Source organism: Necator americanus, chromosome V (assembly GCF_031761385.1).
Source record: "Necator americanus strain Aroian chromosome V, whole genome shotgun sequence".
NCBI lineage: Eukaryota > Metazoa > Nematoda > Chromadorea > Rhabditida > Ancylostomatidae > Necator > Necator americanus.
Window position 1 is genome coordinate 7564342 of NC_087375.1, and position 144179 is coordinate 7708520.

General features: G+C 37.8%; 7 protein-coding genes across 13 annotated transcripts in view; 3 read left to right on the forward strand and 4 right to left on the reverse strand.

Moving 5' to 3' along the window:
• Positions 1–13975: 13975 nt before the first annotated feature.
• Positions 13976–56871, forward strand: RB195_013222 (uncharacterized protein; the record flags this gene model as incomplete). Of its 3 annotated transcripts, XM_064202932.1 has the most annotated exons (16): positions 13976–14049; positions 14116–14212; positions 16356–16507; positions 41185–41285; positions 42803–42848; positions 44976–45141; positions 45202–45327; positions 48324–48393; positions 50185–50264; positions 50370–50455; positions 50513–50648; positions 51178–51322; positions 51380–51450; positions 52585–52685; positions 53864–53967; positions 56786–56871. In XM_064202932.1, 16 exons carry the CDS (start codon positions 13976–13978, stop codon positions 56869–56871), a joined length of 1641 nt encoding a protein of 546 aa, XP_064058811.1. The 3 variants fall into 3 exon arrangements, with proteins under 3 accessions (XP_064058811.1, XP_064058812.1, XP_064058813.1); XM_064202931.1 differs by lacking the exons at positions 13976–14049; positions 14116–14212; positions 16356–16507 and adding an exon at positions 40207–40226; XM_064202930.1 differs by lacking the exons at positions 41185–41285; positions 42803–42848; positions 44976–45141; ... (8 more) ...; positions 53864–53967; positions 56786–56871 and adding an exon at positions 16820–17018.
• Positions 56872–61084: 4213 nt separating this feature from the next.
• RB195_013223 (uncharacterized protein) lies at positions 61085–95421 on the reverse strand (the record flags this gene model as incomplete). Of its 2 annotated transcripts, none has more annotated exons than XM_064202933.1 (8): positions 61085–61294; positions 61356–61497; positions 61562–61674; positions 62647–62768; positions 65739–65852; positions 67837–67946; positions 73397–73500; positions 95191–95421. In XM_064202933.1, 8 exons carry the CDS (start codon positions 95419–95421, stop codon positions 61085–61087), a joined length of 1146 nt encoding a protein of 381 aa, XP_064058814.1. The 2 variants fall into 2 exon arrangements, with proteins under 2 accessions (XP_064058814.1, XP_064058815.1); XM_064202934.1 differs by having other exon boundaries at positions 95191–95328.
• A 9594-nt stretch (positions 95422–105015) lies between these two features.
• On the reverse strand, positions 105016–105694 carry RB195_013224 (uncharacterized protein; the record flags this gene model as incomplete). Its single annotated transcript, XM_064202935.1, has 2 exons — positions 105016–105452; positions 105679–105694. 2 exons carry the CDS (start codon positions 105692–105694, stop codon positions 105016–105018), a joined length of 453 nt encoding a protein of 150 aa, XP_064058816.1.
• Positions 105695–117352: 11658 nt separating this feature from the next.
• RB195_013225 (uncharacterized protein) lies at positions 117353–120972 on the reverse strand (the record flags this gene model as incomplete). The annotated part of the gene is made up of 5 exons (XM_064202936.1): positions 117353–117490; positions 119684–119751; positions 120164–120233; positions 120596–120640; positions 120883–120972. The coding sequence occupies 5 exons, from the start codon at positions 120970–120972 to the stop codon at positions 117353–117355; spliced, it is 411 nt and encodes a 136-aa protein (XP_064058817.1).
• Positions 120973–121889: 917 nt separating this feature from the next.
• Positions 121890–126072, forward strand: RB195_013226 (uncharacterized protein; the record flags this gene model as incomplete). 2 transcript variants are annotated; one of them, XM_064202938.1, is made up of 8 exons in its annotated part: positions 121890–121898; positions 122118–122237; positions 122449–122532; positions 122583–122723; positions 122886–122979; positions 125129–125271; positions 125329–125418; positions 125923–126072. In XM_064202938.1, 8 exons carry the CDS (start codon positions 121890–121892, stop codon positions 126070–126072), a joined length of 831 nt encoding a protein of 276 aa, XP_064058818.1. The 2 variants fall into 2 exon arrangements, with proteins under 2 accessions (XP_064058818.1, XP_064058819.1); XM_064202937.1 differs by lacking the exons at positions 121890–121898; positions 122118–122237 and having other exon boundaries at positions 122440–122532.
• Positions 126073–126286: 214 nt separating this feature from the next.
• On the reverse strand, positions 126287–130718 carry RB195_013227 (uncharacterized protein; the record flags this gene model as incomplete). The annotated part of the gene is made up of 10 exons (XM_013442375.2): positions 126287–126446; positions 126521–126584; positions 127180–127262; positions 127403–127539; positions 127643–127709; positions 127845–127960; positions 129955–130052; positions 130150–130219; positions 130416–130559; positions 130632–130718. The coding sequence occupies 10 exons, from the start codon at positions 130716–130718 to the stop codon at positions 126287–126289; spliced, it is 1026 nt and encodes a 341-aa protein (XP_013297829.1).
• A 3519-nt stretch (positions 130719–134237) lies between these two features.
• Positions 134238–144179, forward strand: part of RB195_013228 (uncharacterized protein) — a gene marked incomplete at both ends in the record, with an annotated part of 12544 nt that continues 2602 nt past the window's right edge. Inside the window, 24 exons of one of the 3 annotated variants that reach the window (XM_064202940.1) lie at positions 134238–134291; positions 135041–135091; positions 135221–135312; positions 135748–135854; positions 135938–136070; positions 136187–136307; positions 136367–136478; positions 139109–139231; positions 139503–139582; positions 139967–140071; positions 140158–140290; positions 140396–140532; positions 140592–140677; positions 140792–140896; positions 141189–141267; positions 141326–141400; positions 141935–142042; positions 142278–142382; positions 142447–142518; positions 142606–142686; positions 142750–142816; positions 143602–143674; positions 143819–143895; positions 143948–144125. In XM_064202940.1, the coding sequence (XP_064058820.1) occupies positions 134238–134291; positions 135041–135091; positions 135221–135312; positions 135748–135854; positions 135938–136070; positions 136187–136307; positions 136367–136478; positions 139109–139231; positions 139503–139582; positions 139967–140071; positions 140158–140290; positions 140396–140532; positions 140592–140677; positions 140792–140896; positions 141189–141267; positions 141326–141400; positions 141935–142042; positions 142278–142382; positions 142447–142518; positions 142606–142686; positions 142750–142816; positions 143602–143674; positions 143819–143895; positions 143948–144125 (2354 nt within the window). Of the gene's footprint in view, positions 134292–134967; positions 134971–135040; positions 135092–135220; positions 135313–135747; positions 135855–135937; positions 136071–136186; positions 136308–136366; positions 136479–139108; positions 139232–139502; positions 139583–139966; positions 140072–140157; positions 140291–140395; positions 140533–140591; positions 140678–140791; positions 140897–141188; positions 141268–141325; positions 141401–141934; positions 142043–142277; positions 142383–142446; positions 142519–142605; positions 142687–142749; positions 142817–143601; positions 143675–143818; positions 143896–143947; positions 144126–144179 lie in introns of those variants that run through there. The other 2 variants (XM_064202939.1, XM_064202941.1) reach the window with 2 other exon arrangements.

Here is a 144179-nt window from a genome sequence, read left to right on the forward strand (position 1 = left end):
AATTGACGAAATCGCCCTCCTCTCCATAATCTACTATCCCTGTATACGAATACTCCACCTGAAATTCGTGCCACCTCAGATTCGTGGGATGATGCCTTTAAGCTATGAGGAGTCCAAGGTCATCGAATGGCTTTGACAATCAAAAAACGCCCACTATGTGTAATTATTAGGTTGTTCGGATATAAACGAGACTTTCGAAACTTTACGGATTTCGAACAGCAATTTGGACAGTTTTGGTTCCATTTTGTTCCTGGAGTTTTCCTGTATATTTTACTTTCTTTTTTGTTTACTTTTGATTTCTGTAATATTTTTTTTATTTCATAAAAATAAAAATTATTTATTTGTTTATTTATTTATTTTTTTTTATCTATTTTTTTATTTTATTGAAGATGTGATTTCGCGAAGTCAATGCTACAAATGGTTTCAACGCTTTGAAAATGGAAATGAGAAGACGAAGAACACCGACGTCGTCCTCAAGTGGTAGAATTGGACGAATTGCTGAAGAAGGCGATCGAGTCTGATCCGACACAAACTACAAGAAAACGTGTCCTAGAGTTCGGATATTCGAATTCGACAATTGACGAGCATTTACATACAATCGGGAAGACAAATCGATGCGGCAAATGGGTTCCTCATAAGCTGAGTGATGAAAATAAAGCTGTTCGTAAATCGAAAAAAAAAATCGAAGAGTTGGGCTGGAAAGTTTTGCCGCATCCGCCGTATAGTCCGGACCTGGCTCCTTCGGACTACCATCTATTTCGATCGATGCATCACGGATTGTCGGAGAAAAAGTTCAACAATATCGACGAAGTCCGATCTTGGGTCGCATCATACTTCGACTCACAGCCAACCAAATTCTTTGAGGACGGCATCCACAACCTGCATGATCGATGGCGAAGTGTTGTTGATAGTTGTGGAGAATATTGTTTGGAATAAAGACTTGTTATAAAAATTTTTGTGATGTTTGAAAGTTTGAGTCGAAAGTCTCGTTTATATCCGAACAATCTAATATATAATAAGACGAGCGTATGTATGTATGGCTTTGAACCCCCGGGGCAAACAATTTACTCAGTTAATGCATGCCGACTGGATTTTTGGGGATTTTTCGGGACTGAAGATTTGCAGTAGATCCACTTTCGCATGAGAGCTGAAGTGTTTACCTTCAATTTCAACTTAACAAAATATCTTGAGAGTTTGATGGTTTCTATGCAGTTTCAGTTCAAGTAGAAACTTTAGGATATTCCCTTGTTGATAAAATCATATTTCGAACTTTTTGCTGTCACCAATTTTGTCAACAAGAAACGTTTTTCACACTTAAAAACTTTCTTTCCAACGTTTGAACCTGATCACCGAGATCAAATCGCACTTCAATTTTTCGAAAGCTTCCATTGTCATAATATCCTACACCTCTTTTTCATTTTTTTTTAAATTTTCATACTATAGTATTTATATAATATTTTATAATACATTTTCCTTTTTTTCCATTTTCCTTTTTTCCTACGCAATTGCTTTTTCTCTCCGAAACCAATCTTAGCATTTTGGAATCGCTTACATGGCAACTACGCTTGCTTTATTTTATTACTGTATAGCAGCAGTTGTTCTTTTTTGTTTTGAAATAAGTTCGAAATTATTAAATTATTAGCGTTACAATAATAGCGGTAATAATCGTAACATCACGGTGACATCTGCCATGAATCTCTAACTTAGAAGTTAAGGATCAAAGATGATCCCAGTGTTGCTTATGACAACAAATCCCATAATTGCTCCTATTCAATTAGGAATTTTCACATACGGAAACACCTATTCAGCTAGCTGTAGGCAACTTTGAACCATCATGTATTTCTCTACATAGTCTGATAGCTATTTTTATATATATTTCATATATTTTATATTTTATATATTTGTATTTTTGTCTTAAAGAAATATTTTACGCGAACGTTAAAATCACCCTTAAAGCTAGCTCCATTGAATTTCAGTGGTTCCAGATTCTTTTCTTATTTATTTATTGTTGATGGAGTGCATGAATATTATTAAAATTGAGAAGAATGAGAAGATTTAGATTGCTCTTGTTGGCCAGCCACAAATTCACGAAGCCCAATTTTTGAGTTATAATGAGAAATTTAGGGCCCTGCTGTGGTAGATGTCTTTTCCTCCGGGAAAACCATAAATTTGTGGTTACCCAAATATATAAGGCCTCTTGCTCTCGGCAGGGAATAATATGCACTAAGAAAATGTGGTCCACGTGTTACTTGTCCATCGATCCAGAAACTAAATATGAGAATTAGTTTACGTGTTAATATAAAATGAAACTGGAAAAATAAGCTTTTTGCTTATGAAGAACTAGGTCTATCGATAGCACATAAAAGATAATTTCAATGTAAAAAACTATGTTATTCTAACTATTGTATCTAAAATAATCTCAACTATTTTATTTCTATTTTTTTCCAAAAGTTTTACTTTATATCTACTTTTTTTGGTAGTAGATAGAGGTTCCCTATGTCTTTTGTTTTATATCAGAGCCACTGTAACTGTCAAAAAATAGTTGAATGTAAATATTTTTCTTTATGAACGACATGGTATGAAAAAAGTAACTAGATTAAATAGATTAGAGTAGTTTGGATCAAATTTGATCCCAATCGATGTAGCGTCATTTAGCGTCCACGCCTTATTTACCAAAGCTTTTTCTGCTTAACCTTGTGCTCCCAAAGCGTTAGATTTTAATAGTTACAAAAATATCTCCTAACAGCTTTGAAAATGGCAAACTATATTCAGGAATTACTCAGGATTCCACTCCTGCCAGCATTTTTTCTTTAGGTATTTCTAAAAAATTTCTATAGAAGAATATTTTTAAGAATTAGCCTCTTAAAAATTAATATTCATGTTATGTATTTTATTTCTGCACAAATACATATCCTGTAGATTTTCTTCGCATAATATGAATAATATGCGAAGGAAATCGTTACAATTTGCGGGCTCCTTAATGCTAGTCGCCGACAATCAAATGCTTTCAAGGAAAAAAAAGAAGAGGGAGAAAAAGTGAATTTGCTGCATTTTTCCACTCACATTCTGCAATTGCAATGTCATTTCAGTTTTTCCTCTCTCCGTCTCTCTTTCTCTCTCTCTCTCTCTTTAAAGGACGAACAAAAATATAATTCTTTTGCCGATCTATCGCCGCTTTCTACTCTCCTGCTTCTCCTACGTCATGGCAATTATTCTCGGAAATTTTCCTTAGAAAATCCATCCTCGTGAAGGTGGATTGAAGTTTGACTGAAAATTCCAACATTTAATTCATTTACATATAAACAAATCCTATGTAAATCATTTGATATCCTGCCCAGGATTTTTCGTACACATTTACCTTTTCATTTTACTTTTTTTTGCTTATTTTTCCGTATCCTACTTTCTCCCTATGGTTTCGGTTGCGACTTTAGATTTAGATACGATATGATCTATGGATGAGCCAGCCTGCTGTCGATAGATATTTTATTTTTTCCGGTTTACTATACTACTCTGTCGCTGACTAATGATGTTTTGCCTCCTCCTCCTCCTGTTCTTCTTCCTTGTACATATTTTCATTCATATTCATTAAGAATAACCAAGCAGTATTTCCCGAATTCACTCCTTTTTTATCCATCCTTTTTTATCCTGATTTCTGTCCTCTTTTCTCCGATTTCCTCTGACAACAAGTTGTATAAAAACGCAAAAGTTTGCCTATTTCCCACGGCGTGAAGCTTTTAGTATTTTTTTTTCATTTTTAATTGTTTATTTCTACGCCTGTCAATCGCATGCGTTCATACTTGCTTGTTATGTCGCCTGCTGCGCTTTATTTGTCAAAAGAGATAAGACTAAACAATATGTAAAATCTATCGTAATATAAACACATCCTTAATTTCCGCAGCGTTCCGGATAGTGCAGCACTGACGTAATAAAATAAATGATACTATAATAATAAGTACGATTGAAATAGAAGCAAAAATAGAAATAAATAAAAAGCAAAAAAAAATGACGCAGATTTTTGCATGGTGCGAAAAAAATAATTGAAAATGAGAAGGAGTTATATTAGCTTTCAGTTGATTACAGGTTCCCTACAGTAAGACCGGTAGTTACCAAACGAATTGGAGAACAATGTGTCGTAATTATAACGTATACAAATGACTTCCTTCCCTACTGTATAATCCTGGACTAAACTGCTTTTGCTTTGTTTCTTCCTGAGAAATTGAATTACGGATAGTAGTACGGTGGTAATTTACAATGTATCGGCGATTCGTTAGCTGCTTGAGAACATCTCCTGAGAACATTTAGGATCTCCTATCCAGGAAAGTACCCTTTTGTTGCATGAATTCAATAGCACATCCGGAATTAAAGAAGAATCGTAGAGTAAGCAGCTGTACAGTATGAAACTACGAAGCTTTCCTTCGTTCAGGAAACTATTTGCGCAGTTTGGGGAGCTTCAGCAGTTTATGTATGCAGTATCGGTTGCACTGCGATCGTTGGACGACAAGGGAATTGCTTGCCCCATATCAAGATCTGTGCGGGTTTTGATCTACGGATCAAGCCGTAAGCTCCCTATAGAAAACCCTTGTGACTCGTAGTTGTGGTACGTGGTGGTCAGCGTTAATAAATCTAGCAAATGAAGAATTGCTTGCGCTCTATAGGTTAATTATACGTAATAAGTTGCATCGTAGGGAGGACTGATGCAACCTTTTCTCATCTCTTTTTTGTGGATAACTAAACGGAATTAAATGTGATCAGTTTCATAGCCATGAACTACATTCTTACTCCTATCTATTCGTTAGAACTCAACATCGTTAGTTCCGGGATATGCAGTCTTTATAGGCATCACGTATCACGATTTTGAAGTGGTGCGGAACCCACAGCGAAAGCGTAGAGTTCGATTAGTAGATTCCGGGACCCAACGTGACTCCGCTCATCTTTCCCTCATGGTGGTAAAAGCGACGTGGAAGTCCCTGTTCTTTCCTACGACTCCATTAGCAGCTCGTCACCTTCGCGCGCGCGCCGCATCCAGATGCGAGCGGTCGAAGATAGATGTCTTTTCACTAGCCTATTCAAGTGAAACCAATTGCTGTGTTCCTGAGGGGACCGAAACGTGTACATATAAGCGTGTTCTAACGTGCCTCGTAGGAACTAAAGTGGTTCCCACGCCGTTTTTTTTTCACGACGATTAAGAGAAGATGAGCGAAACACACAGGGCCCCGGAATCTCCTTTGCGAACTCTGCGCTTTCGTTCGGTCGGCTCCGCACTACGTCAAAGTTGTGAAACTCTGCCAGTAAACAGAGAAACAAACAATAACAAAACCTAAGGTGTGTTTGTGTCTTTGTTTACTAGTAGAATTTACTTGGAGCAATTTTGCAGCGATAAAGAAATCTTGTTATTTATAAATGATTGTATTTGAAGATGGTCAAAAAAGTAAAGCTTGGGCAGAAAACTGGACGAATTTGTTGCTTTTTGGATTTTCACCATCGCGAGAATCGAAATCGCTGTGAGACGTTGAAGTCAAAATCTGGCAGATCGACAAATCCCATCATTAGAGCTCAACCTTTGGCTGGAGCCATCTTTACTCGTCGAACTCAATTCCTCACATTTATTGTAGTACTTTTATGGTACCTTTTTTTGGAACGAAGACAAAAATTGCAAAAAAAAAGCGCGCATTCGTCAGTACATAAGCAGAAAAAGGACTGATGTAATTTGCAGCGGACCACAATTCTTTTTAAAAAGTTGTTTCCTGCTTGTTTTTGTTGTTTACGTGATCTTTTTTTCTTATGTTTCTTTTTTTTCTTATGTTCCTTTTTTTTCTTATGTTTTATCTCGAAGAAGTTTACCACCGCCAGAAACTATGATTTTCAATTTACCTGCTTCTTTTTCCTTCTTTTTTTCCATCTGTTTCTTTTTTCTTAAAACAGAAATGACAGTTTATCGAAAATTGAAACAACGAAAAAAAAATTGTCAAAATATGGGATGCATCCCCATAGATATAAAAAAGGAGTAACTGAATCAGTTGTTGGCCCCTTTCATTTTTGTAAACAATCGGAATAATTATGTGAAAAAAATCGTAAAATTCACCAAAACTTGCTTTTGGTGAAAAATTCTTTGTTATGCTAAGTGGATTTACGTGCAATGTCCTAGAAAAGACTCTTGAAATCCTCTCCCCGGCTCTTCTCATATGGCTGAGAAAACGAACACGGAAATTTTTCATGATTTTTTCATAATATCTTTTACACGTTTTGAAAGGATCTTTAGCGGATTCGATGTTTATTTTTCGTGATTGTATTTTTATTTATTCAATGTTCTTATTTTCCTTTTCTTTTTCGTACTTGTAAAAAACCAGAGGATGAGTTTAAAAACGAAAATATGCTCCTAATTTTCAAATACGTCAGAAACGGTTTGCTTATTGGTCAGTTATGTTCTCCGGAAGATTTTGGACAAATTGTTCCTTTTTTCCCTTCTGTTTGGTTTATGCTTTCTCCTTCGTGCTGTGCTTGCGAGAAAATAATTTATTGATCAAGAATTCTCTAACCACATCCAAGAACATGGAGGTTTCTCATTTTCAAATGTTCATTTCTCTTTTATTCTCATTTTTATTTTTTCAAAATTTTCATTCTCGATTTCTTTGACATTTGAAAGGGAAAAATGCTCAGCTTTTTTCTTTGAAAAAATGTTTAATAGGTAGTGTTTGAATGGAAATTATCTGTATCAATAGCAGAATCGCAATTACAGCTTTGTATTTTTTTTTCGAAAATTTTTGCGGTTAAAAAAACCTCTTAGTTAGGGTTCTAAGGTGTTAAAGTCTTCAAAAATTCTACAATCCGAGAACTTCTTAACATCTACGATAGAAATTTCACGTTCATCAGCTTACTTAGACGATCGCTACAATCCTCCTTAAGATTTTAGATAGAGGTGAGGCTAAGGAAGTTAAAAAAAAAACCTAAACAGTATCCGGATACACTGCTTTCTGAACTGAATTACTGCGCTGTTCTCGTAAGAATGGATTTACTAGCAAGTAAATACATGCGATTCTGCGAAAAAACACTTTAAAACTTTTTTGCCTATCAGTAAAGGTTTCCTGAATGTGAAATGAAGCAGTGGTGATTTCTAAAAATTAAATTTAAAACAAATTAGAATTTAATTTAAATTTAATTTTTAGAAATAGACTGTCCTTGAATCTCAGCATGTTGACTACTTGACTTTTTATTGATTTGCTTGAGCTGTAGCCAGGATTGGTATTAGTATTAGAATTAATTTTTTAATTAAATTAATTAAAATTAGGAATTTAGGACTTCTAAAATCTGTGTTTTACGAACCCGTTTTTATTCATTACAAGTATTTTCATAATTCTCTATCATTATAGATTATTATTTATTATTGATATTGATATTTTTGATATTTATTGATTATTTTGCTGAGATTAACTGCTTCATCTCTGTACCAGTATAAATATCTGGCTAACGTCGAACATCAAACTTCAGACGTGGTGCTTTTTCACTCGCCCTCACTGATCAATCACTGAAACTGAAAGTACTGGGATTTTCTGTAAACTTGATATTTCCATTTTTACAACACTTCTTTTTCTCGTTTTTTTTTTCGAAGAACATTAAGCAGCGATAAAATGGTGAAGAAATGAAAAGATGATTTCATAGTTTTCTTCCTAAAGGCGTCAATACAACATTTGGAGAGCATCGAAACTTAATTTTACACCTGTACTCCTTTGGAATTGCCGCCATTTGGAAATATAATTCGAAATGTGAATTTTCCTCCTCTTTCCCTCAACAATTAGCATATGAGGAACGATGTGCTCGCACAAAATGACGTGGAGTTCATCATCGTACTGACAAAGATAAACTTCTACGTTAGATTAGGTAAACTGCTAGCTATTAATAATTTAATTATTTATTATATATTATACCTATTTATATTTCCATTTATACTACTATTATTTTGTATTTTTTATATTTTATTTGTATTTATATTCGTTTACATTCGTGTTTCCAATTTCTGAAGAGAAGATGTTATCAATATGACTAGGCAAACGTGCCGGGGAAGAGGCATGGGGAGTACGTAGAGGTGAAACGCAACACATGCGCCTTTCACGGCTATGGAAGGGTTCACAACGACTCATTTACTTTTTGAAAAATTCAACTGGAGTTGTTGCGTGGTACTACCGCACCGCAGTGCATCAACATGGGACCCTCTCATCCTATTTCACCGCTTTCTGACGCTCCCTATCCTCCGAGACAAGTATGATACCAATTTATCGACCCTCGGAGGAAAGAAGGGCATGGTTTTTACTGGGACGAACCATAGGTGCGACAGGGAGGAGCCAGAGCCCCCTAAGATGAAGGGGGTCTTGCTCATGGGGTGAGGCTCAATTGATGAGGATCCCTTCGCCAATCGTCCAGAAGTGAAGGGGGTTCTTTTGCCAACCGTCCAAGGCTGAGGAGGTCCTTTCTCCAAACATCCAAAAGTGAAGGGGGTCGGAGCATCGGGTCTAGCTCATGGGTCCAGTTTTAGTGATGAGGATCCCTTCGTTCACCGTTCAAAAGTGAAAGGGGTCCGAGCACTGACTCCAACTGTCGCATCCATGGGACGAACTCAAACCATCGATTGCAGATCCAGAGCCGGACCTCTTACCGACTGCACCAGTGAGGTTCCATATTGGAATTAAGAATTCTTTCTACACATCATGTTTTTATTTTTTGCCGTTTACACGTGATCTTCGAACGTGGCGTCAGATAATTGTATGCTTAAACGCATCATAATAATGCCGTCAAGGCGCGTGAAACGTCTTCACAACGCTTAGAAACGTTTTTTTTTCTTCTACGCATAAGATTCAGATTAGTTCATTTCATCTATTCGCTTAGTGTTACCAGATTTTCCAGGGTGTACCTTAGTTTTCCAACTAATTACTAATTTTACAAATTAGCACTAATTTGTTCAATTTTTATGACTTTCAATCTATGAAAAATATTGGCAATTCATTCAAAATTTCACTTCATTTTCTGTGTGAGGAGGATCGTGGAGAATCTTTTTGGGGAACTATCGGTCGCTTTCGTTTTTTTTTGCCACAGATTTTATGAGAAAATCCTTCACGCAGCTAAAATGAATAGAAATGTTTAGCAACGACTGTGTACGACATGTACGCGTATAAAAATTATCGTGTAGAATTTATTGGCAGCCATTAGACCACTGTATACTCAGTAAACATTTCTTGAATAGTACAACAAAAAGTAAATAAACTAGATTTTCTGGATGATTATTCATATCCATTTATTTTAACTAGCACGTCAATTTTCAACGTATAATTTTAGCCCTTTGTTTTTTTTCCCCTGTCCTCAATTCCTTTCCCTTGCAAATAACATTGAAATTATAAACATCAAGCGGACTATTCTCGGCCATAATGAATGCGAAAATAAAAATGAAAATCCAGAATCTTCGCAATTTTCATAGTAATAATTTTTATAATATATTCCTATAATTTTTCCCATCCCATAATTCTTCTTCCTTCTTTATGATGTTTCAAAGAGGTTGTCAGAATTGGCTCCGTTATTTTCCGATCAGGTCACCGTAGATTATCTACTTTTCAAGAAAATGTTAAAATATTCAGAATTAAAGTACGCGTAAAACTCTATTCGTGAAGTTTCTCTGGGAAAAGCAGCAAGATGAAAAAGAAAGATCAATAAATCGATCAAACTATCTGCCACGATAGTTCCATTTATATTTGTGATCAATATATGCTAAAATCCTAGTGAGCGATGTTTTATCGAGTCTACGAAGAAGATGCATGGAAAAAACTAGCAAAATCGATAAATCGATATCCTCGAGCTAAACAGTCTCATCCATTTTCGTAAACAGCATCTCTACTGGCAAGAGTTTACTGCGCGCACAGAGCAAATTTTGCTAATGCCAATAAAATCGATATAATCGATAGATGGATCGATATTTTTGCGCTGCCTATGGTTTGCATTCTCTTACAAATAGTTTCTATGTGAAGTTTAGTCGGACTTGGTCTACCCGTTGAAATTTGTACTTATATTTTTGATTACTCTTTACTATAGTATTTTTGGTACATAACATTATTTACATTATTCCATTTTTTTCAAATATTATAGCTTTATTTTTTTATGTCTTTTTATTTCAGTTCCTTACTACTACTTACTATTAGGATCCTATAATTCAATATATATGAGTAAATGGATCGTTGAAATTTGCCTCAAAGTTTAAAAGAGTAGGCCGAATTCCTCGCTGAGTGATCCTTGAGAGGATTTTAAAGGCATCACCCCACGAATCTCAGATGGAAAGGATTTCAGGTGGATTATTCTTATACGGGATCGTAGATTATGGATAGGGTTGTGATTCCGTCCATTTCTTCCTAATTGCCGTAAAAAACGGCCGGAAGATGCTCGCGTGCACAAGGCTGGCGCGCTCCAGTCGAACTCCATGTGGAAAACAGTGCGCCGGAACGCTCGAAGCCGTATCGTCCGGGCCGTTTTCTACGGCAATTAGGAAGAAATGGACGGAATCACCCTCTTCCTCACAATCTACGACCCCGTATAGGCATAATTCACTTGAAATCCGCATCACCTCAGATTCGTGGTATCCTGCCTTTAATGAACGAACATCTTCAATCCACATTTTTAAGTGCTGTGTCACGTTGCTGGACGACTCTGAAAAATTTCCAACATGAAAATCCTCCATAAAATGTCCCCATAAAAGGTTATATCCATAAAACGGAAGGAGAAGATGTAGGCGAAATCCACGTTTTGAGTCTTTGTTACCACGGTCATATTTTCTAATAACTACACTACAACAGTGAAATCTCTCTGCCCACCAATCCAGTGAGTAATCCTGGATAGGTACTTGTAAATATGTAGAACTATGTAGGTCACTATCTGAATTCCCCCACCACCGACATCCGTACCGTTTTGTTCAAAGCTACAGTTTGACTACTGCCCTACCCTGTACCTATTAGGTTGTCACAGACGGTTCTTTCCAATTTTCCTGGTATTTTCACTTTTTTAATCGAAAAAATAATTTTAGTTTAAGATATTTCAATCAAAAAATAGTAAGCAGAAATAGTTAATAGTCTTTGTCTGCAAATAAGATAATTTTGATTTTTTTTTTGGAAACTAAGACTAAAACTATTGCGAATGAAAAATGTTGTCGAGCATAGAAATGGGACATATGGGACAACATAATATGACTAGGATCGCTGCACAAACCAAGGAACCATTGTTAATCGCGACTGTGGCTGGTTATTTTTCAAATAAATCGTGCGCTACTTTTGTGTTTTTTTTTTGATAAAGACGATTCGATTGGTCAAGGTTAAAGCAAAAAAGCATCGGTTATGCAGGATGTCATTTGACGCAGAGCTTTCGGAAAATGTCAATCGAGTTCTCGTTTCCGTGTATTTTTTTTCGACGACAATGACGTGATATTGGATGATATTTGCGTCGTTCAAAGTGTCTGGAGTTGTCAATGTTCCACAAACAAAACGGAAAAAGTTCATCTTTTGTAGAGGACAGAGCGAGCACATTTCGTAGCGCCCAGCGCTCTACGCCGCCTACGCTTGTTCTTTTCAAAGAGTTAATTGTTTGCACGTGCCACGTCTGTCCCTTCTTGAAAGAGATTTCCACAAATACCGTACCACCAACCCTTTGCCTAGCTATCAAGACGCGCAGAATTTGTTGGACTATGGCCAAAACTGGGCGGGTGTAGGGTAGCGGTCAGAGGTTCCGCGTCCTGCACGATCGATCGGAGGTTCGAATCCGCCTTAGTGCTCACCAAGCCTTTCATCCCTCCAGGGTCGATAAATTGGTACCAGACTTGTCTTTGAGGATAAAAACACTGACTTGACACATCGGGGCTAGCCCCTGCAAGTCATTGTATGGGTCAGTTACACGTTCGTAAACCTCAAACGATTCTGAATTGGAGTGAACGTGGTGGCGCATCCCAAGCGGATTGATTAACGCCGGAAACTTTAAACTTTATGGCCAAAACTGATGCTTTTGCTTTCGAACATCGGAAGAGAATTTTAAGCAAAAAAAAGAGTGGGATAAAGTGTTGATCTCCCATCCTGAGACGAATCAGGGCACTCGATTTCGAGAATCGAGGCTTGCAAAGGCGTACGAACCTCGCGCATGCGGCCTCTGTAAACCCATGGTGGCTGATCGAAGTATCAAGTCAGTGTTTTTCGTCCTCTTATAAATCCGGAACCCGTTTGTGGATTACCCTCGGATGGATGAATGATATACGGGTGGGTGTGGGCAATACAGGACCATCGTCCATTCATTCATAGTGCTGACCTCTCGTCACTGTACCGGATCCAATCAGAATATATAAACTAGTTGTGATAACCAATTAAAAGTTAATTATTATTGAATGGTACTGGTAGAAATACGTAGTCAAAATTAATCTCAATGTAACAATAGAAGCGTAAAGAGCTCACGTCGTTGATCGGTCCCAATAGGGACCCATTCAATTCATTCGACTTCAGTTCAGAATTGTTTGAGATTTATCAACGTGTGAGTGTGTACGAAATCCATGCCAATTCAGTGTTTTTATCCGCTCAGCACAAGTCCGGAGGGATGAACGTCTTGGTTGGCGCTACAGCGGCTTCGAACCGATGGCGCAGTCACACGCGAACCTTTTACCGACTGCGCTACACCCTCCCTGTATTAGCAATAAATGTTAAACGTAGAAAACAATTGGACAAGTTTTAAAAAAGAAAAAGAAGTATTTTCGAAGGAGCTCAAGAAAGATTTGGGAACGCTTGAGCATACTTAAAAAGGAATTTAAAAAACAGCTGTTTTAGCAGAGCTTTCAGAAAAAATCTCATTATCCTAGATGAAGATTTAGGGGGACTATAAGCTGAACTTGTCTAGCATCATTCACTAAAAAATAACAATGGTTTATGCGTTGAGGAAAATGTGTGCGTAGGCGTTGTAGCAGAGCTTTTCTCCACCGTACCGAACTCTAAAATATGGCCACCGTACTCATTTTACTTATTTCGTTAGAAGAAAGTTTTATTCTGTTCCAGTTTCCTCCAGGATTAAAATTGGATGTGAGCGTGAGTATTGGACCTTCGCCAAGTGTACAAAATTTTGAAGAAAAAAAAAAGTCACATCTGAACAGCCTACTAGAATTTTTTGTAAGATAAGTTATCTTTTCCTCATAAATAAATAAAAATAATAAAATATCCTAGAATACGAAGTTTTCTGTTAATTTCACAACATTGAGCTTTGTTCCGCCTCCTTCCTTGTTTTTCGTGATACTCACGGAATTTTACGTACTTTTGTGGCTATTTAATCATATGACTTCGTGTAACTATGAACAAAACACTTGAGATTCCTTCATTCTCCAGGATCTCCAAGTGAAAAATACACTAAAAACAAAGTAATTGAGTATTTTCTCCTGTTATTTACATTGTTTCAGGATTGTATGTTTAACTCAGTGCGCTCAACTGCAGCGGTTCGCGAGGCGACACAGAATTTTTCTGCGGCGACTCAGCGCAGCTCATCTCTTTCTCGGTTTTTTTTCCAACAGTCCCTGTCCTGATTCATTTCTTTCCTTCGCTATTTTTTCTCCGGTTCCGATCTCCAATCCATCTATCATGATCCTTAAATGGAAATTGTTTTCGCATCGAATGCAAACGTAGTAAACACCGAATAAACAGAAATGACGTTATCTATTATTCGTCACCACCATAAGCAAAAGCATCCACCGGAAGGCGATGTCCGTCCTGGCTTCTCTCGTGTAATTACTGTTCTGTGAGCTGCACGAATAAATTGTTATCCAGAAAACAGCAAGATATGAAAGCATTGTATAAGTTTAATTATAAGAAAATTTCTCTCGGATAAATCCAAAGAAATCCTTTCAAATCCACCAGAATACGTTGTACTTGCCGCTGACTCCCATCTTCTGGCAACCATAATACAGCGATATTTTTAGTCTCGTTCGGCAATGAGTTCTTCTACGATCATCGTGATCGTCTGGATCGTCATTGGATTCCTGATCAGTGGTCACCTTTTTAGCGGGTAATTTTTCTCTTAGAAAAAAATCTTCTTGACGAAAAAAGTTAACACTCATCTGTAGAGTTTTAGTCGAGTCGAAGCGAGGGAAAATTTCCATCATCATCGTTATCCTCATCGACGACACGAGCATTTCTATATCACATCGAAAGAAAGCGAAAATAGAGAGGTTAGAATTTTCTCTACTGCTTTAAGAACGGATTTTTATTTTTCATTTAATTTATTTACATTATGACTATGTTTATTTTTTCAGTCTAAAAATTTCAAATTCAAATAGATATATTTGTTTTTCATTTTTTTAAAATTTATTTTCAAATATTTATGTTTATTTTTTTTAATCTAATAAGATTTCAAAATCAATTCAAATTGGTGTATGAGAGGGCCAGTTGCTAAACAAGTCTACAAAATTTCTGCACTAAATATAAATAAATATATAAATTAATTCTAACAATAACTGTAATTTACCGTAATTACACCAAAAACAGCTCGTATTCAGTTCGAGTCTTACATATAGTGAAGTTCAAAAATTTATACAAATGGTAGAAATTTGCGAAATTCGTTGCTAAAGGCATAAGGATTAAGAAAATTAAAATAATATATAAATAAATTCTAACAATAACTGTAATTTACCGTAATTACACCAATTCCTGTTTATTTATTCTTATAGACTTTAGGGATAAATTATTAATTATTACTCTTTACCTATTAAATTCTTGTATTTTCACTTTTTTTAAAAGGCTTTACGGGTACTTTGTGCAGATGCGGATGTCCAAATGTACAGTATCCTAAAATCTAAAATCCTAAAATTTTCGTTTTTCTACTTTCCTTTTGATTTAAGTTCCGAAATCTTGCGAGTTCGAGAGTGTTTCGAGAAGTTGGCACCTGTTAATGCTGTCAATAGCGAGCGAGCGAGTCTAAGCGACTAATGTTTACAAACTTTAAGCAAATGAATAAAAAAATATTTTCAAACTTTTCGTTCACACTCATGGTGTCGTTTATTTGAATGAACACGATTTTTTCCACGTTTCCGTTGTTCTTACTTCGTAATAGCACTGATCTTCTGGATTAAGTGAAACGTTTCTTACAAAGCATTTAGTCTGCTCATAAATTCTACTATTTCTGAGAAATCATCAAAATTTAATGTCTGTAGTTTTTAGTTTATACGAAAACTGGACCCCATTCGTGATTTGTGTTTTTAGCTTATGAAAATCCACTGGAATAAGTGGAAAAAATTGAGTAAAATTTTTATAAATCGCGTTGAAAGAGTCAGAGCGGTTTTTTTTTGGGGGGGAGCAATTTGTAGGTTTCGCTGCAGTAGAGAAGCCAGATATCGTTTCGCAGTTTTGCAAAAAAAAAATGAGGGCTTGGAGGAGCAGAAAAGAGGGTCCCGCACTGTTCAGGACCCACGGATCCAAGTTCTGCTTAGGACGCAAAGCGGAAACCGTTCTCGTGGAACGCTTATGATCGTGTTAAACCCGAGAACCTCCTGTGGACTCTTTTTTGAGGTCCCACGACTTAGCTGGAGTATCTTTGGGACCCTCTCTTGCCGCTTCGTGGTTGAGAACAAGAAAAAAACATGTTACAACCTCAAACGGCGGGATCGATGTGTTCAGGAACCTTTTTGTCTGTCGACTGTGGACTCCCTGCGTCTCTTTTTTTCTTGCGCCGCAAATTTTCACCATATTTATCAAGGTCATCTTCGAACCTTTTTTGACTGATTATTCGAATTTTTTCGAAATTTCGTTGCAGTGGATGTTCTTTTGATTTTTCGTTGGTTCAAAATGATTTTTACCTGATGTCCGTATCTTTTTATAGGTTTTTAGATGGAAAAATTGCATGAACCATCCGTATTTGAGGATTTTTTGGAGCGAAGACAAAAAAATATAGAAAAATGTTACGTTGAATATAAATATGTTGGTCCATGCTGAATCGATATGTGGTGGCTTCGCAGCACAGCTGAGCTTCTGAGGGAAATTCGTTTTTTTTTTTTTTGCTTCGCCCGACAGATCAAGCACGAATGTAATTGAATAAACGGGAGAAGAATGTAATCCTAGCAGGATCCACATTAATCCAACTAGAATTTTACATTTTTCGAAGAATATTAGATTTTTTTCCTTCATTGAGGAGTGCAACTTCAACTTTAATAGCTCTTCATTCATTCTAAAACTATTATTATGATAGATTTGCAATTGTTTCTAGTGTTGCCCTTGAACCTTCAGTAAACTTTTCTTTTTTTTCGGGGGAGGGGAAGGGGTGGAGGGAAAGTTCTCATTTTTTCATCGAAAAAAAAATGATTCCTGTTCGTTTCTCAGAGTGATAGCATTGCTTTGGACGATTTGATCTACTCGATTGAACGCGGCGACGGTGATTCCACGATACCAAAACTACAACCGGTCATACATCAACCAACGATATCGCGTATCGCGGCCCCAACAGATTTACCAGGATCTCGTCGAGGTGTTATGTGAGTGTACTTTATGTACTTTTCTCCTCCTATCTAACCACATAATGTGAGCCGAAAGAAATAATTATAAAAAAAAAGTATCCATTGGAAAGGGCACAGACACAGACACACATCCATGGACACATATACATACACATATAGATGGAAGTAATTTCGTTCGGCCACGCCCATTCTTGCTAGGGAAAACCTCTTCCTTTGCTATAATCACGTTACATGAAGCAATGAAAATTGGCTGAAGTTGTAGAGGAGGAAAACAACGGGAAATATGTGAACTTCGATGGAAAAACAAGGGAAAGAAACGGATAAATATAGGATAGGCGATCACGATGAACAAATAAGCAGAGGTGCTGCGGTGGTGATGCAAAATTTCGTCCCGGATTTCCACATCCGTCCTGCCGTCCGTCCGTCCGTCCGTCGAACCGACCCGCCGTGCCCGCCTCCCCGAGGCGGTTCAACGGCGACGACAGCGACGGCAGCTGCAGTGGCGGCGGCAGCAGCGACGTCTCGTTAATCCGTAGTTCTGGCTTATTTCCGCTATGTGTAGATGGGCTTTCGTTGTTCGTTGTCCCCATAGTCCGGCCGGGGCATATCCTGGTTTCAGATTACACACATTACATGTCCATCCATATATGATCCATATTCATGAGAAATTTCTATCATTGTTTATTATTTCTCATGTTCTACGGCTAAATCGTTAACTCATTCACTTTCCCGTTGCCCTTTTTGAATAGCAGTGTGCGTTTTTCTCACGACAGCTTAACTTAAATGGCTAAGAGTCGGCGTCATCATTTTTGTTTAGTTATCAAAACTTAATGAACCTGAAATTGATTTTAGCACATGAAACTGCACATCGATGCTACTTTCGGATGAGAAAATTCGAGAAAATTTCAGATGTGCTATGTTCGAGAAGAAATCCGAACAGCTTCTGTTCTACTTTTTTTCAAGGAAGCAGCTGTTCCGTTATCTTCTTCCTCAATGACTTCTTTAATGTAGGAAATACAATGCTATGTGATACGTGTACTTTTCCACGTACGTATAAAATAAGATTTTCTCCGAAATTTCTCAGATATCAACCTTTAAAACTCATTATTCTTTAAAAAAAAATCCACTAAACCTAATTTATACCTCGATACATGTATATAATTCAGCAGAGGTAGGCGAAAAAACTCCCCTTTCTTCTCAGCTGATTTTTTTTTGGGGGGGAGGGGATTATTTTTCTACGATTCTAATTCGTCAGATCTGGATTGGTTGTATTTTTCTCAGTTCCTGAATCAAATGTGCTTCCTTCAGAAAACGTTTCTCTATGTGAAAACGCCGAGAAATTTAATTTCTCCTCCATATATGTGATTCAGATATACAGAATCGTAGAAATTCCCCTTTATATTCACCAGGATTTTGTTGAGATAATTTTTCTATGATTCTAATTGCTCAAATCTGTTCAATCAAGCCGTATGTCTATCGCACGCTGAAAAGCGTTTTTCATCAACAATTTAGGAAAAAAAGAAAATTTTCTTTAGTTACGTCATAAATACTGCAATTTGTGCCGCCTTTGCATACTAAAAATTGTAGGAATAACAAGCATTCAATAATTTTCCCTGAAATATTCCTTGTTATTGATTATGAGGTCAACTTTTCAATCCAACACTGCCGTTGTTTCTCTTACGGAATATACTCCTTATGTTCTTCTATTGTTTCCCTCATATTTTTTTTTCATTTTCAAAGAAATATGTTTTTTAAAAGAAACGACAGTGATGCAAAATAGGAGAGAATGGATGGAATCAGAAGAGAGAAATCAATTTTGAAATATTGAATAGGTCAAGAAAAAGAAAGGAAAACCTAATAAATCCAATTAAAACTTCAAAAAATTTTTTTTTTGATAACCGTATTCTCCATTCGTTCGTTTTGGTTCGATTCAGTTCCCGCTGCTGATGAGAAAAATGTGAATTTTCTAGGCTTTTATCGATTTTTTTTCCGTGAAATCCTTTCAAAAATCCGACAATGAAAATTTCTGGATTAGGAATAAGTTTTCATTCAATATTCATGTTAACGCGATTATTTTTCTTATATCTACATGCTTTGTTTACAGTATTCTTTCACTTTTTGTCCGCTTTTCTTTCTTATTGTCTTTTATAGTTTCAAATAGTAATTTGAACAAAAATTTACTTTAGCGCTTATGCGACAATGGAAAAAGAAGGAAATTTTCACAGTTCACAGTTCTGCTATTTTTTGTCTGATTTTATTTTTCATTGATTTCTTCCGTGTTGGAATCTGAAGGAAGCCTAAGGGGAGCCTAAAGAGCAGCTCATTATGGACTGACTCTCTCACATAGCATATTAGGATTCTTTTACCTTACGACTTCGGGGAGGGAATATTCTAGAAAGCGTCGTAGAATACTACCAACTGATAATCTAGCCCTCCTATCCAGTCCAGCGATCCGCCCACGCCCATCGGGTCGACCGCCGACCTTGCACGCAAAGTACGGTAGACTTTTGCGTGTGTGTGTGTGTGTTGTGGTGTGTGTGCGTGTATCTGTGTGTGGGAAATGGAAATCATCGCAGCCATACGCATTGTTCACATATTTTCCACTGAACGACTACTATAATACCCTAAAAAAGACCCAAAGAGTTAGAGTCACCGTACTCTCGGTTACGGTATTCTTTTGTTCGATGGCGCTGATGAGTTTCCGTGCCTTGGATCATCAACTTCTCAATTTGACATCAAATCAAGACTTTTATTTGATACATTGTTGAATTGAATAACTCGGAAATAAAAGTATAAGACGTTTTATATCATTTACTTTCATAATTCTGCATTTTTCTTTTTTTTTCGTCAACCACTCTTCGAAAAAATCCCATTTCTCCCGGCTATGTCTGGTTTTTGTCGTACTTCCATACGTTTTGTATTTCAAAAAATCTACTAAGAATGTGAAATTTGCCAAGAATTTTCACATTTTTATAGAGCTTCAAAAAATGAAAAAAAAACCTATGCGGTAAAAATTGTAGTGTGTTAAAATGCGTTAAAAAAACAGTCATCTCCACAAGTTTGGAGTTTCGAAATTTCTGACCTTACGCTATGCGGCAAAATATGCCTAAGCATTTCCATGGATAGCTTAGTAAAATTTAACCTACCTGGTAAAGTTTATCTGGGCATTTCCACAAATCTATAATTTCGACTTTTGGACTAAACTATGCGGTAAAATTTTTCTAAGCATTTCCATGAGTGTAGGCTTTCGAAAAATCTAATCTAACTGGTATTGTTTGTCTAGAGATTTTCGCATGTCTAGAATTTTGAATGATCTAATCCATGCGGTAAAATTTGCCCAAGCATTTCTATCTGTGTAGTATTTCGGGGAATCTAACCGATGCGGTAAAATTTATCCAAGCATTTCCATGTGAATAGTATTTCGGGGAGTCCAGCTCTTACGGTAAAAATTGTCCAAGAATTTCCATAAATTTAAAATTCATTTGAAATGTCTAAGCTGTGCGGTAAAATTTATCCAAATCCTATTTCTTATATACGTTAGATGGTCTAGTTTATCCTCATTAGTGTTTGACCGATGATATTTTGTTCGATGAGCCGTTATTTGGGAACATATGCATATAATGATGAGAAATATGAGATCTGTTGCTGCTCGACGCATGTTTGACGGTTCACACAGAAAACCTAATGAAGACTCGTCAAAAATCGTTGACATATTCAGATGCGGACATATATACTCGCATCATTCACATCATACTGCTTATTTCTTATTGTTATCCAATTTTTCTCCTCAATGCTCCAATTCCCTACTGGATAACAGTTAGAAATGAGCAGTACAATACTCTGCATGAACATTGAAAAACCAACGGTGAGTGACGGTGAGGCACCGTCGCTTGCTCATAACTGCTAATAAAATGGAAACTTCAGGACAACTCATATATGAATAGATTCTCCTCTTTCAGATCTATACAAAAACCGACATATTGTTGAGAAAGGAGCAAAATGACGCCAAATATGCGCCAAAAAGCAATAATTGGAACCTAACATAGCCTAAGGTTATGGTTGAAAAAGTGTTCGGAGCTCAAAGTTTCACATTTGGTCAGAACAGCAAAAAATCGTTGTAAGTGATATCATTCAACTTGAAATGCTGTGGCGAACTCGATTTTTTTTTGTAAATCAAGGAGCATAGTATTGAAATAGTTGCATAAGATTTAATAGTAAGCTTCCTACTCTTCCTTTCTATGGAATGTTATGAAAAGAAGGTGTTATAATAGAGCGAGAAAATCTATTCAAAGGAAAGCAAACCTTATAAACTAATGTATATTATCTGTTTTGAGCGCTCTGCATAGGTTCTTTCGATTTGAACTCTGTTCTGGTGATTAACGGAGGTGCAAAGTAGAGATGAAATGAAAGGAAAAGGACAAAAAGTGGGATTTTCAAACTTTGCGATATTCTAGTGTACGAACGGGGTTCGTCTATCTGTATACAATACAAATCTCACAAAATTCAGGAATAGTTGTGCTCAACCGCGATTTTATAGGCTGTTTTGACAACGTCTTTCCTTGCAACAAACGTTCAAAGTAAGGACGAATCGCTATTTTATACAACAATTAAAATAACTAAAAATGACGCACAAATGACTAAAATATAACAAATCAACAATTTCAAATGCTTGCCTACAACAATTTCTTGCTGTTCTGAACCAAATGTGAAAATTTGAGTCTCTGAACACTTTTTCAACCATAACCTTAGGCTATGTTAGGTTCCAATTATTGCTTTTTGGCGCATATTTGGCGTCATTTTGCTCCTTCCTCAACAATATGTGGATTTTCGTATAGATCTCAAAGAGAGGAATCTAATGATATATAAGCTGTCCTGAAGTTTCCATTTTATGAGCAGTTATGAGCAAGCGACGGTGGCCGACGGTGCCGCACCGTCACTCACCGTCGGTTTTTCAATGTTCATGCAGAGTATTGTATATGGTGGAAATATGCTCGCATCTGAATATGTCAACGATTTTTTACGAGTTATCATTTTTGTTATTTATTATTTTTTTCTCGCATTTTGTATTTGTTTTGTATTTTTCGATTTTGAAATATTAATTTTTGCGGCGCTATCAGCTAAGAAATTCTTCTCTCCCCTAGAGCAGAACTCAACACAGTCGCTGAGTTCTTCTAAGTTCTGAGCGCATGAAAAAAATGACATATCATCATGTAAGTGCATTTTTTCTAACGGTTTTCTTTGCTTTCCCAGGAACACATTGTTTTCTGCAAATCCTTAACGGCTCTACATTTTTCTGTTGAATGACTCGACATAATCTTTTCTAATGTGTTCTGAACATCAAAGTATGTAGAAGAGACGAGTACGAATCTCTGCATTACGCTTATTTTATTCCTTTCCCTGGTGGTAATGGATAATGGCGATGCCTTACATCCACCTTCATCCTATTATTTCTTAAATTGAAATCCTCAGCTCTTATCCTCTGCAAATAATTAGGCAGCTTTAATCTGATAAAAGTGCATAGTTATTGAGCGAAAAGCTCATCGTTTCTCGAAATTTCACCTCAAAATCGTTCTTTAAAGCTGTTTATTTCCTCAAAGCTATTTTTTTAAAGTAAAATTTCATAATTTTAAATAATCAAATATCTCTGTCAAATATTTTTGAACGCTAATATTTCATGCTGAGGTTTTGTTCGTTTTTTAAAAAGTTTAAAATTCGCTCACTTGCGAAAAAAAAAGCCAATCAGCGTTGGTCAGTGCTAATACATGTACAAGTAAGAAGTGAAAATTAATTTTAAAAAAATTGTGGTCTAAGTAGTAAAGAGTTTTATTTTGCTCAATGATGAAAAGTACTCCAAAGTTTATAAAATTACTAAAAAAAACTACCAAATTTGCTAAATTACTAGATTAAAATTACTAAATTCTCTACTTTCATGTATTGTAATTGAAGGTGGAATGAAATTCTTTCCATGCTCCGTACAAGAACTGCTTTCTTTTAAAATTCACTACTTTTTGAGATAAATGAAAATTTTCTCGAACCTAAAATGAATTTCAGCATTTGTTCTCGATGTTACAGCGTTAGTTTCTGGTACTTCCAATGTGTGTGTATGTATGTGTTTTCTTTTTCGCCCTTTAGGCAATTACATTGGTCGATAGAAGGGGGTGTGAAAGAAAATGTCGAAGAATATTTTTGATATTTTCATCCGAAAGAGCGGGCTGTTCCTGAAAAGTTCTTAAGAGGTTCTACATTTAAAAAAAATGTTAGAAAACTGTGTGTGTGTGTGAATGGAAAAGTTTGTGGTTGTTCGAATTCCGTCATAGACTGGTTACTGTAGCGAATGATGGTATTTACTCTCTTTAAGGCATCACTCCACGATGCTGAGGTGGTACGGATTTCAAGTGGAGTGTTCGTATACGGGATAGTAGATTATGGATTCCATTCATTTCTTCCTAATTGCCGGCTACGGCTTCGGGCGTTCTGGCGCACTATTTTCTACAACGAGTTCTATTGGAGCGCGCTAGCCGTGTGTACATACCGCATCTTCCGGGCTGTTTTTTTACGGCAATTAGGAAGAAATGGACGGAATCACCCTTCTCTCCATAATCTATTATCCCGTATACGAATACTCTTCCTGAAATCCGTACCACCTCAGATTCGTGGGGTGATGCCTTTAACTAAAGGATGACACAAGGGGACGGGAAATTTTCAGTGTAGTAATGGCTGAGAAATTGATAAAAGGGTGGGGATCCTTTACAGTTTTTTGTTTTGGTGTGGTTGGAGCTGCCATCACCAAAAATGGAAAATACCACGTTTGAAATTAAATTAAAATTAAAATTAATGATTCCCTGCGCCGCCCTTTACTACAGTATTTGATTTATTTATATTTCAAATTTCCTTTCCCTGCGCTGCCCTTTACTACAGTATTTTGTATTTATTTATTTATTTATTTATTTATTTATTTATCTATTTATCTATTCTAAGCGAGTTATTGAAAGAAAATAATAAAAATTGAAGGATGAGTGAATGAAAATTAACGAACCTAAAATGCTGAGTTTTTTTTCTTGCAGGAATCGAACAGATATTCCCCATGAATTTTCACATTTTTCATAAATTCAGAAAAAATCCTTGAATGCATTATTATCCCCCGTTTTTGCAAAAAAATACACCTCATCCAGTCTATATGCAGAATTTTTATTCTTTCTTTAACGTTCACGATTCCATGGGTACAGGTATAGTCGGCGTAAAACGTGTTGTAGCACATTGACGCGACGCGTCCTACGCGGAAGTCGGGTACTAAGCTCCTGCTACAGTATGCAAGAAATTCCGCCAGTATTCTTTTCTTTTTGCTTTTCACAGTACTTCATTATTCTGAGTTTTTCGGCATTTATTTTTGTTTATTTTTATTTATGCTGCATCAATAGGGATGCACAAAATTAGCGAAGTCTTTTTTCGGCTAGTTTTATCGATTGTTTTCCTCCTTTAGCGCCCGCAAGATGCTGGTTTGTAGGCGGTGATTTGATTTCTGATCCAATTTTTGGGGTGTTTCGCCTCGATTTTTATTTTTGACACTATTTTCAGTCGTATTATGAAAAGAACCGTATTTTTGGTTCAGAAGTTTTTCTGATCCAAGGGCATCTCCTCAAAAACTTCAGACTTTTGATGAAAATCTTAGAGGTGTCCTACAAGAAAAAAAATTGATAAAACTAATGGAAGAGGACTCCATTAGAACTATTTGATGTAATTTATGCACGATTGCACGAAAAAAATTGTGAAAACCTCTATAAAAAGCAAAAAAAAAAGAAAAAAGCTCTATTCACTCTTTCGGATACTGTAATGGGAGCTCATTTCCGAGGACGCGTTGCGTCAACGCGTTACAACACGTTTGAGGGGGATACTGTATTTATATGTGCTATGTATTTCTTCTACCGTATGCAAGTAAAAAAAATTGTTAAATATATGTAATAAATAAATAAATAAATAAATAAATAAATAAATAGAATAATAAAATAATGAAATGATGTAAATAATAATAAATAGAAGTATTAAGTCTGTGTAAATATTCACGAAATGGAGGATACATTCAGAAAAGAGAGATGAAGCGTTCCTTTAAAATGATCATATTTTATAGAAAAATCACACCTGGTGGTTCATTGAGTAACCATAATGAATTTGTCGCATATCGATTTGATCACAAATACATCGGCAATCGATTCTTTTCTCATTAGGTTGGTCAAAGAGTGCCTAGTTATTCTATAAAGAAAGAAAAAAAAGAGAAACATCAAGAAAATGAAAATGTTAAGGAACAAAAAAGGAAAAGAAAAGCAGAAAAAATTAGACTGTTTTTTATTATTATATGAAAAATATTAAGAAAAAAATAGAAAAGAAAAAAGAAAACTGGAAAAAATAGCCTATTTTTTATTATTATATAAAATTGACCAACGATAATCATCTCCACCGTCAAGAAAAGCGATTTCTTAGTCACGTTACAAGTCCATAGTATCTAATATTGAATCACTGGAAAGGAGCCACTTTCCAGACATCCATCGTTTTTTTTTTAAATCCTATCCTGGGCTCAGGAGAAGAAATTAGTCTAATTTTACCATCTTAAGTTCTTCCACAGATGATAACCACCAGAGCAACATTTTTTGACGTGTAGCCTGAAGAGCTACACAGTTATGTCTGACGGGACACACACAAAGTAATGAAGCTATGATTTCGGAGTTAGTTCCAAATTCATTTTGAATCTCACTATTCTTTTAAAATGTGATTTCCTCTTAAGCACACTGGGGATATTTTTGAATTTGGCGCATATTGGATGTGGAAAGAATCCTGTAGATTGAGCTAAGGACTTTTCTACGTTTTTAAAGACATCACCCCACGAATCTGAGGTGGTACGGATTTCAGGTGGAGTATTCGTATAAGGGATAGTAGATTATGGACAGGGGGGTGATTCCGTCCATTTCTTCCTAATTGCCGTAAAAAACAGCCCGGAAGATGCGGCGCGTGCACAAGACTCGCGCGCTCCAATCGAACTCGTAGAAAATAGCGCGCCGGAACGCTCAAAGTCGTATAATCCGGACCATTTTCTATGGAAATCAGGAAGAAATGGACGGGATCACCCTTCTCTTCATAATCTACGATCCCGTACAGGAATACTCCACCTGAAATCCGTGACACTTCAGATTCGTGGGGTGAGGCCTTTAAGTTAAGGATGTGTACGAGGCGAAGAAGAAACGGGCGTCGAGCAAAAATTTTCCCAAAACTTCCGAGTAAAATTTCTGGAAAAGTGCTTAGTTGTACGGCGGTTCCCCATAAGAATCTCATGCATTTTCTGGCTAACAAGTATTTGGAGCACTAAACAGTAGTTAGCAGTAAATGTTGAGTTGAAACTGAAAACTAAGATTACCTAGAAACTCCCGACTTTTACGCTTCCCAACCTCACTCTTTTCCGAGCAGTAGCAACTCAACGCTTGATCTCAGTAAATGCTATGATGTTGTTGTGACAATAATTGTGGTTACACTATCGATCTGTTATATGTATGATCTATGTAATGGAGGAAAAAATCAATTAAACCCTCTTTTTTCTAGGTGAAAAAGAGATATACTAGCGATTTAATAGTTTTTTAAAGCTCGCCTCTTTCGAGAAGTTAAAACTCACGTTTTTGTTAGTTTTATTTTTGTTCATTCATCTAATTTCACCTCTTATATGATAATATTTGTGATAAAAACAAGAAATTCGGTGATTTTTTTTTATGTTGTGTGCGTCAATGCGTACTAGAAAGTAAGTCAAGGAAGGAAAAATTTTAAAAAAAATTAAAATTAGCAAGGAAAAATTACTCTCTGCTTTGGAAATGAACCCTCTGCTTATGTTTTGCTCCATTTTTCAGACCATGCTCGAATGTTCTTTGAAAAAATCTAAATCCGTCTAAGAGCCTTGGCTTAGTTAAAAACTGGATGACCATAATATTTGGAGATCTTTATTTACTTAAAAAAATAAATTTAAATATTAACGAATATAGCATGAGGTGTGATAATATCAACACAAAGTACTTCAAGGATTGAATTTCCTCGAAAATTTCCTTTCATTACACTAATCAACAAGGAAATTTCATCAAGTACAAAGAGTTCATCGCAGCGTTCTCTGGATTTGATAAGTGTCTGTTTGTATGAAATCCGTGGATGACGCGATCATTCAAGCATTATTTTCTTACCTTTTTTGTTTTATAACTTTCTTCAGTTAGCGGAGAAATTTTTGTTCGAAAAGCTCCGGAAAAACCCTGTTTATCAACAGAACAATGCTGTGAACATAGCTGTCTTGGGCTGCTCGCTTCTATTCTTTTTTTTGGGAGGGGGAAGGCGTTTTTCTTTTTTTTTTCTAAATTCTACACATGAATTTGGCAGCGATGACGTTGTGTGCAGCTACGAATCGTAATCCGAGCTGAAAACTTTGAAAAATGTGTCTGTGTGTGAATGTGAATGTTTTTCTGCATCTCACCAGCAAACGTTTCCTGAAAAGAATCCTCCTATGCTAACGTGATTTCAGCGCCGCTTATCGGCGACGAGGCGTTGAGGGTTTCGTTTTTTCCCCCCAACGCTTCTCACACATCTTCGTGTGCGCTCGCTCGCTCGCTAAAGGAATCCGAACACACGAACACATGTGATGTTTTTGATCCGTCCGTCCGTCCGTTCGTTCGTCACTTCACAAATTGTTGCCTGAAGGCAAATTTCTAAATTCCCTACTCTTCAGCGCTAGACTTTTGTTGCTTTAATCGAAATTCATTTGACTAAATATGTATGTATTAGGAATGAGGAAAGTTTTTATGGATTCACGGAAGCGGATGAGTGACTGAGGAATGTTGCTTAACGCACACAAAGTCAGTGCACTTTCGTCCTACTCCTCCATACAATCATTCACACGCCTCGGCTCTTAACAACGTCCGTTCTTTCGGACATACGGGACGGACGTACGGATGGACGTACGGATGGACGGAAACGATTTTGACGCTCGTTTTTTCCCCGCTCGTCTCTTGAAGAGTTCTCTTCAGAAGAACGGATAATATCTTAAGGGTCTTCTTAGGACTAATCCCTATAGAGTCTCTAGGTCTGATTGATAGTTCCCCTCTTAGTTTCGTTCAACATCTCGGAGACGACTAATGACCCCATGAAAGACGGTCTCATAGAAGAGGCTAAACGAGCCGGCCCAATAGGGCATTTCGCTCGAGAGGAACAAGGAGAACAGAGCTGCTCACATTTTCGCATTTCTCCCACATCCTCGCTGTTTTTCTGTTTATTTTGCCACTATATTATTATACAACTTACTTTTAATACATATTACTATTTATTATATTACTTCGAGGGCCGGATGTAGTGTAGCGGTTAGAGGTTCCGCTTCCTGCACGATCGATCGGTGGTTCGAATCCGCCCCGGTGCTCACCAAGCCTTTCATCCCTCCGGGGGTCGATAAATTGGTACCAGACTTGTCTGGGAGGATAAAAACACTGACTTGACAGATCGGCCCATTGTATGGGCCAGTTCCAACTTCGTGAACCTTAAACGATCCTGAATTGAAGTGAACGTAGTAGCGCAGGTCCCAAGCGGATTGATTAACGCCAGAAAATTTATCCTTTATCCTTTATTATATTACTTCATGTTGTTCTTATATTTATATTTTTATATATTTTCCTACTACTATTATTATGACTATTTACTTTCATTTTTTCTTACTTCAATTTCAATTCTCTTTTCAATTCCTCTTCACTACAATTCTTAAAAATAACAAAAGAGATTTTTTTTTTCGTATTTTCACGCGTATACACCACATTTATCCACAATCGTATCCGCTCTAATATATCGATATTTAAAACCCGAGAAAAGATCAATAAATCAGGGAAAAAAATCCGAGCTAAAGTGCACTACATATTTTTGACTTTATAACGTTTCAAAAGACCTACAATTGATATTCGATTTAATTTCTCGGAAAGGGCGCCGAGATTTTAGGAAAAACTTCATAAATAAACATTTGCTTCATTCGAAATGGGTAGATATATTTATCGAATTCTTTCCAACAGTATGCATGGATAACACAATTTTAGTACGGTTGCCAGCCATGTTGCGAACCATAAAAATGGGAATTTATGTGAAGTATTGGCAAAAATGTGAGATGTACAGAAACAGAGGAAAAAAACTTACAAAAATTTCTTGGAAATATTCTCGAAAGTGTATGGACGCTGGTAATATATTTAATTTTTGGTATATATTTTTAATGCTTTTTTAGTTTGATGATAGTTGATTTTTTAATGTCTAAAATATATTTTTGTGTTTTTTCCTCCAATTTTAACGATGCTTCATTTCAATTTTAATTTTCTTAAATTGTACACTTAATTTTTCACCATGGCTACATGACAAGATTTGTAATCGGCTAAATCCTGGTTGATTCACGGATGATAATTGTATCAGGTTCTCCAATAACTTCCTTTTCACGGCACGGCAAACACTTTAATTCACAGCAACAACTTCAGTCGTACCCCAAAAAAAATCAACGATCTATCAATAGAACGATAGAATCGATGAAGGAAGACTATTGATTATTTTTTCCAGACTACATTATTGATTGGGATCTCCTGGCTGTTGAATGGAAACTAGAAATATCAAAGAAGCACGAAAGAAACTTGTGAGGAGAACTTGATATAATTCAACACTAACGTTATACCAAAATAAATACTTTAGGTGAAAAATCTATTTTTACTAAAAAAAAAAGTAAGAGAATCGGAAATTCATATTTTTTCCTAAAAAATTACCTTGTGCAAATTCGGATTTTAAAGAATTTCTTAAAAAAAATCTGTATTTTTTTCAGAATTTTGAACGATTTTTTGGACGTTTCATTTTTCCCGTATCCACTGTTCCAGAGAACTGGATAAAATTAGGTTTTTTCTCACTGCATTCGCTGGATATGATCGACGAAGACTATCGACTATTCTATAGTGCTACATTATTGATTGGAATATTTTTGTTGTTGATTAAAAAAAAAGATAAAAATCTCAGAAAATCATTTAGAGACTTATCGAGGACAATCTAATAGCTATGATGTCATATAAAATAGTCACTTATTAGGAATAATGTGGGCGCTATCGATGTGTGTTCTCAACATGCCCTTGGAGAATATGCATGGATAGAGAAGAGAGATAATCAAAACCAAATCTTGGATTTAAGGAAGAAAAAAAAATGGCGAAAAAAACGAATGAAAGGCGTTACATAGAACGTTATGTATGTAACGTTAATTAATTGTCCAAAATCCAAATTCCAAAATTAATCCAATCCAAAATTTGTTAACTGGCTAAAATGTCCAAAAAAAATGAGTTGGATGTGCTCCGATCGAATTTTCTTGAAAGTTATTGTTCTTTGTAATTTGATATGTTTCCTTGTTTCTGTCTTCTTAATAGTCTCATCACTCGTTCCTTGAATATTTTATAAATTCGACCGCTGCAAAGCTTATTGCTGTGCATAGAGAATGAAAATATAAATGGTGGCACGAATACGTACGATTCTGCAATTTTTCCGCTTCCTCTTAGTTGCCACGAAATATGAGCGGATAATTTAATTTAATTATTTGAAATAAAATAAAATGAATAATTAAATATAAAGTTAGACTAATCAAATTTTAATTACTCTAATTTGGGGTGGGCGTAGCGAAGTCGGTTAGAGGTTCCGCTTCCTGCACGATGGATCGGAGGTTCGAATCCGCCCAGTGCTCACCAAGCCTTTCATCCCTCAGGGGTCGATAAATTGCTACCAGACTTGTCTGGGAGGATAAAAACACTGACTTGACCCATCGGCTAGCCGCCACAAGTCATTGTATGGACAAGTTACACGTTCGCAAACCTCAAACGATTCTGAATTGAAGTGAACGTGGGGGCGCATCCCAAGCGGATTGATTAACGCTAGAAACTTTATCTTTCTTATTTTTTACTCTAATATAAGGTAATTGTTCCTGTAAGGTCCATAAGGTTCCTATCTTTCCATCTGATCCATTAGCCAGTAGACGGAAAGTATAAACTCTATGATTAGTCTTGACGCGCTCTCCTTGTAAGCCTAAATGCTTCCATCTGAATCCATATTTTTTCCTTTCTCTACTTCCGGATCCATACTTGTGAAAAAAAGAAAAAGAAAGAACGAATCACTATGTGAGCGAAGAGACACGTGTGGATAGCTATGTACATTTACTCATGTGGCATGTTGCTACGTGTCACGTAGGAAAATTCGATCAGCAAAGCAGTTTCCCACGCCTGTTCTCTGGGGCAATTTTTAGAAAGAATCGAGCGTCTAACGACACTGATTCTTATTATCTACACTCCAAACTCTACCTAATCGTGGTGGGGATCCAGTATCGTCCGCTTCGTGCTATGCGGCCCTTTAAGGAGTATTGTTACAACATAAATGTTAGCAGTTACTGTATGACTGTACTCTCATCATTTGCATTTAATCCACCCGATCAATGGATGGATGCAAACCTCCACTTGAGACCTACCTCACTAATATTTTCGTGGACAAATTTCAGTGCACATTTTGAAACAAAATGTAAATCCTATTGATTCAATGCTGTCGATTTTTTCTCACATTCAATTCATTCTCGTTATTCAATTAAATTTTTCCTCTTCGTCCTCGTTCGAGAAAGTATTTTTTTTTCAAACGAACGTCATTGTCTTCAGCTAGCTTTTATCCATAGCATCACAGACAAAGACGTACATCGCTTTTTTTGATCGGCGAGCTGCAGCTGCGGTGTCTTCGACTTTCCGCAAGCATAAATTCCTTTGTTACATAGTGGCTTCACGTGCAGCTTCGGGGGCTATCCAGCTACTTCCATTCCAGTCACATGAAATTATTACGAACAGATGGATTTTTACATGGTTTTAACTCTCTATTTGTTGATTTCATACTTTTTCCTTAGGCACCGCACGTAATTTCCCGGGAAATTTTCGCTATTTTTGTAGGATTTCAATAGAAGTTGGCCTGAAAAATGTGAAAAGCCAGTTTTACGTCACCAGTTTACTTTTACGTTCGTAAAAGTGCTATAGAATTCCCTTTTTTTTACATAGTAGTGCCGATTTTTTTTAGGGAAATTCACTAAAAGTTGATAAAATCTTTTCATATACGAGTTGTTCACTTCGAAATATCCTAAAATTGCTCCAAGGAAAAAAGTAGTGGTTTTTGCGTTAGTCGCTCAAAATGGTGACGAGGTTCTGAGGATCAAATCCGTGGTTCTGCTCTGAGTTCCCTTCCCTACATATTACTGCATTTGAAATTACACCGTTTCGATTTTTATTTACAATTTTTATTCTTTATATCACTTTCAAGCACTCAGAAATGATCCAGAAAACTTTTCCAAAAAAAAGAATCTATTTTCACAAAATATCTTGGGAACTTCTTAGAAACAAATTACTCAGTAGACCCAGTGTTTTTGGTTTTTTTAAATTTTTTTTCAATTAAATTTGTTTTAATTTAAAAGGCGCCGTTTTTCCTGATAGTTACTGGTATTGATAGAATTCTGTACTGGTGTTCACTGTTTACTACTCATAATTTAATTGTCATTGTCTTCATTTAAGCACCAACAGTATGTTTTGTATCTCTTTTTTCCTTTTCTTTGTTTTCTCTTTTTCTCTGTTCTGAGCTCATTTTCAAGAAGAGTTATTTTTGTCAAGAGTTATTTTTATTTTCATTATCTATTTCCGAAAATTTCAAGTTTTTTTTCCGTGTTTATGAGAAGGAGCTTGAGTTGATCTCTGCATCTGACATTTAGAAAAAAAACGGTAATTTCAGTGCTTTAATTCCAGTAGGAGTTTTTTTCTTCAAATGGTAGGAAGCCAAAAATGGGAACGTTTTTTTTCTTCAGCACGATTGATTCGCGTATAATTAATGTTGAACAGAATGGCTGTGGAAGTGCTTTTCTTCTGCTCCAACAATCTTTATTCTCGGTAAATTTATTCTATTTATTTGAAAAAGAAAAACAATCAATACCATTTGGAATTATGTTTGGAATTCATGTAAACTACAGTATGCAATAACAGATAATTTTTTCTGCATTAAAAATTGCTCTATAAACTCTCAATGAAGACGAAATTTTAGCGACGGAACTAGTGAATTTCGGCACATGCATAAAAGATGAGCGCTAATTTTTAAAGTAGGTGACGAGTGACGAGGGAGGCCACTAAGAAGCTTATATTTCAGTTTGAGGTCCGACTTTTTCGAGGAAGGGGGAGCTGAACGAACGGAATAAAATATGGATTTTTGATCGCTTATTTAGTTCATGAAATCATTCAGCCAACTTTGCTTAAAGGCATTACTCCACGAATCTGAGGTGGTGCAGATTTCAGGTGGAGTATTCCTATTCGAGCGCTATTTTCTACAAGCAGTTCGATTGGAGCGCGCCAGCGCCTTGTGCACGTGCCGCATCTTCCGGACCCTTTTTTACGGAAATTAGGAAGAAATGGACGGAATCACCTCTTCTCCATAATCTACGATCCCGTCTACGACGAATACTCCACCGGAAATCCGTACCACTCCAGATTCGTGGGGTGATGCCTTTAACTGATTTTTAGAAGTGAAAAACGAGGTGACGACATTCGGCGACGTCGCGCAATATTTCCTGTTCGCATAACGTTGGTTGGCGTCTGAAGAAGTACTTCTAGAACTTCTTTCTCTCTCCCTCATTCTCCCTCTCTCTCTCTGTGTCTCTCTCACTCATTCGGTAGTCATGTCAAGAAAATTTTTCAGATTCCCCCCCCCCCCTCATCTCTCTATCCTTCTCTCACCGTTGCTTCTACTTAGTTTGCCGACATTCGATCTTTTTCCAATGAGAACTACTGCTGTGTGCTGTGCTGTGCGATGGACGGGAAATGTTCGTCGAATAGAACGGGTTCCCAATTTCTATCCACGGGGAAGTGATCATATTTCCGTGCATCATTTAGTTTTGTTGAGATATGCATATACGTATCGGTGTTTTCGTCTTCAACGGCACATTTCCGGGAAATTATGCATAAACAGTGCTTTCTGCCAAGTTTTAAATATCAATAAATTCAATAATTCAGTAAATAATTCAATATTTTACTTGATAATTTGATATTATCATTGGACAATTTTATATTTTATTTAATAATTTAATATTAACATTGGACATAGTTCTAGTGACCCAGTCCAGATACAGGGTGAAGTATTCAATTCGCTTTTTCACAAAATTTTTTTAAAAACAATTTTTCTCGCACTGTATGTTTCCAGAAATTGTAAGAACAGCAACGATAATTAGTATGCGAGCAGAAAAGGTCCTCTTGTTTTCTATTTTATCTATTTTTATCTTATTTCTATTTTTATTATTTTTATTTTTTATTATTTTCCATTTTTCTAAATATTACTCCAGTAAAGAGAGTACCGTTATTTTCTGCTCATTCTATGAATCTTATACTGAATTTCTTTCACTGTATACATTTTTAGTATTTCCTGTATTATTTTACGAACATTTTCTTCAATCCCTGTTGTTAATCCTGTGTTGTTCCTGGATGAGTCTTAAAAAACATCAGTGAAACCAGCTTTTCACGAATATTAAAAGACATAGATTTTTCGGAACTTGAGATGTGCCCATAAAAAACAATTACAATATAAAGACTCTTTTTTTACTTATCAGTCCTTGAACAATTCGTGGAAAAAATAAAAAATGCATGGTAGACCGAGTTTGGGACCCTGCCATTGAAATGAGTATTTCTGAATCGTACCTACAGATTATATTGTAAAGGGACTCATTGTACTTTTTTCTGTAAAAGAATTTCTCCAATTTTTGTCATCTCAAACCAGGTCCAGACAATATTTCCGATCTTGTGGAATTTTCGGGATTCAAGAAAACCATCAGCGTTTATAGTGGTGTTTACCACCAAACTCTCCATCTTTTTACTACATCACTGGGATTCGTTTGAAATATGGACCTGTTTGTTTTTATTTTTGCAACGAAACAGACTGCAAGATATTTGGTATGGAGAACACGTATGGGATAGATATTTGGTGATTTTCTAAGTGAACAAATAAATTAACGAACAAATTTGCTGCAAAAACCCACTGTACATCAATTCAACGATGTATGGTTACTAGCTCCTAGATATATATTATAAAAAAATATAAAATATACGTCTAGGTCACTTCCGGCCAACTTCTCCCCCTCCTCTCCAAAAAAAAAACTACAGACGTTCCGCTCAAGCTTTATTTAAATATCCAGTTTTACTGTTTTACCTTCTACATGTGTACGAGCAGTTAATAGATTTGAACGGTGGCCTGAATTTGTAAACAAAATCCGAGCAATTAACAAATTCGAACAATAATTCGAATTGAACTTTATTAATTTTGAAATAGCGTTATTAAGTGTATAGTATATCATCCTTAAGGGCGGATGTGACGCAGTCGGTAAGCGGTTCGCTGTACCTGACCGATCGATGGTTCGAAACCGCTCTAGTGCCAACCAATTCTTTCAACTTGTCGGGGTCAATAACTTAGTGCCAGACTTGTCTGGGAGGCGAAAAACACTGACTTAATCATGTCGGCTGGCCCTCGCAACTCATTGTTGTATAGGCCAACACACGTTCCTGAAAACCTCAACGATTACGAATTGCGGTGAAACTCGTTGTCGCATCCTAAGCAGATTAGTACGGTAGTGAATTTGTCTCCTTTTCTGACAGTATATCATCCCTAAGGGGATGAACAATATTGATCAACTTATCCTCGTTACTTCTGGATGTTTCCATTGATGCTGAAATCACGAAAGCGGTTGCGAGTTTCCCGATTCGGTTCGCTCGGATTACTTTCATATACTTATCCTCGTACAAACTAAGAGATCATCGGTTTTTTTTTTCAAATCCACCTCTTTGGTTCAATAATTCTCCCATTGAATATGTTTAGGTATTTCTTTTTATAATAAAAGAGAATCTGAAAATCTGTCTAAATAATCTGAAAAACCCTTTCTTTCTTTTCTCCTTCTTTTCTCTTTTTTTCTCTCAATCTCGTGCTTCATCGAAAAATGGAAAAATTTTATATATTGGTTCGAAACCTAGAACTTATTCTATATGAGCTCGTACACTCGTACAGGGTTGTTCGTACTCGTACTGCATGATTTCGTATGATTGTTTTTGTTCTGATGAAAAGCGCGACTAAATAGCAGATTTTTTCCTTTCAAATACACTATATGATGTTTAGACCGGAAATTTTATTTTATTTTATTTCATTCTGGAAATAGAAAACATCCCTGTAAGACTTTGTCTCGCTAAGGGTATAAATGATAACTATTTTCTTACCTAGCTAAATTTTGAACTACCTATTTTTGCACATTGAGCAATGGTGTATCAGAACGAAAGAAAACCTTTTTTCTTCTATGAATCAGAACTAGAAAAGCAAAGAAAAAAAAATTGAAAACCGAAAAAAATAAGGGATTTTTTTGAACTTATTACAAAACGCATTGGAGTTTTATCACAGCCTGTAATAACTTTGTAAACTCACCCATAAATCGAAACCTTAACTTTATTTTGGCTTAGGCATCACATAGAATTTTCTCGTAAAATTACGGAATCGGTCATTTATATCTCACAATGCTTATATCATTCATATTATAACTTCTCTGTTCTTATAAGGCGCACTCGGCAAGAGGTTTTGCTGTTTACACCGGATCGATCGAGGTTCGAATCCGCCCTAGTGCTGCTGATCAAGCAGTTCATCCCTGCGGGATTGATATTCTTGTATTAGAGGTCCGTTGTAGCCACACGGTCGATGGTTCGAATCCGCCCTAGTGCAAACCAAGCCTTTCATCCCTGTGGGGTCGATAGATTGGTACCAGACTTGTCTGGGAGGATAAAAACACTGACTTGACACATCGGCTGGAACCCGGAAGTCTTCGTATGGGTTAACATGCGTTCCAAAAAAAAGAGCTGAACGATTATGAATTCCAGTAAAAAAACGCTATGGCGCATCCTAAGTGGATTGACTTTGACGACAGTGACTTTATCCTTCTTATTCTTTATGTCCTTATAGCTTGGGGCCATGTGGCGAGTACGAGTAGTAGTGTTTCTTGATCTTCTCTTAAATTCTTATCAAATTCTCTTGTTACTGATTCTTGTTAACAAGCAACATTTAAGGATAATAACATTGTCCACAACTCTGCAACATTAACGAAATTTCCACGATAATCTGAAAAAGTTCTTTGTGCTACGTGGCTTAGGGTTACTGTATACGGTGCGCGGGCAACCGTAAAAACTACTCGTATGTACTACGATCAGATGTCAGACGATCTCGGTAGCAGGCATACATAAAAATAGTAGGAAAAGTACCAGCCTTTCATGAATTCTGGCTGTTCAACATCAGTGCTTTCTGTGCGATTTGAGTTGAACTTTGAAATAAACCGCGAATTTCAAATAAATTTTGTTCTCTGAGCTAAAAGATGGCCTATTAACAATTCAGACTACGATATTCTCCCTGTCGTTTCGACCAATCAAAAAGATTTCCATTTTTATTTCTTTTAATTTATTTTACTTTTCTTTTATCACTGTATATATGTATTAGTAGCGGACGAGTTTTTCATTCACTGCGGAGATTGTACCTACAAAACAATTTTCTCTTGCAGAACCTCTATAAAAAATATTTGTAGTGCAGTCGTTGAGTCAATAATATGAAATATGGGAAAAAAAGAACAATTAGAAATATTACAAGTATTTATGAATTAAAAATATACCATAAATATAGGTATAATAATGAAATAATCGACATGAGGCAATAAAAAGTGGTCTGTAGGGGTCTAGTAATCATGTTTAAAATATCGTAGGTTTAATTTTCCAAATATAATTTTTCCAATTTCCAATAAGTTTCCAAACAAATATGAAATATTTCGCATTTGAGTTGAATCCGTACATCGTTCGTTTTCATCACCATTCTATTTTCGTTCTTACTCTTCTTATCAGCGCCTTAAGCGCTTCTTTTCTTTTCTTCTTTTGTTTTTTGTCATTTTTTTCAAAGGACATTTTAATTGTTTTGCATTTCTCGAACTAGAGTTACTTTTATCTTTTTAACTAGCCTTTTTTTCTTGTTCTTAGCTCAATAATGCACTTTATGGATTTATGAATTGAGTCAAATGAGTTACGAGTTTCTATCACCGTGAATTTATTGTAGTCGTTCTGAAGCCTTATGTGTAGCCACGTTTATCATCCCCAGTCTTTTTCTTACCAATCCTGATTTTTTTCATAATTTTTTCTAGTTTTTCTTCAGGATCACTTTTTCGTTATCTATTGATCCTTTACGAATCTACTACAGGATTTCTAGACTGTATCATGAAAAACCTATTATTTTCCACCATAGGACTAATGTTCTCAATTGTAGCAATTTTTCTCTGGTTCTTCTCGTAGTTTCTTCCCTACATTGATCAAAAATATTGATTTTTCTCGTGACATAATCAATCATCCGTACATATTTCTCATGTCGATTGACTTACTACCGTCGCTGCACCAGGGACCATACATATATATTTTTTTAAAGTACCGTATTTTTCTCTTTTTTCCTCCAGGGCAATTGTGAAATTAGATAAATGTTAGGTAGACCATTTTTCTTCTCATCTCTGTATTCCATTACTCTTTTTGAAACAGGTTAAATTTACATAAAAAAATTAATTGAGATAGTAAGGTAGGTTAAAGTAAAATTAAAAACTAATTACATTAAAATTAAATAAAAGCGCATCTCTACTTTGTTATATTCGTGATGGTATTCTTTTCTTACATTACTTTTTCTTCATCCAGGAAACTGTTTTAGAATTTTTTCAATGTTAAATTTATATTAATCTATATTGGTTGTTAATTTTTTTCAAGTTTTGAATATTATTTTTACTCTATCGATATTTGAAATTATTCATTTTCTTCTATGAATGTGAATATTTACTGCTATTCCTTTTCTATTCATCTCTATGGTGTTCGTTTCGTGGCGGGATCCACCCTGAACAACATCACTTCAATAACATTTTTACAATGTCGTTTAATTACTAATTTGGTCTATTTTTCTATTCCTTGTAATATTTCCAAACTTCATTCAATTAGAGGTCTTTTCTTTGCAAGGAAAAAATATTTTGTTATTCTGTATAGGGTCAAAGAATAACAAAATTTTACAGAGCTATGCTGAGCCTCAGCTAACCATAGCTTGTTTTTTTTATTGTTTAGTAACCATTAAAAAAATAGACGTTCTTCCTCTTTTCCTTTTCATTTGAGGTTGTTTAACCTGCTCCAGATTCCAGTAACCCTCCGAGGTACCATCCTTCAAAAATATTGACTAAATAATTTCTATTCATGTCGTAATGACGTGCTCAGAAAACTACTGGCAAAGTTCGGTTGTTTCAGTTATTTTGAACGAAATGGACGAGTTCCGAAAAGGAATGAACGAGTTTCTTTTTTGCGCTTTCTGATTTTGTGCCCATTCCTAAACACGTGTAAGAGTCATCGAAATATGTCATTGAGCCAGTGTCGCTGTGAACTGGGGCAGATATTTACTAATTTTAATTGCACCGTAAACGAAGAAGTTTTGTGACAAGAATTTCTATTCATGTCGTATACATCCATAACGTATCCATGCTAAAAATGTTTCATACGAATGGTTCTATCGTTCAATGTTGAGAGTAACTCGTCTCTTACCTCTTCTACCCTCTCAAGGACGCCAAACCACGATTTCAATGGCGTTGTTGGGATCTTTTCAGGAAAAAGTAGAATTCGGTATGTAGATTACGAGTATGAGCTTGTTCACACTGAATATCCCCTAATCGTCCTGCAAAACTGCGTGGGAAACGCCTTTCTTGTGCAAATTTTCCTACGAGACACCCCGCAATGCGTCGCATCTGCGAGGGAGCGGACGATCAATAAGGCTTGCTGAGCGGCCTATTCAAGTAAAAACAACAGATATGCTGCAGAGGGGTAAATTTTAGTTCAATCGTAATATGTATTGTCAAAGGGTTCATGCCCTTAAATGGTTCTCTGATCCAATTATACCTAATCACTACATGTAGCGTTGCAAGATGCCTCGTAGGATAATTCGAGCACGGCGATCGTTTCCCACGCTGCTTTTCAGGAGAGTTAGGAGGAATAGAATGTGATCACGCTCATATTTGTAACACTTACACTTCTAACATTATTTTTTTTATGGGTTAATCATAACATAACGTCCATTTCGTGGTTTTGCTGGGTTCAAACATCCTGATATCCTACTCATTTCATTATTTATTCGATCTTTTTTTTTCATTAAATCCATTCTCTTTGACTCAAACAATATGACGTCATCGGTATTACGTTGACGTTTTTCGAAAGAAAAAAGAAACGGAAAATTCTAACAAGTATTTATCCATGCTATTTGAATATTCATCTATTCGGTCGCACTTCATGTCTACGTCTCTTCGTTCGTTCGACCCTCTCTTCGGCCATTCATGATGGGCGCGGCTATATTTCAGGACCTACCTACGCCTACTCTTCGGGCAACAGGCAACAGTGATTCTCTTTTTACGTAGTAGCTCATAAATCTGTGAACTTTTGTGGAACGTTGTGCGATTGGATCGTTCCTCCGAGAAATCTTCTTATCACCGGATCGGCTATATGATCTCGATGCACTTATTCGAATCCAACCACTCCACCACCGGCTACGTACTGAATCGGATCGCAATTTTCTGCTTGCTCTTCAGGATGCAACTGTTTCAAGAATGGTAAGTGAACACGATCACGATCTGAATCCACGAATCCATCCGGTGGGGATCCAACGAGATCCACTGAAACATAATCGAGACGTGTTGTCACTTGCGAAAAGTGCTCGGCAAATATTTCGTTCAAGAGCTCCGAAAAGATCATTGGAAAAATCAAACAATTCCCCGTAGGATTTTTTTTTTCTTTGTGGCCACTCCTACGAAATAAGGGACCTTTGCGGAAACAATCCGTCTATTTACAATCGCATGAAGAAAAAAAACAACAAAAAAAATACGGGAAAACCTTTACGGACCTTTTTTCGTCTATTTACATTGGCTTGAAAAAAAAGCACAAAAAACTGGTTGTTAGTCTTAATTCCTTTGAAAAAAGTGTAATATAAATAATGTATTATTACTAATGTATAATAAGGTAGTATAATATATACTGTGTATAGTATTATATTTATATTTATATTATTTTTGATATTTATTATATCAAAAATATAATCATGTAATCCTTTTTTTATGTTTTTTATTTTTTGTGTACTTTTGTTGTATTTTCATCTGTTTCAAGAATGCTTTTTTTAAAATTATTGCTTTATTTTAGTTTTATGGATTCACTAGTAATGAATAGAGAAGTTCGTCGATTTCATTTCGACGGATATTTTTGAATTCTTTTTTCCAATACGGATTTGGATAGAGTAACTCATGTGAACTCATGGGCTTTGTCTTTATTAGCTCTAATGAATTTCTATGTCATATAATAGATTTGAAATAATTTAACCCAATTCAATTTAATATTTAATTAATTCGATTTGATCTCATTCATGATTTAATTTCTAAAGAATACATGTAAATATAATTTTTTCATCATATTTTTCTTCAGGTTTGAATTTATGTTCGAATTATTTGCTTATCTACTTTACCAAGCCCCTCTAATTGAGGACAAAATTTTTTTTCAAAATTATTTTGAATTTTTCAGCGAAGCCGATGCTACCTCCGACACTGAAATAATCAAGAAACTACTGAACAAAGGTTATGATTGGAGAGTAAGGCCGCCTGGAATCAATTTAACGGCAAAAGGTGATTTTTTTTTCTCTAAAGATCGATAACAATTTTCTCCAGCTTCTAGAAACTTAGTTAAAAATTCAGCAAAAAGACTCATGGATTTACGGGAAACATCGGCGCTGATAACTCTTTTAGAACTCTTAAAAACGCTCTTACGGGCGATTCCTCTCAGTTAGATCGGTAATAGATCAATGTCATTGGAAATTCTAAGATTAATTTGTATTTTAAAATTTTCTATATGGCATCATTTTTACGACCATTTTCCTGTTTATATAACTGGTAAATAGCACATGATTAATTTTAAAAATTAAATTTTTAAAAATTAAAAGAAAATAAAAATTAAAGATTAAAATTAGATTAAATTTTAAACATATTCGTTGAAATTTCTCCTCGAAAGTGCATCGTTTTTTTCAACACCAATAGATCCCTGTACGTATCGAAAAAAGTCATCATTTATTTTGAAGTGGATTGTACGTGGTTGTAATGTTGGTAAAATACTTACTACTATCAGGATAGGTATTCCATTTTCATTTATTATCATTTATTAATCATTTATTAACGTTTTTTTGATCTTTATTAAGCAATACTCTATTATGAATTTTAATAAAAAAAAATCTTTTACTAAGAAATCATTTTTTTCAATAAAAAAAACCTTTTGTTAAGAAATTAAATTTTGAACAAGCCCATTTTTGTAAAAATTCTACTCTGTACCGTTTTCTGATTTCTCTGTGTGTGTGTGTGTGTTTTGAGCGCTTATAGGTTGAGTAGACACGTATGTACGTTAGGATTAACGTAGTAGAAAAATTGGCAAAGCATTCACTTTTGAATTAGCGTTTTTCATTTATTTATAGGTTTATCTAGTGTTTCCTTTTCTAAGATAAATCTTAATTTTTTTCATATGGTCTACAAAAGAAATGAGCACATATTTGACTTGACTTTTCTGAAAAAAAACTCTCTTTTTCCTTATGGATTTACTTATTTATTTGTTTAGTCTTCACTTTCTCTTTTTTTCCATTCATTTTTTTCTGGGGATTTTGCTTTACAATCAGCTCTTTCTAGGATTTCTTCCACAAAATTTTTCCGAGGTTTTTTTCCCCAAAACTTTTCTTTTTTCAGTCGTCCTTCACGAGCAGTGTCCAAAAAAAGCGTATTTCTTTTTGGCAAAGCAAAAAATTGAAGAAAGAAAGACATGTAGGGATAATTCATTCACTTAGTACTCTAAATTTCTTGTAGTAGACGAAATTTTCTTCGATAACTTTCCCTGCAAACTTTATGCGAAAACAAATTAAAAAAAGAAATAAAAAAGGGTTTTTAAGCATATACATCTGTTTTCTCTTTTTTTTGTTACGAAAGAGTAGTATCAATTATCTGCTTTTCTCAATATTTCATAATATAACTAGTTATTTAAGGTCTTTTATTTATTACACTATTTTTGACAATACTAAATAATTCTTTTTTTTATTTTATTACTGAAAAACTTCCGACAGTTTCCAAATTCCTTGGTCATTATTTTCTAACACTTTTTTTTCCAGGCAGCCATGGACCAGTCGTCGTAAGCGTCAATATGCTCATTAGAAGGTTAGTCTTTGGATTGATTCTGTCTTTTTTTTTGAAAAATTGGGTCGTGTGTTTGTTTTTTTGTGATTAATTAGCTGGCGGTTTAATGAGGTGTTTTGAGATTTTTTTGAATGACGTCATAATTTATTTTATGCTTCTTTGTCCTTTGTTTTCATTTCAGTTTCACTCACTTCTTTTAGTCACATCAAATTATTCGCTTGGGTTCAGCTCCAATAACGGAATTTTGAATATTTCATTGATTTCTGCTTTACAGTGTTCAGTTTTCGTATCGATTGTCCTTTAACTGGCAGAATACGCAAAGTATGAACCGTGCTTGCGAGCGTATGAGTTTTAGGCGCTATTATTTCTACTTTTACCTCTCGTAAAAAATCTCTCTAGTCTCTTAATCCTTTCGGGGAGGTGCCCGTGCGTTCGACCTCAATTCAGGATCGTTTGAGGTTTCTGTGGACACGTGCACGTGCCTATACAATGACTTTCTGGGTCGAGCTGTTGTATCTGTTCAGTGTTTTTATCCTTTTAGTAAGTCTAGTACCAATTTGTCGACCCCGGAGGAATGGAAAGCTTCGCTGGCTCTAGCACGATTTCGTACCATCGACCGCGTATTCGCAGCGGAACCTCCTACCGACTGAGCTATATCCTCACCTCACTTTACTGAAGTCATGAAATTGAATTCACTGATTCGTTGAGCGGCAGCCACATCTCTCGTGTTTTCTCGTTTGTGGCACACGTAGCTGATTAGAATTACCGTAATTCCCTTTCCTTGGGCGTGAATTCTATGTTACACAGTTTTAAACGCTAATTAATTCACTTCAGCTGTAAATTATTTGTCATCTTACGGAACAAAATTTTTTTCCGAACAAAAATCAAACAGCAATTGCTTCCGGATTTTTCTTGTTGTTGTTGTGATTATGGAGATGTACGTCAAACAGCTTAATTAGTAGTGATTCTCGTGTCGAATTTTCGCTTTAGAGCCATAGATCTTCCAGGAATTCGTTTCGTGGACAAAAAGGAGCGAACAGTTTTTAACAGTCGAGTGATGATTGACAGAGTCGTTAAGTTTCTAGTGCCTCAAATTGTGTAGCTGCGCTCACTGGGTCCCACATTTCAGCACTCGACTGCAGAAAATTCTACGATAATTTCGGAAGCAGTAGGAGTGAATATATTTCCACATCCCCATATATAATAACAACATTTTTTGAGATAACAAATTTGAAATAATTACAACTACAATTTGAAATATATAGAATTTTTTCTGCACGTTTTTCCTCTGCCTCGCTTTTTCTAAGGCTTGCTACGTTTCTCTTTTTTTCTTCTCAGAAAACCCCCAATCATCGAACAACCTTAACAAAACCTATCCAGGAATCAGCCCTGCTAGGTTTCCCGACTGATGTTCTCATTCCTTTTTCTTTTTTGCCTGAACGTTTTTAAGAAAATAACCTTTTAGAAATTGTTTTGATAACTTTTCAGGCCCTTGGAACTGACTTTTCCGTCACTTTTCGGAATTCGATCGAAAAAAAAACTCTTAAGATCTGCTGAAATATTCCAGAGCTCTCAATCGGCGTAGCTGTGTTTTAGCCCTAAAAGAACACCGCTTTGAAAAATTTGAAAACGAAAATTTAGGGCGCACCTCCGGAATTTTTGGGTTTTCTCCCAAGATGCAAAAAATCTTATTGTTTGAGGATTTTTTGAATTCATTTGGGGTGTTTGATCAGACAACGAACAATTTGTAAGCGTGATTGAAATATCAGGAAGAAATCGACGACCCTTGTGGAAAGTCAAACATACGTCGGGAGCAGAGCCTTATGACACAATTTTCTTATTTCCTAGAAGTTTTCTAGAATACTTCCTCCGATATATCTTTGGTTTCTAAGAATTACAGAAAAAGTACACAAAAATAGTACATTTTCCTTGAGTATAGTTTATAGCTTTTCGTTTATTGGCGAGAATCAATGAAGAGATGTAATCTGAGTAATCCGCTGTACGTACATCCGATAATTGGCATCATTATTAGCTTCCGGAAAGGGTCTACGAGCTCCCGAAAATCATAAGTAACCCCGTCTATGCCATAATAACATCTTCGTTTGATGAAAGTTCGAATTCATAGGAAAAAAAAGAACGGATTTTTAGCATATCCAAAATTGACGACGTGAATATGGAGTACAGTGTCCAGTTGACGTTTCGAGAATCATGGGTGGATGGTCGGCTCGCTTACGGATTACCTGGAGACAATAAGCCGGACTTTCTGATACTAACAGCTGGACAACAAATTTGGATGCCGGACAGTTTTTTTCAGGTAACCGTCCTTCAGATTTTGGTTTTTTTCGAAGAAATTATTGAAATATTCCGTTTTTAGAACGAAAAACAAGCTCAAAAACATATGATCGACAAACCGAACGTATTGATTAGAGTGCATAAGGATGGTCAAATCCTCTATTCCGTCAGGATATCGCTGGTTCTGTCGTGTCCGATGCATCTGCAGGTACGTAACTGAATAGAAAATAAGGAGAAACCAACATCTCAATAGGATCCTCAGGAGCTTTCGGTGGCAAAAAAAGCTGCAGAGAATGGTGCTTGAAAAGTCCTCTATTTGATGACGTATTTGGGAAACCAGCGTTTTGCTTCAAAATGGAGAATCACAAAAATTGGATTTGTTGGAATGTAGGATTTAATCCATTAGTATTTATGGTTTATGGAGCGTTATTTACAAGCATCACAACGAAAGCATAAAAGCCCATGAATATAGAAAACACATGAATCAAGAGAAGCGAACTGATCATTTCATCCGACGAGGCAACCCTTTACACCAATTGCTTTACCAACCGGATCCATGTATGTAGTGGACTGAATGTGAAATTATTTGATGAATTATTCTTGAATTTATTCTTTACACCTAAACATCAACAGAATCCATCTTACGTGCTCTCACTACGTCAACCGAACGAATGTAAGAAGTTGCTTCGTCGGGGAATAATTGATCCACCTTGTGCTCCTGTTTTTTTTTCAATTTTTGAAAATCTACTGTGTTTTCTTTGTAATACTCGCAAAATTACTACATATATTCGTCTTTAACCTTACCTATCAGAGGAAGAACTTGAAATTGAAAGTTTCTTCGCCTTTCATATCATGCATTACCAATGGGAGTATTTGCGAAATGCATGTTTTGCTTTTCTGAATGTAGAAAAATAAAGCTAATATGAATTTGTTTTTGATCACCGTAACTTTGCAATAGAATTCCTCAAGGAGATGCAGAAAGTGAAAGCGTAGAACTGAAGTTTGCTAACGGAAACAAAGTTATTCAAGGTTATTACAGTAGTTATTACGTTTTTCTCCTTTTTTTAAAGTTTAGTTTTCTTTTTAATTTGATTCAAATTTTCCTAGTAGAGATCTTCTGACAGTAATAATATTAGCATGTAAGAAGGACATACACGAACTCCTTCGTTTATTTCCAAGAGGTAAAAATTTACTCAGATGCTCTCTCGTTTATGTGTAGGTTTAAATGTACGAAGTGAGAGGAGAGTGAAGAAAACCAGACTTTAAAGACAACATACAACAAAACTGACGATGTTCGGATCTGTCAACAAAAAGATGGAGTTAGTTACATAGATCAAGCCGCGAAAAATGGCGTGGGAAACGGCCTTTGTGTACAAATTCTCCTACGAGGTACCTTACAACGTCACTTTTGCACGCACCACCAGTGTCCTCAGCCGCTCTTCATTTGTTTAGCTAGTTGGGGTGCTAGGGTAGCTTACTAGTTATTGTCTGCTCGGTCGCTTTCACAGATGCGGCAAATTAGGGGGGTGACACGTTCTAGCGCGCCTCGTAAGAAAAAACGTGCAAAAACAATGTTTCCCACGTTATTTTTCGGGACGGGCAACTAGCTGAAATTGAGCACAAGCACACTTATAGACGTTATTCACACCCTTAACTTTTTCTTTCCATAAATATCCGAACGCCTTTGGTTCCATGCTATCCTGCCTTCAACGTATTTGAATCAAACAATTTCTATTTTTCAACTAGAATACAATTTCCCATTGTCGGTTAAGTATGTAAAGAAAATACCAAGAAAAGGACTTAGATGGAGTTTTTTTTGAGAATCTTAACATGAGAATTTATTTTATTTACACATTAAACGGAACAAATAGACTTTCAAGTTGATTCAAAAATAATGTCGAATTTTTTATCTTCGATATTTCTCGAACACAATTTTACCGGTGAAAATGGCAATTTATGACAGAATCTTTCTGAATGTGAACGAAGTTGAACTACATCCGTAATTTAAGAGTCTAGACATCCGTAATTTTTTTTTTCGTGAGAATTATTTTTGAGTTCGTCAAGGTCGTTGAATGTATGCGACCGTGTTGCCTACCAACGTCTCTTTACGATCTTTAACGTTATTTCTACGATAGATGAGATCAGGTGTTCTTGTTTTTAGATATTTCAATCCCCCCAACAGTATACAAATTCAGTTATACAATTCCTTATCCTCCTTTAAATCCATCAATTTTTCGGTAATACCGTTTCATTGCGACGATATTACAAGGATCCAGAAAATTTCAGTTCTAGGCTTTTTTTTGTCGTTTTCTCCCCTTGATTAGATTTTTCGAGGCTCTCGTTTCCCAGGTGGGACCTATTGGACCACTACTAAATCTGCTTTACATTATTCAACCGTCCCATCACCAATTCTTCTCGATAATCGTGGGAGTTCCACTTAGTTTTGATTTTTTTTTTTGATGCCACACCTTCAAACTCATTCATAAAAATCTGAAGTCTTCATAGTGGTTCGAATTTTGTAATTATTCATTATAAATGAATAAAATGGGTTTGAATACTGGTTGAAGCATTAGCATGGACAATGTATCGCGTAGCGTAACGAGAAAAATCTATTCTATAATAGTCCACAAAATGAAAACACATACTTAGGAATTTTTTCAAAAACATTGTGATTTAAAAAGAATAAAAACTGGGATTTCCTTTGCTCTAACAAATTTCTGACGAGAATATGCCGTCGTATGAAATATAGAGTTTTCAATTGTGAAGTATACGCAATCTAAATAAAGATAATTTCGATATTTTTCTCTATGTAATTGCTAAAAATTAGTTAATCGAATATGAATATAAAAGAATCTTCTAACGTTTCGGTTCCTTTCACATTCGTATTTTACTATTTTCTTATTATTAATTTTTGCTCATTTTTATTTTTTGCTATTATTAATTTTTGCTTATTTTGACAGTTTGTCACTTATTAATGTATTTTTAGCTACACAGCTTTTAATAAGCCAATATATGAGAATTTTCCCTTGATTTACAGGCAATCAAGAGCTAAAAGGAAATTTCAAAAGTTTGAGAGGTCTATTTATCTCATATGTTTATACGTAGTTACTTAGTTTTATCTATTGATTCCACGACTGTACGGAAAATATTTGTTGTTGGTACTGCGTTAGTTGTTTATTCATTTTGTATTTTTGATGATTTTAGTACTATCCGATGGATGTTCAAACGTGCTTGATCGATTTAGCCTCGTACGCTTACACGGACAACGATATTGGTGAGATTCTTCTTTAAAAATTTCAATTCAATCATTTTATTTTACGTTCTTTGTCATGTGTGTCTTTTTTGCTCGTTGTAAAAATTACTTCTGCACGTTACTTTAGTGATTAATTATTTACAATCGGATATATTTAAACATCACTCGATTCCCAATTAACAATCCTAAGAGACGGTACAAAAGGTTGACCGATTCGATTCAGTGAACAACGATTTCTCGGCCAGGATTTTCTGTGAAGTCATCATTCATCTATCCATAATTTTTCCTCTTCTTTTGTTTGTGGAGGGGGCTTTTTTTATAGTCTTACAGTTGTTTTTTTTTCGGAGAAAAAGCAGCATTATTCCGTAATTTTTCCACGAAATCTGGGAAAAATCCAACTCTCATCATACGATCCCGTCAATTACTTCAAATATCTGCAAAATATACTATAACTATCAATTGTCCAATAGTTCGACTCATTGAACATCCCATCTGAATTCAAAATAATATTCTGTTAAATATAAAATGCAAAATTCTCAGCAATTATGTCCGCTGAAAGCAAGTCCCCACGAACATTAGAGATCAAGAATGGTTTCAAACCTTGGTGATTGAAAAGACCGATTCCTTACCGGCTACGGTATCGCTGACGGGCACACACACATCTGCTCCGAAGCGAGAATTTCGAGTTAGAGTGTCTGTGATAAAATGTGCAAGGTAACGTTCGAGCGAATTCCCTCAGGGGAATGATTCAGCTTTTCTTTTGGTGTCGTTGAGAATTGGATAGAGCTTAACTCCAAGGAATAATGGACGATGCTGACCCCGGATACGTGTACAATGAAGTCAAAACGACGTGAAGCACGGTGCAGTTGCGGTTGCGGCGGTTGCGCTCGAAGCGATGCGGTGGAACGTAGCGGTTAGGAACGAACGAGAGGACCCCTTCTACTACCATTTCATTGCTTCGATTCGCGATGGTTCCACTTCGAATCCAACCGCTACGCTCCACCGCGCCGCTTCGAGCGCCGTCGCTTACGCAACTGCACCGTTCTTCATGTCTTTTTGACCCGACTTGTTTGAGTTTGAGGAGAATATCCTCTGGAAGATTTTATAATATTCCCATGTTTTCGCTTCAACACAGCTACAACCTGTGGTTTGTGGAATGAGACAAAATATTATGAATATTTTGACTGCATATATCGGCATGTCGTGAAAAATCCCTTCATGTAATTACTGATGTTTATATATTTCCTTATTTTTTGCTATATAGACGGTAGAAACGTAACAGCCAATCGACGGGGTGCAGGTAGTTAGGGACAGTAGGGTAAATACAACAGTGAGAGTGAAAATATGTGGACAGCAACTTCGTGCCAGGAACACACAACCGCAGAGGTTCAAAAATTGATAGGAATGAGTCTTCTTATGATATTCTTATGATCTTTCTTCTTCTTTCTTCTTCTTCTCTTCTTTTTCTTCTTCTCTTCTTCTTATTCCTATCAATTTTTGACCCTCTACGGTTGTGTGTTCCTGGCACGAAGTCGCTGTCCACATATTTTCACTGTAACAGCCAATGTTTTTTTTTACGTAAACCGAGAGGCTGGCGAGGTCGGAAGCCGGCACTTGTTTGGTAATAACCGCAGAATTCGTTCTTATTTCTTATTGTTCTTATTGTGACTCAATTCTCAACTCCTAGTTGTTATTGTGACTTGCAAATTACTGTAACAGTGGAGTCTCATGCGAAAATGTAGCTCTACTCCTTCATCGACGAAGACTGAATTCCTGAGATTTCTCATAGTTGTAACTATCCTTTTTCTTCAGAATATCGCTGGAAGGAAACGGATCCAGTACAGCTCAAAGACGGACTGAACTCCTCCTTACCAAGTTTTCAACTGAACAAAGTAAGCAGTTTCTTTCTTCTTTTTTCTTTTTCCTTTTTCTTTTTTCTTCTTTCTTTTTTTCTTTCTTTTTGTGAAAATCCGGAGAAAAAGTCGGTTCTATTCCAGGTTTCAACGACATATTGTACTAGCAAAACTAATACGGGTACTTACTCATGTTTACGCACGGTTTTGGAGCTTAGAAGACAATTTAGGTGGGTCCCATTGTTTTAGTGTCTCCTACATCGTATTACCATAAATTCAATATTTAGTTATTACCTTCTTCAACTCTATATACCTTCTTCAATGTTGGTCATTGTATCGTGGGTATCGTTTTGGTTGGATCGTACAGCTGTACCGGCTAGAGTAACGTTAGGCGTTACAACCTTACTTACAATGACTACTCAGGTAATCAATACTTATATTTTTTTACTTCAACTTCGCAAGAGATTCTCGAAGTTAGGATCTGTCCATGAAAAGATAGGGTTAGGAGCGTAGACGACGAATACGAGCGTGACATCGCTCAATTCACCTCAATTGTCCTGAAAACAGCGTGAGAAACCGTCTTCCAGTGCAAATTTTGCTACGAGGCACCTAACAACGACACCACTCCCGTACAGCAGCGGTCTCGCTCAGCAGCGTACTAATTTGTTTCGCTTGAATAGGTTGCTGAGGAAACCCTATTGAGTTCCGTCGTACGCTTGCTGGCGAGCGCGGCGCGTTTGCAGAAGTGGTGCGTTGTAAGGTGCCTCGTAGCAATATTTGCACATAGGGACCATTTTCCACGCTGTTTTTCAGGACGACTGATCGTATGACCATGCTCACATTTGTGATTCATACAGCTAACGTTCTTCTCTCAGCTCTTTTCCTGAAGAAAAATCTGCAATTTTTTACTTCCGTGGTATCCATGGTGCCTTTAAAACCGCAACTCGTTAAGGCTTCTGGTATAAACGCTAAACTACCACCGGTATCCTACACAAAAGCTATCGATGTATGGATTGGTGCATGTCTGACGTTCATTTTTGGTGCTTTACTGGAATTTGCCTGGGTAACGTATATTTCAACCAGAACACTTAATAAAAGTGAGGTACTCAATTCGCGCATTTCTCATTGTGGTCCTTGAATGGGACATTTTTCAGATAGTCGGCAAGAACCACGAACAGGATCGTTAATATTGTCGAATCAACATGTTGTTATACCGCATACAACGGTAAATGTTACAGGAATTTGCGAAATATTTTTATTTACTACTACTTTTACTTATTTTTACTCATTGTTCCCCCCCCCCCCCATTCGGCACCTTCATTTCACGTGATCTGATCTGATCTGATTTAATGCTCGATTAATACAAAAAAATAAGTAAATCAGTAATTCTTTTTGTTTTCTCCGTCCTATTATTTTTGTTTTCCTCGTGAAAAAATGAAATTTTTCCCTGAATCTTCAAGTAATTATAATCAAATAAAACAAAGTACAACGAAAAGATTCGGAGCTCCACACTCACTGCTACTATAGGAATTGATTTTTTCAAAAAAATCTTATCTTGTATCCATCAGCTCTGACCCACAGCCAGCATAGATAGTGAAAACATGTGGAAACACTGCACGCGTAACCATTGTATTGTGTTGTTGAGTAGGTTTTTTCCCTTTTTGTGCGACATATTTTTATGTATTTATTTATTTATTTATTCATGTATTTTTAACAATTAAAGGGGATTTTTTTTCTCATTTTCAGTGAAAAATATTATAAAACCTTGAAATTGGCAGAATAAACTTTTTTTGAAGTTCCCCTTCGGATCATCTTTCATTATCGAAAAATATGGGGTTTTCGCTTTTTAGAGCTTCGAGTTTGAAATTGTTATCTTTGAACCTTTGGGTACCAATTTTGTACTTTTTGGGGTGTAATAAACTTTTCTCCGGGGACCTCTCGCTATCCGACTCGAATTAGTCACGGGATTTTAACGATAGCGGAGCGCGTGTGGGAAATGTCAAATTTTATTTTTTTTTTGTAATTTTTGTACTCTGAAGCACCGCCTATTATCTACAACCTCTTCCAAAGTTAATTATAGCCTTTAAGTGATTAGGTAACATTCTAAAGCTAAAATTAGAGCACCTTAGAATATTCCTACTTGTTCTTCCAGTTATCCACATCTTTGTCTCTCTAGTTAATAAAAAAAAAGTTATAAAAAGTTATAAAAAATTATTAAAAAAATTACAAAAAATAAAATGATTATAAAAGCTGTAAAATTTTGCTAATTGTTCCTTTAGTAGAAGTTTTCTAGAACTTCCACTAAAGGAACTTCTAGAACTCTCTGGATCCGCCACAATTTTTAAATCTTCATTTTCAGATAGACTTACGGGCACGGACGGACGGTGAAGTTTGGATGAAACGGAATCGGTTCGATGATGCAGCTGAGCTATTAGTTCTTGGGCCGCGGACGACTAGTCGGTTAGCGATTTTTACATTTACTTACTTATTTACATTTATTGCTACTTTATTTTCTTTTTTTATTTTATATTTATTTTATTTTATTTTTTATTTATTGCTATTTTATTTTTACTTTTATTTCTATTTTATTTGCAAGCATTCATTCATCCGTGCATACATCTTTACTTCCATGTATATGTAGATCATGTGCAAGGTAATATTTCTATTTATTTCTATTTCTTTCTCTGAAACTTTGGAACATATAACTTCGGAACTCGGAAATCGCATTACTGTAGTACTTAGATCTTTTGTTTTTTTTTTCAAATAACTTCTCTGATTTTATCCTAAGGTTTCGGATGAAATAGTGTCTACTGTCTCTTTTCATGACATTCTCGACCCTGATCATTTTACACTACCCTTCTCTCCTGGTTTCTCCTGATCCTAACACGACAAAAAAAAATAGTACTCATCCTAAAATCGATCCTAACAATCCTAACATCCTAACGATCCTAACATCCAACAACATAACACGATCCGATCCTAACAGTCCTAACACGACAGCAAGACAGTACTCTCAACTCCACAACCGTAGTCCCATTACGATTCTCGTTGTTTGAAGTGTCCGATGGACTAGATCTCATAATGAGACATTTTGTGTGGGATTTGCAAAATTTCTTGAACAATTTTTCTTTGTTTAAAGGTATCACTCCACGGATCTGAGATGGTACGGATTTCAGGTGGAGTATTTGTATACGGGATCGTAGATTATGGAGAGGATGGTGATTCCGTCCATTTCTTCCTTATTGGCGTAAAAAAACAACCTGGAAGATGCGGCTTCGAGCGTTCCGACGCGCTATTTTCAACAAGGAGTTCGACTGGAGCGCGCCAGCCTTGTGCGACGCCGCATCTTCCGGGCCGTTTTTTACTGCAATTGGGAAGAAATGGACGGAATCACCCTCCTCTTCATAATCTACTATCCCTTATAAGAATAATTCACCTGAAATCCGTACCTCAGATTCGTGGAGTGATGTCTTTAAGAGAGATACAATCGTAAAAACTGCTATAGATATTATAATGAGAAGGGGAGATGAATAGACGTTTTCTTATATCTCGGCGTTAAAGCGTAGAGATATATTTTTGCTATTTTATTTCTTGCTAGGTGACTAACATGCTAATTCTATTAATCGCTATATTTTTAGTATAAGCCGTCTTCAACGGATGCTGCGGAAATCCTGCTTAGTCGTATGGATACGACAACAACTTGAGCCAGCCGATAGCGCAAAGAAGGCAGATCTCGTTTCTAGTACGTTTTAGTTTTTCAGCTGCACGCATTCACTAATATAATATGCTAAACGTACGCAAAAATAAAAACCATCGAGAAAATAATGAAATGTTTTTTTTATTGCTGTAAAAGAAAAATTGTGCAATGAATGAGAATGTTCTCAAATAGAAGGAAAGAAAGCGAGGAAGAAATGAACACCTCTCCCGAAATTCGTTCTGCAGAAACAAGTATGTCCTCGTATTCACGCCTTCTATGAGGCCTCGTCTTGCATCTGTTTATTATTACGAAGAGATTAGATCATGCGAAAATAGTTTTTTTTTCCTTCAAAATATGAATTAATTATAAATTATAATTATTTACATTACAATCTTGATGTGTATAAGCCATATATAAAACAAACATAACATAACAGCGGGTTTGGTGTAGCGGTTAGAAGTTCCTGCACGATCGATCGGAGGTTCGAATCCGCCCTAGTGCTCACCAAGCCTTCCATCCCTCCGGGGTCGATAAATTGGTACCAGACTTGTCTGGGAGGATAAAAGCACTGACTTGACATCAGCTAGCCACCGCAAGTCATTGTATAGGTCAGATACACGTTCGTAAACCTCAAACGATTCTGAATTGAAGTGAAGGGGCGCATCCCAAGCGGATTGATTAACTCCAGAAACTTTATCCTAACTTTTATCCTCTAACATAACAACAAACAAAAGATGCTCATCGTGCTGTAACGTACAACAGTGATTAGATTGGTAGAGTAGCAATTTAGTCACTATCTCTCACTATTTTAGTTTTTTGTAGTTTTGGCTAAGGAGCGGGTGTAGCGCAGTTGGTTGGAGGTTCGACTGTAAGTGGACGATCGATTGTTCGAAACCGTTCTGGAGCCGACAACGTCAACCACTTCGTGGTTCATAAATTAGTACCAGACCTGTCTGGAAGGATAAGAACTCACTGACACATTTGACACACGTGCTGCCCTCCGCAATTCATTGTTTAGGTTAGATTTGCATTCGTAGACGCATCCCAAGCGGACCTATTGACCCCGGACAGTCTTATCAACCGCTAAGGACTTCATAACGTTCATGGGAAAATCACCGTAATTTCATGCCGCTCCTTTTTTTTCCAAAAACTGTCAATTCATTTATTTAAAATTGACCTGCAGTTTGAGTGTCTTCGGAAATAACGATTTTGTCGGACGGATTCTTGCCATAAATTGGTGAGGATAATTCACCTATAAATAACTAACCGATAGATTATCCACACGGGAAAATGGAGGTATTCACCGATCTGGTCGATATCACTTTCTTGATTTCTGTCAAAGTAATTCAACGAAAATATTTGAAGACATCTGTGCTCGGCCCCTCGACACTTTTTCATTGGAAGCGTTTAGTCGTCGAACAAATTTCATCTTCCAAATAAACACTAGCGGATGTGTTCTTCATCTAAATGCTGAGATTGTCGGCGAAAGCATGCTGAGCGGATGATAAGAGGTTCGGCTTTGACCACAAAATCGGTCCATGGTTCAGAACCGTCCTTGACTCAATCATGCCGTTCATCCCTTCGATGCCAATGAATTGGTGCCAGATTTGGGAGGATAAAAGCACTGACTTGACACATCAAATAGTTCTCACAAGTCACTTTAAGGATACACACGCATTCATAAACCTCAAACAATTTTTATTCGAAGTCACATCTCCACAAAAAACGAACAAACAACCCCCTTCACTTTTTCCCTTATCCTTATTTTCCGGGAAAGACTTTGGGAATAAAGACACCAACAACAAACCCAGGTACACAAGATTTTGTCCTCGTGGAACGGAGAGGGAAACAATACGAAGAGTTTCGAAGAATCCTTTAATATAGCCGTCTGTGTCCAGTTTTTGCGCGTCTTTGGAATGCAACAATACACTGAGCTTCCATGATAGATGCAGGGAACTTGATGGAACTTATCCGTCTACTGTTGAACAGAAATTATGTTGAATCAAAGAAAACAAAACTACGCGGGGATTTTCCTGGAAATTACAGGCTCTGATATCCTCTCCTGACCTCATAATCCGATAACCGACAAAAGTACTTCTGTCATGGCTCCATTCAAGTCAATTATTTGTATCTCAGAACAGTTTGGATCAGTTGATCGTGTCTATCCAGTCAAGTGACCAAATCAATGCGGTCATGGGAAGCGATACTGATGAATGATTATGGAAGAAAGAGGATGGTTCCGTATCCCTTTTTACTGTCGTGTTCTTCTCTTCTTTCCCTCTTTCACACCTCCTCCTACTTTTCCATCTCTACAGAGAAAACGCTATCTTTGCCGAGACCTCGGGATTTTCCTCCAAAGAGAGCGGCAGCGGCAAGCAGTCTCTCTATCTTCGCTATTTCAAAGTTTTCTGGAAGAAGCTTGCAAACTTCTGCTTGCGATCTTACCAATTACTCATTCGTTTACTGCCCAGGATAGATATGGTCACAATTGTGCGTAGGATGTCTCGTTTAATCCGATAGATCACGACAAATCCTGACGTAGATCACCACCATGACGATCGAAAAAGTTTAACTGCAAAAGAACTCCATGAATCATTTGTGGTTTTGTAACTTTTCCAAAGTTTTCTGGAAATGAGAAAGTCTTCAGGAGACCCAACCTAAACCGTTTACATATCCAGAACTTTACATCCATATTGAATTCCACTTTTTTCTTCTTCTTTCTCTTCACTTCTTTTTTCTTTTCTAAATAAATTTTCAGCTTCATTTCGAACAAAAAAATCATTTTTTACATCCCTGTTTTTTCAATTTTTTTCTTTTTTTTCAGAATTTTTCTTCCCATTCAATAATTCATCCACGTTTCCAGGAGCTCTGTTTCCGTTGTGCTTCATCGGTTTCAATATTTTGTACTGGACAAACTACTCACAGTATCACGTGACGGGACCACGGTAGTACCTCAATGGCGCCGCAGCAGCTCCTACTGCTGCTGCGGTACGATACGATCTATAATCCTCTGCGAATTTTCGGATATCAGTGATCTTTGGAAGTCTATCGATGACGCCGGAATTAAAAAAAAAACAAAGACAACTTTACCCGAGATAATCTGTGAATTTTCCGGAGAAGATCCACGATCGCTGTGTGTCACTTACGAGCTCATTTCAATGCCATTCTTTCCCTTTTTTTTCCGAGTTACTTCCAATCGATATCATAATAGAAAATTTTACTTTCATTATAATATAACGTTCAACACTCAGGCATGATTGTGGTGAACTAGTATTGATCTATTATTGATCTATTATTGAGTGAGATCGAACGGTTTTACAATGGCTAGTTTCACGTGCAACCTCGCACTTTCCACTTGTATTTTTCTTGTGAAAAAAGTACGAAAGAAATAAATCTTTACTTCTGTTGCAGTGTGTATCTGTATGATCAATTGTAATCGCTTCCTAACTGGTATTTCCGAGTTTCGCTCGGACTGCTCCACAGAAAATAATTAAGCACTGAAAGTAATTAGAGCGATAGAGCCGGAATAACACCACTGAAATGCTCACTGTATCATGAGATCCGCAAACAGTTCGCTGCGAAGATTACTGTACACGACTGATAATTGTTGTCATAGATCGCCTTCAACGTGAATGTCGGTCTGTTGACCTACTCGATACCCGTTGTTTTCCTCGAAGATTCAACGAAGCCGTTCTTGTTCTTGAAGTTCTTTTACACGTCGAACTTGCGAATAGAACAACTATATTGTACGAAAAATTTCTCGGAAGAATTTCTAGGAAAAGAAGACTCGCTGCCCATGTACTTTTTCTTTTCTTTTCTTCTCTTCTTCACCGTTGCTTACCACCAATGAAATATTCGAATCATTTGGGAATAACCTCAATATTTGGTCCTTCCCACTAGTATTGGTGGAATCAAGGAATCAGACACACCAGGAGCACAGGAGACATCAGGTCCACGGATAGCTCCGGTCCGCTTCGTCCAATCATTCTTTTTTTCTTTGATAAGTAGGAATAATAAACTAAAATCACTAATGGAAAGTAGAAAGTGCTTAAGTCCCCCAATCCTTTGGCACTTGAGAGAACAGCCCGCGAACAGTCTGAGCAGAATGTTCTGATAGATGTTGGAATGTCACGGTGCCGGTTAGCTTGGCCGCGGAGTTCACCGCCACGCAGACGGCACCGCCCGCGCGGGTCTGCTTGCGGTTTGATGATTATTGAACGTTCACAACCATGCGCTCAACAACCACCAAACCGCAGACCTTAAGGGCGGCGCCATACGCGCTGCTCCCTGCGGCGTTACGAATAGTCCGCGGTGTGCTGTTAGACTGCCCACAGAGTTCACAGCTGTGCGGGCTGCTCGGTAAAGTGTCAAGGAAGATTGGACAATAAGTAACGAAGAGAGAGAGACTGCCCGGAGAGTTCATAGCTGCGCGGCGGTGGTCAAACATCTCTGATTTGATCTACATTATTGGTTATTGGTTATTGAACGTTCACCAAAAGGTTGACGGCAGGTCACGCAGCCATCGAAAGGGGCGGCAAAAGGACGAGTTAGCAGCTGTCATTGATATGTTCAGTGGGGCAAGAAAGGCGATTTGAGCACGAAGTGACGAAGAGAGGGAGAAAGAAAAACAGAAGGATACATATCGAGGGGAGAATTGAATGTAGTTGGCACTTAAGGTAATACAGAAGTACTAGAGGTGAAATAATGTTCAGCTCTCCGTATAAACTGTTATTATTGTCAATAAGTTGCGGTTTCAATCCACTAGAAGTTGCAAGCCTGTTTCTTCCACTTCATTGTCGTAGCCTCATTCAATTGCCCTGGACCTCTAATCTCGTCGATAATCACCAGATGGTGTTGTGGTGGAATAGCGGTAGTGGAGATGGTCTATAGTGTGACCGTTGTGTTCTGGGTCAGCCCTCCAACGTCTTCGTACCGCTGCATCGCACAGTCAAGGAAGGTGTGTTAATGAAAGTGGTAGGACCATCTCCTGTACAAAATCTGGTCGATTTGAGCTGACGAACGCAACCCTGAACCGTCAATCCATGCTTCTCCGGAAAACCAGCGCCTGTGCGACCACGGGTGGTGTTACAGAGTATCAGTGCAAAACATCTGGTTATGAACGACATTGATCCCCTAACGGCTAGTGTGTCGTTCTACGAACAACCCAATACACCAACTGCTGTAAGAAGATCTTCTTTACCACCGCCCTTCTGCCGCACCCCCCTCCTCCAGCGCAAGATGAGGCCACGGAATGAGGTTGAATGAATGACCAAAATGGAAGTAGGAGGGTTCCAACTTCTAGGCATTTGTGAACCCGTGGCAGTTGAAAACGAGGATGCTTTTCATTATAGATCTATTACGTTGATTTTCAAGATATCCAACCAACAGAAATCACTGCAATCAGTGCAGACATTCTCGGAATTGATGCGAATGCAAATGAATGCGATTCAATGAATGGAACTCGGACAACAATCTGATGTGATTGGAGAATTGTATTATTCCGCAAAGCAAACGTCGGACAACGGTAGCCGTCTGATGAAGCTTTGCAACACGAACCTCATTACTCAAAAAGCATCGATGCCATAAGCTTACATGGCAAGTGTCTATCCCTTCAATGCCCTAAGAGCAGCGCAAGCAGAAAGTGCCAACTTTCTGACAAGACGGTTCATTCCGGGAAAACGCCCCATTATTGCACATACGAAGGTCTGATGTTGGCTGGGATGTCGATTCGACTCCGACATCATCCAGTTCTTAGCTTGATAATACAGCTCCTGGAATGAAGTCATTTTGCACTCTTAATCTTTCAAGGCTCCCACAAGGAGTTCCAACTCGTGAGAGCTCTCAAAGATTAGGAGTGCAGAATGGAAAATTCTGCAGACGAGTGTCATTTAATACTGGAGTAGAGATCAAGAAAAGTCGCTGCAAAGAAAACGCTCCCGGTTCTGACGTCCGGTAAGAAATTGGAAGAAATGAAGAATATACGTGTCGCCCCGCACTACTGATGAAACCAAAGCAAAAACCAAGGCAAGTGTCTGAAAAGGAAATTGTGTCGTCAGCTGAATTTTGATTGCGAGATAGACAACGAGGGTGGAGGAGCTTGCAGAGGTGTGATAGAACGAGTACCCGAGAAAACCCTATGCTCTACTAAAACAGCATAACGGCAAGAATTGAAGAAAAATAAAAATAAGAAGGATAGAATACCCATCTGTCAAAGTTTTCAAGGAGCAGGAACATTTCTCTTGGAGTGAATCGAAAAAAATTGCAATCGTTGTCGTTCCAGCTCTGATTGTTGCACTTCACCTTTTATGTGGAACCTATACACAGAAATAAATCTAACTTTATTACGAATCACACATAATAACGGAGCAACAAGTAAAGTTAAATGACGGAGATCCTGAAATGCACAATGATTAACAAATACAATGATGAACTGGAGGAAAAAAACCGGGAGGGTCTCTGCAGCTGCAGAAATGACGTGGGAAAATGATGGTAGTTATGGAAAAGGCAGTCAATGTCCTCAAGTTTGCAAACAAAGCCATACGAGCGCGTTCCTCAAATATCTTTTCAGGCGCAATCCGCCTGAGTTTGAAGAAATAAACAGTTAGATTTCTTCGCTGATGATATGAATACATGCAGATATGCTAAATAAGACATAAAAATAGTATGTATCAAGACACAGTAAAAACTTATTGGAACTGTATTACGATACCGAGAAACATGGCTGGCTTGAATTCGGAGAGAGCTAGGATTTTTTTCAGGCATTTTTAGATATTAACCCTTCTCGAGAAAAATTACCTGTTTTGAATGAAGCCCAATAACTTCAAAAATCATTTCCATAGCCTCCAATATTCAGAACTTTCAAGAAACTTTTGAAGGGAAAGAAATAAATGGTATTGTATGTACCACTTAACTACTGAAGGAAAACGTGGAAGGTCACTGTTACTCGCAGAATACTCGCGCGACTATAAGGTTATTGTCTTACCGTGGACTGGTGGAAACTTTTGGTGGAACACTGGAAACGGATGGAAACGCGTCACACTTCGTCCACTAACGTTTTAGCAGGGGTGACCTACCAATCATTTCGAAAAAAATGTGTACAGATCCAAGAATTTGACTGACTTTGAAAAATTTCTTGGGAAGAAAGGAAAAAAAAGCAAAGTAATCATTGATAGGAAGTGTAATGTTCGTCGGGGTACTGAAAACTGTTTTCACGAATCCTCAATCTTGATCGACGTTCGTCTGTAGATCCCGGGGGCGGGGTATCGACATCGTGGCTGAATCCACGAATCATAGCTTGTCGCTTCATGGCAGCTGTTGAGGTGGACAACACTTTCCTAGCGCTGGACAAAGTGGCACCGTAAGCGGTGTGGACCTGAAGAAGGTTTTTTTGAAATAAATTCACCTAGATCATTCCGAACCACAGTACTCTCTACCTGATAAAGTGCTATATGTCCGCAGTTGCGTACTCGCAATCTCTCACACATATCCAGCGCTTGCAGAGTATTTGACGGATGTAGTATTGAACCGAACTCGCACATTAAAATGTAGACGAAAGGACGATGAGATGAACGAGTTCTAAAGGTTTCAAACTCTTTTGTTTGAAGCATTAACGAAAAAAAGGCGCTAGCGAAAAACTGACGTTGATGTGTATCTTCTAAGTGATATCCGCCTTAGATTCCACGTTCGTGGGGAATGTTTGTAGATTTCTCGAGCTCCTGACCAGGACAACCAGGATTTTTCCAAGTTTTTTTGCTGCAATTTTTTCCATATATTATGCAAATGTATTCTATCGAGCTTCTGTGGTCTGAATATTAAAGAAAAGGCTTTTGTGATTTTATGACTACGTGTTTACGCAAGGTGCTCTAACCGACTCCTGCTATTTTTTAAAGGCAGCATATCAGGTTACACTCTTTGTGGGACAATAGAGAGATCGAGTTGTAGATTACGAGTATGATCATGACCCCGGTCAATTCCCCCTAATCGTCCTAAAAAACGGCGTGGGAACCGGCTTAGCTCCTACGAGATACAAAAGAACGCTGCTCTATCTTCACGTTCCGGTCCCCTCAGCAGCCTATTCATTCGTTTTACTCAAATAGGCTGGTGAGAAGACGTCATTGATCTTCCACCGATCGCACTTGCGGATGCGGAGCGGGTGAGCAAAGGTGGCGCAATGCAATGAAGTCGTCTTAAGAAAAAGTCGTCTCCTAGGCCGTTTCTTACGACCATCAGGGAGAGATGAGCGGAATCACCCTGGATCCTGCAATCTACAACCTTATGTCTAGTTTTTCCCGCGGATTCACTTCCGTGGTATGCTGCCTTTAAACCAATGTCCTAACTTTGAAATGAATCCAGAGGATGTTGTTCTGTGCATTGCAATGTTGGACATTCCAACACGGTTCTAGTAACGGGAGCTACAAACGTTTCCGACAAGAAAACAACTGAAGATAGGGGATTCAAACCCAAGCATTCGATCGTTTAAACATATAAAACAACCTAAATCAGAACCTGCTGAACCAGAACCCATGAAATCCCCCCTCCTTTACTTTCCTCATCCGCGGCTGTTTGCTTTTCTGTCTGCTGTTCTCCTTTTTCGTCCGCTTTTCTTTAAGGATTTAAGATAGACCATCGTATTTTTTCAAATCTTCCACTCAAAGTTCTTCAGTAACGATTTTAGCAGTAGCAAAATACCAAACATACAATCACGTCATGATATCGTTCACGTACCTTTGACGAGTCGTCAAGCAGCTTAAATCCTATAACGATATATCCTGCATGTCTATTTGACGGGAGACGTGTATCTCCTGCTGTGGTGGTCTTCTGAATGGAGTACACTTCTTCGTAAGACCCTGAAACGTAGGAGTTTGTCTCTCGGATTCCCAGAGCTCATGCACCAAGTGTATGTAGTGTACCAGTGATGGTGACAATATTAGCATATGCGCTGCACATTTTCAATGCATAATGACACATGTTAAGGTAATGTTTTTTTTTCCGTTTCTGCATGGAACTAATAGCGGTTCTTTCCCTCTTTTCTCTCCCCTCCCGAGAAAGAAGAAAAATTAGATCGTTTTTCTCGTTCATGAATAGTTAGTTCCTCCAGATTTCCATGAAATTGTTAAATTCATACTAAAAAATCAAACTTGCGTCCAATTCGGACTAACCGCCTGCTGAATTTGGTGAGAAACAGTAGATAACTCTTATAGATTCGTTAAGAAGGGGACAGACGAGAATGGCCAGACGATGACACATGATCTCGTGGGAACTGATTAGATGGATGGGTGCACGAAAAAAAAAATTAAAGCTAACAACGTGGCGGAATCTTTTTTTTTTCGTGAGAAGTTTATCGTCATTCATCTATCGCACGTCACTCCTTCTGCTCTTAATCTCCTGCAGAATAATCACTTGCAGTTATTTGATAGGTTTGCAGTTTCGAAGAGAGCATATAGGCCTGCTTCTCGTATTACTAGGAGAAACTCTGCGATTGTTTCCACGCTCGTGTCGACTTTAAAAGAATCAAAGTCGCCCAGAGCAATCCAAGTAATCTTCTTTTCAGATAGCTATTGAAAAGCTATGTCTTATACTGAAATCACTTCCCATTTCCAAGAAAATGGTTAGCACCACAAAGAGCTGGCAAGATGTCTTCCGAGGTTTATCCAGCGCACACTACGTCTAGCCGACCTTTGCCGATCAAACTTGAGGAATAGTGGTTTTGTCTCCGTGATCCAGAGGACTACATACGAAAAGCTAGGCATGGATGAGGAGAAATCTAAATTTCAGGCTAACGAGTTGGGCTGCCGTGTTGATAGCGCGTCAATCACGAATCTTACAAACATCTTGGATGATGACCTAAAAAGAACAATTGGAGTACTGATGCTCGCACGATCTGTGAAGGTAGTCCATCCAAGCAAAATCACATCCGGGAGAAATACCGACCCCATTCCCAAAATTAAGAATACCCAGAAATAGCACTATTTCTACTCTTCACCTCCGATGACATGAACAGAGCCGTACGGGCTCACCTATACGACTTGAATGTTGTGGAAATATCATCCGCAAACTTCCAATGACAACTAATACACTATCAGCACATCACCTATCAGCCTTTTTCACAACCCGTAGTTGCGTGGTCTAACTGGCGTGGTATAGAGCATGATTGGATAATATTAAGTTGGTGCAAAAATATTTTCCATTTTTCGTTGCCTTATCTTCACGACAAACTTTTCCGCTTACACTCTCCTTTAATCTTAGAAGCCGTGAAGCGTTTTGTAGCGCATTTCGTTGCGGTTATTACTACTGAAGTGATTTTGAATGTGAATCAGTATTTGGTCAGTACCAAGACTCAGAAGATAATATGTCCAAGCAAGATTTTCACCAAATCTTCTTCTACGAGTTAAATCTGAGCAGGTCTGCAGCGGAGACAACTCGGAATATCAACGCTGCTTGAGGTGAGGGGAGCAGTGGCAAATCCACGGTAAGGGTTGTCGGGTTAAGGAAGGTAGCGGCCGCCCTTCTGAAGTGGACGTTTACCTGCTGAAGGCAATCATTGGAAGATGATCCGCTTAAAACAACACGAGAGGTTGCCCAAGAACTAGGCGTTGATCATTCAATAGTCGTACTCCATTTGGAAAAATTGTTACGGTGAAAAAGTTGAACAATTTGGTACTACATGAACTGAGCGAGTCCCAAAGAAACTTCCGTTTTGAGATCTGCTCAACGCTCCTGTTACGCAACAAAAACTATCCATTTCTCGATCATATTATTACGTGCAAAAAGAAATGGATCCTTTACGACAACAAGAAGCGCCCTGCTCAATGGATGGACAAGGATAAAGCTCCCAAGTACTTCCCGAAGCCGAAAGCGCACCCGAAGAAAAATATTGTGACTGCGTTGTGGTGTGCTACAGGTGTAATCCACTAAAACTTTATGAAACCTGACGAGGTCATCACCGCGAAGAAGAACTGCAAAGAACTGGATGAAATGCACCGGAAACTCCAAGTTCTTCGGCGTTAGTGAACAGGAAGGGCTCAATTCTCTTACACGACAATGCCCTGACACACATTTCAAATGTAGCATTACTGAAGTTAAACGAGTTGGGCTACGATACCCTACCTCAGCCACCAAATTCGCCAGACCTTTCGCCAACCGACTATCACTTTTTCAAACATCTGAACAACTGCGTAAGAGGTAAAATCTTTTAAAACCAAGGTGATGCCGAAAACAACTATCGGAAGTTCGTGGACTCCAAAAGTCCGGACTTTCACGTAGCGGAAATAATCAAACTCGTGGTTCTTATTTCGGTTGATTTTGAGGCGAGTTATAGCGTTTCGAGATGAATGTTTGAAAAGGCGCATTATTTTTGCACCAAACTAATACCTTGAATGCTTTGTCGTAAACAACTTAACAAAATTAATGTGGTGAGCACTGCATAGGGAACCGCAACTTCCCACAACCTGAGTTCAACCCAGATTGCATCGTCTACACTGCGATGTAGTACATCTTGAAGTGATGATTCTGTGATACAAATCACAGTACTCAAATGTGGCACCACTGAGGCTTCACATTTGATGCTAAAGAGTTTTTTCTTGGAAAATTTAGATATTTCTCCGGCTTATTCACAATAACTTACATCTAACAAGTAACGGTCTAGTGTAATGTGGCTTTGGATCATGCAATATGGAAATCATGGATGTAAAGACATCTTGTGATTTGAGCAGTGAAACACAATGGGCAGATCTATAGGCACGCGAACACCACTTTAGATTTTCTCTAACACTGACCACTGAAAACAATTTAAAAGCAATGTCGGAAAGTGTACTCACCGAATAAACTCTCTGGACACACTTTACATTCCCGGATCAACTTTTCGATTTCGCTTTGTCGTTGATGATGATCTGGAGATTGAAACTGCGAGAAGTGCAGGTAGGGGAACATAGCTAAAAAGTGGTACTTTTGGAATTGTGCATTTTTGGAGTTGTGCATCAAATTCGTCTTGACTTATCACCTTCCAAATAGTTTGTCTTTTTTTTCTGGACCCAAACAATTTGTCTTTTTTCCTGAAGATTTCACTTTATGACAATACGACGAGATATGCGTACCGCGCCAGGATTCAATTTCTCATTGCCTGTTTTTCTCTAATATAAAACTCATTTCAACTCATTTTAATATACTCATTTGTAAAAACCTCACGCATCTTACACCAAAATAATCAATATGTTCTGTTTAAAGGCATCACCCCACGAATCTGAGGTGGTGCAGATTTCAGGTGGAGTATTCGAATACAGGATGGGAGACTACGGAGAGGGGGGTGATTCCGTCCATTTCTTCCTAAATGCCGTAAAAAATGGCCCGGAAGATGCGGCGCGTGCACAGGGCTGGCACGCTCCAGACTCCCTGTAGAAAATAGTGCGCCAGAACGCCTGAAGCCGTATCTTCCGCGCCGTTTTTTACGGCAATTAGCAAGAAATGGACGGAATCACCTCCCTCTCCATAGTCTCCCATCCCGTATACAAATACTCCACCTGAAATCTGCACCACCTTAGATTCGTGGGGTGATGCCTTTAACTAATGCAGATAAAAAAATAAGTATGTGATCATAGAGTTGTTGTACTTGATAAATCAATATTTGAGTATGAATGTACGAATAAACAGATGACTGGTCAGATAGAAATATTTGCAAAAAAAGAACTGTTAGGATATCTAGAAATAAAAATGTGTGCACTCAGTGTGGATGGAAAAAGAATCTGAAACTTAAGGTCAAAAATGAGAATCTTAAAGTGAACTTGTAGAGTAGGAAGAAAATCCCTTCATCACTTTCCCTCCCGTTGTTCTCCAATGCGATCGACAGTAATTCCTCGATTTGCCCCTATTAGGTACAAGAACAGACCAATAAATTCTCCTTTGGCATGAAAAGCATCAAACTTTTGTTCAAAAGGACTTTCTGAAGAACTCTGACAATCCAAATAGCACTCTTTCTTTAGTCCGTTTAATATTAAGTGGGACCCTGTCGCTCACGGTTCGAACGTCACTCCGTCAATGCACCAAATGAAACGTAATGTGTTCGGTCCATCTCATTTCGTTTTCCTTAGCAAATGCGGCAATGTTTCTGATCCTCGATTGCTGGTGAACAAATTTCGAATCCTCGTTTCACTTGCGTGAATCGGGATACTACTATTAACCGTACTCTCATTCCGATTGCAAGTGTGGAGGTCTCTGAAGCGTAGGTCAAAAGAGGAAGTAGTCAAAAGAAGATCTCCATTCCGATACCCCACCCTGTGTAGAGCTGTGCTTTCCGATGCTCCCGTACCATGAGCGGCCACTCCTTGAAGTCTAGGAACTCCTTGTTACTGTATCTAGAGGTAAGTTTGACCATCAGAAGCTAATTGCCACCTCTAATCAGTCCGACAGGTTCTGTCCGAGGACGTCGCATCCGCCCGAAGTGAACAACTAGATCCTACCTACTTAAAACAACTTTGAACCCCTTTCCTTCACTTCATACTCACTTGACTGCAGGCTTTTGACCGACTCGCATCTCAGGTTAGGCTTAAGGTCATAAGGTCCGCTGTAGATCCTTTATTCACCACGAAAAAAGCAAATAACTGGCAGCGAGTGGTCTAAGAGGAAAATTTTGGAATAACATGAGATACCAGATGGACTACCAGATGGATTACAGTCTCACATCTCTATAACCACCCACCAATTTTATCCATTAATTGGAACTTCGAAATCAAATCTTTAACAAAAAAAAAAAGCTGAAACAAAACAAAAAACAATGCTCTTGCTGGAAAAGCATGAAAACACTAACAAAAAGCCCCCACCCAAAAAAAAACCGTTTTCGGAGGACTCCTAATTAAATAAGTGTTAGAATTCTCCTCCACCTTCCAAAAAAAGCGCAACAAATGGCAGAAGAAAGAAACTCACGTTGTTTGTCGATGCATTTCAGCAGAACTCCTTCACAGAACGATGGGCTTTCTTTGATAATGTAACAATCAGCGATCGCTTTCTCGTAAATGGGATCTTCCGCGGAAAATCTGGAAAAGTGTGTTGTCAATGAAAATCTTTAACCATCACGAATCACGAAATCGAAGCTTTGACCGAACGCGATCAATGGCCGATTCGAATAAAAAAAAATCGTATAATTCGTATAGGATCTATAACAAGCTTTTCAGGAATATAAAATCAAGCGATGCATATTCGTGCAAGTAGCTTCGACAAGAAAGAAACTTCTAGAAAACACTGTCAAGAATCCCACTGAGTGGTTGTGTGGCTAGAGGATACTGCACTTTATCGATCAGTAATTCAGGGAAAAGGGACAACTCTCCGCACATCATTGCACTTTGGTCTTTGCGACGTTATGAACTATCTCCAATCGCGTGACCTGCCTTCTTCAAGGGATCACCCCACGAATCCGAGGTGGTACGGATTTCAGGTGGAGTATTCGTATACAGGATCGTAGATTAAGAAGAGGGCGGTGATTCCGTCCATTCCCTGCTATTTGCCGTTAAAAACGGCCCGGAAGATACGGCTTCAGGCGTTCTGGCGCACTATTTTCTACAGGGAGTTCGACTGGAGCGCGCCAGCCTTGTGCGGCACCGCATCTTCCGGGCCGTTTTTTTTACGGCAATTAGGAAGAAATGGACGGAATCACCCCCCTCTCCATAGTCTCCCATCCCGTATACGAATACTCCACCTGAAATCCGCACCACCTCAGATTCGTGGGGTGATGCCTTTAAGTCAGGTAGGTCCTACATCTTCTTGCTTTTATACATTCATCTTTATTGTTAGTTGTTCTACTAATTGTTTAATTACGCTAGTTTGAATGTTGAAAGGGACTACGATCCGATTCATGTTTCGAAAAATTGAGGAAATTTCCTGAAAAACAGAGAATCTTAGCACAAATGAGATCATTAAGATTTTTCTTGACTAAAAAAAATCCGTAACTTTTAAGATAGATGAATCTATAAAATAGGTGATTTTAAGTCAGAGCTTATAGGAGACAGAAGAATTCTTCTGTTTGCAAACTATTTTAGCATAAAATACTTCATTACTATTTTATTAATATTCGGCCAATTTATTCATCGTTCATTTAGTTGCTGTTATGGAATGATTTTCTGCAAAGCAAAACATATTTCTGTAGATCTATTTTCGAAAAAGAAAAAAAAAACAACCATCTGAGATCTGCCTCCACTCATATCTCAAAGGCAATCTTGGCACGACAGCGGCTTCGCGGGAATTCTTTCAAAATTGAGTTTTTATGCTATTTCTTTTCGAAAAAAACACACATACATAGTAATTGGATTTTCTGATGAAATGATGAATGACGTCCGGAAAGGGTTCCCATGCGTACATAAACATCTAATTCTTTTCAATTATTTTTTTTTTGATATGGCAACTTTATATTCGCTTCATAGAGAAAGAAGTGCACAATGATGACCCAGTTTCCATGTATTTTTTTAATTCAGAAACTTTAGTGGTTTATGAACGCGTGTGCGCGTGTTTATTCGTTTATACACAGCCCATACAGTAATTCAGGGAAAGGGGAAATGGGAAGGAGGAGGGGGAGAGGTGCGTTGACTTGGCCAACGTAGTAAGTCAGTGTTTTTTAATCCCTCGTAGAAAAGCCTAGAAGCAATTTATCGACCTCGGAAGGGCGAAAGCTTTGATTGACAGAGGGGTGGGGGAGTTTCGAACCAGCAAGCGTACAGTCACAGCAGAACCACTCACTGGCCACTCAAGCTAGGCCTACACACTTGCTTCATATCATCTGAATTGTTAATAATAGTAATGTTAATAATAATGTTAGTAATTAATTAACTAATTAATTCTGAATTTTATTTTCTACATGAACCATCTCTCCTTTTTTAACCTATTTTAGGTAACTGGCCTTTGGCAGGTTGTTCAAAAACCTTTTCTGAACTGATTTTCATCTTCCATTGCTATATATTTAGGTTTACGTATCCACTAATCAAAACAAACTTTTCCAGTGACTTTTCTGATAGCAAGTACTGATGCTAATAAACAAAACTTTCTTTATTAAACTCTTATTAAATTACTGTCTTAAATCTCATCTCCCTGTTCTTTGCGTTTTCAGAGAAAATGGTGCCCTCTCCTTCTAAAAAGCTTTTATAGGCTTTCATATGGCACGCGACGTCATCAGCCTGCTGAATGACGGCGTATCAAATTCCGTCATAGGAGAGACACGAGACATTTTTGACTGCACTATAAATAACATTCCAAAGAATTACTTGAATAGAAAAAACACCAGATATATTTCGTATCAAATTTGCGCACAAGTGAGATTACCACCAAAAAAAAAACTAGTCCAGATCCTTGATATAGTCGCCTTTGAAGGATTTTCTTCGGAAAAGAACCATTTATGAGTGATGAATAGCCATGAGCGCCTTACTGAGTCGATTTTTAGGGGGAAAAAAACTAAAAGCCAAATAGTATTTTTAACTCCACGACAATTTCGGGTATAATGCTCATCTCTTAAGAGCCCAAATAGTTCAATTGGTGCATCTAACCAAAAATTTAGGCATCGCTTTGGTATACGCTTAGTAGAGTTAGAAGAGTTCACGTGTATGTTGAGCCTAAAGTGTTTATCTGGTACGGATAAGTCAAATAATGGGATTTGATGTTGGGAAACGCGCTGAGACGGAGCGGAGAGGTCAGCGTGATTCGAATGAGGACCCATTCCCGAGTAGTGCGAGTGGATGTGAGTTGTGAGATGTGAGATATGAGCGCGAAATGATGGATAAATCCGGTCTTATGAACTTAAAGTGGCCGTGTGCACGAATCTGATTACTATCTGCTTGCAGTGCCCGTACTTATACTAAATCCAACCAGACATTCAATTATACGCTCTGAGCACTATAACTGGCACAACTACATGGCGGAAGTTACCCGGATATTGCGGAAAGGTCCTGCTACCCAGAAAAAAGCTATCCAAAAGCTCAACCCAAACATGCCAAATCCGCAGAGAAAGCAGATCTTTGACAACAACTCTCCGCTAAACTGCTGGATATTCTCGACCTGATATATACTCGGATTATTCGGTGTCTATAGGTGGTTTTTGCCAAGTCGCCAAATCTCGCCGGATATGGAACAGTGACGAATGGATGGATTCTATCCAAGCTCTTGCTGTAAATCGAGAAAGCTGGGCAAGTTTCAAGCTGTATTCAGGGACGACACGCCTTCGTGAAGATGTGGGCAACCGTGTCAGGCAATAACCCCAGCCTTTCGATTAAGTCAAGTAACCCATGGGTCTAGAGGCGTTCAGAGGCGTTCAGAGCGTTTATAAAACAGCTATGGCCATCACATTTGTGAATTTGTGGATCGACATCAAATAGTGGAATTATGATGCTGAATAAAGGAGTTTTTTACGCTGAAAATCTCGCATAACGTTATCTATCACTAATGGACTACAGTTCATCTTAGGGAAGTATAACACATATTTGGCACACAAATCCCCTGAAGATACCCTCTTTTCCTTCTGATTAGGGGCTTTTCCTTTATGATTGCGTTAATCTGCTCTAATTTTTAGCTCTGTAGTTTTACTGTTCATTGATTTTTCTGTATGTTTTTCAGATTGAACCAGTCGTTTTCAAAATAATAACAAAATTGTTAGTTTTTGATTCAAACGAAATTCATTAACAAGACAAGATAGGTAAAAAACATAGTATTTTAAGGACTCATGAACGGAAAATCATGAATCATCGGGGAATGAATCATTCGCTTCGTAGTATCGTTTGTCTGACCCTTTCAACGTTCTCTCCTATAGGTAGAGCAGTCTTAGTTTTTCAAGAAGTTTAAAATATAACCCACCGACGTAAGATTCTACAACTGCATAAATAGCAGTTAGTCGTTTACTATAATCGATGTGTAGAAAGTGAGACGAATATGGAGAGTACATATTCTTGGTAGGGTAAAACGAGGGGAGAACTCACGATCAGAAGTTCTCCTGATGCTGTCTGCAACTTTTCCTATCAGAATTTCTTTTTAATCAGGTGCAATCAATCGTTTTTCTGACAAACAAAATTCTGAAAAGTACTAATGCTTTTTTTTTCTAAAATTTCTCTTTTTTTTCCTTCGAAGATTCTTTTGCAGCGTTTCTTTAGAACATCGTTTACAAGAAACCAAACAACGTTCTTCTATTCCATGTATCCAAATATTTCTGGAAATACGTTTCCCAAAAATCTGTTTGAAAGCAGACAAATAATACTTCTACGCCATAAAATAACAAAAACACACCACTGATGTTTCGAGAAGTGCTTTCAAAGTAGTATGATTTTTTTTTTCATATGTTTACTAGTGTAATTTATATCACATGTAGCCGAATTAACTAAAAGAAAAAATGGTTCAAAAGGGGGAAAAATTAATACTTTGTGTTCAAAATGCGCATGTAAGACTGCTCGTGGGCGGTGTGTAGCGCAGTCGGTAGGAGGTTCCGCTTCCCGCACGATCGATCGGAGGTTCGAATTCGTCCTAGTGCTCACCAAGCCTTTCATCCCTCCGAGGTCGATAAATTGATACCAGACTTGTCTGGAAGATTAAAAACGCAGACTTGACACATTGATTTATCCTTCATCCTTTAAGGCTGCTGCAAGAGTCCCACCAGCCCCTACGGAACACACACGTGCCACTAACCAATACAGAACCAACCAAAGGTACTGTAACGAAAGATGCTGGATCAGGAAGTTACGAACAGATCCAGAATACGTACATGCTTTCTCTGGCTAACAATGAAAGTTGAACCAATTATAAAACATTAAACACCATGAGGGATTTTTATGGTAAAAATTCGCATAACGTTAATCAGATAAAGTTTTTAGAGGTACAATTTGATTCTCTTTTTGTTCTCTTTGTTGCTTCCTTATGATTTAGTTGATTCCTGTTTTTAGCTCATAGTTTTAATTCCTTTTTTTCTGTTGTTTTATAAATGACACTAGCTAGCTGGAATCCTCCCTGATATGCTCTTATTCAAGTTCGCCTCTATAATTGGTACTTCTAGTGGTGGTTAGTTTTTCACGGATAGCAGAATTAGTGAGTCTTTCTGCTTGAGATACTACCAACTAAGGAGTCCTGACGAACTCGTTCATTTTGGGAAATAAATATCGCAGAGATCTGGATTTGGGTCCAACTTTGATATCCAACGTCTCTCACTACTTTCCAGTATTTCTATCTCTCTTCCAATTCCCCTGCTTTTGTATAGCAATTTGCGAGAAGAAAATTCTGCTGCCGTCGAGAGGATTTTCATCTTCGATGTTTGAGCAAGGCATTGAGGGTGGGAAAGAAGGGATGTTTGCAGGCAATCCCTTCAGGCAATAATCTCAACTTCTCAACGGATACAGATTTCCCAACATCCGTTGGCTTTTGAACGCTTAACTAGAGTAGTAACGAAATCATAACACTGATAACATCAAAACTCAACAGGAACTCACGAAGAAGTTGGGGAAAAAGAAAACAGCTGACATTCACTTACCCATAACTACATCCTGGTGTGTCTCCGGCAACGAAACCGATCAACGCCGACGTGTCCGACATCGCTTCAACTTCGGACGCAAAATCAATGGCTTCTTCGGTGTTCTGAAATATTTTGATGCAGTAAGGATTGAAAATTGCCTTTTTGCTAAAAGCACAGCTACGTCAACGAATTTCGGAGGAAAAATCTGCATCCAACGCACGTACTTGTAATAATATGCAACATAACAGCTAAATCTACATAAATACGACTTAGGCTTCCCAGTTGTTCGTCAATTCCCAGATTTCAAAGCAGAAACTGTTCAGTTTATCTGGGAAAGTTTAAAAATTTGTGAAAAAACGCTATTTATGAGAATAAAATTCCCAAGTCTAGTATTCCACGGAAAATTGTTACTCGCCAAAGAGAGAACAGCGCCTGGTTCCAGTGACACTAAATTGTGCGCCGATTTCTTTTTAAAAGTGCCCTGACTCAGTCACAGTGTGTTTTTTCTTTGTTTTCTTTTTTTTTTTTGAGGGAAAGGGATACCATTAGTGCTTACGAATAAATAAGTGAATAAATAAAAAAGGACAAAAAGATAAAGTCGCTAGCGTATAGGTCCCATTGGGATGTGTCAACGCGTTTTACTGCAATTCGCAATCGTTGGGATTTTTTTGGAACGAAAATTTTTTGGAAATGTTTTTATTGGGCTATACAATGGCTTAAAATTAAATAAATAAAAACATTAATTAATTAATTAGTTAATTAATAAGAAATCACGAAACAGCGATGAATATCTACCTAACAGCAAGTGAATATAATACGTAGTTAGCGCTATTTTACTACTCTGACAAGTACTACAACGGATTCGAACAAAACCACAAGAAATAACGATAAGGAGAAGAGTCCAGGAAATTCCATGAACTCTTGGGAATCATACTATAAAATAGCATTTTGCTTACGACTTAGCAAACACATGGAAAAATGAAAAATAAAAAACAAATAGAGAGATCAAATATGTGGTAGAAAAATCCACAAACTTTACTAATCGATTCCCTTTTAGCTAAGTGCAGATTGTTATATTGGAAACTCTACTACTCTTGAAAATAAAGAGTAAGGAATGAATAAAGAATGAGTAGGTCAAAATCCACAAAATTCTCAGGAAATCTTCATTTGTGTGAAAAAAACAGTAATTTTGGGATACAATTACAGATTTTCGTAAAGTGGTTATACTGTACTATGTGAGTATTAACAGAGATCACACGAACGAGTTGCTATCCAGAACATAGATGCGATGTCGAAGCCGGTGCTCTGCCCCCTTCACTTTTGAACGGTTGGGGAAGGGAGCCCCTTCACTTGAGCTGCACCCCATGGGCTGAACCCCCTTCACCTTCAGGGTCCGTCTTCTCCCTATCGCAGCTATGATCCAGAAAATTTCGGATAGGAATTAGAGAGGAGTCTATGAAGCACATAGGAGTGGAACAAATGACTAAGTTGATATTACCCATGCTACCTATGAAAAATACTTCAAAGAAGAGGGAATATAGTACAGTTACGACAAAAGAATGCAGCAATCGACTAGACTCGATAGCTACATAAATCGTCTAAATAGAAGAGTAAGGCATTATTATTTCTAGTATTTATTGTTTATTATTACTGCTATTACTACTAATTATTTATTTCTTCTATTTTTCACTAATATTTCAATTGTTTTAAACGAAAAACTACTTCTCAGGAAATATGAATGGAGAAAGCGAGTCAGCTTGAAACAGGGTTTAGAAGCACTGACGAATTCCGTGGGATTAATCTCTTTACATATGCACCATCAAATAATTAGAATGTTGCAGAGGAATGTAAAAGAAAAGAAAAAATAAGGAAGAAATCCTTTGAAGGAAGGCGAAGTGAAATTTCCGCCGTTACAAAATCCTCTTAAAACCGACACGTGTGTTATTGGTATTGATATTCGCAGGTTCACCTTGTGAGTAAACGTTTCATTTTAGGTTTAATTTTTTTTTTTCATTTTTCATTTTTTTCACTTTTTAGTTTCATTTTAGGTTTATAGGGGGTTTTTTGCTGGATGGAACGTTCTGGAGACATTCTCATGACAAAATAATGTTTCTGTTTCTATTCTTATCACTATTGCATCACGAAATGCAACGGTCAATTCTATATGCATTTATCCGTGTACAGATCACTCAAGAAATGCATAGCAGCTGTTTCGTTTTTCTTTTTTTTTTCTTTTTTTTTCTCTGCAGAATCATTCCTATTGACTGGATCTACATGCTACGTTATAAAGGATACCTTTACACACTTTTAAAAATATCAATTTAAATATTGGAAATAACGAAAAATATTTCTAAATATCAATTTAAGAACTGAATCAGTTTTCTGCAAATAAAAAAAATTAAGGGCATCCGCATCACATTCTTCTGATTTTCCTAGGTGTTACTAACTTTAAGTTTGAGTTTAAGTAGTAATTTAAATCCTACTGGTAGGTGGAGGCGTACCTTACCACACAGTTACATGTAAAACGCAAGACATTTACAAACTCAGGGATAAGATAGATCCATTAACGGGATTCGAGGGATCAATATACCTAACGAGACAACTCTTTACACCAATAAGAATGATGAAACGAGACTTCATTGTGCGATTTTCATTGCTCATACAGCTTTAGAAGGTTGTTTTATTGAATGATTTCACTATTTGGCCACCTTAACCGATTTAATCGAAAACCTGCGACAAATACGAAGCGTTCAGAAACTGAGGTTCTGTTTTTTTCTCGGAAAAGTTTTCAGTTCTAATCCCTAACTTGTAGAATTACTTTTCTCTTTCACCATCTATTGACATACATTGATATAATTGAAGATAAAATTAACGTTTGCACTTTATCGCTCGTATTAACTGTTTTTTGAACCGTTTCACCTTAACAACGCGGAATGTGGACACGGTTGCTAAGGCACTAGCGATTCATCCGGCGTAACATAACACAAGCGTTTCGTTGAGTTTCTTTTTTCTTTGGTAATTAATTAGAAAATGACATGACTTTTCTCTTATACATACTAATTACACCTATTGTTGCGCTATGGAAAACTTATTGTGAGTTCGTGAGAAAAAAAAATCAGCAAAACGAGGCGATGCAAAACTCCACGAAGGCGGCGGCGAACTGCAATGATTAAGAAAAAGAAATTGAAAAAAATTAAAAAGTAAAGGGAATTTTGAAAAATTAACAAGTACAAAAGAAGAATATTGGAAAGTTCACGCAATTACAGTATGCACAGAAAACAACGTACAGTAATCCTACTCTTTTAATCATCTTCGAGGTCTACTAGCTGTTGAAAAGAATTTCACCTGTCTAGAAAGAAACTGAACCATCCAAACTGATTAAAAGGTGGAAAAACTTCTACGGAAAATTCTAAGGATTGGAAAGTGCACTCATTTTTTTCACCTGGTCGTAGTAACAGGGAATTGAGCGGGGAAGTGTAAAAATTTGTACGAATACAAATCTATGCGGGATTATTGCTAGGTTACAGAAATTTTCAAGAAATTTCTACTACACTACTATTAACGTTCTCTAACAGAGATGTGGTATATAGTATGTCCGAACGTCCATTGTAACTGTCAAAAAGATATGCACAGTTCTAATATGGACATACACTGCTACGGAAAGACTTAAGGATAAGTCGCTTAAGTTTAAGGATAAGCAAAGTAGCATAACATTGTCTGAAAGGCAGCACACCACGAATCTGAGGAGGTGAGGATTTCAGGTGAAGAGTTCCTATACGAGGTCGTAGATTATGGAGAGGCGGGTGATTCCGTCCATTTCTTTCTAATTGCCGTAAAAAACGGTCCGGAAGATACGGCGCATGCACAAGGCTGACGCGCTCCAATCGAACTCCTTGTAGAAAATAGTGCGCCGGAACGCTCGAAGCCGTATCTTCCGCGCCGTTTTCTACGGCAATTAGGAAGAAATGAACGGAATCACCCTTCCCTGAATAATCTACGATCCCGTATACGAATACTCCACCGAAAATCCGAACCACTCTAGATTCGTGGGGTGATGCCTTTAACAACTCGATGGAAAGGAATGAAAGTGCGGGAATATGTTGTCAGAGGTCTTCCGGACGTGCTCAGAAAGCAGAACTTCGCACGGCGTTAGGTCAGCGTAACTATGTACAGCGCGAAATGCGGCTAGCTCCGTAACAGAAGGCAGTTGAAGGAACGGGGAACACTTCCTATTGAAGAACGATGTGCCGCCTTTTGTCACAGTCACCTATTCCTTCCTATTCCTTATTACTACTACTTTAGTCATCTTCAGGATCTACTGGCTGTGGAACTAGAAGTTCACCTGTCTAAGGAGAAACTGAACGATCAAAACTGATCAAAAAGGAGGAAAAACTTCGACATCAAAACGTCTTGAAAAATATCCGACGTAATGTCCAAGAGACCATCACAAATTGCGGTAACTTCTTCCTAATTACTGTCTTTGGATAAAAATGTCATTTCTGTTCGTTTCATTGCGTATTTCTTTGTTATTTTTTGTTTTATACTGTAAAATTTCTTCCTACGTAGGCTCCAAATTTCCTCAACCTCTGTTATTTGGCAGTGATCATGCGAAAGTTACTTCCATCCACAATGAGAACAAGTAAAAGCCTCTCGAACAGTTTTTCTCACCATATTGACGAAGTTTTGGGTTTGCACACCAGTGTAGATCGGCACGATAGAGGAATGGCTTTCATATTCTTAGGATATATCCGCTAATTCTTTGTCGATACCTCCGAATTTCGCAAATTTCAATAGCAGTTATCATGAAGCTGGCTATTATTTTAATTTTATTATTTTATAGTATTTATCGTTATTATTTATCATTATATTATAGCAATTATCATTATTATTATTTAATATTATTCATTGTTATTATTTATTATTATTATAACTATTTCAAAAAAGATGATGAAGGACAAAGTCTCCAGCGTGCAGTTCCGCTTGGTATGCGCCACAACTTTCCCAAGTGCAATTCGGAATCGCTAAGGTCTTCTGAACGCGCGTGGTTGGCCTGGTTTCGAACCACCGACGGTGCAATCACAGACCTACAGCATCTTACCAACTGCGCCACCCAACCCCCTATGGTTAGCATATTTCAATTTAACTTCCAGAAACTACACATATAACTTCATAAGATCTCAGCTATCCACGATTTCTACAAATCCGTGCTATTGCTGCTACAAGCTGGAATTTGCACTAAACACAACACAGTGCACAATAAAATCTGCGCGCGAATTCAAATATGATTATCTGAGCGGAAAATCTTAGAAAACTGATTACAGCTTCGTTATCTGCACTTTTTTTTCAATTCTAACACTAGTACCAAATAAAATTACTTATTTAGCTTTGCTAGAGTTTAACGAATATCGAAAAATATCCCTCTGTCTATAAATGCACTGAAACTGCATGGACATCCAAGAAATCTAATCAATCTCATGTCGACAGCGAATTTTCCGGTTGCTACGGTTTCAGCAGAAACGATTAGTCCAACATGAAAATTTGCTTAGTAACAAAAGTAAAATAAAGCTAACTAACGTTGTTAGCGTATAAATCAGAACATATGTATTGTACTGCGATTGTTCCGCATTTTCGTTTCGAGCCGGTAATATCGAGAAAAAAAACAGTCAAATATGAAAAAAAAACAATTTATAAGAACAAAATAAATTTTGCGATTTGCGAACTGCATTTATATTCCAAAAATCCCTAAAAATTTATAAGAACGAAGTTGATTTTTCAAATCTAAATTTTGAACGGTTCAGCTATTATATAGACTAACAATTTATAAAAAAAAACATACGAGTAAAAAAAATTATTTTCCACGAAGCGGAATATAAATGAAGCGGTGAGAAAAAAAACAAGTCATGTTGAAGATTTTTCAAATAATCAGCTAAAAACTGTTTTTAAAAGATTTTCTCAAAATTTCGAAAATATAATTTTTTTTCTGATTTCTCATCTAATTTTCATTTTCGAGATTTGCTTTCTAAGTGTTCGAAAGTGTTTGTAAACGATGTAAAAATTGATAGAAAAGAAGAAAAACCCTGAGAACCTGAGAAACAGCATATTCTTCTGCAAAATTCCAAAAAAAATTCCCTCGTTTTACATACTCACGATAAATATTTAATAAATATTTAATAAATCATTATGCAGCTGTCTGAGAGAACCAAATTTTTGTAGAGATACTCTTTCAGCCTAATTTCTATGGTCAGCTCTAACCTAAATTTCAACGAAAAGCGTGGAATAATCCGCAGAGAAATAAAAAAAATCCGCAATGGGACCCACCGTAAATTCCTCATGTCCAACAAATGACGAGCGTTGCATATTACATAGCGGATTACGGTGTAGAAACATAGTGGTCTCGTTTAGAATACGAGTTGCTCGCCAAAAAAATGATCTGCGCTGGGGAGTTGCGGGCAGAGTGTGTGGAGTCACCGACACCTACTCCTCGCTCTACTTCTCTATCAATCAGGAGGCATGGCTGGCCCATGCCGGGAGAGGGCGTGGTTTTATTCACATCCACCACATTTCGCTGGCGCTAACAGAATCTTCATTGAAAATTTCACCTGAGGCACAAATAACAACAAGTGTTTTAGCGGCTAACGAAGAGAACTGGTATTTTTATCCAAAGAGAATAATTACACTGAAGTCACCGCAATTTGTGATGGTCCGTTGGAGATGACGTCGAATTTTTTTTTCAAGTTTTGATGTCGGGGTTTTCTCGACTTTTGATTGTGGTGTTCAGTTTCTCCGCAGAATGAGAACAGCTTGAAGACGAACCCTCATTACTCTCAGACCTCAGCTGAACGCGATCGAGATCATTATTGATTGATTGGTTTGGAGCGAATAAAAGGAGTAAATCCATTATTTTTTAAGTTTAGCAGGAATAAGTTTATTGTTGTAGATTTGTTATTGTCTATTTATCAAAGCTTAAATTTTTATTTTTATTATCTAGGTTGAGATTTTCTGAGCCGAAATAGGTATTATAAGTAAACATGCATTTATAAAATACATTTTAAAACAATATAAATAAATATATATAAAGTATATTATATTATTATTCATATATATTTATATTATTATTGTAATATATTTTTAAGCCTAGCCTCACAATCTAGAATCTCTCGTTTTATTCCAACCTTACGCTCTGTTTATCAGGTTCGAAAATTGAATATACCGTCTATAATATTTCTTTATTTTTTCTGAAAAAATTCATATATATATATATTTATTTATAGGGCATAAATATATGGCCTATAAATAAATATATATAGTATTTATATAATATTTATAGGCCATAAAACAAAAACGAGAAAGAACGGAACCCTTTAGAATTTTATTGAAAATCTTTACGCAGTATACTTGGACTTTTTTGCGGATTCTGAGTGCGAACGAATAAAAGAGGACCAACCTGTCCAAATAAAAATTGACCGAAACTATCAAAAAATTAATTAAAATTAGAAAAAATAAGTTATTAAATAAATTTCGAAATCAGAAATAATATAAATATGTAATTATAGGATTAAAAACTTACTTGACCGGTGATTCTCCTGCTACAACATCGAGATCCTTTATCTAAGCCAAGAACAATACACCAGAGCAAGGATTACCAAGATTTAGGTGTGCAAATTAATCCAGAACGGAAACATATATAAATTTTCAACAACAGTAGAAATTTCACAGAGAAAGAGACGAAAAATTTCTTTTTTTTTTCAAGAATAAAAATTAATGCGAAAAGTTTTCAGTAACTGATTTGATATCTATTAAGCGAAAGCGACACATATCCATACACAACATTGCTATAATCCACGATCGAATCGGAGTTAATTTCCTTAATATCCCTGAGGCATCATGTTAAGTCAATCTCCTTACACTACGTAGAAGAGATTCTCAGTCGGTTTTCGCCAGCGAGGTAGCGAAGGGAGCCGGCAAACCGGCAGATGACTGGGAATTGCATAGTAATATTCGGTAAACTTTCCAGAAAGCAATGCTGTCCAGAAAAGAGAAGAAGCTACAGAAATCACCGTACACGAACTGTATGTATACAATTGTAAAAACCGAAACAAAAACTTTCTGGAGAAATAGAAAAAATAAAGAGTCCTTTTCTTGACAAAGCAGAGAAGAAAATTCCAGGAAGCTCAATCCGATAGGTAACTACAATGACAAGTGATATTCTCACTATAAGGTCAAGGATTTGTTTCTCCTGAAAAACAGAACTGAAGAACTGTCCCGTTCTTTCCTGCTAACATATTTTCTCCTCATTTTCGAAATTTCCAGCAATTTTCAGCAATTCTCGTGGAACATTTCTAGTCTTTCTGTTTCTGCCGTTGTCATGACATTCGAATTTGAAGCACAGCGCTTTTTTTCCTCTGGATACAAATGAAATTTATTCATTCCTGCTGCATTCGTTTTCTTTTGAGACGAATGTATTAATACGATGTGCAAGAGTTTAGTCGTTATTACTTATTACTTTTATTTATTTGTTATCTTGGACATCTATTCTTATTTAGTGTAAGACAATTAAAGTAAAACTAATTAATAGGTTGACACAAAAATAGTGGCCGTTTTCATCATAACATTCAGGAGGTGTTATTTGAATAAAATCTTACAAATACGATATACATCTTTTGGAAGATTTTGTTTTCTTTCTTTTTTTTTCTCGATCGTTTGATGCTGTTGCTTTCCGTTTATTTATTTATTCACATACACCAGTGGTGCACCAAAAAAAAAGAAGAACAAAAGAAAAGAAAACCCATTTGTCTATGTCAAAACACTCAAGGAAGAATAGGCAAACTCATTGTAGGTGGGGCCTAGCGCAGTCTTTTTCGTGGCGGATACGCGTCAAACATATCGTCCTCCTACTCCAAAAAATGAAGAATCCTCTCACGACATCTACTCCACCAATCCAAAACGCTTAAAGGCATCACCTTACGGATTTCAAGTGGAGTATTCGTATACGGGATCGTAGATTAAGGAGAAGTGAGTGATTCCGTTCACTTCTTCCTAATTGCCATAAAAAGCGGCACGGACGATTCGGGTTCGAGCGTTCCATTTTCTACAACGAGTTCGATTGGAGCGCGCCAGCCGTTTGCACAAACCGCATCTTCCGGGCCGTTTTTTTACGGCAATTAGGAAGAAATGGACGGAATCATCCACCTCTCCATAATATACGATCCTGTATACGAATACTCCACCTGAAATCCGTACCACCTCAGATTCGTGCGGTGATGCCTTTAACATCGGTCTACTTATCCACATATGGGGATTTCGACGACCAACCCAGCTCAAGAAGGAGCAGGGCGTTGGGATCCAGGGCGAATCTGATGAGGGATCCTGAACAAAGCGGGTTCACCAACTTTGGTCGTAATCCTCAAACGATTAACCACCACAATCTAGACGAGATCAAACCAGCTAGAAGATGCGGAAGCCAAAAAGATGAGGTTATTCAGAGACAGCTGAGAGAGTAGGTAAAATGACGAATAAAAATTTAAAAAAAAAAACAAATAAAAAAAGTATAATCACAAGATATTAGTATCCTTTAGTGAGTGAGTTTCAGTGAGCGAATTACGCTTCATAGATAGAAAGGACGTGAGAGTTATTCACTGTACTATTATTTACTATTACTACTTATTACTTCGTTTTCTTTTCGTCATTTCATATATACATGTGCTTATTGATTATTTGCTTAGTTGTGTATTATTTATTTCGTTTACTATAGTTGTACTAATATACTGATACAGTATAGTACTAAACAAATAATTCGTATTATTTATTTAATATATTATTTGTCAATTTATTTGTCCACAAAAATCCATTCATATTACTTTTTTGAACAGACTACTACGTAAATTGAAATGCGTCAATCATTCGCTCTTAATAACTTCACCTAAAATAACATTCACATCCATTTGTGATAAAATAACTTCCTCTTCTTCTATTTCTAAAAACTATTACCGTAACCTGTGTCGCAAAAGAAAAAAACACTTTATGGCAAAGGCTAACGACAGCTAAATGATCCTCCAACTGGGGTTCAAAACTAGTGAAAAAGAGAGAAAAATGACAAAAAGTCTTCAACATACTTTGAGTTAAATAATTTTGAGAACTTACAATGTCTAAGCATTGCACAAATGTTTTACCTTCTTCTTCTCCACATGTTTTCACCGAATTAATTTTCTGCGTAATTTTTCCGCTCCTAAATATGGCCAGGATATCAACCCATATGTACGTATATTGAATATTATATAAATTCCCCGGATTTTACGTTAAGCATTCGAATGAAGGGAATAAAAATAAATAAATAAGTTGAAGAATTTATTGTGTGGCCTTCTATCAATTGCTCGAGGGTAGAACCTACATATATGTGGTGAAATGAGAAGGTTTAAGAAAGTATTACTAGTCCATTCATTTCCATGTCATTGTCACATTATTTGTCTGTTTATTTGTTTATTTAATTCGCACGAGGATCTAGCGTCAGTACTAAAGAGAGAAAGCAACAGATGTATGTATGTAGATGTATACTATCCCTTGACTTGCAATTCGCTCCTACATTATTTATTTGTTTGTTTACTTTACTTTATTAGTATTTATTACCATTTTATTTATTCATTTGTTTATTTATTTACTACTTTACTTTACTTACTTATTTATTTCGCGCATCATATGTTTACCTTTACTATTAGTGACAAAAAACAAGTACACTACAACAACTGTATAAAAACACCATAACAATTACACTATTCATTAAATTCCAATTCACTTCTACATTGCATATTTGTTTATTTACTATACTTTATTATTACTTATTACTATTTGTGTTTATTTCTTACTTTACTTTACTTTATTTACTTATTTATTTCGTGCATCATAAGATGTACGGTTGCTATTGACAGACAACACGTACACTACAGCAGTTGTATAAAAACACCATAACAATTACAGTACTTAATCGCGTACCGATTCAATTAGGCGTAGCGTCGAAAAAAAAACACGAGAATGCAAACAAAAGTGCTAAATGAGCGCTTACTATTCTTACTTATTCTCTACTTCCCATTCTGTTTGTATTCTACTCCTTCTGTATAAGGGCAGAGGCGAAAGGGAAGTCTTTGCTTTATTCTAGACTACTTTTCTAATATTCAGCTATATTATAATCTATTTTTCTATTATTCTACTGCATAAAACTACTATTATTAGCGTACCGATTCAATTTAGCGCACGTGAGCGTAGCGTCGAAGGACACACTAAAAATTAAAGGCATCACCCCACGAATCTGAGGTGGTGCAGACTTCAGGTGGAGTATTCTTATAAGGGATTGTAGATTATGGAGAGGGGGTGATTCCGCCTATTACTTCCTAAATGCCGTAAACAACACCCTCGAAGGTACGGTTTCAGGCGTTCTGGCGCACTATTTTCTACAGGGAATTCGACTGGAGCGCGCCAGCCTTGTCCTTGCGGCGTCGCATCTTCCGGGCAGTTTTTTTACGGCAATTAGGAAGAAACGGACGGATTCATGGAGATTCATGGAGTTCCTCAGATTCCTCAGATTCATGGAGTGATGCCTTTAATCGCTAAATGAGACGGGGTACGGCTGGTCTTACTTTCAAATACTGTGGCTTGGATAATTACATGAAAAATGCTATCGGGCAGCGCTGCAGCAGCTCAAGGACACACTTGAACATTTCAAGTACGCTGCCATAAGAGCTAATAGGTCGAAGTCCAAGTTATTTATTGGTTCATTACCATTACTATATTATATTACTGACTATTATTACTATCATTATTATTATTTATTACTATTATTACTCATTATTATTACTTATTATTATTACCACTACTAACGTCCCGCCTACAGAGTCATCCTATTTTCCTTTTAAAAAAAATAAAAAAACTACCCTGCCAGTTCCCAAAGATAAACATTAGAAGAAACAGAAACGTAAACATGAGAACAACACTATAATCAAAAAAAAGACAATTAAATCCATGAAAAAACTCCTCATTTTTATTTAAAAAAAAATTCCAAACATCTTCCCGCCGAGAATAGGTGGCCTCACACAGGTCTTACGGGGAAGGTCTTACGGACGAGAAATTAGGTTACGGTACTGGGTCGGAGAAATTTTGTTATACTTTTTGCCAGTTATTGTTCCATTGAGAATTAAATTACACTTTCCTTGTTCACGTCGTCCATTCAGTTTCATTCCTGTATTATTTTTGTAAAAAATGTTATTTATAGTATCATTTAGTTACATTATTTATTTTATTATTTTTCATGCCATTTGTCGATTGTATATTACATTTCTTGTTACTATTTTTAATTCACTATATTATTATCTACTTTTTCCTTAATCGCCTTTTTTTAGTCTGAAATTCCATAAATGAGGGTATTTCAACGTTATTTAGATAATTTTAAAAGGTGTTCAGTACAACAGAGTCATTCTACCGGGACGAAATCTAAAGACATTGAAATTTTCACCTTAACTTATAACATTTACTCTTTTTTACATCTCAGATTACCCTCAAAACTAGCTCCAGTCCAGAAAACTACCAGAAATCTCCGTAAACTTTTCCAATTGCAGAGCAATGGTTAAAAATGGCATTGGCCTCTCTCTTCTCACTTCCAATATTACGCTGCAGACGTCATACGGTAGTGAAAATAATTCTTTTGGTATTACTTAACCGCTAGTGTTGCTCTAACAAAACTCAACTGTTTACACAAACCTCAACTTAAGCGGAGGAGTTCAGAAATCAGCGAGTGGTGTGAGTGGAAATTCGAGGATTTACGAGGAAAATTGATCGCCTCTCCTACTACTCCCCCGCAAGCATCAAATTACATTACAGACCGACCAGCAAGAAACAAACAACTCAAGGATACCTCGCTTCTCCGAAGAAAATAACATGTTTAGGCGAATCCGAATCTAGGAATACTAGATGTTCGCTGAAAGAAAAAAAAGAAACTCGATACCATAGCAGAAACCCTAGCACGTGAGATTACGGTACAAAATTACGAATTACGAACGCTAGCGAGATTCAAATTATTGCAGTTATTCGAAAATAATTATATAACAATAAAATAAGAGTAAAGCAAAGTCGATAAATGACTTTACTTTGACTTTGACTTTTATTTACCTAATTCCTACTTCGTTTCTGCTATTTTTTCTTACCCAGAGAAGAGTTTTTTTTTATAATGATATGATGGTAAAAAATTAAAAGTTTTTTTAATGACAATATAGAGGTAAAAAGGTGAAAAATGTTTTTTTTTATAATGAATAAGTAAAAAGTTATAAGTAAAACAAATATTTATAATAGTAAGACGTTAAAAAAAGTTTCTATAATAATTTAATAGTAAGAATAATAGTAAACATGATATAAGATAGCAATGAATCATGGAAGACGCATACTATTTTGACCATAATAGCAAATACGATCAATACTTTACCAGTAATGGTTGGCGATTGCTTCGTTTCAAGCCGAAACGATTTCTAGAATGTTTCATCGAAAAATTCCTTCTTTTCTGTTGAGGACATAAACGAACGTTAATGGTTTTCACATACACATTCAGAAAAAATGCACTAAACCATGGAATATTACCACTAACGTCCACGAACGACTCTGAAATTTGAGGATTGGTTCGGGCGAACAGAAGGTTACGATATTGTGCAATAAATCGAGAAAAAAAGACCTATTGTTGACGGATCCCGGATAAAAGTAGGATACTGATGTTATTATGGATTAATTATAAATGAATTGGTTAAAGTTCTATCGATTTTTCTAGCATAAATCGATAGAATGATCAATAGTAAAACAACTGAGGGATATTAGGGCTTAAAGGCATCACCCCACGAATCTGAGGTGGTACGAATTTCAGGTGGAGTATTCTTAAACGGGATAGTAGATTATGGAGAGAGGGGTGATTCCGTCCATTTCTTCCTAATTGCCGTAAAAAAACGGTCGAAGGTGCGGTCGCGGAACAAGTGCTGGCGCCTTTTGCTCCAATCGAACCGTTTCGAATGGAGCGCGCCAGGAATGTCTCGAAACCGCATCTTCGGACCGTTTTTTTACGGCAATTAGGAAGAAATGGACGGAATCCCCCCCCTCTCCATAATCTACGATCCCGTTTAAGAATACTCCACCTGAAATCCGTACCACCTCAGATTTGTGGGGTGATGCCTTTAAATGAGGTGTATCTTAGTTTCCTTATAATCTTTCCTAATTTTTGTTCACAGTTTTTTTTTCTTTGAAATTTATTCTTATTATCGTTTAATCCTACATATTTCCATTTAAACTAGCATCCTCTCCCTACCGATGGACCTCAGAAGAGGCTGCTCTAAAAATGGATCTTCCAAGTAGGGAAAAGGCAAAACGATTCATCTTCGTTTTTTTTTTTTAATTTTTTTGCTCCTATCCTTTCTTTTCTTTGATTTTACATCGTTTTGTAGTTCCAGTATCCCCTTTCCATTTTCACTCTTTTTTTATTCTCTCATTTTCCTCTGCTCAGATTCCTCCTGATTCCTCTTTTTTGTATACTATCTTTAGTGATATTTTCTTTTTATTTGATTGTTTATTTATTGATACAAGCAAATGTCCTTTTACGTGTTTATTGTTTATTTTATGACTTTTTTGTCAATCTAATTCTACCGCTCCTTTCTCCACTTTTTTCCACCATCTTTTCTATGACGACGGAGCCGTTCGTTTTCATCTACTGGTGCTTACATTTCCCCATATATATTTATACGTATTTATTTACATTACCTACTACGCATTTACTACGTTATATAATATATATATACATATATATATATATATATATATATATATATATATATATATATATATATATACACATTATTATATCGACAATCATTGAATTTTTACTATTTCAATTATTATTTTAACTAGAAATCCTACATATATACTTTATATATAAAGAAATATTTTAACTGGAAATTTTAAGTAGAAAAATCTGTCCCCAGAGGGACGACAATCTGTTGAAGTATTCAAAAATAAACAATGAAAAGTAAACAATAAAAAAGATCAATTTTCTCCAGGCAGTGCGCGCACTCAAAACTATGCTACCATGAATCCCGCGTAGTACGGAACTATCGAGATTCCCTTCATCTACGAATTTTTTTTTAGATTACACTGCGGTCACTCATCACACTATGGACATCCAAGGTGAAAAAAAGCGGAAGAAAAAAGGATTGATAAAAACATATCCGAAAATCACCTTTCCAACTGAAGCTTTTCTAAAATGTGTCGTAATTTTATAAAATTTCATATGTATTTCAAAATAACATACCTGTGAAAATAAAGGCTATAAAACAAATATAATAATATAAGCATAAATAACTAAATATATAGGAATATAATATAGATATATAAACTGTAAAAAATTATAAATAAATATAAACTATAAATAACTGTAAAATTGCAATTTTTCTTTATTCCCAACAAGAAAAGGTATTCTTCGTTGCCGCAAAAACTAAAACACATGTCCTAGCATACTTCCGGAACTCGCCGAGAAATTCTTGGAGTGTTACAAAAAAAAATCAACAAAGTTAATGTGACATAGAGAAATCATGGATCCGTTTTTGTAAGAATTTGCATCCACTAAGAGTAATTACATCAACCATATTACATTGGAAAAGCAACTGACTTCCAGTTTTAAAACACAAGCAAAGGTCGAAGATAATTAGTCAACTTGGTGCAGACTTCTAACTCTTTTTTTTTTTCTTTTGGTTGCTTGGAGCCATCGGTTAAAAATGAATGGGCTGCACACAGGCGGAGATGGAGAAGTTTGAATACTCAAGAGGAATTTTGAAACGCAGCCATTTGTCAAGGACTCGAAGCACTACTGGGCATACGAAGGAGAACTCGCCGATATGTACGTGTCCTTTAATATTTACGACAATAGAAAACACTTTTTTCTCTGAAATTAAAGAAAAGTTGCAGTTCAGCAGTTTGAAAGCAGAGTATCATAAAATTGTTTAGATCTCTCATGGACAATATAGAGTTTGAAGTGCAGATTACAAACATAAACATAGCCACGCTCGATTCCTCCTAATCGCACAAAAAGCGGCGTGGGAAACGGCATTACTTCCTACGATATACGTTAGAACGCGCCACAATTGCAGACGTGCCGCGTCCACGAGCGACCGATTGAGGACGAGTGATGTCTTCGCACCAACCTATTCGAGTGAGACAAATGAATAGGAATTGCTGAGGAGACCGGCACGGGTACATAGAGGCACGTTCTGACGTGCTTCGTAGGAAATAAAGCGGTTCTCACACCGTATTTTTAGGACGACTAAGGAAAAAATGAGCGGAACGTCCAAATTGTGTTACCTCCTTGTCTTCCAGAGATCCAAACATCAAAAATTCTATGATATAGCTATTTTTATAGCTTTAAATTACGCTTTAAATTAATTTTAAATTAAATTTTGGAATTATTTCCAGCAAGCTTTCATGAATGATCCCATTAAAAACGTAAACAATTCGGATGAAGTGTAGACGTAAACATCCCAACTACTCCCAAAGTATACATTTAAAAAAGTCATTGGTTTATAAAGAACTTTCTCGATTCTTTCTTTTAGCTTCGGTTCGAGAACAGTTTATAAAGATCAAGTAAAAAAACTAAGCATTAGAAAACTACGGACCCGCAACGCGCAAAATCAGTGCGTTCTATTCCTGGAAAGCAGCATGTTCAATTAGTAAAACAGAGAGTTTCAGCTTTTCTACGATCCCTCAAAAATTTCAAGTTCTTAGGACATTAACCAGAAAATAATCTTCTTTCTTTATGAGAAAAAAATACCCGATACTTCTCCTGAGAACCGAATCCTGACCACGACATAAAGTTCGAACATTCCAAAAAAGCAAATGATCGGAAGGAAAATGAATAAGGAGCGAAAATTCCTCAGTGTCTACATAAATAAAAGATGAAATATAATAAATAATTGAATAAATAAATAAATAAATAGTATAAATAGATGAGAACGTAAAAAGCCCCTTCTGATAAGAGAATGAAAAGAAAGCTGGAAGAAAGAAAGAAAGAAAGAAGTTTAAACTGAAATCATCTACTCATCACACTAGGGACAATGAAGGTCAAAAAACGACAACAAAAAAAAGTGAAAATCCCCTTTCCGACTGCCTTTTCTTCCAAACGGACTTAGAATTTCAATAAATGAATAGATGTTTATTATCATCGTCGTAACTGGTGTATCCAAATAGAATCGAGTGGGAAAATTTTAATGTCAAAACGGAAAAATCAAGGAGAAATTGAAAAAATTGCTCTTAAAAATAAGATTTGATATACATAACTGAATAACGTAATTTTAAAGACTTGGGAAACTGCAATTTTTCTCCGTTCACAAAAAGAAAAGTGTCCTTTGCTGCCTCAAAAACTATCTATTATACAAACCTCTCTAGAACTCGCTGGTAGACTCTTGAAGTGTAATAAAAAGTTAACATAACAGAGAGAAATCGAGGATTCGTCTTTGTAGAATCCGGAAAACAAAAAAAAACCTGGTAAAAAGCCAACATTTGAAAATTCCCTAGAAAATTGGAAACGAAGAACGGAATTCTGAGAACCGAACTTAGAATATATGTTGAAATGACGTAAAGAAGGCCGGTTTAATTAGTCACGCAAAGGAAGATACATTCGCGTTCTCCTCGTTGATGAGGGAAAAAAGAACTCTATAAATTTGCAGTCGAGAAAAAAACATAGAAGTCATTATCAAAATCTATCAACGAAACTAAAATTTAACTTTTAAATTAAATTATCACAATCTTTTTTTTTTAATAAAATCTATCAGGACGCCATGAAAAAAAACCTAGACCCATTACAATATTTATTTATTATGAAATTATTATTATACATTTATTTATTATAGAATTGTTATACAATATGAAATTATTACATAAACCTTCTGAAATCTAATCAATCGATATCGATAATCTCCTAATTTTTTGCAACCCAATGCCCAATTAATGTGATAACTAACAAGGAAAAAAAGAGAAGAAAGGAAGAAAGAAAGGAAAACATCTATTTATTAAAGAGTATAATGTAAGTAGAGCCTTGAAAACTCCGAATCAATCGAAATGGACGGAAAAGTTGGAAAGGCAGCCGGTTTTTTTTTTCGGTTCGTTGAGAAATATGATAGCAACATTTCTTTAAAGCATCTTAAGTCCTGCTCTAATTTCAAGCGTCATAGAATGCTGCTCGCGTTTAGCTTTGCTAAGCCATTAGTACACTAACGAAAAAAACTAATTGAAATTCAAAAATCTTTCTCTTTCCCTCGCTTCCTCTCTTTGCAAAACCTTATGTGATAAAAATTATTCAGTTTAGACAACATCGAATTTTCTATATGTATATGAACAATCATTAATAAATAAGAGCGGAAAAAAGAGGAAGAGAGGGCTCTTAAGATTATCTTTGAGAAAAGTTCGAATGTTTATTTATTTATTTGTTTGTTTACTGCCAATGATGCACCAAACTCCTGCGCTTAATCTTTTCTTCGCATTATTTCTTAATGTTGATGGCTTCGTTGCAATGTTTAAAAATAAATCACCTGCGCTTTTTCTTCTATTAATCATCCACCGGATTTTTCATATCCACTCAAAATGTTCGCAACAGATCGCTTTATTATTTTAATAATTTTAATATTTATTTTAATAATTCTAAAGACGAAGGAGTCACGAATATTTACCACTAACAATAGTGGATGTACTAGAAAATAACCTAAAAAACTATTAAATAACTTTCGGTTCCCGGTAACCAACAATGAGTACGGCACCTAAACTATAAGGTTAGTGAGGCTGATTTGAAAAAAAATGTTACGAAAAAAAGACTCTTGCAATCCCACAAATATATGGGATTGCAGGAGTCTTTTTTTCGGATTGAATAAGTAGTTTCAAAAGAAATAAAGAAAAATTGGCTTAGAGCAAAATATTAGTTTTTCCTTGAATTAGATGTTATAGCCCGGGTACAAAGAAACAACTTTTCTGTAAAGTGACGAACAACGCGGGAATGGAGTAAAGAAACAAAATAAAGACGTAGATGAGGAATTCCAGGAAGAAAAATCCCGAGAAAGCATCCTTAAGCCATTTCTCAGCTCAGTACAGACTATGCAAAAGATTTCTTAGAATAAAAAGAGCATCCGAAGAAGAGTTTCCGGAACCGGAATGAGGTGAGGAAGTATTTCCAATCGAAAAAAAAACTTATTCCTACTACATATTCGCTCTAAAAAAACACTACATCGCGTTTTTTTCTCGGTTTTTATCCTCATTGCAGCGCACATTTTCTCGCCGAGCATCTCCGTACCGGAAATTACTCAGTTGCGTCACGTTACGCACGCGAAAAGCATATGAGATGAGTGATTCACGAGCGAACGGAATTATCCTCAAATTATCGAAATAAATAGGAAATCTTTACAGAAATATGTATGAAGATATCAATTATGTTAGGATAATTTCCTCATCGGATTTTCTTCTTTCTTTTCTCTCTCTCTCTCTCTACAAACACACACAACGGAAGAATGCCGGAAGCAAAGTGTTGGATGTGTGAGTATGTGCCTGACTGGGAATCAATACCGACGCACCTGTGTGCCCTATAGATGGAAGAAAACTGAAAACAACACCCCATCGTCTAGCTTAATTTAATCATAGATCGCTTTCATGAATCATGGATTTCATGACTTTTAGTCAGGAATGATGTATTATTTCGAATCAACTTCATCAAGGATTTAGAATCGCCGATCCAAAAGCCGAGAACTACTTCTCTCAATTTGCTGTAACTTTCTAGCTTTTTTCCCTTTTTCAACTTTTTTAAAATCACAATTCAAAAACTTAAAGGCTGAAACTGTGATTTAATATAATAATTTTTAATAATAATGAATGAAGTAATAATTTTTATAATAATGAATAATCACAAACAATAGAAAAAATAATAATTTATTTTCAAAAAGAATATTGACAATTTTCTATCCACTTTTCTGAAGAAAATTGTCGATATTGATAGTTTTGAAAATAATTTTTAAATTATTTTTATCATTATTTATTGTCATCAATATCCTTATTGACCACAATAAAATATTATAATGCTCAAATAAAATTTCCTAGATTAACTAAAACTGAAAACGGTGCACTACTAGTCACCTTTTCACCTTCCATTCAAAATAATTGTAAACAAGGGCGTCCAGAGTAGAACAACAACAAGAGAACGATGTTGCCAGAAGATTCACTTCATCCAAAAAACAAAAAGAAAAACATAACGATAAAAGGATGGTAAACATGATGATAAACAAAAAAAGACAAAAAATCAGCATAAGAAAAAGCAGATGAAAGAATTCCGTCCATTTTTCCATGAAAAAAGTAGTTCACATATTTTGTTTCTAGTTGATAGTACTATATGACCATAAAGATTCATAACAGCCAATATTTTAGAGAGTAATTTGAAATTTTCACCTACATGGTGCATAATTAAATCCTCTTAACGAATGTAGAGGTGATTTAAATTGAAATCCCTCTGAAATTTTCTTCTATTCTGCACAAAAAAAGTTCTTTCCTTCACAATTTTATATATTACATAATTTATATCTTATTTATTTTCATCTTATATATTATATATTTATATTTCCCTCACTATTTTATACATTTAAGATTTTATAATTTTTTTTATTGTCACTATTATTTTCTGCTCCCCCTCACTTTATTTTTTACAGCTTCTCTACTAGTCCAAAAATATTCAATTTAAGGAAAAAAAGTCTCCTCAATGTCTAAAAACAATTCTTGCTAGCAACTAAGTTACAAGATGATTGTTTTATATCAAAATGGAGTGAAAAATTATGGACCACGAACAAATGAGGTAGAAATAAAAATTTTTAAAGTTTTTCTGAGTGATATCTTTGTACACAGCAGTATTATCCACATTTTTGTTTTTTTTTTGTTTTTCAAAGTGCGATTTCCCAGAAATGCAGCTCCACATCAATCCTCTGCATCGGACGGAGAGAGAAATAGGTATTGTAAAATTTATGGAACGTCTTACTTTTTCTGTCAAAACTGGCAAATACGTAAATTTTAAAGCGCCCGGTGGGAAATTTAGGCGCTTTGAGCGCGGCCGCTTGAAAACTTTCAACTATATTTAACCGAGTTTAAAATGAAAGCAACATGTTGAGGTTCGGGCAAATTGACCAAGAAACACACGGATTTTCAACGCCAATAGAACATTTGGCGTTGAAAATCCGAGTTTCGTGTTCAAATCGCTCGGATCGAATCGAATAAATCGACATATGAATTTATTCATCATAATTAAGTTTCAATTAATACCCTAATTAATAATAACCACTACAGAAATATCCAGAAAAACGCTTATCTAACCGGAAATAATCCACATTCTACAAACTGCTCGCTTTGAAGCGCGGAGGAATCCACGAACATTTGACATAGCAATTCATCTTTTTGTGAGACGATTCAGCAAGAAAAAAACGGTACAATGCGAAAGCACTTCGTTCGACATCTCATTCTTCCGAGTTGTTTTCTATCGATCTTCGCGGATTTAAGCGAATTTAAGCGAAGAGAAAATGTCAAGGCTACGAAGCAAAGTCTTCACGGATGCCGTACCTTCACTGCTCACAGCATTCAGGACCAAAAAGTCAGAAATAGTGGATGAATAACGCGCGAGAAAAGGCGCTTCTGCGCGAATTTCCCCTCGCTAAATGCTGAGATGAAAACAGAGGAAGTTTTGAAATTAATCCTAGTAAGTAAGTATTAGCGGAAACGTTGTTTGAACCTACCTTAGATTCAGCATCGGAAGCAGGAGCAGCGGACGACGTCAGAAGACCAGTGGATTGAATAGTTACGTGGTCATAATTTGAGTAATATCGTGGTAAATCAGCGTGTAATTGAGTGGACGACGACGACGTAGGCATCATATCGTGTGCGGAGCTACTACGTAATAACTCGAACGAGTACTCATCGCGGATGACTTTACGCGGTAACAGACGTCTGATCGTGTTCAACGGCATGTTATTACGATGTAAATAAGCGAAATGTGAGACGGAGTACGGCGGCGGCGATGGCGGCGGCAGCGGTAATCACAGGCAGGATGCGCGTCGAAGAAGTGAGCGGCGGCGACCGCCGACGAGGAATGAGCGCGCGGGCCCGAATGCTTTGCTGCTGCTGCTGCGACTGAGGGGCCGTCGGATGGCGGTGGATGGCTGCTGCTCGCCGGCGCCAGGGGGACTTCGAGGAACAAGCGCTGCTATTAGCCGAGACAGAGACGCTAACTCCACACACACATACACACGGCCGCCGATAACACGCTGGGAATTAGAGACGGACGAAATACACGGCAACGCTTCCACGAAACGATGATGAGAATCACCGCCGATTCGATGCGCGACGGTTACGCGGACGCTTCTGAATAAGTTCTTCCTGAGGTCGCTAAAGCAGCAAGCATGGGTGTAGCAGTAAGTGAGTGAGCGTTGGTGTGTTCCGGAGAAAGTGCACCAGTGAAAATGGAAATTTGATTCCACGAAATTTCACCGTTTTCACATGGAAAACTCAGCCGATTCTGTCCCACATCAATCCGTGACAGGGGTGGGACCTCAACAAAATTGTACAAAAACTCTCCTTGGAGATGTTCCAATGTGAGAGTCGTTATCGCAAAATACAAGGCGGCAATTATCCATCAATTTCGAGGGGAAATCGTCCATTCACTGCAATTTTCGTCAGGATTTCTTCTAATCGGCAGCGGAATGCAATCCATGGATACGCTCAAAATTCAAGAATTCTACGAAAGCAAAAAATCGCAGTCTTAAGGGAAATTTTTGCACGTCGATCCTGCAAAAACGCTTATCATTCATCAACAAATGAAAGCTGTTTCGCAACAACTGCATCGATTTTCCTTCACTTCGGGAAAAAAATGCTTAATTGGTTCCAAGAAAAGTGGCGGCGATTTCCACGGTTATGAGCTGGAACCAATTAGGAACGAGTTACACAGGTGATTAATTGCTGCGGTCAAAAATTCCGAGCTGCCAACGCTACCAATTTCCGGATAGACACTTTCAAAGCTAACAAAAAAAAAGAAGAGAGACCCTACTGTAAGAGAGAAAGTTTCTTCGAGAAAAATACACGAATTTGATGTTCATATTATACCAGTCGAACTTTCTTGTGGTTGAAAAAAATTGTAATAACTCCTAAAGAATCCCTGATCGGATGTTATTTACCTTCGAACAAGTTTTTTTTTCCAAAAATCCATCAACAAATCGCAATGAAAAGAGGAAGAGAAACTATTTCATTCGGGAAATTTTTGAAATTTTCAACTTCTTAGGATATTGTTGGAGTCATAGGGCGTTATGAATAAGGAGTGAGAGAGGAGACATCAACTAATCTCAGCTCTGTAGAAGTCCACAGTAATGTTCAGGCTTCAGGAAAATTACCACTCAATCAAGTTGTCAAGTCAGCTTGGTATCAAGTTGTCCTACTTGAGAACGTTCGGTGAGCCGTCTATGTCCCATTAATCTACTCATCAACTACTGATGAAGTATTCCTTCATGGTAACTTTAAGGCAGCGTATCGTAGGGTTTTCGAGGGTCTCTCGTGGATTATGTAGAGTTGCGAGATGTAAATTCCCAACGAGTATTCAACGTATCGGCCACGCTCAATTTCCTTCACGATAAGCGGCGTGGAAGTCTGCTTTCTTCCTACGAGCCACATTAGAACGCGCTGATCCTGTACACGCTCCAGTCCCCTTAGCAGTCTATTCATTAGTTTCACTTGGATACACTGGTGAGGAGACCTCATTGATTTCCGACCGCTCGCTCGTGCATGCGGCGCGTGTACAAGGTGGGCGCGTTTTAAGACAACTTGTAGGAACGAAGGCCGTTTCTCACTCCACTTTTCAGGACCATTAGGGGAAAATGAGCTGTAGTCTACATCCCAAACTCCATACTGTCCACGAGAGATCCGGAAATCCTGAAAATTCCCTGATACGCTGCGTTTAAAGGCTGGTACCCTCGAGCGGAGATGTTCTACGTAAGCAGAGATGTCTTTGAGGAGACAGATACCCGTTAAATCTTCCCGCCCTTGGCATATAAAGGAAAATGATGTCGTCGCTGGGGAATATGTGCTGTTCATGACAAAATCAAAGGATTTGCTGTTCGAAACCGCATCAATTCCGATGACAAGCGTGCTCCTCTTCTCATAATCCACAACAGCGAGGACTGAGGTTGTGTTCTCGACGTGAGGGACGCCAAGACAACTACAAAGATAGATCACTTTTGCACAAAACGACAGTAACTTATGACTGCTGTATCCTTAAAAACATCATCCCACGAATCTGACGTGATATGAATTTCCGTTAGTCAAAAACTACACGGGATCATAGATTGCAGAAATGGGTGGGATCCCGCTCATTTCTTCCTAATCGCCGTAAAAAAAACCGCCCGGAAGATGCGGCTTCGAGCGTCCTGGAGCGCTATTTTCTACAACGAGTTCGATTGGAGCGCGCCAGCCCTGTGCTCTTGCCGCATCTTCCAGGCCGTTTTTTTTAACGGAAATTAGGAAGAAATGGACGGGATCACCCTCTTCCCCACAATCTATAACCTCGTGTAGGCATTCGCCCACCTAAAACTTGTACCCTCTCAGATTCGTGGGGTAATGCCTTTAAGGTAAAATTTAAATATATCAATGGCTCAATATCAATGATTATGATCATTATAACCTGACTGTTTCTTTTTCTTCTTTTTTTCCTCCTCAACAGTGTCCTTTACAGTCCTAAGATGAGTAGAAACCTTGTTTCATTCAGATTACGGTCGAAACAATAATCAGCATCAAATATCTGCCATATAATTGAGACTTCCTTCACGAAGATAGAAAGAAGAGCACCATCCGAAGCAGCCATCAAGAGGGAGCGTTCTTGATCGAGTATGGAGTAGTTAGGATAGTTTCTTTCTTTCTTTTTTCTTTTCAAACTTCTAGAGCAAAATCTCAAAATTATAGCAGAAATCAGTTCTCAATAGAAAAGAATAAAAATAATAGAATAAAATAAAAAAAATTGTATTGATACACTACCATACTGTCATATACGGTAGAAGAAGCAAAGTGAGAATTTTTTTTGCTTGTATAGCAGCGAAATAGCTCTATTTATAAGTGTTTAGCTTGGCAAATAAGGATAAACGGGTTACGATCAACAGCTAATTCCTGCAAGGAAACTATCCATGTATCTGGGATAAGTGTTATTTGTAAAATTGTGGCATATCATAACAATCTCCGCTAATTAAAAGCTATGAAGAACATAATATCGTTCCTCACTATTTGTTTATTTCCAAAGAATAAACGGAAAAAGCAAAAACAGCCCATGCATTCACTACGCGCTACAGAGATCATCCAGGAAATCGAAAAAAAGCAGGAAATGGACCGATTGCACCGGAGATCTCAAAGAATTCGACCGGCAAAAAGTTCACTTCAAGTCTTTTTACGTCACTCATCACTTCTTGAGTTCATTTCGAATCGCCGTTTCCGACAACTCCACGTTTAGAATAAGCTTCTCAATAATGTGATCGAATATAAAACTGAAAACATAAAAAGAGACTAATTCAAATTCTAAAAAAAAAAAGAAATTCTAAAAAGAATGCACAAGAAAAATATTTAGTAGGAAAATAAGCGGAGATTAATAATAACATTTCTGTGTGCTTTTTCTTCTGATAATATTAATATTAAAAATGTTATTATTAATCTTAATTCATATCATTTTTACTATTCTTTATTATTTATTTCAATTTTGGGAAAGTTTCACTAAATATCAAATAAAAAGTATAAAAAGGATAAAGTAATGGCGTATCAATCCACTCGGGATCCGCCAACGCGTTTTACTGGAATTCGTAATCGTTGAGGTTTTGGAACGCGTGTTGGCCTATACAATGAAATAATAATTATAAATAATAATATCAAATAGATTCGGAAAAAAGAATTTGTCACACAACTTGACATTTCATTTTATTGGTCTGGAAAAAAAAGCAGGACCAGCAAAATTGGAAAATATATGGCTTCCCTTGACAGTGAGAAATTCCCTATCTAATGATACATATATGGCATATCGGAAAGACTTTTTATTTCTGTGCACATTTTTCACTTTCAAAAAAAAAAACGGCTTACGGCTTACTCTTCCGAAACTTTACCCTTCACGTCCAAAAGTCAAAGCATCCACGAGAAAAAAAAATTACTCCAATCAGAAGAATATTTGTATTTCATGAGAAAATAAGAGAAAATTCTTGTGATACTTCACGAATGGGCTTCGAGCAATATTAACGAGATTCCATAAAACATTGCTCTTCAAAATTTAGGCAATAAATCTGTTTTTTAACCGTTTTCTGCTCGAGAAGTAAAAGAAAATGGTAGCAAACAATTTATTGCTGCTGTTTTGCTGCGATGCTGATTTGCGGGGGCGCCCTGATCAATTCGTATGGTTGGATAGAATAAAGGTACTCCATGCAGTTTTCCAATTCATTTGTTTATTTATTGTAACTGTTTTCATTTATTTATTCAGTATTATTTGGTATTATTTATTTAATCTGTTAATACTTATTTACTTATTTCCCTTACTCATTTCATTTATTTTTATTTACCTGTTATTTTTTCTTATTCATTCACCACTACCTACCACATTTGGCACACCTGGATGCAAAATCAATATGGATCAATCATCTAAGGATACAAAATCAGATCAAAGTGAAACATATCCAGAGAAAGTTGGCCAGATTTTTATTCACGCAAAATGACTGGAAAAATTACTCTGGAATGTATTCTCACATTGTTGTTTGGTCCTTAACTGAAATATTTAAAATTTCCAGGTTTAAAGGGATTTTTCGATTGCGTTCAAGAATTTTTTTTATGAGAAAAATGCACGCGAGATTGAGGAATCCGTTCAAAATGAAATCTATTCGTTTGGAGAGGCATCCTAGAGATGATTCTTCGGGAGCTGAGTGCATAGATGAGCCAGTCAGTCTCAGATGACAAAGCTAACTTTATAGTAAATTTCTTTTATACGTCACCATAGCGGTTAACGTCACCATACAGTGATTGCAAATTTAAAATTACTTATTTATTTATTTTATAATTCTAATTCATTATTTTCTTCTCTAGAAATATCTCACATTTCCTATGAAACTGCAATACTCCCAAAATAACTCCACGTTTTTCTCCGGATAGCGCTACACACCTACGATCTACATCTATGGGACCCGATTGCTAGTTGCTCGCCCACATTCACTAAATGAATTCTGTTACCCATAGCTTTGGGAATTCCTACACAGAAAAGCAGTAGTTCGTGGGAAAATATCGCTGCATTGTTAATATTGCTGAGAAATAATTCCAAAATTTTCTCATGGATGGATTTGAGAACGAATGACGACGAATGATTGTCACAACGGATGACTGAATGTGCAAATTGCTTGAAAAGCTTTTTTTTTCATCGTTAATTTCTTTATTCGAACAAAATAATCATTTTTCTTTCAGCAATAATTGTATAGTTGCAAAAATCTGCCCGGGAAACGTCATATGCCTGAGAAATGGACTCCGTCGAGGATGAAGAAGTTAGCAAAGCAAACAGAGAAAAAAAAACTTGCTAGTCGTGCAAAATGTGAGCCAAGCGAGAGAGTCAAGTGCTTCTCAAGCGGAGCACATGCATTTCCAATTGCCGTCAACAAATCACACGATATGACTCTTTTGAGTCTACGAAGCAACCCTTATGTCAGTTATTGCGCTCAAAAGCTTCAATGACAGCCGATGAGGTCATAAAACATTCACGACTGGACCTAGATGGATTACTGGGTGGAATCTAAATGGATGAAAAACAGTCGAAAAATGCTACGAAGCTTTAGAGATCATCGTAAACTTCATAAAATATAAAAGTACTATCTTTTCAAAAAAAAAACACATCCTCGAAGAGTCAACTCATTTCTTGCTCAAGAAAAAAGAAAAAAAAAGAAAAATTTCAAGTTTTTCAGCATAGAAACATATATCTGACTATTCATTTACTAATGTTATTATCATAATTTATTTTGTCTTTTATATGTTAATTTTATTTTTCTAGAAGTTTTACTATAAGTTTAACTACTGGTTTTACTTCATTATTTATTACCTTTGAATATCTACATACATAGCCCCGGTTTAAGTTCTACTACGACCATTTTCTTTTGAAAAACTCTTTCTTAAGTAGAATAAATAAATTAAATAAATGTATAAAGAAATAATATTCCCTCTTCACTGCGTTTACACAGTTCAACTACTCATTCTTATGAAGTATGAGTATTATAATAGTAGGAGCTAGGGATTTGGAAGAGTTTTGTTTAATATTTTTAAATAAAAAAAGCAGGAATAGTATAAAATTTAGCTATTGAACTTTACATACATACAGTTCTCTTTTTCGTTAAATACCATCCACCATCGATCCGGAATTCGTTGGACACTACGCTGAAGGTCTCGTAGTCATCCTCGAATTGCATTTTTGAGCTTATTTTGCAACTGAAACCACCCGGAGTGGGCAGCACCACGAAACGCCCTCTCAAAAATTCTAAGCCAACTAGACATTCCTACCAAATAGTTTCTTAAGCTCTCTTTTGGCCATTCCCGAAAAATGGTCCATGAAAAAGTAATTTTATTTTTTTCCATAAATCAATCTGTATTTCGCCGATGCGGTTGTTTCAACGGCTATTTTTCCGGATCGGTTTTTGTTATTTAAAAAGAATGGTGCCTCGTTAAAGTCACGGATGTGTACTATCAAAAAATAGTATGAAATCTAATCTGCAAGCGCTCAGCAGTTTTCATTTTATACTTATTTTCTAGCTGCCAATTATCATAGGTCCAACCTTATACGTAGAACAGCCACAAATTCGAATATGATTGTCATTCGTGGCAGTTCTTGTGGCAATCCTAAAAAATTTATAAATTTTCCACTAGCTGTTTTAGATCGCAGAAAATCAGCTATACTTTTAATCTAGTTAACAGTTATTTTTTTAAAAATCGGCATTTAACAAAAAAAAAACCACGACAAGGGAGGGGAAAACCAGCTTCATCACTAGTATGAGGAACGTAAGTCGCAATATGGTTAAAGACATCATCCCACGAATCCGGAGTGGTACGGATTTCCGGTGGAGTATTCGTATACGGGATCGTAGATTATTGAGAGAAGGGTGATTCCGTCCATTTCTTCCTAATTGCCGTAAAAAAACGGCCCGGAAGATACGGCTTCAAGCGTTCCGGTGCGCTACTTCCTTCAACGAGTTCGATTGGCGCCCCCCCTTACGATTTGGAGAAATGGACGGAATCACTCCCCTTTCGGTCTTCCGCCGATACGCCCCTGTGCCCTCTCATTGTGGGGTGATGCCCTTAAAGTAGACTTCTGAGATAGCGTAGCTCGCTCTTGTACTCATATTTAAAATAGGTTAACTACGTCTTTATCTTAAAACGTCTCTGGAAGAGGATAAGTTACATGAGGTGAGGGTGAGGGAATTCAATTTGACGATGGTCCTGATACGCCCCTCGAAGCGACTTCCCCTGATTTTTTACAGTTTTTTCTTCCTTTTCCTCGTTATTATCCATGATCAGGAACACCAAGATCACGTACTAGTCCTAGTGTAATCCTTTCAGTTGCTTCCACTATTTATTTTACTGAGCCAAGATACCGCTAAGATTTTTTCCTGTAAGAAATGAAATTCTGGTCTTTTTTTCATTCGATATTGCATGACTAGGATTTAATCATAATTGTAGATGTAAGAAAGAACAAATACATCTACAATTATATATTGTTATATGTATATGTGGGTATGTATTATTCTAAATTATATATTATTATTTGTAATTATATATAATTAAATTATTATATAGATCCGCTTCCAACAAAACAAAATCATAAGGAATCCGAATTAATGGATTCTGTCTGTCTATTATTCGTTTACTAAACAAAAATAGACTACGTATCCTTAACAACGATCCTAAAAATCCTAATAAGATCCTAATCACACGAAAAAAAAACACGGAAAAAAGAGTTTTGAAGTGCATACCGATAGAAATCTCTACAAAGTAAATTCTCTGATGTCTTCTTTCAGCAGAGCAAATAAAAATAATAATTTAAAAAAGAAGGATAATAATAAATAAATTAAATAAATATATAAAAAGGGATAAAAAATAAATAAAAAGGATAAAATATTAAGTCAGCATTAAGATAAAAATAAGGAAATAACAAATAGAATAGAATAAGAAGTTTTTTCCCTACATAAAATAAGCGTAAAAAGATCTTGCTAAGACTTTGTGATTGAAAACATAACAGAATTACACGAGAAAAAAAAAACGTATCGTAACGAAAAACCTATCAAAAACCAGGAAATAGGATCTGCGATGGCGCTGGCCATATTATTTACTTATCTATTTATTTATTTATTCAGTCCATCAAAAAAAGTACCATAGAAACAAAAGACAACATCGTTATTCAGACGAGTTAAGTCAGCATGAATATAAAAACACGGAAATAACAAATAGAACCTAATGAATCTGAACGTTTTTTGCCTTCAGCGTAAGCGTAGAAAAACTGTCGCGTATCGCGTAGGAACAGCAGCCATAAAAGTGCACGAATGTTGGAGGGGAGGGACGGATTAATTTTAGAATCGTTCTGGCATAAAATTGTAAGCACCAGTTTTTTTTCGTCCAAAGATGAGGTCTGAATGCAAGGACACAACCATGAGCATTTTTTTTTATAGTCCTCCGTCGAAACGACATGTACGTTCTTTGAAAAGGAAAATAAGGCTTATATTGGAGATAAAAAGGCGCTTAGAGGAATCCTCGGCGCTGATTTTCTTCTACTAATTCTGATGATAAATGTATTCCTGAATCCTCGTCCAGTACATATAAATAGCATAGCAAACAAACACCACCCAGTAGTGCACCTGGACCTTCAAAATTTTAAGATTTCCGTCACCATGCGCTTGAATCTTTCCGATAGAAAAGAAGATGGAAGTATTTCAACAAAACACAAAATTCCTTAAACTCCATTAAAGTCCCGAAAATTTTCAATCCTTACAGAAAAGATACAAAAGCTATGGACTGCCTTTTTTGAGCAAAAATCAGGAAATAAAAACATAAAATACTATTCCCCTTCTCTCAAAGAGAAACAGACTATACCCGAAATAATTATGAATGCAATGTTGGTTGTAGAATCGTAGAATATGTCGTAGAATAACAGGTTACTGCCATATGGCAATTTTTTATCCACTAACGTAATTAAAGGCAGCGTGTCACGAAACGGACGCCGATGGGGTGTTTGTGGGGAAATATGAAGAGCGAGGTGTTGATTACAAGTGTGAGCGTGGCTTCGCTCAATTCCCCCCTAATCGTTCTGAAAAAAACGACGTAGGAAATGGGTTTTTTGAACGCTTTTTCCCCCTAGGAGGCACACGATAACGCGACAACGCTGCAAATGCACCGATGAACAAGAGTTTGTAGATAAGTATTAAGGTGTCCGGAAAGTATTTGCCGAAATACGGCAAAATTTCGAAACAACACAACTTTTTAACAACATTTTATTATTCGACGAAATAATCTCCATCAACATCGAAAACCTTCTGTCAACGTCTCACAAGATCACGGATTTCTTTGGAGTAGAACTCCGGCGACTTAGAGGCGAAGAAAGCCCGAAGGTAATTTTCGAGGTGGTCACGATCATCGTAGCTCTTCTCTTCCAGGTGATGCTGAAGCGATCGGAAGAGGTGGTAGTCAGAGGCAAGTTCCGGGCAGTGGGTGCAGCAGAACTTCCCATCCCACTTCCCGAGCTCCAGAATTTTCTGGGAAGTCTTCTTCGCGATGTGAGGGCGCGCGTTATCGTGCAGCAGACAAACGTTGTCAAGCTTCGGGTGCTCCTTGCTGATCTTGTCGGCCAGTCTTTGCAGTTGAGCGCAGTAGACCTCGGCAGCAACTGTCGTGTTGTTCGGCAGTAGTCCGAAACGGTAGATTCCATGAACTCCCCACCAGACGCTCAACACGACCCTCTTCTCATGGATTTCACCTTTTACGAAAGAATCCGGCACTTCTCATGGATTTCACCTTTCACAAAAGGATCCGGCATTTCATCGTCAGCGCACTACGCACGTTTGTGGGTGTGGTTGACATTAGAGTTAGAGGACCCATTTTTCATCTCCAGTGACAATAGCATCCAGCCAGTCAAATCTGCGGCTTCTGGAGAGCAGCTGAGTGCAGATGTCCAAACGTCTTTGCATGTGGGAGCCACTGACCGAGCTTCTTCAGCATTCCGAGAGATCGCAGCCCATTGCTCACGGTGGACAACGAGCAGCCAAGACTGGCAGCAAAATACCGCACACCTTCATATGGATGCTGCTAGATTCTTCAGTTCGTTGAACGATATTGCAGTCATTCGACCAGAGCGAGGCTCATCTTCGAGTTTCTTGTTTTCGGCTTCGAAGCGCTGGAACCAGGCGCGCACAAACCGCTCAAAAGGGGCTTCAGCGAAGAATACTTGACTTAAGTTTCGATGGGCTTCAGCAGCTGGTGGCCAGATTCGAACTCGTAAAGGAGTACGTGTCGTATATGGGTGGAATGTTCGGCCATTATAGGATGAAGTAGGCAAGGAGGAGGGAGCCAGATCTGTTATGTGTATACAAGCGGTAGTGTCCTTATACAATATATTTAAAAAGGTGACTTCTAGAACATCTCAAAAAATCTGCGCTACTGCAAAAGTTTCGGCAGATACTTTCCGAACACCCTAATACATATTCGTAAGTTTTTGAGGCAATGAGGAGCACTTTTTCCCTGAGAATAGAGAAAAGTCACAGTTCAACAGTTCCAAGGCAGCGCATCACGGAATTTTCGATGTTTAAATCTCTCGTGAAAAATATTCTTTGAGACAGACGATTAGTTAAGAGCGTAACTGCCCTCAATTCCCCTTAATTGTCCTGAGGTGCGTTAGAACGCGTCATCCTTCTGCACGCGCCGCACCCAGCAGCGAGTTGTCGATAATCAATGAGGTCTCTTAAGCTGTCTATTCAAGTCAAACCAATGAATTGGCTGCTCGTAGAACCGAAACGTGCACAACGGGGCGCGTTCTAATGTATCTCGTAGGAACAAACTAAAACACCGGTTCCCACGCCGTTTTTCATGACTGCTTACTGTAATTAAGCAAGGCCACGCTCATATTCACCATCAACAACTTGAACTCCAAATTTTCCCACAAAGACCTCAATGTTTCTTGATTTGCCGCCTTTAAGCTGCTAATGGAATTTACAATTACTTACTTACTGAATTTACAATTTACATTTACTTTTCTTAGAAACTTGTCTCTTCCTGAAATCTTGAAATAGTTTCACTTTTTTTAAAATTGCATGAACAGGAGATTAGTAAACAAGACTTTTAGGGTTAAGAACTAGGAAACAAGAAGGAACTTCTGCTGTTGAGAAAAATTTGCAGGAAACTATTATGTTAGCTAATGAAAAGTCACCTCAATCATTACAAAACACATAAATTTAAAGGAAGCTCATGGCTCGAAATGAATGAACGACAGTAATTTAATCAAATCTTCCAAAAATTCATAAATTAAAGAAGAATAAATTAAAGAAGTCGAAACGAATAATATTGCTCATAATTGCAGGTTGGGTCCGCAATATTAACTCTCAGAGAAAGAACTAAAAAATTTCATGTGAAGATTTCACAGAGCTATTTATCAAATTTATTTATCTACTTATTACTTATTTGTATTTGCTTATAATTCATACTTAATCATATTTATTTATTTTAACTCATATATATTCGTTCATATTATATGTACAAATTATCTGTAAAGGATGAAAATTCCTGAATGATGAAGTCAGAACGAAGCTTTAGGTCTGAGATGTACAATATTTCCCATTCAAAGAAATCCTTTCGTTGTTGCCAACGATACGGGAACGATCTGGCACTCAAACGAGTGACGAGGCTGTTTTATTCGTTGCTGTCACGAAAATGCCTATTCACATGCATAAAATCACTTTTTTTCTCTGAATTTCCCTGCTTTTAAGATAAATTCACAAAATCATCCATTCTTAAAGACAGTGTAACAAGAAATCGAGAGAGGTTGGATCTTTCCACAAATAGGTAAGGTTAGGGGTGTAGAAGTGTGCCTTTGTCATCATTGTGGACGTAATCATGCTCAATTTCTCCTAACTGCTTCCTGCTGAAAAACCGAATGAAAAAGAAGATTCATTTATATTGAAAAATATATAAGTTTCTAAACATCAACTCCAGCTGATGTTTCCGTTTTTATTAAGCCGATCCTGAATGGATTACGTCTAACTTGCCGTTTGGCGTTAACAAAGTCGTCATCTTTTGGAATAATTCGTGTTGAAAATTAATTTTTCGAATATATTGAAGCATTTTATAGTATCCAACCACCGAAACCCTGATTTCATGTTTTATCGTTGTCCGCGTGAGCCCCTGACCTGATCCAATCACATTTCTAAGCGGCCCACAAGTTCGAACTTTCCTACGAAGCACCTTATAACGCGCCACAGTTGTCCGCGCGCCTCGTCTACGAGCAAGCGAGCAAAAATCCGTGGAGTTTCCTCAGCAGTCTATTCGAAGAAAACGAATGAATAGGACATTGAGGGAACCGTGCACATGCACGGGCGTGTCGCGTCATAATTCGTGCCTCGTAGGAAAATTCGTGCAGGGAAGGCCGATCCCAGCGCCATTTCTCAGGACGACTCGAGAATACACAGGGTAAAATAAACATGAATACGGTCATATTCGTAATCTACATCTCTAACCCTAAATCTATTCGTGAAGAAACCCCAGCTCCCTCTATTTCGTGATGCGCTGCCTTTAATAAAGGACCGATCAGTGGTGCTTAACATTAATCATTACTCACATGATCATTCTCCGCATTTCTTCAAAATTGCTTCCACAATCAGGGTACATTTTTTAATAAGAAAAAAAAACGGATCAAAAGTAGAAATGTGCAAATGATAGCAAAAAAGGAGCGAGTCCACCTATTCGATCAAATCCTTAAATTTAAAAAAAAAATTGAAAAAATAACAAAAAGCAAATAATAGGTAATAATTCAAAATATTCCATGGATATTTTACATGGTAACTCATTGAAGCGGTGATTTACGGCGACCGTACTGGTTTTTACTGTGATATAAGCAGAGATGACAGCGTTTTTTCCTCTGCATCAAAAATAAACGCTCAGGCTTACAGGTTACCACCACCGATGCCCGCAGGACCTAAAAAAAAAATCTATAAATCGGAAGATAAAGATCGAAAAAATTCCAGCGATAGTGCCGGAAAAGGCGAGCAAGATTCAAGGCAGCGTAGCACGAAATTGATGATGTTGGGATCTCTCCAGAAAGAGAGAGGGCAAGAGGTGTAGATTATGAAAATGACCAGGTTCAAGATCAATTCTCCACAATCATCCTGATTAATGGCATGGGAAACCGACACTCCGTGCGAATTTTCCGACGAAACTCCTTATACCGCCACTTTCGAAAACGCGCAGGTTCCCTCAGTAGCCTATTCTTTCATTTCACTTAGACAGAATGCTAGAAAAACACCAGAAACACGTTTCCCCTCTCCAGCACACGCGGCGCGTGCGCATGGGTGGCGCGTTGTAATGTGCGTCGTAGGAAGAAACGCACAAGGAGCTCATTCCTACGCCTTTTTCGAGGACGATTAGGAGGAAATGAGCGTCGTCCCGCTCATACTCGCAATCTATACCTCTAACCCTCTCCTTTCCAAGAAAGATCATAACGTCGCCAATTTCGTGATATGCTCCCTTTAACCGCATAGTTGTCTATCCGTAATCTTAACCAAATCTCGTTACATACATAACCCAGTAATATCACTGGTAATAATTCCAGAACAATCTTTAGTAACTCTACATATGGTTGTTTAGAACGGCACAGAATTTTCCAGCTGTGGCAGTGGTCTAAACGGTTTTCGGCCTAGGAAAGTTTAATTAGGTTGCCACTTGAACTTGCTACTCACTAATTGAGGGTGGGGGACCGGGATGATCACTGTCTTATAGTCACAGACCATTTTTTGAATGAGAATCCAAAGCTGAAATATTATTGCATCTATTTCCTTCATACGATTGGCACCTGACTGGATTTATGTTCTCTTGTTTTGCCACGACGTTTTGATGGAACTTTATTTAACGCCTGACGTTTCGACGACCTCCTCTCTATCAAAAGCCTGAAAATGATTCGAGGTCTTTGATGCTATGCATCAAACTCTTCGTCTGTTCTTGTCAGTTCTCAAAATCGTCTTAAGTTCACCACGCAAGAACTCCAAGCAGGAAGTAAACGGACCGGTCTTGCCGACGTGGGGGCTGGGGAATCACTGAGTTATTACAGATTGTCACCAAAGTCAAGGCTAATAAGATCTGCGTGGTGTGCAGTAGTGGTGTCTGGATAGCATCAAGGAAGTGCATGTGGGAGACAATCTTATAGCTCACAGCATTACGAACGGCACAAAGACAAGATTGTCGAAGCGTCAGGACTGCATGCAGTTTCTTAACACTATCCAGACACCAATACTTAAAATCATCACCCCACGAATCTGAGGTGCTACGGATTTCAGGTGGAGTATTCGTGTACGGGATCGTAAATTAAGGAGATGGGGTGATTCCGTCCATTTCTTCCTAATTGCCGTAAAAAACGGCCCCGAAGATACGGCTTCAAGCGTCCCGGCGCGCTATTTTCTGCATCGGGTTCGATTGGAGCGCGCCAGCATTCTTACGCCAATTAGCAAGAAATGGACGGAATCACCCACTTCTTCGTAATCTACTATCCCGTATACGAACCGTACTCCACCTGAAATCCGTACCACTTCAGATTCGTGGGGTGATGCCTTTAAAAATACTGCACAGTGCATAGATCTCATTCGCCTTGAGCAACAATCCGTAAGAACGAGGTGGCGGATCCGCCTGTTATCCGATGAAACTAGTCAGTTTGTTTTCCTGTTTAAAATTTTTTGCGTGGTGAACTTAGAACGATTTCGAGACCTGGAAGGGGGAAAAGAGGAGTTCGATGAGATAAGCATAGCATCAAAAAACCATGAACCATTCATTCTCAAACCTTTGATAAAGAAGTTCTCGAAACGTCAGACTATAAATAAAGTTACACCAGAAACCTCGTTAGCAAAACATGAAAACATAAATCCAATTCTTAATGCCGAGGTGTCCAGAAGAGAGAAATTGGGAATTGAAACTTGACCATATTAATCAAATAATAAATACTAAACTACGCACAATACAACACCTACAAGATCCAGAAAACCACATGAGTTTCGTCTCAACAATAGTATTAGGCGTAGGCGAGATGCATTGTCGCAGAGCAACTCAGCCGGTGTCGCCTACGGGATTTATTTATGCATGGTTGCGCAGCGGCAGAATCACTTAAGCTTGATTTGAGCCTAAAAATTCAACGATACTGGAATCATAACAAACCATGGATTCATGGCATGTAGTTATCAACGAATTTTTGAGCATTCCAACAAATCCCTGTTAGATCGACTGCGTCTCGTCGTCTCGTTCTTCTATTTAATACAAAATGCATAGGTTTTCATGTATACATGTATAAGTGAACACATGACACCGACCATATCCTGTTTATACCTATGTATTCTGTAGTTTATGTGCGATCCAGATAAAAATAGCGCTAGAGAAGATCGAGAAAACCTTCACAAACAACAAAAACAGAAAGATGTTCATGCTTTCGCTATCAAGAGATCCGTTGGATTCAACTGTGAACTCAGTAGATCGAGGAAAGATGGAGAGGAAGGAATTGAGCGTGATTATTTTCCTATTTGTAAACTAAACCCCTACTCCTATCTACCCAGATGCAGAGATGCCAAGATCCTGATTATCACGATATGCTGACCTCAGTAAAATCCTAACAAATGAAGATGAGGGTCTGAAAACTCGGATCGGTAGTCCGTTACGTCTGGAAATCCGATGTTATCTCTTACGCATAGGTGCGATAAAGATTAGCCGGACATTCCTCAGCTGAACGGGGTGTAGCTCATGGGGTGCAGCTCAAGTGATAAGGAGATCCTCAAATAGAGGCGCTCGATAGACACTCCTTCTCCCAACAACTCAAATAAAACTTGAAAGAATAATGGATAAAGTACACGACGGCCAGTCCCTATGGGGATGCGCCTACGCGTTCGACTTCAACTCAGAATCGTTTCACGTTCGAAAACGCGTGTGCAGCTTTACATTCTCTTGCGGGGGGTTGGCCGACGATGTGTTAAATCAGTGATTTATACTCCCAGACATGTCTGGTACCAATTAAACGACCTCGGAGGGACGAAAGGCTTAGTTCGGACTGGGGCGGATTCGAACCTCCGATCGTGCAGTCACAGCTGAACCTTTTACCGTCTGCGCTATACTTGATCCAAATAAGAACTAGGACTATGCCGATATTTTTAGTACTTACATCGAAGTTATTTTTTGCATCAGACCATGTTAGAGTTGCCATAGAAACATAATGTTAATATCTACAGCAATCACAAAAAATCTACAACGAAACAATTTACAAAGGTCAGTTTTCAAGCCAAGAAACGCTGTATCCTGGAACTAGCAACGGAAAAGAGGATGAAAAATGATGGGTACTATGGTGTCCGAAGCGATGCGCGCAAAAATCGCTTCTTTGCTGACACGAATATGCCCTCGAAAGAGAAACAAGCGCTCACGTGAGCATGTCGTAGCAGGAAATAATTAGTGGACTTCGTTATTTGAGACTAGCAACAAATTGCTAAGGCATGTGACCCCCCTGGACTCTTAACACCCAAAGGAATTGCGTCTAACATCCTATATCTAATGCATAGAATCCAAAAAGCTGAAAGAAAAAAACTGGAAGCACATCTGAGAATACAATACGAGAACACAAATAAAATAAAAATGACTAGGTCACTAGAAGAAAAATTACCCGACTTTCGTACAAAGTTATGGGAAATTCCAAGAAAACAATGAAAAACCGAAGAAAAATAAAGGAAACCTAGGAACGAAACCAAAAACTAAGATATTTGGCGTAAAGTCGGGTTGTTTTGAGAAAAAATAGAGTCATCTGCGTCAAAAATAAATTAAATATAATTCAGAAGGTTGAACACCTGGAACCTAGTTCTTGCGAATAACGAAAATGGGAAAAAATAACGAAAACTGGGAAAAACCGTGCACGAAACGAAAATAGAAGTGAATTTTGAGAAAAACCACTGATGAATCCGCGATTTCAGGAGAAAGATGTAGTAAGTTGTTATGAAGCGAAGCGAGAAAAATATGTATGATGAATTCTGGTCAAGAAGTCGGTTGTAGTCAGTTGAAGCAAATGCTAACCGACTCAGACTAAACTGACAGTGAAAAAGTGGAAACGTCAGCGGAATTCGAAGAAAACAGATAAGATGGAGGTGGCATAAAATCAAATCAAATCCTTAGTTATAAATCAGCAGCCGAAAGTATCGCGAAAAAAACCCGTAAGTTAAATATTCGCACGAACACGCTGGAGCAACATGCGGATAATTTCGCTGCACTGTCGCAAACCACAGGCGCAACAGGGAGGACCCGGATGCACCTCAGCTGAAGCGGGTCTATCTCATGGGGTGCAGCTGAAGTGATGAGGACCCTTCGCCAACCGTCCAAAAGTGAAAAAGGTCCTCTCGCCGAGCGTACAGAAGTGAAGGGGATCGGAGCACCAGCTCCTGGTATCGCATCCACATGAGGCATCCATGAAGGCGAACCAGCTTCTTCTCTTCAGCCCCTCTTTACCTCGGGAGTCATATAAGATCTAGATTCCATCCACTTAAAAGCATCACTCCACGAATCTGAGGTGGTACGGATTTCAGGTGGAGTATTCGTATACGGGATGGGAGACTATGGAGAGGGGGGTGATTCCGTCCATTCCTTCCTAATTGGCATAAAAAACTGCCCGGAAGATACGGCTTCAGGGGTACTGGCGCACTATTTTCTATAGGGAGTTCGACTGGAGCGCGCCAGTCTTGTGCGGCGCCGCATCTTCCGGGCCGTTTTTTACGGCAATTAGGAAGAAATGGACAGAATCACCCCCCTCTCCATAGTCTCCCATCCCGTATACGAATACTCCACCTGAAATCTGCACCACCATAGATTCGTGGGGTGATGCCTTTAAGGCAACATCCACGATAAAATCACCGACAGATTATAATGAATTCAGACGAGTTACGATTTGCGGAAACAAAGTGATAAGGGAAAATGAAGCAGAGAGAACGCTGAACGATCCCTATGAGAGTGAACAAAAGAGTTCGACTTCATTCCAGAATCGCTTGAGGTTTATAGACATCCAGGCGCATACATGCGATAGTCGAAGCTGGTGCTCCGAGCCCTTTTCGTTTTGAACCGTTGACGAAGGGACCTCCTTCACTTCTGGACGGTTATAGAAGGGATACTGACTGGAGCTGCACCACATAAGCTAGACTTTCTTCACCGGAGGAAGGTCCGGATCTTCCCTATCGCACCTATGGAGGCGCATGCAACCGACAATGATTTGAAGGGGCGAGCCGATGTATCAAGTCGTTGTTTTTATTCTTTCAGAAAAGTCTAGTACCAATTTATCAATCTCGGAGATATGAAGCGCTCAGCACCGGGGCAGTTTGAAACCATCGCTCGTGTAGCCACAGTCAAACCGCTTACCGACTGCGCTACACCCACTCTAATCTTCCTCGATTGGGACTACAGAAACAATCCATTGCAGTATTATTTTATGAAAAGAGTTGAACAGAAAAAAAAAGAAAACGATTAGATTAAATTTCCACATGAAATGGAAGTGAGAGAACTGTGGTGTGGGGCTTTCCCAATGCATGGAGTATCGCTTTACCCTAAATCCACAGTCTAAGATACGAGAATGTTCATAAACATGCCGTGTTCATAGTTTTGCCGCTCCGAATCGCGCTCCACGATGGATGGAGGATGGGAAAGCGAGGATTTGAGGAACTTTCCATCCATCGCCTCACTGTGCGACACGTCTAATCAATGAGAACGATTTAGAAGTAGTGAAGAGCAATGGCGTAAACTCGTCCGGAAATCAAACTTGTTACTTCCTTTTTCTTTTTTTTCGACCCCGTTCTTTTTTTAAAGAAAATTACCCACTGATACCGGTTCTAACTTTGTTCAGGCTGTCATAGTCGAATTCACGGATGCATTTTTTTAAGCCTCAGCAACTGTAGATCCATCTCCTACAGAACCCAATTTTTGTGCATTTGGACTGCTTTTTAAGCTAACTACCAAATAACTTTTAATAGATCGCATTCAGATGAACACACAACCTACACTGATCCACAATCCACTTCGATTTAGCTAAGCGAGTTCTTCTGGAAGGAATTTTCTGAATGAATAAATATATAGAATAACAACAATTGATGTAGATTATTTTTCTATAATATATGAAATTTAATAATTTACGTATTGTTATTCCAACGTTTGATCTACTCATATATCAATAAATATATAGTTGAAGTAATTTATATGTTGTCATTTCTATGTTTGATATATTTAAGTAACATTTAATAATCTATAACAAAACCGAAATAGTTAACGACACTGTCAATAACGCGTTTATTGCAAGTTTTCTTAAGAAACTAATGAGTCCAAGCAATTATCTATGATCTATGTTTCCCTATGGGCGGGTGTGGCGCAGTTGGTTAGAGGTCCGTTGTAGCCACACGGTCGAGGGTTCGAATCCGCCCTAGTGCTCACCAAGCCTTTCATCCCTCCGGGGTCGATAAATTGGTACCAGACTTGTCTGGGAGGATAAAAACACTGACTTGATCACCGGTTGGCCCCCGCAAGTCATTGTATAGGCCAACACGCGTTCCGAAACCTCAACGATTACGAATTCCAGTAAAACGCGTTGGCGCATCCCAAGTGGATTGATACGCCAGTGACTTTATCTACTTTTTATGTTTCCCTACGGAATTCATTGAGGAAAAAAAGTTGCTTAAGCGGACAACTTGAATAAAATACGAGCTTCTGAATAGGCGGCTAGGCAACGGATCTTTGACTGAGTGTACAGATGAAATTTGCCGCTTTTCTGACTCTTCTTTCAATTAAATTAATTGGTGAGTATTAAAGGTGGTCACGATATTTATCATTTGAGAGGTTTTTTTCCCCCGTTCGATTGATGTTGTTGCTTTTTTTAATAGTTGCCTTTATTTCTCAAATAATGTCATATTTCTGGACTTTTCGAGAATGAGAAATTCACGTTATTCTACTGCATTTCGAGTTCAAAATTGGGCATACATAACGCAGCGGAAACTACGCGAAATCTCATCAAGACGTCCCGTGATGCTACAGCATCTGAACGTACTATGCGTAGATGATTTGAAAAATTTCGCAACGGTGATTTTGATGTCGAAGATGAAGAAGGTCACGGTCGAACCTCACAAGTTGAAAACTACTGATTGTCTACGTTGAGTTCTTCAGCAAATTCTCTCGTGTTTTAATCGTGTACGCTTCAATTCAATTGCCCACAATTTATATTATATTTTTTTATCATATTTATACTTTAATTTCATTTAATTCAACTTTATCAAGTACTTCATTTATTTATTATAATTGATTAAATATTTAATTTAATTTAATTTAATTTCCTATTTAGTTTAATGTTTTTTTTTAGTTTAATTAACAGCATGTGTTATTGGAGATGCGGTGGAAGTAGTAACAATCGCCAGAAATTCTTCCTCACAACTTTCCATTCTCTAACATTCTTCATCTCTTTGTTTTGTTTTTTTTTCTTTTTGTTCAACTATAATATCGAAAACATGCGCTCCTCACAAAAAAAAATGAAATGTATGTAGATAAGTAATTACGGATTGCATCTCCTGGAAGGATGTCTAAAAGTGCTGAGAAAATCTTAAGTGCTCATGTCTTACTCTTTGTGAGAGAAACAAAAACGTACGTAATCATTGTGTTTCCCTGGAAGAAAAAACAAAAAAAAAAACAAAAATAGATGAAAAATGTTAGCGAATGGAAAGTTACTAGGAAGAATTCTTAGCTATTGGTACTGCTTTCATCGTATTCCCAATAATCTACAACTGCTGTTAATTAGATTTTAAAAAATTAAATTAAATTAAATTAAAGATAAAAGTAAAATAAATTAAGTTAAAAATAAAATAAAATAAAATTAGATAACTAATAAGTAATAATATGCGAATATAATAATAAATTAATGGCAATAACAACAATAAATAAGTGTTAATAAATGAGTATAATTATATAATAATAGTAAAATAATAAGCAAATAAATAAGATATTTAATAGAGTTAAATCAGATCAAATTAAAATTTGTCAGCATATTATTTGGCTTTATCCGATTAGAACAAAGACCATTAAGGGCAATAATTGAAGCATATAGGAGTGAAAATACGAGAGAAGAATTTAAATTTTAGATAGATATTAATTTAGAATTTAGAGTAGGCAATTATTCGTTTTCAACTTGTGAGGTTCGACCGCAACCTTCCTTATCTTCGACACCGAAATCTTACTTACTTACTTAGATACTTAGATGGCTCGTCTTTAATGGGCGTGCGGGCCCCAGCATCTCTTCCATCCTCAGGATCTCGTCAACGTTACTCACGAAACTTGAGAACATCTTGGATGACAATGGCGAGGGAACGAAACATCGAAATGCGAAATTTTTCAAACTATCTACGCATAGTACGCTTAGAAGCTGTACCATCAGGGACGTCTTGACTAGATTTCGCGTCGTTTCCGCTGCACTATGCCCAACTTTGAACCTGTGCAGTAAAATAACGCGAATTTCTCGAATTTTGACAGTATCTAAAAATATGACGAAATTTCAGATATAAAAGCAACAATTTTAAAAAATAAGAGAAAACAAGTCGTTTGGGATCACGGAAGTTAATGAATCATCTTGCTTATGATCCCACGTCAGATTCGCTTAGGATCCCAACGTGCTCCTTCCGGCTTGGGGTAATCTGGCCATGCAAACTCTATACGTAGATAAATTGGCGAATCGTAAGCGTTCTGGATTGGGGAAGTAGATGTCATAGGAGGATTCTTCACTTTCTGGAGCAGTAAAATGAGATGTCTGACGCGTTTTCCGCCACGAAAAGGACTGCGCCAGGTTTCACCACAGCAGTTTAGTTGCCGACTTTTTCACAAAATGTTCTAACTCAGATAGGTGTGTTTTCTTTTTTCTTCTTTTTTTGTTTGGTGCACCATTGGTGTATTTCAATAAATAAATAAATAAATAAATAAAAAGCAACAACATCAAACCAACGAGAAAAAAAAGAGAACAAAATCTTCCAAAAGATATACATATCATGATCACATTTGTAAGAGACTTTATTTAAATAACAATTCCCAAATGTAATAATGAAAACGGCCACTATTTTTGCGTCAACTTAATAATTAGTTTTACTTTAATTATCTAATACTAACTAAGAAGAGACCTTTTGTACAAGAACATATGCAAGATTCCATGGCGATGAATTCATAGGGATGAAATACTCGAATTGTAGACCTTTTTATAAACTTTTTAGAATCCTAGATACCTGTTCTATTTTTTAAATCCTGTTTTCCTTTTGAAAAAATACATACAAAATCTCTTTGTTCAGAACTAATCACTTATTTCTTCAAATTTCAGTAGCAACGGACCAGGAACGTAATCTTCAAGAGAAACTTTTCGCCAACTACAATCGTGCAATACGTCCACCTGGCGAAGTCACACACGTTGTAGTGCATTTACGGAGTTTTGCACTGCTCTACATGGAACAACAAGAAGAAAATATCGTGTTTGCTGGAGAATTTGAAATGGTAATTTGGAAATTACAGCATTTCCTGCTTCCTCAGCAACAACTCTTTCACACTCTCCTAGCGGCCATAGGATACGCTTTACAGAAATGGACGGATAATTCATTGCTCTGGAATCCTCAACAGTATCAAGGATTACGATACATTCATCCTTATGAAAATACGGTATGGCGACCTGAAGTTACGGTTTATAATAGGTGGGTCAACTTCGAAAATAAATTTGTTGCCATCAAACCGTCAAAAACTCTTTTTTTAAAATAACAGTCTCGATAAAATTACAACCACAGTGTATGAATGCAGTAATTGATTTAAATTTGATTGTTTCAAATTTTATAATTTTATTTTTTTCCCAACTTAAATTTTACGACAATTCAAAAATCATTTCTCGAGAATCCCATAACATTCTTTGCTTTAATTCTATAATTTCCCCAGGGGATATCAATAACTTCGTACATTTTCTACTAAACTCTTATTCTTATTTCTTCTCATTATAGACTAGATATTAAAGGCATCACCTCAGGAATCTGAGGTGGTGCAGATTTCAGATGGAGTATCCTTATAAGGAATAGTAGATTATGGAGAGGAGGGTGGTTTAGTCCATTTCTTCCCAATTGTCGTAAAAAAAACGTCCTGGAAGATTCGGCGCCGCACAAGGCTGGCGCGCTCCAGTCGAAAATAGTGCAGAAAATAGTGCGCCGGAACGCTCGAAGCCGTATCTTCCGAGCAGTTTTCTACGGCCATTAGGAAGAAATGAACGGAATCACCCTCCTCCCCATAATCTACGACCCTCGATCTACGAATACTCCACTTGAAATCCGTACCACCTCAGATCCGCGGGGTGATGCCCTTAATCGTCTGGACCTATGAGGGCTCCATATCCATGCTGTTCCTCATAAACTTGAACTTTACGCTTTGCTAGTTTTCATCTTGAGTTAAAATTGAGTCGCTCACAAACGAAACGAGAGTTGCTTTCATCTACTATACGTAGATGACAATTGGAAAAAAAATTATTTGAAAAAAAAAACAGGAAAAAATGCGCATTCCCTTATATTCACGGACATGAAACGCTTCTTTCGATTCAGAATTGATTCAAACGATGTGCACTGCGCAATCAAATCCAAATTTTTTTGCTCAAAATTGCACTTAATCTTTGGAATTCCAGAGTTTTGTTTCAAATTTCAACGAAAAAAAAAACGTAGTCGTTCACAGAAACGAGCAGAATGGCATTCACCGCACATTAGTTTTATTTCGCACAATTTAATAAATGTTTTCACTTCATCAAACTCTCTTTCATTCAATTTTCCCCTGTCTTATATGACCCTCTAAATATTGTTATTCATGACATTCAAAAATTAGATGGTAGATAATCTTCTTTCTCATCGAATCCCTCCCTCTGAATGAAAATCCTAGAGAAACACAAGAGAATAAGAACGACATCAAACGCACCTTAAATCCAACAGATGTCCAACGGAGGCGTAACCGGTGCCACGGGAACATCGATTTTTGCAAATCATCTGAAGAAAAACGTTCATCAAGCACTCTTACTGCTGCACCGCCTTGTCATAGGCGGTTACGCATTAGAAGATGTCAGAGACAAGAAGGATGAGGGTTGAAAATAAAGAGGCAAGAAACAAAAACACTGGAAAAGCTTTCATAATTTGATAGAATTTATTACTATATTACATTGCTTATTTTTTATATCTTATATGAACTTTACGCTTTCATGGTTTTCATCTCCTCATCTCTCTTTAATTTTTTATTTCAAATTGATTTTTATCTTAGGAAAACTATTTTTTTAGCTTACACTCCACTTCCAAAACTTTTCGGTTCTTTTTCTTTTATTTCATTCTCCTACTAATAATCTGAAGGTAATCATTTCCTTTACGCAATTTAATTTTTCGTAAAAGAACTTTTCCTAAAGCTTACCTTCCTTTTCCAAACCATTCCAGATCTTTTCAGTGTTGGCCAGGATTCCGTAATTGACGATGACAGTCGCCTGGTCACATTAACCAGTGAAGGAGAAGTTCAACTATCGAATCCTTCAATTTACACGGTTTTATGCAAATTAGACGTAAGATTGTTAAATTTAAAATTAACCTTTTCGTCGATGAGGTTTCCCCAGCAGTTTATTTCCACAATCAAGAAACAGAGAAACAAAAACAGGGGAAGGAGAAATAAAAACCCAAAAAAGCGTGAATGGAACGTGCTAGACGTAACAAGAATCAGCACACATCCCAGAAACTGACAAAATCGAAGGGTGCTCTTCGCGTATTTTGCAAAAAAAAAACCTAAAGATGTCTCACCATCTCATCCAGTTTTATGCGCGACTAATCGGTCCAAACAGCTAGATGCAAGTACAAGAGAATGACCAACGATAGACCATTTACAAATACACAACAGAATCTGCAAAAATGATTGATTGGATGTATTTGCATCTCAGCATTATAATTGTCGTTATCATGTTCCTTCTAAATGATCAACTTGATCATCTTGATTCTCGTTGATCTTCGAACTGGTCGAACGGGTGCCAGTAATTCTTCCATTTGTCCCGATCGCGTGCCAGAGTCGCCCAGTGGTTCCTCCTTTCGCGTGGGACACGAAGAGCATCATAATTTTCTTTGAAGGACATCGTGAAGAAATCTGACCCGGGTCGGCGGTCTCCTTGTAGTGCGCTTAATATCACGGGGAGCCCAGTCACTCACGGCTCTGGTCCAACGGTTGTCGTTAAAGCGCATCACGTGTCCGGCCCACCTTATTTTACCAAGGGGTCGTTATCATGTTTCTTCTAAATGAAATCATGAAAGTTTCAAAACTTGGAAGAAAAATAGCACGATATTCAGAATAACCCAACATCAAAGTGTCAAGCTTCTAGGTACACCGGTCGGTTATGCAGGAAAATTTGGAGGGTAACACTGTCAAAAAATGAGATCAGTAAATTGATAATACTGATATTGATTGGTATGTATATTGATAATACTGCTGATCATAGGTAAATCGTACAAACAGCTTCTCAGTTCAGCCGAAGACTACCACAGTACAAGAAAAATTATAGAAGAACACAGGGGCGAATTTCTGCAACTCGAATTTCTGTGTGTAATGCGAGACGAAATTAAAAACGTCGACATAAAATCCAGCAAAAAGTAATCCTTTGCAGAAGTTGCTGGCTTTGCATTCGCTTCGTACTATGAAATCCACCTACTACTTCATAAGTGCAAAATTGTCTCTCATCGTGTGATTCAGCCCCTCCCCAACCACCACCAAAAAAAATTTTTCCCACTTTGGGGGGGGAAAAACCCCCCCCCCCAAACCCCCCGGGGGCCCCCCCCCCCAAACCCTTTCCCCACCCCCCCACCCCCCCCCCCCAAAAAAAAAACCAAAACAATCCCCAAAAAAAAAAAAAGGGGGGGGGGAAAAACACAAAAAAAAAAAAACGAAAAAGAAAAGAGGAAGAAAAGAAAACCCTTCGTAGATCATAACAATCGTAATCATCAAATAACCAAATATTAAATGATATCTGTCGGCAGCCATCGATCTTACCATTCTTTTTGTATTTTCCGCTACAAATTTACCACTTGGAGTATATGAAACAATAAACACGGAGTCTGTGCGCGAATGCATCAGAGAATATTATCGATATTGATCTATTTTTGCCATGCAGACGGTGGAAAATTGCCACTTGATCTTCTCACGCTCTGCATATACCAACTGACTGTTGTATACCACGACTACTATCCATGTTACTTCAGATATCCACTGTTGCTAATAGCTTAACTTTTAGTTGCACTGTGTGTTTGTTATTTCAGGCAAAAAAGAACATTTCATATCATTATTCTGTAAAAGACATTTCATATCATTATTCTGTAAAACATTTACCGTCTAGATTTCCAAATTTCCATTCGATCGACAGCACTGCAAAGTGAAATTCTCGTCATGGGTCTATACAGAGGATGAACTAACGCTAAGCTCTCCAATAGAACAACTAGACTTATCGAATGGAGGAGTAAGTTCAAGTTAAAATCGTTTGGTCACCTAATGTTCTTACTCGTAGTTACCCTGTAGCTAATTTGGTTTCTTCTTGGGACCAACTATGTCTGATTCATCATACGTTTCCTCGTAAATGCTCTCTAACTTTTATTACTACCTTTTATGGACCGGACGGATGAAATGGTTTTGGCTTGATGTTCTTAGAAAAAACAGAAACAATGTTTCAGTATCAAGGGAACAGCGAGTGGGAGGTGACATCGATCAATGTAAAGACCATAGTCACTGACGATCAGGATAGTAAGAAGTTCCAGGTAAAGTTTCCTATTAGGCTGTTCACAGAAGCCAAACTGAGTATTTGAAGGAACTACACTATTCGATAGAGCTGAAGCGTCACTCCTCCTACTACGTCTACGTTTTATTTTTGCCAACATTTATAACTACAGCACTCTGTTTGATCGGGCTTTTCACACCTTTTAACAACACTGGAGAAAGATCAGAAAGGGTTCGTTCTTCGATACAATAAACAAAGGTCAAACAAGAAACCAACGTTGAGACGGCTATTTATGCATGTATACAGGAAAATTGATGAACTGTTCCTATCTCAAGCTGTCATCATAGTGCTTCATTCTTACTTACTGCAAAATAATGACAAACTTCTTTTCAGACGACTCTAGGACTGACTACACTTCTTTCTTTGGCAGTAATTCTGAACATCATCGGCGACGACATGCCAAAATCTTCTACATTACCGCTACTCGGTGAGTTTCTCAATTAGAAGATTTCCTGACACCAATGCTAATCCCACAGTTATTTTTACGTGATGGAACATTTATTTCACAATGATCAAATATTTTCCAACTCTCGATACTAATTCATGACTTTTTTAAACTAAATATGTTGTCCGAACTGTTTCCCGCAGTGGTGGTAGCTGTAATTATTGTCAGATACTGATACTTTTTGGAGAATACCATCGATCCTCCATTACGATACATCTCGTACCCCAGTCTTGGATTGCCCACGGAGAAGCTTTACGACAAGGGGGTGTTATTTCGTCGCTGCTGTTCACGGATGCATTGTTATTGGATAACGAAATCGCTTTCGTGGGAAGGAGGAGGTGGGTAAGGTGTAGTTGGCCGGTGGGCGGGAGCTGGGGGAAGCGCTTAGTCGCGCTCTTATTTCTGGAAGTAAATAACTAAGTCAGTCGGGACCCTAAAGCCTAAGTATTAGTCTTAGAGGATCTATGATATGTAAGCTAAAGTTAGTAAGAGAAAAAAAGTAGGACAGAGCGCTCAGAAAGCGTCCAGAAATAAGAGCGCGGTTGAGTGCTCCTACCCAGCTACATTTTCCTCGAAAAGGTCATATATTTTAATGGAATGTCCTCTCAATCCCCTCGTTCTGCAGACGACATCAAACTCTTTTCGAGAAGCACCAATGAAGCAGAGACGAAGCTCAAAGTTTTGAAAAAGCAAGGAAGATAATAGGATTGCGAATAAACAGAAGGAAGACACAGTTCATTAAGAACGTCTGCTGTGGGGACGCAGGAGTAGAACTCGAAAGCTGTCAAATCGTGGAAACGCGTATACCTCGGACGTTCTGTGAATATGGAGAACGGCTTAAAGGAAGAACTGAATGGAAGGATGAGAGCAGCGTGGGCACCATTCGCACCCGCCAGGGAAGCTTCGGACTAACTGACGGACCAAGATTTCCGTGCCCAACTGTTCGACTCGACAGTTCTTCCGACGCTATTACGCAGTGGAGGCGTGGGCAGACACCGCTGCCACGTCCAGGAAGCTACTCACTATGCACAGAGCCCTCGAGAGATGTTTTTGAAGTTCAACCTGCGCACGCAACACCTAGCCGGCCTTAGCATCTCTGATATGAGAGAAATGTCCCAACGAGGGTCCCAGCGGAATGTGTATCAAAAGGAAAACCACACTGTGTGAAATCAACGAAAAATCTACTCAAAGAACACTATATTTGATATCAAAACATGCAAAAACTTCCTCCAGCGATACGATCGACGGAAGAGGCTGATGTGTTCGGACGGGTGGACCGTAAGAGAGCTGTGCAGGATAGGGCTACAGAACCACGTCAAAGTCATCCACGTAAATTAGAAACCTGTTTGATGACTACTTTAAAAGAAAAAACGAATGGAAACTATTTTGGGACCACTATCAGTGTACACATGAGCCATCTAAGCAAGCGAACAAGTAAGATGGAGGAGTGCTTACACTAAACTCGTTTCTTCACCTGAGATTGTACAGCCTCCATCACAACTGATCTTTTGGTCGTGCACCGCTTACAAATATGAAGCATTGGAACGTAGGTTTTGTGGGTTGCAGTGCTGCAGAGACATTTTAGTGGCTTGTCCTTACACACAACTCTGATTACGTCAATTAGCAAACATTGTAAGAAAATATGAGTCCAACACAATTTATGGTAGAACTAATAGGTGTCATTGAGAGTAATAGTGCAACAGAAAATAGATGAAATAGATAGAGAATAAAAATTCTTGGGTCGGACATGACCTCGCCAACATTGCGTAGCACGGTGCCTGTTTCAGTCATGCCGTAGTTCGGTTCCCAGCTCAACAAGTGCTGCTACAGTCAGGTCAAAACCACATGAAGCTCGGTGCAGTTGCAAAAACGGCTGCGCCCGAAGCGATGCGATGGAGCCAGCGGTTGGGATCGGGATGGGATCACGATCGCGAACTGCAGCGACTAGTTGTGCTAGTAAGCGTCCCCCGCAATCCTAACCGCTCCACCGAACCTCTACGAGTGTAACCGCTTGCGCAGATCCAGCGATTTTCAGGTCGTTTTGACCTGGCTATACTTTGATCGCTTCGGTTCGATAACCACGAATAGTTACTTTTGTACATCGTATATTCACAACTATAATTTTGTTCAGCAAAATATGTTTTGGCCGAGATTTTGCTTTGTTGTATTGGAGTATTGGTGACGGTTGTGCTACTGGTGGCTCATCACCGTATCCTCACAAGACAAGTACTTCCACCGGCTCGAATGACAAAAGAAGAATGGAATGGAAGCGAGGTTAATCGCAATACATCAATGACGACGAGCTTTCAAATTTCACAAAACATTATTTAGCCTAACAAACTCGGTATACGAACACTGATATCATCTCGCGAATGGCATGAGAAACAACGAGCTTTCGATGAGATGGAAGAAACACTGATGGTTTGTCAATCTTTTCCGACGTTAGTAAAACTGTAAAAACTCATGGTAAAATCCAAACAAATATATGACAAAACTCTTGCATTTACAAGCTCAGTGAGAGGCAAAATTACACTAAATAAAGGATACAGTGATTCAAAAGATTGAGTTTAGATAATGGCTAACTGACTCCCCATTTTACTTTTCCACTGTTAGCTCACTATGCGTTTTGCGTGCTCATGTTTCTCACTGACATTAACGTTAAGGAGCGTTGATTTAGCCTTTAACGATACCTGGGAGTAGTAATAGGTAGCAATAGGTGCTGGGCACTGAGCGAATGAATGTGCACCACTATTGAATTTGTCAGAGGCCATACCGGTCTGCATAGGAAAACAACGCGATAAGCAGTTAAACTAGAAAAAAAATTATAAATGTACCATACCGAAAGATCGAGGAATGGCAAAAACAATTATTTCATGAACAAAAAAATTATACCAAATTAGCCAAAACCAAGACAACACAATTCAGGAACTCTGTACTGAAATCGAACGCATCCGAACTCGAGAAAACCTTCGCCTCTATTGGACCAAAATATTCGATGCACTCGACATGGTCTTCCTCATTCTTTTCCAAATCGTTAATTTTATTCTCAGCATATGTTATCTCATGATACGATGAACACTTCTGCTTCAACCACGTTTATTTAGAATACGAAGCAGACGGAAAATATCGGGATTAATACGAGCTAAGAGATCAGTAGAGGCAAAAACATCTGAAGAATCCACGAGATTAACTAATTTTACTCGAGTGTCGAAACAGGGACTGAAAAACGAGTGAGAAGTGAAATTTACAAAGGACATTTTGCGAAGAACAGAAACAAGAAGATGCTATTCTACTTAGGTTTACTCTCGGCATCGCTGATATGCCTTACTGTAACAGTATTCTCCGGTAAAGGGTTAGGAGCAGGCTCATATTCGAAGCTGAACGACGAGGCAATAGCAAGCTGTGACCCATCGTAATTGAACGAGAGTGAAACTATTGTCGTTTGGAACCTAAAATCGCTCCACGTCAATTATTCCCTACAGAATAAAACTGAAAAGTACTAATTATTTTAGTGATTTCGCACCTGTGAAGTTGTACCAGCCTCTTTCTATTGAAAGGATCCCACAAATTAACCATCGCATCAGACCCTGAGGAAAAACAATCAGATAGACCATACTTACACTAATCTCCAAACTGGACTATGGCAAAAGACAGAATAACAGAACAGGTAAAACGGGCCAGAAAGCATGGTATAATGTGGCCAACAGGCTCTTCAGTCAACTCATGATACTCAGAAGAAAATTTCAGTTCTATAGCTAAGTTTTGGTTGAAAAAAGGAGAATAAAGAAGAAAGTCAGAAAAGAAAGTCCCACTGTCTTTAACATTAATTGACTAAAAGAAGTATTACAGAGTTACATAAGCAAGATGTAATACCTCAGAGCAAACTCAATGAAATCTGTGAACTCTCGAAGTGTTGTCGTCGAATGTCTTGTACAGATATTAAGGGTTCGTACGATTATCTAACCGTTAAAGATAGTAAACTATCTTTAACAGTTAGATAATATTAATAATACTAGGAAACTATTGTAAGCGATATAGATATGTGCAATGAAAACCATTCATAAGGAACTGTCATATTCAATTCATAAGGAAACAAACACAATTCATAAGGAAACAATGTGTAATGCAACACCAACCGTTTGGTTAGAAAAACCCCCCAGAATTCTCCAGAAGAAAACCTACCTCCAGTAGCAAAGGTGCCATTAATAGGATGGAACGCAAGCGCATTAACAGGATATATGCATTCTACACCGTCTTCTTTGCTCCTGTAAACAGCTTTAGAATCCAATGAACACATTATCATTAACACAGCACTTCATTAAGACCGAAGAGACAAGTACGGCATTGTAAAATCATATCAAAATGAACGACAAGAAAAATAAAGGCAAGGGTTGGAGATACTAACCTATGACACTTGAAAGCATATTTCTTCTTTTGTTCCTCAGGTGAAGGATCAACATATTCGATGGCAACACGCCCTTCGATTGATGAAACCACAAATGCATCGCCGGTCGGGAAGAAGGCAGCACAACGAGTTTGGTACTGTAAGTAAAACATTCAAATATCTCCTATGCCAAATTATTTGCTCCAAAAGCAACGACTGCAATCCACAACAATGAGAATGACGTTCCAATCGACTTCTTACTTTGAGTGGACTATCCCGCACTTGTTCAGGAGTGGCAAGATTGCGCATGTCAAATAACTGGATCTTCCTAAAATGGAAAATCGCATATAATGCAAGTAAGGGAAGATGGAGTGAACAGAAATTCAAAACTTCTGAATTTTCTCTAGCTTATAAGATTCAATACATTCAAGAGGGATCAAAGAAGGAAGTTTAAGATTTTTACCTATCACGGGTTCCCACCACTATTTTGTCACCGAGAACATCAAGTGCATAAACGCGGTCTCCAACACCTACGCTCTTCAAAGGACCACCAGGAGCCGTAGCACGAGCATCCCATATCTAAATGTAATTGTAGCTTAAACAATCTATGGTAGGAAAATTGAAAAAAATAAAACTCTGAGTGATAACAAGAGTGATATTGTTCAAGGAATTTTCGGAACATTCAATTTTTTCGACTTTTTTTTTCTTTTGGAAAAGCTGAATGTCATTTACTATAATGTAGAACGTAAATTTGTAAAATTATCCGTCAGTCCAAAATGAAGTCCCACCTACACATTCTACGCCGATCATGCATTCTTTAAACTTGGATGATTAAGCTGTTTTGTTTCGTAACTAACTATGCTGCACTATCTCCGTACACTCACATTGGTAACTGGCGACATGGCGACGAAGAACGAACACTACCCTAGTCAACGAAAATGGAAGCAAACGAGAAAAATCCAGCAATAAAAATTTCATGCCGTTTTCGTGGCAAATATACTCATTACTCAGTGTACCGCGATAAAGGCTTGTCTTTGGAAGTATTTGAGGATCAGAATCTCAAATATGTCTAATAAGTACCATGTGGACGATGTTCTCCTGGCAGTCGTCGATATTTTTGACATCGACGTACTTTTACTGTGGAGGCAGTGCAAATTTGCCACCTAAGACTTGTACATTTGCTGGTCACAATTCTGACAAGCGTCAAGAAACTTTCGAACTTTTGAAGACAAGTAATAAACTTCTGCGGTCTAGCCGCCAAATGTTTGGTAAACACGCCTTATTTTATCGCTTAAATTTTTTTAGTTAGCTCCCATACCGAATTTTCAAATAACTCGAGTATTTTGCTTTGCGAACATTCAAAGAATCCAACGGAAACTACGAAGTGGTTCGTACATAATCCGGTGAGGCGAGTCCTCTGAACAATTCGATCCCACTATTTCATTTCTAACCAGTAACTATCCAATGTGTGATTTTTTATTATTTAAGAGAAATTCAAACAACTGCAAACTATTCGGATAACAAATGATTCAGCGGTACCGTAAATAAGAGAGAAAATCAAAGATGTGCCAAAGGAGAATTGCGTGTTTCCCCCGCAATATTTTTAAACAGAATCTAATCCATCAATCGTTGTCAGTTTTATAAAGTCATCAATATCAACATCGTTTCATGACAAGCGATCGTCAGGATTAACAAGATGTTTCGAAGAAAAAATCACAAAAAAAAACATTATAAAATCTCGAAAAATCGACGCGCTTTTTGTGAGAGAAACCCATGGAGCTTGCTCTTCTAACTTTCTTGAATGGTAGGAAGCTCTAGATCATCACAAGCGATTACAAGAGGTCAGCTTTTGCTTTTCAAAGTTTGCGATGAACTTTCCAAACAAAAGGTGACTAGAAAGAGAAAAATGGACCTATTTATGAGAGAAAGAAAATCTCTGATGACAGATCTCCCTCAGTCAAGGAATCACAACGGGACAATCACGAGATTACGAGATGCACCTGGGTCTCAGAACAAAAACAAGTTCGCTATTAAACCGAAGGTGGGTATGAGTTAAACGCGGACCAAAACGGTCTGTTTCGTGGACCGACACGCAGGTGGATTCAGAGGATGGACTGTCTTTCTCTGCTGCGGAAAGATTAACTTGCACAACCCGTGAATCTTACACATAGCTGCGATAAAAGCCTGCAATAGATTGCTGCTAGCAATTTTCCTTCTTAGAGTACGTTTTATTAATTGCTACGTATTAACAAACCTAGGAAAGGGATTACACCTGAATGAAAATAATCCCCCTTCCCCTCCCCGATTCCACAGCACTTTCGAAACAGAAAATTTCTCTTCTTTACTTGTAATTATGCAGGGATAGAAAGTTCTGAGCAACGTCTGCACCCTACGTAGGATTTATACTCTAGCCCCATCTCTTGAATCTAGACCATATAACTAACGCCGGTGCGGCATCTAACCACAAAATTATGAAACGGAATCAGAGGATTAATGATCTGAAAAGAGAACCAAAAGTTCCTTCCAGGAGTTGAAAAGCCCGGAGCAAATAACAAAACTGAAAACGAACAAACCTTCACTGTTGAGTCCCAACTTCCTGTAACAACAATGCCACCCTGATCGTTGTATTCCATGCACCGAATTCCATTACTGTGCGCTCCCATATTGAGTTCTAAAACTAAGGACTTTCTTTCACAAAGTCTTCCAAGACAGCTTTATTCAAAGCATCCAATATCCACAAAAACGTGTCCTAAGAAGTAAAAACTGACCCCTTCCTGTCTCAATGTCGACCAATTTCACAATTTGATCAAGTCCAGCGCTTGCTATTCTGCTTCCACCCTGCAAATTGGATCGAAGTTTCGGAAACACTATCGCTTCAAATATCCACCACTGTCTCTTAAGAGGAACTCTCTCCTTTGCCAAGCTCAAATTTCGACATCACCATAAACTCATCGATATATTCATTGATTCGATATAATTCATCTATTGAGTTTTATTTCCCTCTTTTGAATTAACACATTTTCTACTCACTCACCGTGAAAGTGAACGCTAAAACGGGTTTGCCGTGGTAGTAGTATCGTTTTTCCTCGGAATGCCCATTATTTCCAAGGGTGTAAATATGTACAGTTCCATCCCATCCTGAGGCAGCTAAAAGTCGCGAGCCATACTCCTTACAAAACTGAAAAAACAAAACCGAAACAGAATTGAGGGAGACAGCACTGCAAAACTCGAAATATGAAATCCTGCTAACCTGAACTTTGGAGAGACTGACATGGACTGGGAACGGAATTTTATGCTCATTTGGAGCAGCAATAATATGAGGCTGATAAGCACTCATTTTACCTAGAACGAGCAATTCAGCTGCAAGAAAAAAGAATAAGAACTAATAAAGTAAATATATCTAGCATCCGAAAAGAACGGGAACATAGAAATCCAGAACGGACCACGTGACAAACGACTCAAACATGAGGATTCTGCAGATATCTTCTAGAGAACACTAGCCTCCATCAGTTCTTTGAAATTCACGTCGTGAAGTGAAAAAAACAAAAAATTAGAAGTGAAAAACAGGAACAACACACCACATCACAAAAGGAGCAAGATGAATCTTGCAAGTTGGCGCCAATCACGGCTTACTGTATGGCGTCGATCGAAATGGCTGCAGTGTACATTACGAAAACACTATATTCTACGATTATATCTATGAAGGCGCCGCAAAATATCATTTGTTGCCGATTTAGGGAATTTAGGGAAGTTGAGTTCAAGATAATTTGGCAGTTCAGCGCAGTTTCAACAAAGATTTCTATCTCCAAATGACTCTAAATAAACTAAATAAACGACTCCAAAACTAAATAATCTAATGTGTTAGGGTCGAGGAAGTTATGCGGGTCAATGCCTGCTTAGTAACGGCGGTTGTGTGCCCATGCTTTACGTCCTTCCAAAACTACTAAAAATAAGTTTGTAGATGCTGCTATGGTTTATTAAAAGAGTACCGACACAAAATTAGTTTCTGGCGTACTTTCGTTACGTTTCCTCTTTATAGAATTGGATGCATCCCATTGCAACTGTAGAATTTTTTTCTCGTGAAATCTAATTGACTGTATTCAGGAAATACCAACTAAGACCCAAAATAGATTAGAAGTCTCTTCCAGAAAACTGCACATACGTCCCTATTGTAGAAGGGCTTGCCGGAGTGATAAAAAGAAAGTACCAAGAGGAGCTGCTCAGTCAAAAGTAGGTTTCTTATAAAGTAACATGAAGTGGTATGTCGCCGTATGTGCAATCGAGCTAAGAACTCTTGAGGTTTGGCGAGAGAAACGTTTGGTAGGGCATGTTTGAGACAAGGCGCCGAATCACCGCGAAATCAGGTTTTGTTCTGGCGGCTGCCTCACGTCATCCCTCGTGACGCTAGAGCGCGCCAGCCGTACATTCCATCAATTTTGCAGAAGACGATGTCAGCAAAATATCCCCATCCATCTCCTCGAGACTCTGAATTCAATTGCAATACATCTATTACCAAATATTTTGTTGCTTCATATATAACGTTCAATTTATGAGATATTCCATTTATTTCTTACGATAATAAGGGAAAGATGAGTGTAACCACCCCTACCCTCCTCCAATCCACAACTCCATCTCTAGGTATACTTTCGGATTCCCTCACCACGTTAAATTCGAGATACGCTGCCCCTAAGTTATGACGCAGGCAGTGGGCACGTGACTAAACACAAGTGTGAACCTAAGAGTAGGTGAACTAAACTATGAACATGAAGAGTATACGAACCAAAGCATGAACACAACAGTGACCAATGAGCTTGCTGGTCTGTACCAAGACCTTCCCGAGTTCTGATCAGATGGATCTTTAACGATCACCGTTGCCAGTCAGTTCCCCTAAGAATAAGTTGTCGCCGAAGCTGTGGGTACCTAACGACCGCCCCCCGGATAATATGAGGATACACCTTAATTAGTTTTTATTCGATCCGATTCCATCACGCGTTGATCCGCTGACATCACGGCAACGGGCTCACTTAGCTAAACATGGTTTGGGTTCTTTTGTTTCCTTGTTTCAGATGTGATCTCTTATGGGATGATAACTTGTCTGGATGATTTGAGAGGGCATGTTACAAATGCTCTGACTTTCCAGGCTCTGACGGACGGACAACGCCTAAATTTTAGCTGGAATAAAGAGTGTTAACAGTCTTGGCTCTTGCTTAACATTTATAACGGACAAATTGCAGTCAATATGTATAGAGAGAAGGAACTTTCACGCTTCAAAATATGAACAATACCGATAAATTAGTAAAGCATCTTTTTTGTCAGTATCAGGATAGATAGTTGTACTTCGGTGAAAACTATTTCATCTGTGGTGTAATACGGTGCAAACCGTTTCGAATCGCTCGCAGATGTAGAGTCATTATACCCTTCCTCCTCCCACCAATCGGAGTTAAGGTGCCGGAATGTCCCTTCACGCCGACCTCCACAGTATTTCTATGAAAAGCACAATGCAAAGCTTCGCTGACACCTTAACGTACGCCATTTGCCGTAATACACACTATCAATGATTTTGATACAAAGTATATCCCAAAACTGCAAGACTACTGCTGGATGTCGTCACTTTCACCGTCAATAAAAGTTTATTGATTAACGTTGATTTCCGTGTACTTGTCAGAGATTATAGTAACCATGAAGAGTAGCTTAAAAAAGGGAAGGTCATGATTTGCACAGTGGTCTATTGTTAGCTTTTGTGTTTGTAGAAGCACAGTAAAGTAGAGAAGGTATCTTGAACATGTTCTACAGTCGGATCAAAACGACATCAGACACGGACAGTTGCCCTAGCGGCTGCGCTCGAAGCGGCGTGGTGGAGCGTAGCGGTTGTAAGGAAGGATCCTCGCGATCCTCGCTGCAGGTCGCAATGGTCCCACCTCGATTCTAACCGCTGTCTGTACCGCATCGCTTCGACCGAAGTCGCTTGCGCAACTGTCCGGGCCTCATGTCGTCTTGACCCAGCTATAGCTACTACATGAACACAACTCGCCACATTGTCAGGTCAAAATGGCTTGAAGTTTTGCACAATCCCAATGAAACAATTGCGATCATGGTGGGACCTTCGTTAGCTCCAGTTGGACTGGAAAGTTGAGTAATGTTCCACCGTGTCACTTCGAAAGCAGTTGCCTACGTAGCTGCACGATGCTTTAGGCGCCTTGAAGTTTATATAATTTTTACTCATCTTAGTACTGTGCACATCGTATTAAATAGAAGGAACGAAACGCTAGCCAGGTATGGCTTTCGTAGTGTACTTGAGGCTCTTCTCTCTATTTAGGCTCTTTCGTAGAATATACGGACGAAGGACCCTCGTCACACCAACTTGACCAAATTTGCTGGGTTTCAACCCATTTTGAGCTGACATTGTGGCGAGTTGTGTTCATGTAGTAGCTAGAACATCTTCAAAGTTCATTCATGTAATGGCTTACTATCCAGCAGATTCGCGCCAACGCTGTCCTTCGTAGACTTGTTAACATTTCGGAAGCTTTTCCTAGAAGATATTCTCATTATTCAATAGCATTAAGGGGTTCTCCAACATTCTATCGAAAATACGCCTATTATCAAGCCCTGATGTAGCGTTGGGTGACCTTTCTTACAGCACTCGTTTGAATTTTCAAATATCTTAACTGACTTCAGAGTCACTTTAATCTGTATGTTATCTCGTGGTGCAACAAATCTAGTCTTTGAAATGGATGACATTTAAAACCATAGTGTTCTACTAGCAACCTTATTTACAGGTTTCAAACAATCAATTAACAGAAGTCCTGCATGACAAAATGCGAGACGACCTTACCTTTGTTGACTCTTCGTGGATATCATGTGGTGTTTCATCGCCCATCTTGTTCATATTATTGCAATAAGCCAATCAAAGGTAAATTTGTTAATTTTTGTAGAAAATGAAATGTAGAACATAAACAAACTTGCTCAGCCTGAATTGAACAAGTGTTTGCACGATGGCTTCGTAAAAAATGTAGTCGGAGGTAGGAAGATCCAGCGGTGTCCTTATTTCTCGACGCTCTAACTTACTTTTTTCTCCTAGTAACTTTAACTTACATGTCATAGATCCTCTAAGACTAATGAATAGGCCTTAGGGCCCCGATTGATTTAATTATTTACTTCGAGAAATAAGGGTGCCACTGAGTGCTCACACAACTGCACCAAGCTTCACGTCGTTTTCGTGCGACTATATGTTGGGTAGATGCGACGTGATTTGTGGTGCAATTGCGCTTAAGTTTTGACGCGCAGCCATGGAGCGCTCGCTCAACCCCGCAACTGATTAGAACTGATTAGATTAGATGTTGGTTCCAGCGCAAGCGCAACAACTTACGCAACTGCGCCACAAGTCTAGTCATAACTAGACGAAATCCGAGTAGAAAACCAAGTAGCTAAAACTATTCTCACAGTTTTCAAAATTGTAGATGTACAGTTGGGTCACAACGACATTAAGCACGGACAGTTTCGGAGGCGGCTGCGTTCAAAGCGGTAGAGCGTAGCGGTTGGGATCGTGTAAGGATCCTCGCTACCGGCACCTATCTCTGCAGTTCGCCATGGTCCCACCTTGATCTATAAATATTTATAAATGACTTACTACCATAATCATTCCAATCACCATAATTCCAGATCCTCAGCGTTGGTCTTCTATGCGCTTACAATGATGAAAGTCTTACAGGGGTACGTTTCGCTTTTTTTTTCTTTTTCCTTAACAAAAATATGGCTCTCAACTTTGTTTTGTACATATTTTTGTTGTGAATTCTGACCATAAAGGTATTGGGTCTCATTCACTGATCACCTGTTTTTCAGCTCATTGGATGGAAAACAACGGCTGGCGCAGTAGCTGTAGCTTGGGACAGGATTCAACGGGATGGAATACTGCCCGGCTACGACACATTGAAGTAAAGTAACTTTTTAACTATTTTCCGGCTTTTCTACAACTAAAATAATTCACCATTTTTACAATATTTCTACACCATTTTTTGAATACATATTTTAAACGCGTCATTAATCTCTTTTCTGATGTTCTCGATGTGGTTCTTCACAGTAAGCCAGACTTCATTGAGGATTTCAATCTAAACTGAATTACCGTGATGATGATATGAAAAGATTGTATTGGGAGATCTTGGAGGCACACAGAGAGCTTTGCACGTATTATTTATTTTTCACATGCAGTAAAATGTTAGCCTAATACATCAAAAGCGAATTAGATTCTATTTTGAAAGTGACTTGGAGATTTAGTCGATTTTTCATCTACATGAAATATGATTTTCTCAGTTTTCTTCATGTTATGCTTTTTTTTTCGTCTTGTGAGGAACTCAGAGCAACTGTTACAGTCTGACATGGGTTATGGGCGATTGTGTCGAATCCACTGATGCTGGAGCGTTGGTAAACTGGGTGGAAAGTGGAGCTAATGTGGTTTTAGGCCCAGCTTGCTCTGGATGTATGTGTCTGTATCCCTTTTTCTCATCCGAGATTACGTTTTTTCAGACTAAAGTGGAAATATTAGGTGTGTTTCGTTTGCAGCTGCTATGATCTCTGGCACTGTGGCTAGGTACTATGACTTACCGATTGTGATATGGGGTGGAATGTTCTCTTCGGATTTGCTGAATAATGACGAGTATCCGACAATCATGGCGTCTACGTGGAGCTCTCTCAAGTCTGTCATTTGCGTTGTTTTGTATTGCAGATGCACATTTTAACAATTGCCTCACGTTCTGCCTGTTCATTTATTGGGAAATACAATCAGAGTTGTATCTCTTAGTCGTTTTTCAGCCAAGCAAAAACTCTCACGAGGCTATTCGAAAGATATCAATGGCAAGAAATAGCGGTTGTGTACTACGCAACAAGAAGTGATCTCGTACCGCGATGTTCACTTATAATTTCTGACCTAGAGGCATTTTGAATCTTTTTTCCGGTGTTTAATTACTGTTATTGAAAATTCAATCATTCTAGAGTCTTATTGATGACAACCAAAACATGACCATAACATACCTTCGTCAGTTGCGGAACTTCACCAATGACACTTTCAAAAATGTGCTTAGATCCCTTAAGGAAGTCTCACGAAGTAAGTTATTAAATTCATTTCAACTATTGTCAACGAATTGTATTGCATGAGTAGTCGTAGATTAGTCTGAAAGCTTAGTTCTCTGAAGGCTGCTACCTGATTAGTCTGCTTTTGAACACTTTTTCAACTTATTTTTGATTATTATTGTCGTCTTCTATTTGCACTTAGGTGCATAGGCGTCTCCTTTTATGTTGTTTATACTGCCTGCAACAGCAGTCTCTGTGTCTTTCTCTAACGAAATTAGCACATCATTTAATCATGTTTGGTCGGTCTGGCATTTTTGTCCACTTCGTTCGCTCTAATCTCAGTCGACGTTCAACGAAAAGTGACAGCGCATTACTTTTGGTGCATGCTTTTGTTGCCTAAAACAACATTATTATCTATGCCGGCTTAGTCGGGCGAAAATCACCTGAGTCCTGCCGAGGTGAAGCCAGATGTTACGCTAGAGTGGAATTAGCGAGCTCTGTTTGAGAATTTGCTGACAAATTTACCGCATGAAGGAGGGCCCAAACGTTTGAGGAGGACTCTCAGTGGAGTGGGGTGTTCAGTCTCGAAAAAGTACTTTGAGGCATGATCCAAATGCATCGCACATCGAGCTGTTAGTTCCAAACGCTAGCTGCTGTCAAACTTTGCAGGGAGATCTTTCGAAACATAGGCAAAAGCAAATTCTGGAAGCACCACGAAGAAGGACAAGTCTAAAGAAGCGCCGCAGGGACCCCAGCGAACACACAACAATGACATTCCGCTAACAGTCCTGGTGAGTGAAGACGGGATTCGCATCTATTCTCGTCGTGAGAGAGAAATAATTACAAGGGAACTACCTGAACCTACCTGAACCTCTTCCGTTCGTCAACTCTTGGGTCAAGCCCAACCATCCCCACTGAATCTCCACCACTGGTTTTCCCTCTGGAAATGCGAGTCGCGAACAAGAGTATGAAACTTGGTACAGTCCTTGGACCTGATTTAATATGTACAGACATTCTTCGGAGTGGTGCTCATTCGCTTCATGCGATTGTGGCTGCGCACATAGTATCAGAAGCAGAGGATCCCAGATCAGTGGACGACCTCACAAACTGTTCTTATCTGTTGAAAAAGTGACCGAGAAAACCTTCAAAACTACCGTCCAATATGCATGCTGAGCGTCTTGTACAAAGTATTCACCAAGATCCTTCTCAAGCGCAGGACGCTATATGAAGCTCAATCTCAAGAGCAAGCCGACTCCTTCAGGGTTTCAGCTGCATGGACCAAATCCAGACCATGTTGAGGGTCATACAGGTTTGCCGAAGAATATCACCCTTCCCCTTCGACGACTATAAGAAAACCTTCGACAGAAGACAACCCACCCATCGGACCATGCACGAATGCAGTCCTGGCGACCGATAAAAGCGGAGACGTTATATGTGAGGACATTACGATCCATTGCTACAATCGATGCACCGCTACAAAATGGCTTTTCCACTCCCCCCACCTTTCGTTCCCGCCCCTCCCTCCCACTTTCCCCTCATCATACCCTTTGGAAAGGAGGTACGACAAGGCCATACTATATTGCCGGAGCTGTTCACGGTTGCGTTACAGTGGATAATGAAATCACTTGCTTGGGAAAAAAGGGATATACGTGTTGATGGAAGACTGCTCTCAACCTTTCGCTTTGAAAATGAAAAAAAAATGAAAATCGTTCTCTTTCCAAGAAGTACCAACGGAGCAGAGACGATGCTCAAATAACTATACGAAACAAGGAAAAGAAGAGGATTGCGGATGAATAGAAAGAAGACACAGTTCGTGAAGGACGTATACTGCGAGGACGGAGAAGAACATCTTGGGTCCCAATCTGGGACTTCTCTCTTTACATCCCACGACTGAATATGGAGAACAACATCAAGTAGGAAGTGAATAGAAGGATGAGAGCAGCGTGGACAGCATTCGCAGTTAGCGAAGCCACATAGCAGCTGACGGACCAAGATCTTCATGCCCATCTGTTCGACTCGATAGCACTTTCAGTGCTCTATGAAGCAGCGGAGAAATGGACAGATACTTCTTCCACATCAAAGAAACCAGTTAGTACTCATAGAGCTCTTGAGAGATGTCTTTTGAAGTTTAACCGGCCCACACAACACTTAGCCTGTCTCCGACTTAAGATAAATGTCCTGTCTTCACAACCAAACGGAATACATATGGAGAGCAAGACATAGATATACTGGTCACACTATGAGAAGAATCGACGATAAATCGACTAAAAAAGCGCTAGAGTGGATCCTAGGAGATGTTATATGCCTTCGATACCAGTCGCCACAAAGGTGGGTGGTGTGTTCGCTGTACGAATGGATGAGCTGTGAGCTCAGCTGGATAGGGCTCAAGCTCGTCAACATCACTGGCGAAACTTCAGCACATCTTAGATGACCATGTGTGAAGGTCCATCTAAGTATCTACCACGAATGTCTGAGCAGATTGATACACAGCAGCAGTGCGATTGAAAGCTGCTGATAGCAGTTCTGAATCGAGCGCCCAAATGAGTTCTATGACAGGAAAATTCCATGCGCTTGAGCAAAAACATTAGTTACAAGCCACCGCACATTACAGAAACTCAATCTTCCATAACTAAACTTGAGGAGAGTACACTGCAATGCTTCCAGTAACGGTGGTATGCTTGGAGTCGAACGAAGCCCGAAGAAATCTGTTTATCGCTATTGCAGAAGAGGGCATGGACACAGATGAGTACGTATGGCTATTGTTGGAATCACGAAAATTGGGTTTTGGTGAGTTCCTCTTTTATTTTGCAGCTTGCCAAAGACGCAACATAGCAAAATCACTTTCTTGTGACATGACAACATTGAAAAAAAAATCCCACAAAATTTTTCTCCGCAGCTGCCGGTTCCTACAGTTGTGAAACGCATATGCGTACACGGAGAATAAGAACTTTGCTATTTCTGTCGTTAGAGAAGAATAAATCAAATGTTAAGTGCTAAGTAGTTCCTCTCTGTGGTAAAGAGGGTGAACGGATTATAACAAACATGAATCTGCTTGTAGGTGAAACATGGAAGAGCACAAGCGCAACACCAGATGGCAAGGACAACATCGCGTTAAAAGCAGCTAGGAAGTTCTTTGTGGTCGGTGATTTTTTCGTTTTCGTATGCTTCTATATAGCTTTTGAAACTACTAAAGCAATAGTGTCATACACTAATGTGTTGGTGACATGCCTAAAACCAACTTTCGTAGAAACTATCTTTGTTTGCTGATAATATTTTAACACATATTCATTTTTTTTACTCTGCTTGTCTGTTTTGGAAAATTAAAGAGTGTTATTTTGATGAAAGAATACAGAGTGGTGACTGATTTCAAATTTTTGCTATGCTTACGCAGCGTTGCTCTATCCCTCTACATGATATTTTATCTTTCAGACGAGTAGATGCAAAAGATGGAACGTTTCTGATCAATATAGATATAGATATTATTCCTTTAAAATAAAAAAAAAAATCAACTGCTCTTTCTAGATCGACAGCCAGCCGCTCAATGCTTCAGCTGAGTTCGCTGCTGATGTTAAAGCAAAGATGCTGCAACCGCCTTTTAATTGCTCGGATTGTACTACCATCGATCCGGTTAGATACCTTATATTCTACCCCTTCTCTTACATTCGAAGATTTACCGGTTCTTTTGGTTTGACTTGAAGTAGACTCCTTTTTAGAGTACATCTCAAGTGGGAGAGTTAGCTGATGCGTTGTTGCTGTACGCATTCACTTTGAACAAGTCGATTGCTGCAGGTATTTCAAATCCTAAGGGGTCCGAACTCGCACAGTTCTCGAAAGGAAGTTTTGAAGGTGAATTTAATACCAAAGGCTTTAAAAAGTAGCATTACGTTAGCAAAACCTAAGTTATACTCAATCTTATACATCTTAGATTTTGTAGCGACTTTATCCTTGAAGGTTTCTCCGGTACTGTAATTATCAACGAGAACTCCACGAGAGATCCTGTGTTTCTTGTGTACGGACTGGACGCGTCTGATCAACAAATAATTTTGATGAAGGTTATGGAGCAGTTAAACAACAATAGCGCAGGAGTGGTTAGAATTGTGGAAACTCTCATTTCTACTTCTTCAACATCCTAACTTCTTCATTATAGATCCAAGATATACAACCGCGAAGTGTGATTTGGGCTATGCATGGTGGATCACCACCTTCGAATCGGCCACAATGTGATTACGATGGGCGAGTTCAAGCACAACAAGTGTTTCTAAAAAATTGCCACCATTTTTAAGATATTATTTGTTCTCCGGAAAAATATTTCTATACTGTTTTTCAAACAATCTTTTGCTGTTTCAGGAGTGCTTGCCCCCCATCATTTGTTGAGCAGTACCTCGCTATCACTATCGCGTCAGTTATAGTGCCAGCCGCCATTATTACAGCGGCAGTCCTCTTCATAATTAGGTGATTTGATTACCAGTTTCCAAGTAGGGTAATACAGACCCAACGCTGAAAGAGCCGCATATGTTGTTACTGAGTGATGCACTTTTCACGTGACGCATTCTACCTACTTCTATTCTTGAATCTGATGTTGTGATAATGCTGTAATGTGATTTTACGTGGCAAGAAATTGTACCGGTTTCTTCTACTCCACTTTTCATTCACTTAAACATTGGTGATTAATGTTGTGTAATCCCTTTACAAACCTTATTATCGGATACTTTCTGATTGGTCAACTTATTTCTGTTGAGTTTAGGTTCCAAAGACGAGAAGAACAGCGCTTGAATGCTTTATGGCAAATATCTTTTATCACACTTATGAAGCCTAACGTCAAGGTGTTGTGCTAGAATGCCGTTGGTGTTGATATTGTTTTATTCCTTGTCACTGTTTCAGAGCACAGTCCAGAGCTCTCGATCTCTTCAGAGCACAATAACCACGAGCACTAAGTTGACAATCGACTCCAAAAAGGTATTTTTACTGCCGGTGACATTCTTGGAGGGTACCATTAGCGGATTTAATCAACTATTAATTCCCAATGCGGATACGTAGATAGGAATCATGATTTACCTTTTCTCTACCCATTCAGCTGTCTCAGGAACGTCTCTTTTCTGATGCAATGTCACGTAGCTGAACGATCCCCCAGAGTATACTTCATAGACGCAACCTTACTTCTATTTACTTAAATATTTAGAATACCAGCATGTGACAAAGTTCTGGGACACATTAAGTTTTACTGAGTAATCTAATTCTCACAAAAACCACCGAAAAGAAAATCCTGTCGAGTTACGGACAGTGTGAATAGAGTTATGTAAACAAAACATTGAATCACATCGCTCCAGCATGCAAAGGTTTGAAAATGCGGCACACCATTACGGTCAAAATCCTTTCTCAAATACAGAGTCACAGAATTTCTAAGCACGGGAATTAAGTGTGATTGTGTAGTAAATATCGCAACTCTTTACTTATTTTTCATCAAGTAGTAGCTTTAGGAAGAGCATTTAGGACACTTTACGCCACGCTTTTTATTTGCTTGGTGACGATTCCGTGGTCTGCCGAAAACATGTTGGCAGGATTGTCTTAAGGACGGCTGACTGTACGTTGCTGAGAAAAGTGAGTAAAAGCCTACAGAAAGTCTGTTTTTCTTCTCGCAAATATTGTTTTCTGGATTACTCGTTTATTTGCTGCTACTGGACTACGATTCCGAGTATGGCTAGGTTCTTTCTATTCTAGTAGATTTTTTTGTTTCTATTCTCTTTAATCTTTTTTCACTTTGAACGCTTTTTTTTGCTAATCTTCTTTGTTGAGTGCGAAAAAAACAAAACTCTTTGGAACTTTATCCTTCTAGATGCGGACCGTAGATCATGACAATCTCTGTAAGTTTTTCGGTCTCTGTATGGACGGGCCGCAGATGTTGTCGGTATGGCGATACTGCGCTAGGGGATCTTTAAAGGTTTGCATGAGAGTAAAATTAGCAGAATTAGCTTAAAGATAGCTATGCAAATGGTGCTTTTTAGGATGTTATTGCAAAAGGCTCACTGCAAATGGATTGGTTTTTCAAATATTCATTAATACGCGACTTATGTGAGGTGTGCAAATTCTATAGTGTTTCTGGACTTAAGAATAAAATCGGAAGTAGTTTTGACAGTATAGACAGGGCACCCTTTTCATCTTAGGGCATATTCCATCTGCATCACTCTCTTGGAGCACATGGATGGATCAGTTCAGGAACGTGTCTGGTCGACGAAAGATGGCAGGTGAAAATTGTTGTTATAAAGGTGTACGTTGTTCTTCTCTAAATGCAGCTTTTTCATTTCAAGGTGAAGATCACTTTCTACGGTATGGACGCGATCAAGACTATCGAAATGAGAGAACAACAAGGTACATGTATGTTTCGTAACTATTGTAGCTAATCTTAATTTAGTTTTCGTAGGCAGCCACAGAAAAACGAATTGAATAGTTGAGAATGTTTTGCTCTTTTCATTTTTTGGTAGCTTTCCTTACAAATAAGTGGGAAAGGATGGTTGTCCAAACAGGAACTTGGAATCCGAAAATTTGCTTGTTTTTTTCATCATGCCTTTCACAATCGGACCGGCACATCATAATTTTTGTGACGTTTCCACAAACACTTTGGATACTTTGAAAACAAGGAGTGCTTATAGTATAGATTTGGAGTGTATTTCGTAGAGCCAGTAGTAGTGGACGGGCATCCCAGTAATATTATTTCAACAAAATTCCCCCTCGTTTCTCTTCTCCCATTCATCGTTTTGTCATTTCCTACTCTATATTCTCTTATGTGTGTATTTGTAGGAGCATGCTCGTTTCGCAAACAAAAACAAATCACACTACTCCGATGAAGTTCTTCCAATATACTGTAAAGATTTACCTTCTCCTACTTTTCACCTCTTTTTCCTTGCTTTTACTTTGATATTTCACTATTCGCTATCTTTGGCTTTTCCATCTTTGGTCTGCTACCTATGAGAATCCTCAAATCCCCCGAATACTATAAGTCCTCCAAAACTTTCAAAAATGAAGCTGGATAAGGTGTTTCTCTAAAAAGCTCGTAAAAAACTATTGGGTTGTTACAAATACTTTGCAAGAAAACGCCTCAACATTTCAACCCTACTTCCTGTCTTCACTATTTTTATTCGTTCACGTTCATCTTCTTCTAGATAGCCTTTGGCTGGCTCCTGAACACATACGAGACCCTTTACTGCTTCCCACAAAAGAGGGGGATATCTATAGGTAGGTAGGAACTATGTAATTCAAAGTCTTGGATACCATTCGATATTTCGTAAAGATGTCTTGAAGGACTGTTAAGTCAAGTTCCAAACAGGAGGCCAACAGTTGTAGAATAAATAATATACTCTTTAAGTTTCTTTTTTTCAGTTTCGCTATTGTATGTTCGGAGATCATCACGAAAAAGTCGGCTTGGGATCTTGAAAATCAGGATTATGACTTAGATGGTAGGTTTTAATAGGTGAACATATCTCTACGCCACTGAGTGATTTATTTTAGAATTGGTGTATAAAATAAAGCGCGGAGGCCGTTCTCCTATAAGACCGTTACTCGAAACCGAAGACGAATATAACTCGAGCCTCTCTTTGTTGATTAAGGATTGCTGGAGTGAGGAAGTTGATATGCGACCGTCATGCGATCAAGTGAAGTCGCTAATCAAAAGCATGAATCACAATAAGTCAGTTACAAGTTTTTTTTTTTTTTTTAAATACACAACGGTCATCATGTCACA